Source organism: Adiantum capillus-veneris, chromosome 29, assembly GCF_014529385.1.
Source record: "Adiantum capillus-veneris isolate H3 chromosome 29, ASM1452938v2, whole genome shotgun sequence".
NCBI lineage: Eukaryota > Viridiplantae > Streptophyta > Polypodiopsida > Polypodiales > Pteridaceae > Adiantum > Adiantum capillus-veneris.
This window is the reverse complement of record NC_140959.1, coordinates 5,176,416-5,320,594: the sequence shown is the minus strand read 5'-3', so window position 1 is coordinate 5,320,594 and position 144,179 is coordinate 5,176,416. Positions and strand designations below refer to the sequence as shown.

At 45.3% G+C, this 144,179-nt stretch overlaps 1 protein-coding gene and 1 pseudogene across 2 annotated transcripts; both read left to right on the top strand.

Annotated features, from left to right (window-relative positions):
- Window positions 1-12,107: 12,107 nt before the first annotated feature.
- Window positions 12,108-15,892, top strand: LOC147418677 (uncharacterized; annotated as a pseudogene).
- Window positions 15,893-31,035: 15,143 nt separating this feature from the next.
- LOC147418676 (uncharacterized) lies at window positions 31,036-135,790 on the top strand. 2 transcript variants are annotated; one of them, XR_015187188.1, is made up of 10 exons: window positions 31,036-31,260; window positions 46,610-46,688; window positions 46,755-46,853; window positions 46,956-47,124; window positions 56,139-56,238; window positions 56,331-56,400; window positions 56,506-56,560; window positions 69,703-69,822; window positions 69,898-70,108; window positions 134,491-135,790. XR_015187188.1 is itself a non-coding variant. In XM_086506227.1 (10 exons), the coding sequence occupies exons 1-10, from the start codon at window positions 31,083-31,085 to the stop codon at window positions 134,589-134,591; spliced, it is 1,080 nt and encodes a 359-aa protein (XP_086362353.1). In that variant the 5' UTR covers window positions 31,038-31,082; the 3' UTR covers window positions 134,592-135,785. The 2 variants fall into 2 exon arrangements, 1 of the variants encoding a protein (XP_086362353.1); XM_086506227.1 differs by having other exon boundaries at window positions 31,038-31,260; window positions 69,898-70,006; window positions 134,491-135,785.
- Window positions 135,791-144,179: the final 8,389 nt, after the last annotated feature.

The following is a 144,179-nucleotide window of genomic DNA, read 5'->3' as shown; positions in this document are numbered from 1 at the left end:
CCTCCTTTTCCATGACCTCATTCAACAAATTCCAAAATAGTACTTGAGCCTCTGTGTCCTCACTCTTGAACTCCCCAATGGCTATAGTTTGGAGCTCCTGCATAAAGGGATTATAGACATGACAAGCCATGGAGTGCCAATCCCTTATCCTCTTGACATGATCAAAGCAAACCCAACAATTTCCTAATTCTCCTGATGGCCGCATTTTGTTCACAAGATCTACTCCTGAGCTTGGACCCTTGGTTGTCATCTTAAACACGTGACATCTGGAGTAGTTTGTGGATGATAGGTGACCTGGGAAAATAACTCCATGAATAAATTGCAACCTACTTTTTGATTTTAGGTTCAAGATTCTCTCTAGTCCATCATTGAGATCCTTATCATCCCTCCTCCATCTTGCAATCCTACAAGAAAAGGAAACAAGCAAGTTTAGAATGAATTAGCAGATTATAAAAAGAAGATATTTTCATACACTAATTCAAGTATCTGGATACTCTTCAAGTATGAATTCACCTTTTGGATGATAGCACTGGCAAGAGTTTCTCAAACAAAGCATTAAGCTCAATGTCTGTAAGTTGAAGGTTGTTTTCTCAAGATATAATTGCCTCTAGCACCAAGTCTTCTGCCACTTGCTTTTGCAAACTTTTAGGCCTTGAACTTGTGCCTTGTTCCACTATGTTCTGCACCTTCTGCTTTATATCATCAAGTTCCTTTTTTGATGATCCATCACCAACCCTATGCATATGATATCCTAAATGTATTACACACCGGGTTACTGGCTCCATCTCACTATCATGTGGAAGACATAAGTACATCTTGCAGCCACACAAGGCTATACAAAATGGAGGACAGCTGTAATACAGGCACTTCAAAGATCCATTTGTCGTATTGCCAACATTTGGGACCTTCTGTACACGACCTTTCCAATGGCAATCATTCTTTGTACCCTTCCTTTGAAGATAAGGACATAGGCCATTCTCACACAACAGGTGGCCTGCATATTTTCTTATCCTGACTATCCCTTTGAAGCCTGAAACTCGTGATGTTACATCTTCACTCCACACATGTCATAAAATCTAATATCTAACTAACCCAAATGATTTTCTCATATTAAATTGATCACTTAATGTGGGAGAATAAACGGGAACAAGTGTTAAGATATAGGTATGTGCTTATAGATCTATCTCAACACGGGGCCAATGGTAAAGGGGCCCAAAAGGGAGATGGTCTATCAAAGAGCAAGGCTAACCAATGGAGCATAAGACCTTAGGGTTAGCTTCATTGAAGACCTCCAATAAATGTGTGTAAAAGTCCTTTGACCTTAAGTAAGCTAGGGCTGAGCTTGAGGTGCGAACCCGGCCCAAGCTCGAGGTGCTTGTCATGCTTAAGGTGTTTTTCATGCTTGAGGTGCTTGATTAAGATGCTTGAGGTGCTTGACTGGCTCCATGCTTGAGGTGCTTGACTTGCTGCATGATTAAAGTACTTGAGGTGCCTTGAGAAGCTTGCTTGAGATGCTTGTGGGAACACCCCCTAGTTCAAGTGCTTTGTCATGCTTGGTGAGTAAGGTGCTTGATCACCTAAAAGTCAAAAGCATTCCTACAAGAGGGGGGGCGAGCCCTTTTCCTAGGGGCTAGAGAGAGAACACCCACTCACACACACAAGGGAAGCCCAACTTGAAGAGGCAGCAAGAACACATGTCAGGCCCCTACCCATGTTACCTTCATGTGTTGCTTGAAGCCTATTGGCTAGGCTTCAAAGGGGTCCAATGATAAATTACATGAATTATCTAATTGTTTTAGCATTTATCAAGTCCTCTCTCTCAAAGGGGAAAGGGGGACACTTGTCCCAAGGCTACCCATGTTGCTTGTAATGGCTCTTGCTTGTGATTGGCTAGGCCTGGAGGGGTCCAATGAGCTTCAGGCATGAGCTACAAGGGGGGGTCGACCCAAGCAAGCTAGGGGGGTGCCTAGGGGGTATACTCACCCACACACACTCACAAGCACTCTCATTGTGTGATATGCAAAGTGCAAGAGCTCCCTCTCCAAGCAAGTAGAGGTTGAGAGCCTACACCAACACTCTTGGCTATGGAGTGCAAATCCAACCAAGAGCCATGCTTCAATGCTTAAGCTTGCCATATCCTTCTTCTTCATTACTATGCTATTATGTATGCTAGCAACAAGAGTATGATAACTGAGGAACTAATTCTTTCTCCTACGAAATGTTTCTTCTTCCTCTTCCCTACCCTCATTCCCTGCTAGCTCTCTCCACCTTCGAAGGTGTTTGAGGTCTTGGGACTGAGGCTTGGGATAGTTAAAGCTTTCTTCAAGTTTATGTTATGTTTGTGGTGCATGAAGCCTTCCATCTTCATGGCATCACCTAGGTCACAAGGAACACAAAGATTGTATTGTAACAAGTCTCTCTTTATGGAAGAAATCATAATACAAATGCCTATTGGAGGGGGAACCGGCTCCACATAAATCCGGTCCTCAATTGTTGTCATGTTCTCTAAACTCTCTCTCTTGCAAAAGTATTGTCTATGCCAAGTTAACTAATTGCTATGATTATGTTGCTATCTTCAATTATGTCTACCCGCTATGCTCACAAAATCATTTCTTGAAAGTACTCTCATTAAATTCCGCTATTCTCAAATTGAATAGGCAAATTCCATTACATTGGTATCAGAGCATTTGGTTTCTCTTTTCTTGCTTAAGAAGAGAGGTCCTTAAGTAGCCTATAAATGGTTGATGTTGTTAATTATAATAGAGTAAGTGGAACTGGGATCTAATACCGGTTTTGTTAAGCCCACTATGTGGGGGATGGTGCACACCTCGGGAGCTTTGGACTTAATAATGGAGTCTTTTTAGACTTGCCTACGGCTTTACCATTATTGAGCCATAAGAAGTCCGAACGGAGCTAGCCCTTGGCAACTCTGCTATGTTAGACCTACTCCTCTACTCTCTATAATTAACCACTTTGAGCCGTGGGTGTAGATACTTAAGAGCCGATTTTCAAAGGCTAAGAGGAGTGGCAACTAAGGTTTTGAATTGCCAAAGCATACACTAAGTACATACATAAAATTTTGTTAACATGGCTGACAATAATCAAGAGAGTAGAATGAACATTGATAGCTTTGATTTTGCACATGAAGGTGCTAATGATGATGCTCCCATGTTTGTGAATTATCTTGTGACTAGGTTGCAACAAGCTATGGGCAACCCTACCTTGCAAGCCGAAGTTACTCAACAACTTCGTGCCTATGGAATTTCCCTTCCTCTCCAAGAGGAGAGAGAGCTTAGGAGGCCTCTTGAAGAGACCCCCAAAAGAAGACTCTCTCCCATTCGAGAGGAGGAATCCAAAGAGAAAGAAAGCAATGAAAGTCTAAGTTCTTCTGAAGATGTGGCTCCACGAAGAAGGCGGTCTAGACGATCGCCTACTCCTCCCAAGAGGAAAAGAGCAACCCATAGTCCTTCTCCTCATCACTCTCAAAGGCAAGAGAGGAAACAAAGGAAGAAAAGGGCTAGGAAGAGGTCACCCTCTTCTCCTTCTTCTTCACCTTCCTTCTCTTTCGATGAAAGTTATGGCTATTCTCCTAGAGAATACAAGAGGGGAGGGCATCGCAAATCATTTCCTGCATGGCGAAGGTCACAAAAGCTAAAGAAGTTCAAGGAGGGAGGAAAGAGTATCTCTTTTCTCACCTACGATGGCACCTTTGGTGCTACCGACAAAGTGTTGGCCTTCATCCAGCAATTTGATGCGGCCTTTGGGGACGAGGGCTTCACAGAGTCCTCCAAGCTACGCCATGTAGCTATGCACTTCCAAAAATCAGCTCGTCAATGGTGGGCTAGCCTTCGTGGCAATGGAGAAGCCCCAAAGACATGGAAAACTCTACGAGTTTCCATCATGAAGCAATTTCTTCCAAGCGATACTAAAGATAAAGTTCTTACCAAATGGCACGGCTTGAAGCTCCTCTCTCATGAGTCTATCAACAAGTATGTAGATAAGTTTTGGGATTTACATCTCAAAGCTACTGTCTTTCAAAAGATAGACTTTGCCGAGCAAAGACAGCAATTCTGTGCGGGATTACCTGAAGAGATGGCCGAATATATCAACTCTCAACGGCCCGGTACTATTACCGAAGTAATCCACCACACCATGGTTGCTTCACGCATCAATTTCCATCAAGGGGCTAGACGTAATGTCAAGCCCATGGAAAACAAAGATAAAAATGATGCAAAGGGGAAATCCAATGCTCAAAATAATTCCCAAGGCACTTCCAACAACAACAACAACTATCGGTCCAAGGAGAAGGGAGTTTACAAAGGTAAAAACAAACTCTCTCCTGAAGAGCTTGAAGCTTTTCGCAAGGACCATAAGTGTTTCAAGTGTGGGGAGCAAGGACATGGCTATCGTTCTTGCCCCAAGAAGAATACTCGCAATGAGACTCCTAGGGCTTCCACCATCGAAGCTCCAAAAGAGGATGCTCATTGCAAAGGATCATCACTCTCCTATGCTTGGGGAAAGGTACAAGAGCATGATGCCTTCATCTTGTTTGACCCTGGCTCTACTCTCAACTTCATATCAATAGAGTTGGCCACCAAGTTGGGCATTCAAGCTTTTGAGATGGGAGATATAGTAACAGCTGATGCAGCTTTCAAGGGACAACAAGCCTCCGTTACTCCCTTGATTGGGAAGTTGAGGCTTCATGTCCAAAGCTATGTCGACAAAGAAGACTTCTTCATCTCTCCCCTCCAACATCAGGATGTTATCCTAGGGGCACCATGGTTTGATCGCATGGCTGCCAACATGAAGTTCCCTGAAAGGAGAATTTACTTCACCTACAGGGGAAAGAACATGTATGTAGATGCTAGTGAGCGTGGTCGCACTATTCCACTTGTAAATCCTCTTTCTTTTGATAAATCAATGAAGAGATCAGTTTCTGCGTACATGATTTATGTCAAAGAGTCTCTAAAAGCTAATAATGTTTCATCAAATGAAAATGATAGGAATCAAGAAGAGTTAGACTTGTCTACTTTTCTAAAAGGATTCCAAGATGTGTTCATCGATGATATCCCTATGGACCTACCTCCAAAACGAGGGGATGATGACCATCGTATTGAGCTCCTTCCAGGAAGCTCACCGCCTAACAAACCTCCTTATCGAGTCTCACAAGCTCAACAAGAGGAGATCATGAGGCAAGTACAAGAGCTGGTAGACAAAGGGATGGTGAGGCCTAGTTCCTCTCCCTTTTGTTCTCCAGTCCTTTTAGTGCAAAAGAAAGATGGTACATACCGTATGTGTGTGGACTATCGAGCACTAAACCATATCACTATTAAAAACAGATTTCCCGTACCTCGGGTAGAAGATCTATTTGATAAGCTACAAGGCTCTACCTACTTCAGTAGGATTGACCTTAAGAGTGGCTATCATCAAATAAGGATAGTGGATGAGGATATCTTAAAGACCGCGTTTCGCACAACATTTGGTCTTTATGAATATCTAGTCATGCCTTTTGGCTTGACTAATGCACCAGCTACGTTCAATCGTTTGATGGAGAAAATTTTTAGACCATATCGAAAATTCACTGGAGTGTTCTTCGATGATATCATCATCTACTCCAAGTCTTTGGAGGAACATAAGCAACATCTCCAAGTGATTTTTCAAGCCTTGAGGGAGAACAAACTTTTTCTCAACCAAAAGAAAAGTGAATTCTTCCTTCAAGAGATTCAATATCTAGGCCATATTATCTCTCACGATGGTATTCGTATGGATCCATCAAAGTTAGAGGTAATAAAATCATGGCCTAACCCAAGGAATCTACATGAGCTAAGAAGCTTTATTGGTATGTGTGCATACTATAGACGCTTCATAGCAAAATTCTCTCAAGTGGCAGGACCACTACACGACTTAACCAAGAAGAACGTTAAGTTTGTATGGACTGCTAAGGAGCAAAATGCTTTTGAAAAACTCAAAGAGAAGCTTACTTCCCAACCAGTCCTCGTGCTTCCGGATCTCTCAAAGCCCTTTGAGGTCCAATGTGATGCTTGTGGTGATTGCCTTGGAGCGGTTTTGCTTCAAGAAGGGCATGCCATAGCATATGAGAGCCGAAGGCTCAATGGTGATGAACGAGTCTTGGGCATTTATGAGAAAGAGCTTTTAGCTGTTCTACATGCCCTAGACACATGGAAGCACTACCTATTGGGGACTCCATTTATCCTACGAACCGACCACCAAAGTCTCAAGTATTTCATGACGCAAACCAAGCTTTCTGACAAACAAATGAGGTGGGCAAATTTTCTTTCGCAATTTAATTTTCATATTGCTCACATAGCTGGTAAGCACAATCAAGTTGCCGATGCACTTTCACGACGACCAAAAGTTAATGCGGTGTCTATAGCTACTCACAATGATCTATCCTCTATGATAGATGAGTATGCTACTAACCCTGACTTTAGAGACATAATGTCAGCCCTTGCTTTGGGGAAGAAAGAGGAACCATTCACCTTGCAGGATGGTTATCTTCTTCACGGCAATAGGCTATGTGTTACCCATTCCCTTCGTGAGAAGGTTATGTATGAATCCCATGCTCCTCCATATGCAGGGCATAGAGGTATTCAACCTACTCTCCGAGGAGTAGAGACGTATTTCTATTGGCCTACCATGAAAGTGGACATACAAGAGTATGTTTCAAAATGTGTAGTATGCCAAAAGACCAAGTATGATAGAGGGAAGCAACCTGGATTACTCCAGCCATTGCCTATTCCAAATTCACCATGGGAGAGTATATCCATGGATTTCATCTTTGGATTACCCAAGTCTATCCATGGGAATACAGGAATATGGACAATAGTCGACAGGTTTAGCAAGCAAGCACATTTTATTCCTGTCAAAAAAACTATTAAGGCACATCAAATGGCAATTCTCTTCATATCTCAGATTTTCAAACACCATGGATTACCCACATCCATCGTGTCAGATAGAGATCCTAGAATGACCAGTAATTTCTGGAAAGGTCTCTTTGAAAATCTAGGAACAAGATTGAATTTCTCTTCGGCCTATCACCCACAAACGGATGGCCAAAGTGAGATAGCCAATCTTACGATACTCGATCTACTCAAGACTTATGTTACCGAAGTAGATCAACGCTCACAATGGGAAAAGTATTTACCGCTAGTAGAGTATGCCTACAATAATACTGTACATACTTCTACGGGCAAAGCACCTTTCGAGATCATAGAAGGAAGACCTAAAAGTCCCTTGCTACTGAAAGTACATGGGAAAATCTTCGCCGCCGATGAGTATAGCCGTGACCTACAAGAATCTTTTCAAAAGATTAGGGAGGCTATAACCATCTCTCAACAAAGGCAAAAAGCTGCTGCTGATAAGCACAGAAGAGCCTTAATGTTCAAAGAAAATGATTGGGTCTTACTCAAGTTTCCTAAGGCTCGATTAAGGCAAACGACGGGCAAAAATCCTACGGGCCATCAAAAGTATTATGCTAAACTAGCAAAAAGATACTATGGTCCTTTCCAAATCTTGAAGCCTATCAATGAGATGGCTTATCAACTCAAGTTGCCCAACCATTGGCTTATACACAATGCCTTTCATGTAAGCTTACTTAAGCCCTACAAAGGAGAGCCACCAATTGAACCAATTATTGAAGACCCTCCCGAAGTTGAAGACCAAGAAGAGGTGCTACAACCCGAAGCTATCCTTCGGCATGAAGACAAGGTACTACGACATGGTAAGATTATCCGACGGTATCTTATTAAGTTCAAAAATTATCCTTTTGAAGATGCTAAATGGATGCAAGGAGTACAACTTAAGGATAGTATGAACCTTGTCAATGCTTACAATGCTACATTAGAGTAAGCAAATGTACAAATTTCTTTTAAATAACTCATGTTTTTGTCTTATATGACTAGTCCTCTTTTTAATTGTGCACAAAATTTAACTAGTATGCATGCTTAGAATCATGTTTGTGATGACGACGTCTCTCAAACACCAAGTAGAATTTGTCACTCTACTTTGGGAGAATAAAATGGACTAAAGAGCAGACATGCTTGCGGCAGCTATGTCCCCCAAGCACCAAATGGATTAGTCATCCATCTTGGAAAGATGTCATAGGGTAAAAAGGGATCCTTTACCCGTTAAGTACGATTGACTAATGACTAAGACTTTATCTTTTCTACCTCATAGTCGAGGACGACTATGATTTCAAGAGAGAGGTAATGTCATAAAATCTAATATCTAACTAACCCAAATGATTTTCTCATATTAAATTGATCACTTAATGTGGGAGAATAAACGGGAACAAGTGTTAAGATATAGGTATGTGCTTATAGATCTATCTCAACACGGGGCCAATGGTAAAGGGGCCCAAAAGGGAGATGGTCTATCAAAGAGCAAGGCTAACCAATGGAGCATAAGACCTTAGGGTTAGCTTCATTGAAGACCTCCAATAAATGTGTGTAAAAGTCCTTTGACCTTAAGTAAGCTAGGGCTGAGCTTGAGGTGCGAACCCGGACCAAGCTCGAGGTGCTTGTCATGCTTGAGGTGTTTTTCATGCTTGAGGTGCTTGATTAAGATGCTTGAGGTGCTTGATTGGCTCCATGCTTGAGGTGCTTGACTTGCTGCATGATTAAAGTACTTGAGGTGCCTTGAGAAGCTTGCTTGAGATGCTTGTGGGAACACCCCCTAGTTCAAGTGCTTTGTCATGCTTGGTGAGTAAGGTGCTTGATCACCTAAAAGTCAAAAGCATTCCTACAAGAGGGGGGGCGAGCCCTTTTCCTAAGGGCTAGAGAGAGAACACCCACTCACACACACAAGGGAAGCCCAACTTGAAGAGGTAGCAAGAACACATGTCAGGCCCCTACCCATGTTACCTTCATGTGTTGCTTGAAGCCTATTGGCTAGGCTTCAAAGGGGTCCAATGATAAATTACATGAATTATCTAATTGTTTTAGCATTTATCAAGTCCTCTCTCTCAAAGGGGAAAGGGGGACACTTGTCCCAAGGCTACCCATGTTGCTTGTAATGGCTCTTACTTGTGATTGGCTAGGCCTGGAGGGGTCCAATGAGCTTCAGGCATGAGCTACAAGGGGGGGTCGACCCAAGCAAGCTAGGGGGGTGCCTAGGGGGTATACTCACCCACACACACTCACAAGCACTCTCATTGTGTGATATGCAAAGTGCAAGAGCTCCCTCTCCAAGCAAGTAGAGGTTGAGAGCCTACACCAACACTCTTGGCTATGGAGTGCAAATCCAACCAAGAGCCATGCTTCAATGCTTAAGCTTGCCATATCCTTCTTCTTCATTACTATGCTATTATGTATGCTAGCAACAAGAGTATGATAACTGAGGAACTAATTCTTTCTCCTACGAAATGTTTCTTCTTCCTCTTCCCTACCCTCATTCCCTGCTAGCTCTCTCCACCTTCGAAGGTGTTTGAGGTCTTGGGACTGAGGCTTGGGATAGTTAAAGCTTTCTTCAAGTTTATGTTATGTTTGTGGTGCATGAAGCCTTCCATCTTCATGGCATCACCTAGGTCACAAGGAACACAAAGACTGTATTGTAACAAGTCTCTCTTTATGGGAGAAATCATAATACAAATGCCTATTGGAGGGGGGACCGGCTCCACATAAATCCGGTCCTCAATTGTTGTCATGTTCTCTAAACTCTCTCTCTTGCAAAAGTATTGTCTATGCCAAGTTAACTAATTGCTATGATTATGTTGCTATCTTCAATTATGTCTACCCGCTATGCTCACAAAATCATTTCTTGAAAGTACTCTCATTAAATTCCGCTATTCTCAAATTGAATAGGCAAATTCCATTACAACACATGTCCACTAAACTTTGTTTCCATACCTTTACTTTTTGGTCCATCCACAGAAGGTGGAAACTCAAACTTTTGAGGACATTTTGTGAAGGCAACAACTTAATAAGATCAACAATGCTGTGAGGAGAACCTGTGGATAGTGGTTGAGATCCTGATATAAAAAAACTCTTTCCAAACATAATGTCTAAATGATATTCTCTACCATTAGGACCAGTAGTGCTTTGAACCCCATATTGTAGCTCAGTACCATCACTCTCGTCTGCCTGTTGATGCAGTTCAACTATGTTTTCTAGCAAATTGAAGTATGAAGACAGGTATGAAAGAAAGAGAATAGCAGCACCATTAGTACATTCTATGTTTAGCATTAAACCCTTGGAGTCTTCTATAGTGGCCATAAGACATTCATCCGACATTCTGTAGTTGATAATGCAGCCATTCGAAAACAAGGGTTAAATACAAAGATGAATACAACATGCTTTAAGGTTTAGTGGATTTAAATTTAATAAGTTAATTAATTATTAAAGAAAAATGGTTTTAAATTTATTAAGTTAAAAAGTTAATTATTAACGTTGAGTGGATTTAAAGTTAATAAAATAATTAATTATTAAAGTTCAAAGGCTTTAATGAGTCGGATATGGTTCAACATCCAACACGATTCTTAAAATTATGATATGGAGACACATTTTAAGATATACACTTATCTCCAGATATACACATTTTAAGATATACACTTATGTCCAGTGCATAAGGAACACACGCGTTCCTTGTTCAATCTCTCTCTCTCTCTCTCTCTCTCTCTCTCTCTCTCTCTCTCTCTCTCTCTCTCTCTCTCTCTCTCTCTCTCTCTCCCACCCTCAGCACCACACACACACACACACACAAGTGCCGAGGGAGAGAGATTGAAGAGCCCCTCAGTGAGAGATTGAAGAGGCTGAAGAGGTTAACTCAGAAGACTCCTTGCTATTTCGCCAACGAAATTAATGAGGTATGACAGTCTCCTTCTAGCTTTGCGATTCTTGTTCTCAGGTGCACTAGCCTATTTCGTGAAATTATGGTGGGTTGCCAATCGAACCAGCATTTGACACCGACATTAGCCTGTTGTCGGAATGGTACTTCCGCTTACAACACCATGGACGTGCTCCTCTTCAACTCCTCCCTCCTGTTGCTTTATCATGGATGGTCTTCAAACCGAGAAGAGCTCTGGTCTTCCAATCCCACCTCTTTGAACATGGCTATGATATGCAACATGGAGGGGCACTGCGAGGGGACATCATCCAAGCTATTGTTGCTTGCCCTGGTACCACGCACCATGGGGTCAAGCACCTCCAAGCTATTGTTGCTTGCAACATGAAGCTACACCCATCCTACAAGATTGTTGTCCCCAATCACGTGTGAAAGAGGCTCCAGCGCATAAGGAACACACGCGTTCAATCTCTCTCTTCTCTCTCTCTCTCTCTCTCTCTCTCTCTCTCTCTCTCTCATCCACCTCAACACAACACACACACACACACACACACACACACACAAGTACCGAGGGAGAGAGATTGAAGAGCCTCCTTGCTATTTCGCCAACAAAATTAAGGAACACACGCGTTCAATCTCTCTCTCTCTCTCTCTCTCTCTCTCTCTCTCTCTCTCTCTCTCTCTCTCTCTCTCTCTCTCTCTCTCTCTCTCTCTCATGCATGTCTATTGTGTGATTGTCTTGGGGTGAAAGTGGCCTGATGGAGCCATGGTTGTGCAGGTGCTAAGGTGTCCACACAAACTTATTTCACCAGTGAAATAGGTCTGGTGCCTAGTTACATGCAACACACATAATATTCTAGTGTTGTAAATCCTCTAGCTGCCTATTGCTGTGAATCCGCTAACTGCTTAGTTGGCTTTTGAAATTCTGACCCATTACATTTTCTTAATTTTTCTAGCGAAATTGCATAATCTCAGCATACTAGGGAGCAGCCCCGCCCTGTGTGGTGGTTTGTGGGGCAGTCAGGTGCTAGAACAAGTCAGTGAGATGAGTGCTATCTCCTACCCGCTATCATGGCAGTTGTCAGTTCTAGCAATGTATCTCTAGTAGGTAGCCACCAAGCTGATGCTGGTCTCTCAATTCTATGTGTTGTCTCATGTTGTAATTTATTTAATCATCAAGGTTTCAATCTTGTATTTGTTGCATTTAAATCTAAAGGCAAGTGTTGTGTTCTGAAGCTCGTCATAGATAATACTTCAATTTGATCAAAGTATTTATTTTTGCCTGATTTTGTATTTTGGTCATTAGAATGACCTGTGCAGGTGGCCACAAAAAGGCAAATCTGGTTGGAAGTTCAAGTTCTCAGCCCAAGTCTAAGAAGGCTACAAAATGTGCGACAAGCATAAGTTCAGAGAAAGAGCCTCAACCTCTGGAGGTGGCTCCTAAGGAACTTGAGGGAGAGACACAAATCCCAGAAGATGTGGAGCATGCTGAGAATGAGAACCAGGTTGTGGATGATGACATTGAGCAAGAAATGGATGAGCATGTGCCAGCTATCATTGACAAGCCATTGGGATCCGACATTTTAAAAGCTCTTACAATACATAGGGGTAAGGGAGTTCCTGAAGTACCCTTATGTCGTTGTTTAATAAACACCAGGGTTCGGGAGTTGAGACCAGATCTCTCATATCTAAAAGGAGCTTTCATCCACGAAGGATATGTTCCCATCAAAGGTCTTTTTATTCTATCTCTACATCTTCCTGATGGCACAACTAAACTAGTGGGTGCTGATATCCAATCCACATGGGACAAGCATTGGGTTGCTGTCAATGAGGAGTTTGAGAGAGAGATTGTGGAAGACCCAGTCTGGTCGTGTTTTTCTGGAAAGATGTTTTACGTTTGGGAAGGTAACCATAGAACTGCATCTTGGATGGAAGTTATTAAGGAGGTCTGGTCAAGAGATAAGGAAAGACATGTTAGAATCAGAGCAGAGTTCATTGATCCAGAGCCAAAACATGAAGTCAAACTCTTGGCCGCTCTTCAGAGATTTAATTGTAAGTTCTACTTTGCTTTTATTAAGTAACATATCAAATCTTTTAATCTCTTTTATAGTTGTTAATTCTTGTGACAGAATGAATGATAATTCCATTGTACTCACAAGTTTAAGGGACTATCTACAATACACAAGCACTCTTTGCTCTTGTGATGTGGATGATTTTATGGAGGATTTTACACCCGTTGAGAAAATGGCTATTGAAAAAGCACGTGTGATAGAGGCTTCGGGAGGTCGTAAAGTTTGGTATCTTCTTACACAATCCTTGCTCGCTCGGATGCTTTTCTCGGTGAGTGTATATACCACATCATTTGTTATGCATATAAAGTCAAAACGTTTTATCATGTTCTAATGTATTAGCTTTTTAACTCTTAGGAAAGCTACAAAAGGAACGTGGAGAAGGATGAGAAGAAGATCCCAAGTAATCTACCCAAAGAAAAACGGGAGCACAAGCTCATGGTCATTCATAGAGCGAGTTTTTAAAGCAAGTGCTTTTCAGTGCTTCTGTGTATGACATTTGTAGTACACTTGTATTAATTGAAGTTAATCACTTACTTGCAGATGTTGTGTATCATCAATCCAAGCTTGGGAAAGCCTTGGTTTGATGTGCTTTGGGGATTGCCAATGTTTGATGCCTCTAGGAAGATCACATTGGATAAATTATACCAAGTTTCAATTGCAGCATGCTGTCATGAGAAGAAGATTTCTATGCTTGCTTTGCTTGGTGCTGACGATAATTTGAAAAGCTCTTATGGTATGCTTGGAGGTGACCATGAATTCATTAGATGGTGTGAAAAAGAGGTATGGATGGAGCAACTTTTGACTGAAGCCTCAAGAATGCTTTCACAAGTGGTGGAGAAAAATATTGGAGGGGAGCTCTTGACTTTGCCAGAGCATCCGACATTGAGCGAGTACTTCAATGATATTCTGTTCCGGTATAGAGATACCCTTTTTGAGCCTCTTTCAAAGGAAATGACCGTGGCTAGTCCAACAATAAAGCAAGTTGATCTACCAAAAGCAGCTCGAAGAGTTGTTTACAGGTATCTAAAATTGATCTCTTTTTTAACGTTAGTTGATACTTTGAGAGGCCTTGCCTAATCTCAATTGTTTTAATATATTGTGAAGATTTCTCCTATCACTGATGAGTAGCAAGAAGATATACACTCTCCCTCATATTTGTAAAGCATGGCCAATGCTTTCACCTCCATCGTTTTGCATGTATACTTCTACAATTTTCAGAGAGGATAAGAAGTCGTCGGGTGCATTTCTTCTTAGTGATTGGGAGAGAAAGCATTGTCCATGGTGGGTTGATATGAAGAAAGGATGTTGTATTGAGGAGGAAAATAAAGCATATGTAAGGCATCAAAAAGGAGAGTGCAGATCTGACTCAGGGTCAATTGGAAATATGAATGAAGATACATTGAGACAGGTGCAAGAACAACAAAGAACTATTTTAGAAGCTGAGAAACTTCAACTAGAAAAGCTGCCTGCAAAGACAGGACGACCAAAGGTTACTGTTGCTGACACACAAGGTATAGAGACTCACCTTGCATGCATATTTTGTGTTGTACATTGCATAATAGTTTATAATTTGGTCATGTATTGTTTTGTAAATAAATGTAGGGAAAGAAATTGTTGATGTCGATATTACACATGCTGAGAAGAGAAAGAAGAGCTACACCACTGACATGATATACTTGCCAATTCAATCCTTCTCTCGACTCTCTCATCGTGCATCTAAGGAGAGTGTGGCAGTTCTAGAATCTGACTACATCATCTTGGGTAAGGACATTCTTGCGGGGAAGCTAGGTGGGGATTTTGAAAAGATACGGTCATTTTTTCTAAAGGCTGGTGGTGAGAGAAGGCAACGACACAAGAAGACTTGCGCTTGGAGTGTTGATTTATGTGTTGTTGACTTACCAACTGGATCTATGGTTCCAGGTAATTTTTTTCTTGTTAGGGAGCACTAAATCACGAAGTTGATTGATATTAGTATGCATTCTTGATATGCTTCTTATATAACTGATTGTAGGGTATGAAGCTATGCCTTCTTGGAATGATATCTCTGATGATCATGTACTCTACTCGTTGGGCATTGCGGCAGCTTGTATGGATGATGGTGGATGGACACTTGTTATGTGCTCCACATCCTCTCTCCCCATTGTTGAGCGTATGGTCTCAAAAGTGCGAATGGAGGTTCATCTTCGATGGTTGGCTGAGACTACAGAGCCATATGCTTACACTAGAAAGAGTGATTTTGTGGTGAAGGTGAGTTTCAACAAAAATTGCATAATGTACCTCTTTATACATGTTCCATTGACATTTAATATATTATACATTAAATGATATTTATGTCTTTTTTTAAATTTTTGGCAAGAGAATGCATTTCATGTGCTTCTTTTAACAAGACCTGGTTGCACACCATTGCTTCATTTTGAAGGAGGCAATGCAATTGGAAAAGAGCTCCAACAAAGTTTGGACTCTTATATCCTTAAACATTTTCTTCCATCATCACAACGCTCTAAACAAGCAGGCAATATTGGAAGTTGGCGAGGAGGAATTGAGAAAAGTCTAGTTTTCATGCTCATGTTTGTAGAGTTTCTAACTACCTCAAATAGCACTGTCTTGGAGCTTGGAGCAGGGACGGGACCAGTTTTAAGAGCATGTCTACATACAGGAAGGTGGTGTCTTGGAATGGAGAATGATCATTATTGAGAATCATCTTCGACCATTGATAGCTTCTTACTCATATGTACCAATGGAGGATGATGATATTGAGCTCTTTGACTTTCAAGTGCAAACAGATTGGTAAGTTCTAACTAAAAACATCATTGTAGTCTCCTTAACAATTCTTTACATGGTTGATATATAGCCTTAGAAATAGGTCTTTGCCATGTTATGCTGCAGATATGGCAAGATTCATGTGCCAAAGAGATGACCATTTTGATTGACCATTGGTGGAAAAGCGAAGGACACAATCGATTTTTGTTGATGACCTTGCTTTGCATAGTGATGATACTACAAGTATCGAAGCTTTATAGAGCTCAATTTTTTGTATTGCTAGGATTTTGGTGTTGGAAATTATGGTTTGATTTGACATGATATTTTCTATTTTGGATTATGGTTTGCGACAAATTTGGACATATTGCCTTTTATTGAATCTATGGTTGTGTTTTTGTATTGGACATTGTAGTTGCATTTGAAATTTCTCTTTTTATTTCACATAACAGCAAGCTTCACTTATAATTCTGTATCTTCACTTGCTCATGATAGCTTTGATTGGAATATGGCATAGCTTTGAAAAATTGCATGAATTTCATATTATTGACAAGCATCATTTGGATATATTTTCATCATCGTTTTTATTATAATTAGTGCATTTTGATATGTTAGCATTTTGATCTCTCTCTCTCTCTCCTATTTTCTCCGCATGCAGTTATCTATTTGCATGCTCTCTCTCTCTCTCTCTCTCTCTCTCTCTCTCTCTCTCTCTCTCTCTCTCTCTCTCTCTCTCTCTCTCTCTCTCTCTCTGTGCGTCTCTATTGAGATCGCCCATAGCTGCCAGTCATCACAACAGTGGGTATTGCTAGGGCCAGTTAAGATCGAGGTCCTACAAGTCTTATGCAGGTTATAGGGTGGGTGGGCTATATTAAAAGTGCTTTTGGGTGGTACGTAGGGCACCAGGGTACATGCATGTTACAGGGCAGAAAGACGAAGTATCTAGGTCGCCTCAAAGGCAGTGTTGGGAGGTATGCAAGGCAAGGTCGGCGCACAAAGTCGGCGCACAAATTAGAGGCTGCCTTGACAAAGGGTTTGATGTTTTAGGTCAGTGAGCGGGCGGCAAGCTAGGCCTTGACCAATAGACTCGACAGATGTTGGGAGGTATGCAAGGCAAGGTCGGCGCACAAATTAGAGGCTGCCTTGGCAAAGGGTCTGATGTTTTAGGTCAGTGAGCGGGCGGCAAGCTAGGCCTCGACCAATAGACTCGACAGATGTTAGCATCGTCATAATTATCATAATTAGTGTATTTGGACAAGTTAACTTTGAAAAAATCACATGGAGTTTCATGTTATTGACAAGCATCATTGTAAACGCGATAATGTTCATTGCTAAAGTAATGCTTTTAAGATGATTTCAAAAAACATAAATAATAGAAGTAAAAAAATCACAAATTTATATTATAAAAGTCTTCTTGTGTTATCTTCACATTTTACATAAAATATCCAATAATACAATAACGTATTTACATAATATTGTAACCAATTTTCCTAACATATATATTTCTATTAGAAATATATAACTAGACAATATGATAACTTCGAAGCTCATTATTTCTAGCTCAGATGTTTTAGCTCGTTGAACTAACATACCCCAACCAACCATAAGAGATAACTATCATGTTCTTATCAAAAAACATGTTTTGGCAAAGGTAGAAGGTAAATAAGCTTATAGTTTTTTGGATAGATTATGGAGGTATAACCAATTGGTTATATACCCAAAAGACTAGTACAAAACAAGGTTGGATCAAAACGTACGTATTGATCCGTTCCGTACCGTACGGACGTTATGTACGGATCAGTACCATACGGAACGATCCGTACGCCGTTTTTTTTTTTTTTGGGTGTGGGAAGCCCGTACAGTGCTGATTTAAAATAAAAATCCAAATCTCTTGCAATAGTTACACAGTATATGGTTGTCTTTTAAAACGTGTCTTTGAATGTCTCTATAAGTTGTTGGCTTCTCTCTTGTTTTTTATTGGAAATGTCCTAGAAAATTTAGTACTTTGTAGTTTTTTTACAAGAGTACGTATTTTTACGTACGTAAAATTTTTTCCTGTACGGAACAACGTACAATACGTACATATACGCCACGTACAGTACGTTTGGTACCACCTTGGTACAAAACAACTTTTTCTAGTGAATGGGACATATTTGCATATAGACTCGTGCCATTTGGGTTGACCAAGGCTCTAGCTACTTTTCAAAGACCTATAAGTCATGCACTTAGAGAATATCTAAGCATTTCCTTAAATTTTATATGGATGGCCTCTGTGTTCATTCTTCTTTTCAAAGAGATCATTTTGGCCACTTAGGGAAGGTCTTTAAGAAATGCCGCTTATGTAGGATATGTTTAAATCCTGAAAAAGTGTATTATGGTTAAACAAGGATAAATTTTGGGGCATATCGTGTTAAAAAATGGAATTTCAACAGATCTCAAAAAGATCAAGGCCATCACTAAATTGTCTAGACCAACCACGGTTTGTGAAGTTCAAGCATTCATGGGACATTGTGGATATTATTGCACATTGACCTAGTGAGGGGACTATGGAATTTCCAATTTGTTATGCTAGTAGAATTTTGAGTACCATTGAGAAAATTACAAAACCATTGAGGAAAATGGTTAGGAATGATATATGCCATAAATTTTTTGGCATTATCTATTGGCAACCAAGTTTACATCCTTCATATTTCCAATCAAGGCTATGCATGGGCACAAAGTTTTGCCCTACTAGTGGCTCACTTGTCACCAAAGAAGACTACCATTACCATTAATGAAGCATGAATCAATCCACTTCAAAAAGGGTATCAAAGATCTACCTCAACAAGATCCTTTATGGAGAAAGAGCTGGGTCCCAAAGGACGCAGTGGGAACACTTGGTGAATGCATCTAAGGAGATTAGAGAAGACCACCCACTTTGTCCAATACCTAGAAGAAGATCTTGAGATGATAAGTGATGTAGAGAACTTGGCCTATGACGTTAAATTACCCTTATTTTCCAAGTCTGAAGTGAGATATTGCTATAGAACCATTCATGAAAGAAACATTGAAGAGCATGCATGTTTCATACACTAAAGGGAGTGCCATATGATGTGGAAGATATGCAACATGATACTAACATGCATAACCACCTTTGATAGTGTGGAGCACGCTGATGCACCTTGGATGAACTACGTAGAGTCCTCTGCTATGATCTATTTGGCTAGCCCTTGCTGGATGTTTTGTTTGGCTTTTATGTTAGGATTATCCTTTTGCCCTCGTACTTCATGAAAACCTTCGAGGAGTCATTCTATGCAGGGTCTTTTGAGCTTTGTAGTCATATTTTGGGGGCACAATTACATATATGAGAGCCAAGTTTGCATATATTTGGCCATTGAAGTGAAGAATTCTCTATCACCAATGATCTAGATTGAAAAAGAAAGAAAACGATGTAAAAGCTAGAAGTAGAGACTCAAGCTACCCAACCAGTGACTACAAGTGTGATGACCTCAATTTAGCCACGTTGGGGATGACATGACCTAGGAGAGGGGGAATGCTAACATTTAGGCTAGTAGTAGTAGCCAAATGCAAATTATATGGCACCATTGTGGCAATTTTTCTGTACTATGAGAGATTGTTCCCTTCATTTTATTGTCTTGAATTTTGTAAGTGTTATTTTTACAAATATAAACTGGATCCATCAGTATTAGATTGGGGCTAAGAGCTTCTAGGTTGTAATTAATTTATATATCGGTACTTAAATTACCATTTTTAAAGCCATGTTGACATGGGCCTAGATTGGAGACCTTTGGCAAAGTACGAAGGTCATTTTTTGTAATTTGAACCGCAGATTTCAAGGAGATAAAGTTTTTTGAGCGAATGATTGTGTATTATTGTGTCTGTTGTATTTGATCTACTTGTTTCTTTCGCATGCAGTATTGCATTCCAATTCCAATTTTGGCAATGCATTGCCAGGTCAGATCTCTACATGTTGACGTAAGTCTTTCATTGTATTTCAATGTTTTGTTTGTGGCTCTCTACAAGGTGTTTTGGTTCATACCTAAGCATCAAAATTGAATTTTGTAAGTTGCTATGGATAGAGCTTGACATAACTAAGTTGTAGGATGCTTTAATTGTAAATTTGGGCCTGCTAAAATTAGGGTGACTTTCTAGTATCATTTTGGAGCCTTGACTGGTAGATATGAGACCCTAGGGTTGGTCTAGATAGTCTTGTTTTCCATCTTAGCAAGTTTGCTAGCAATCAGGCATCATATGCTAGGTGAAATGCATGATAAAGTCTAGCGGCGGTAGATTAGTTTTGAATGAGTTGATGATCATTTGGGAATTGGTATTTATTATAGTGCACTTGACATTGTTGTCCAAGATTTGGAGACACTCTTCTTGTCTCCATGCCCTAGTGGGAGTCAACAACATTCCTCATAAATACATTTCTGTTAAAGGTTCTTGTTGTTTCTAGAATAAGATTTTACAAAGTTAGGTAACCCCGTTAATAATTTTGTTGTAGTTTTGCACGCTTGCCATTCTTCTCAGTCCATTTAATCAATATTATCTTGACAATGCACCCCAATAAATTTTCCATAAGAAGACCAATCATTATAGTCCAATAGTTATTTACATTCTTTACATCCCCTCCTTTATGCAAAGGCTTGACCCAATTAGTGCTCCGATCACAAGACATACCATGTTGAAGTGAAGGTTGAACATATCACACATCCAACAATGTGATGTGTAAGGTCCCCACCCCGTCGTATCAAACAACGGATCTGATGGTAAACCTGGTGGCCACTAGATCTGTAGCGGAAGCAAACAAAATGGTTCAGGGTTCAACTAGCGGACGATCTCTCATCACAAAGTGAGTCAAGTTCGAGCTTGCTAGCAACGAGATCTAGCTCCACCTCACAGGGGAAGCGTACTTAACTATCTAGCGATCCTAAGACCCACCTTCCAAGAGGAGAGAAACCACGAGTGCCTTTTTCCCCATGTTTCAGAGGCACGTACTCTCGAGGATTCGCCGCTCTAGGGGCAATGAGTAATACCAATATCGAGTAAGCACTATGGGGACAGAGAGTTCTTGACCAATCGGGACCACCCATCTCGTAGGCATTGGCAACCCGAGCCAAGCCCCCACTTTCCACCCCCACACTCACACTTCCTCATGTGACCTAATTACTACCACAAAGGTTGTTCAACATAGATATTCCTTGTTTAATTTCGAATCACATGGTTCGTTAAAACAGCCCTTCAACCAGTATTGCAAACAACACCAAGACAGAATTCTAGTAAAAATTCTACTCAAATTTATTCATAAAAGTTCCAATGTTCTGGAGGTACAACATCCCTCCTCCAGCGAGAGTTCACTCCTCCCGTTGTCGCCTAGCTGCCCATACAACTAGGTATGTCCACTGCATAGAAAGCACGTCATGGACACTCCCACCGCATAGAAAGCAAGACGTGGGTTCCCACCGCATAGAAAGCAAGTCGTGGGTATCCACCGCATAAAAAGCAAGTCGTGGATTCAAGAGCCCTAACGAGGAACTCTGCCCCCTATGATCAGTAGGGGGGTCAGGACTGATTCAACATTGGAAATAAAATGAACATGTCGAGCTAAATTTTCCCTAGCAAACATTCTTTCCTCTTGCAAACAGCATACCCATCAATCATTTCTTTCCTACTTTATACTTAAATGTACTATGCATTCAATGCCGAGGTTTCTGTCGGATTTCTCCAACATGTTCGGGGATATGTTCATTCCTAACTAATCGTATGCAATGTTAATTAAACAACTTGAATAGAAATTGGGACCTACCTCTTCCATTTCTTCGTCAATAGCCCGTGAGATGGCCGGTATTTGCTCGTCCATGGGAGCCTTTCCTTTTCCGTTGACATTGCTTGTTCCCGCCTCGCGGTCGTGGGCTCCACTGAAGCGAGTTCTCTTAACCGGGGCCATTTTTCTCACTACTTAAATGATAGACGTGATTAGGGGCTGAGAATCCTCTTAAATTTCTGATGCAATGAATCCTCAAGATGGGAATTTCGGCAACACCTCCCTCCTTGCTTCTCCTTCAAAAGCTGTGTGTGTGCCGGCAGCACCTTCCCAGTTTGTAGGTGTGTGAGTATGCAATGTGTGTGTGTGAGCATATATGTGTGTGTGTGTGTGTAGGCCTTTAAATAGGCTCCCACAGGCTGAAAATCGATTTGTGTTGCTAATTGCATCTGGATGAGCACTCGGTCCTTGCATGGCAAGTCCAGTTGCCTACCCACCAAGTGTCTAGTTGGCTCAGTAAACTGACTCTCACACTGAGTTGCAGGCTTGGCAGCTTCCCCAAGACTCCCACAAAGCAAGAGGGCGCCCCCTAGCTGCTAAAGCAGGTATGGAGTGGACTGGGACCTGTTCCCACACAGCCTCGGGCCCCCGGTGCCTCCCGGACAATTTTGTGAAAAATTGGTTTTAGGCTAAAACGGGCCATACGAGTCGGATTTTGATGCCGTAAATTGCTATACTAAGCTCTAACTAAGACGTACGGGTCTGAGTACCTGCCATATTTAGCAGCCCCCCCGGGATCCAAAAATGCATTTTTTTCAAATTCGGGGTACGGGTGCAGATTTTCGAGACGGTCGAGACTGGACGGGTCGGGTGACCAAAAACTTACTATTTTTAGAAATTTTTCACAAAAATTATTTTAATTCACATTTTGAAGCTTTATAACATTCTAAACATCATGGCACTGACATAATCTGGAAAACTGCTAAAAATAGTAACTTATTCCATTGTATTCATTTCGTGGTACAAGGGTGCTCTTGTGATCGGGTCAGAGACCTTACAACCTCCCCAACGTGAAAAATTTGAGATGTCCTCATCTCAAGAATGAGTTTGGGTAATCTTTTAAGAGCGTCGATTCGTCCTCCTAGGTTGCATCTTCTTCAGGGTAATCCTTCCATTTTACTAGATGCTCCGTGATAGTTCTGTTGCGTAACTTTCTTTCCCTTGTTTCAAGTACATAGTCAGGTTGGAGCTTGAGAACTCCTTGTGCTGGCATGACTATCTGATCTGAGTCCAAGAATTGATCAGGATTGGGAATATAGGGTTTGAGTAAGTTGACATGGAATACATCATGAACCTTCAAGTTTGCAGGTAACTTTAGCTTGTAGGCCTGGTCACTTACAACCTTAACAATCTCAAATGGTCCACAATATCTTGGGCTTAGCTTCTTGTATCTGCCTAGCGATAAATTTCTTTTCTTAGGTCGGACTCGGAGAAAAACCTTATCTCCTTCCTTGAAAGTTCTATCTTTGCGGTTCTTATCTGCATAGTGCTTCTGCCTATCTTGAGCTGCCTGAATGTCCTGGCGAATGGCTCTAGTCTGTGCTTCCATATCTTCTAACATCTTTCTAGAGGCTTCTACTCTGATGGTTGGATCTGAAAAGTTTAGTGGTGCTAAACAGTCCTGTCCATAAAGAGCTTTGAAAGGTGACATTCCAATGCTTCTGTGTTCGGAAGAGTTATAAGCATATTCTACCAAAGGTAGATATTGTAACCACTTCTTTGGTTCTTGCGAACAATAGGCTCTGAGAATGTCCTCAATGAATTGATTAACTCTTTCAGTTTGCCCATCTGTTTGTGGATGGTATGCTGTACTGAAAGCTAATTGTGACCCAATAGATTGAAAAAGAGAAGTCCAAAATTTTGATGTAAACTTGGCATCTCTATCACTGACAATACGCTTGGGTAGACCATGTAGCCTGAAAATCTCCTTGATGAATACCCGACTAATATATGAAGCAGTAAAGGTTGTCTTTACGGGTATTAGATGAGCCACTTTTGTGAGCATGTCAACAACCACGAAAACAGAATCATAACCTCCTGTAGAAGGTAACCCTGTAACAAAATCCATACTGATGCATTCCCACTTCATCTGGTGTATGTCAAGAGGTTGAAGTTGCCCTGGTAATTTGATCCTTTCGGCCTTTATCTGTTGACAAGAAAGACATTGCCTCACATAGCGAAGTATGTCTCCTTTCATTCCAGACCAGAAATAACTCCTTCTGACGGCGTGAAGAGTTTTAGCATAGCCTGGGTGTCCGGATGTAGGGCTATCGTGTGCTTTATATAGAATGGCCTTCTTTAAAGCTGGGTCTCTGGGTACACAGAGTCTATGTCTGTAGTAAAGACATCCTCCCATAAGAGAGTAATCTTTAGCTTCAGGCATCTTATTTTGCTGGACTAATGAAGCCATACGTTGGTACTCTGGATCTTCGAGGGATGCTTCTTTGATTCTATCCCAGATAGGGTTATTTGGAATAGAGATAGCTCCGAGAAACGATTTTCGGCTAAGACCATCTGCAACTGCGTTTTCCTTCCCTGGTCTATACTTTATGTCAAGGTCATATTCCTGTAATAGCTCTATCCATCGCCGTTGTTGCATATTGAGAATGGGTTGAGTAAAAATCCACTTTAAACTCTTGTGGTCTGTAACCAACTGAAACTTGCGTCCAAGAAGATAATGTCTCCATAACTTCAGTGCATGTATAACTGCTAAAAGTTCCAGATCATGAGTGGGATAATTCTTCTCATGATCCCTCAGCTTTCGCGAAGTTTACGCCACCGGTCTTCCTTCTTGAGTAAGAACTCCGCCTAGAGCAGACTTACTAGCATCTGTCACTACTTCAAATTCTTTACTAAAGTCTGGAAGCTTCAAAATAGGAGTTGAGACCAAGAATTCTTTTAGCTTAGCAAAACTAGACTCGTGCTCGGTCTTCCAATCGATCCTCATTTCTTTCTTCAGGAGTTCCGTCAAAGGTGCAGCAATACGTGCATAATCCTTGACAAAAATCCTGTACCATCCCGTTATTCCAAGAAATCCCCTAACTTCGCTGACAGTGGATGGTTGAGGCCAGTCAACGATGTCCTTGACTTTGTCTGGGTCCACTGAAATCCCTTCAGCCGAAATGACAAATCCAAGATAGTTGACCTTTGGTGAGCAAAAAGTGCACTTGCTCTCTTTAGCGTAAAGCTGGTGTTCTCGAAGGAGATCAAGTACTTTGCGAACATGTTCCTTGTGATCTGTTTCATTCTTAGAATAGACTAGAATGTCATCAAAGAAAACCAAGACAAAGTCGTCCAGGTAAGGTTTGAAAATATCCTGCATGAGTCGATTGAAGCTTGCAGGAGCATTTGTTAGACCAAAAGGCATTACTGTGAATTCGTAGTGTCCATACCTGGTGTTGAAAGCTGTCTTTGGAATATCTGATTCCTTGATCCTGATTTGGTAATATCCTGACCTTAGATCAATCTTTGTAAATATTTTGGCGCCGTGGAGCCTGTTCAAGAGTTCGTCGATCCTTGGAATTGGATACTTATTCTTGACAGTTACCTAATTTAGCCCACGGTAGTCTATGCATAGCCTTAAGGTCCCATCCTTCTTCTTCTGAAAAAGAACTGGAGCACCCCAAGGAGAAGTACTGGGTCGAATGAATCCTTGCTCAATGAGTTGCCTAAGTTGTTCTTTGAGTTCGATGGCCTCCGGAAGTGACATTTTATAAGGTCTTTTTGAGATAGGTTCACACCCAGGGATAGTCTCGATCTCATGATCTACCTCTCTGTGTGGTGGAAGATTCATAAGGTCTTCGGAGAATACGTCATCATACTCCCTCAGCCAGTCTGGTCGAAGTGAGGTATCTGATTGGTCCACCTTATTGAGTTTAACTGCATATAATTGCTGACCCTTCCTTAGTCCCTTCAAGAGTCTGCTGGCCTTAACTAGAATAGCCCTAGGTCTCCCATTTTCCCCCTGAATTAAGGCTTCATTACCCAAATTATCTGTAAATGTAAAGTTTCCTTGTGCACAATGGATATGGGCCTTATTTTTCTTTAACCAGTCCATCCCTAGTATCCCATCAAAGAATCCTCAGGGTAGGGTTCGAAATTGGGCAGAAGTTGGGTGTCCCCCTAAATCAAAGTCAATTTTGCCTGCAGAGTGTTGAGATACTACCTCCTTGCCATTTGCTAACTCGACAACTAGCTTGCTTGACGGATACTTATCTAGCTTAAGTTTTCTCATGCATCTGGGTGAAAGAAATGAAAGAGTACTGCCACAATCTATAAGGAAGTTAACTTGTTCACCTCTCAGAGATCCTGGCGTATGAATGACTGCGTATTGCTCGCAACCATTGGGATTGTCAATTGCAGCATGTAGGGTTGCTCTCTCCACTGCTTCATCACCCACAGTTGGTTGTACTACTGCGGCATTCACTCTGGCGATAGCTCCACGCCCTCGCCCTCTATTCATTCTTCCGCGTCCTCCTCTTCCATTAGCTTGGCCACGCCCACGGGTATTCAAGGGTATGGCATTGGCGTTGGTTGCATGAATGTTCCTAGGGCATTTGGATCTGTAGTGTCCATGATCGCCGCAACCATAACATCGAACATCAGGGAACTCCATGGTTGTGGTGGTAGCCACAATAGGGTGCTGGTTATAGGTTTGGTTGGCTGGTCTGTTGTCCCAAGCAGTGTTCCTTGCCCTCTTTGCCCAATGATTCCTCCTATTCTGATTAGCCTTTTGTACTTCGAGAGCTAGAGGTTTAGCCCTCAACAAGGCATCCTGTAGTGTTGACGGCCTGAGAGCCTCCAGCCGAGTGTTCAAGGGATCGATTAGTCCTTGACAGAACCTTGCCACCTGTTGTTCCGAGGTCATCTTAGGAGCATATCTCCGAAGAGTGACAAACTTTGCATAGTATTCTTCGACAGTTGAATTCAGCTGCCGAAGTGAAAAGAATTCATTCATTCTCAAGGTCCTATAGGCAGGTGGTAAATAACGCCCCATTATCGCAGCTTTGATGTCTTCCCAAGATTGGGAAGATCCTTTAATGTCCAGGTCTCTGCAATGTTGCTTCCACCATATCTTGGCATCGCCAGTCAAGCGGAACATCGCAAGCATGGTCTGATTTACGGGTTGGGTTCCCGCAGCTTCAAAGTAATCGTCCATGGCTTCCATCCATACTTCCGCATCTCTCTCCACATTTGCCCCCTCGCCCTTAAAGATCGGAGGTTGGGCTTGTTTGAGGAGAAGCTTCTTCTCTTGCGCTGCCGAGTACAGAGCAACATGCGGTACCTACATGGGTTATACGAAATTCTTGATACCATTACTTGAATTTCAAGATAGACACGAGACTTTAATAAAATTCAAAATTCCACTTTATCAAGAGACAGAGATTCAGAGACAAAAAGCACTTTATTGATGGAAATTTATTACAATCGAAACTCCTCAAGGTTTAGGATGACTGATGACCGCTTATTACATGGCTTTATGGATTGCGTATAACATACGCCTAGGAAATGGTATTGACATGATGCACTACTTCATTCGTGTAATAGTTCTTATACACATTCTTGAGGGGATAATAAACTAAGATATCGGGCCGGAGTTCCGCTTTCAGTAATCCAAAGGTTTTGACTCAGTTTGCTGGAATCACATTGGTGACCTTCTCCAAGAGCCAGTCGTTGATGGTTTGGTTGGAGTTGCCCGAAACAGTCTGGTCCAATCGTGTGGGCACCAAGTAGAATATCTCTATCACTCTCAACTCTTCTCCCCAACGTATCTTCTTCAAGTCGGTAGCCAAGCACCCTAGCTTCCGAGCATTGATGTAGTAAACCCCTCCTGGAAATGTCCAATCAAGTTCCCATCCTTTGTCAATGCGAGTGGAGTGTGGCGTATAAGCCTTCAATAGTATCTCCATGACATCTCGCCTGAACTGGTAAACAGGGAATCTTCGAGCTTGCTCATAAATAAGCTCAAACACTTGGAACTTCCGGTATTCTAGCACGGGATCTTCCTGCAACACCAATGCAAGGAATTCGGATCAACTACCTATATACTTTCAGTTCCTTTTAAATGTTCAAACAATACGACTTTATTTTCCCAGTCTAACCTAGGATCTGATACCAGGTGTGAGGTCCCCACCCCGTCATATCAAACAACGGATCTGATGGTAAACCTGGTGGCCACTAGATCTATAGCGGAAGCAAACAAAATGGTTCAGGGTTCAACTAGCGGACGATCTCTCATCACAAAGTGAGTCAAGTTCGAGCCTGCTAGCAACGAGATCTAGCTCCACCTCGCAGGGGAAGCGTACTTAACTATCTAACGATCCTAAGACCCACCTTCCAAGAGGAGAGAAACCCTGAGTGCCTTTTTCCCCATGTTTCAGAGGCACGTACTCTCGAGGATTCGCCGCTCTAGGGGCAATGAGTAATACCAATATCGAGTAAGCACTATGGGGACAGAGAGTTCTCGACCAATCGAGACCACCCATCTCGTAGGCATTGGCAACCCGAGCCAAGCCCCCACTTTCCACCCCAACACTCACACTTCCTCGTGTGACCTAATTACTACCACAAAGGTTGTTCAACATAGATATTCCTTGTTTAATTTCGAATCACATGGTTCGTTAAAACAGCCCTTCAACCAGTATTGCAAACAACACCAAGACAGAATTCTAGTAAAAATTCTACTCAAACTTATTCATAAAAGTTCCAATGTTCTAGAGGTACAACATCCCTCCTCCAGCGAGAGTTTACTCCTTCCATTGTCGCCTAGCTGCCTATACAACTAGGTATGTCCACTGCATAGAAAGCACGTCATGGACACTCCCACCGCATAGAAAGCAAGACGTGGGTTCCCACCGCATAGAAAGCAAGTCGTGGGTATCCACCGCATAAAAAGCAAGTCGTGGATTCAAGAGCCCTAACGAGGAACTCTGCCCCCTATGATCAGTAGGAGGGTCAGGACTGATTCAACATTGGAAATAAAATGAACATGTCGAGCTAAATTTTCCCTAGCAAACATTCTTTCCTCTTGCAAACAGCATACCCATCAATCATTTCTTTCCTACTTTATACTTAAATGTACTATGCATTCAATGCCGAGGTTTCTGTCGGATTTCTCCAACATGTTCGGGGATATGTTCATTCCTAACTAATCGTATGCAATGTTAATTAAACAACTTGAATAGAAATTGGGACCTACCTCTTCCATTTCTTCGTCAATAGCCCGTGAGATGGCCGGTATTTGCTCGTCCATGGGAGCCTTTCCTTTTCCGTTGACATTGCTTGTTCCCGCCTCGCGGTCGTGGGCTCCACTGAAGCGAGTTCTCTTAACCGGGGCCATTTTTCTCACTACTTAAATGATAGACGTGATTAGGGGCTGAGAATCCTCTTAAATTTCTGATGCAATGAATCCTCAAGATGGGAATTTCGGCAACACCTCCCTCCTTGCTTCTCCTTCAAAAGCTGTGTGTGTGCCGGCAGCACCTTCCCAGTTTGTAGGTGTGTGAGTATGCAATGTGTGTGTGTGAGCATATATGTGTGTGTGTGTGTGTGTAGGCCTTTAAATAGGCTCCCACAGGCTGAAAATCGATTTGTGTTGCTAATTGCATCTGGATGAGCACTCGGTCCTTGCATGGCAAGTCCAGTTGCCTACCCACCAAGTGTCTAGTTGGCTCAGTAAACTGACTCTCACACTGAGTTGCAGGCTTGGCAGCTTCCCCAAGACTCCCACAAAGCAAGAGGGCGCCCCCTAGCTGCTAAAGCAGGTATGGAGTGGACTGGGACCTGTTCCCACACAGCCTCGGGACCCCGGTGCCTCCCGGACAATTTTGTGAAAAATTGGTTTTAGGCTAAAACGGGCCATACGAGTCGGATTTTGATGCCGTAAATTGCTATACTAAGCTCTAACTAAGACGTACGGGTCTGAGTACCTGCCATATTTAGCAGCCCCCCCGGGGTCCGAAAATGCATTTTTTTCAAATTCGGGGTACGGGTGCAGATTTTCGAGACGGTCGAGACTGGACGGGTCGGGTGACCAAAAACTTACTATTTTTAGAAATTTTTCACAAAAATTATTTTAATTCACATTTTGAAGCTTTATAACATTCTAAACATCATGGCACTGACATAATCTGGAAAACTGTTAAAAATAGTAACTTATTCCATTGTATTCATTTCGTGGTACAAGGGTGCTCTTGTGATCAGGTCAGAGACCTTACATGATGCCTCTCTCGTCCATTTAATCATTTTCAACCACTAGTAAAGCAGTATATCTTCAAGTTATTCTCAAGCCTTGAATTTTGATGTTACCCATGTGGGATCTAAGAGTGAAGAAGGTGGTAAAATAGAAGTGCATTTCTAATGCTCGGTACAGTGATGACAATAGCTACTCTTGGCCTCCAATCAGCACAAGCTGGTGTATCGGCTTAGGGAAATGTGAAATGCCAACAAAAGGACAAACTGAGAGAGAATAAAGAGTGAGCCATGCACAACTCCCCAATCAGAGTGATACGACGTGACATAGGAGATGAGACATAAGCACTACTGGGTACAATCTCCCCCCATGCATAAGTGAGCTTCTTCCTTCTATTTATATTTAATTTATATAAAAAAAGTCAAGATCAATTAAATAAATACAATCCACTTTGAGTAAAATTGCACACCAGAGATAACAACCTGGAACTAGTAAGCAGATTTTATCTTTAGGGGTTTTGTGTTGGACTTGTGATTACAATCTTCTGGCCCTACTGGTGGCATTATGGGCTTGCTTGATAACGGTTGATTGCAGTATGATATGTGTTGTAGCACACTATTGACCTCTACTGAGAGAGAGAGAGAGAGAGAGAGAGAGAGAGAGAGAGAGAGAGAGAGAGAGAGAGAGAGAGAGAGAGAGAAGGTGCCATCAGACTTAGAGACAACTCATACCCTGACACGGGTTGCTCCGAGAAGAGAAAGAGAAAGGAAATTGAGCTTCAAGAATGGAAAAAAAGAGGGAAAGGCTGTGAGAGAGAGAGAGAGAGAGAGAGAGAGAGAGAGAGAGAGAGAGAGAGAGAGAGAGAGAGAGAGAGAGAGAGAGAGAGAATCTACTCTACTAATGGATAATTTTTAGGTTTTCTTCTAATTGATACCCCCTACTTCAAGGACCCTACTGGCTCGTTTGCTATTATATTCAATAGCACACCAGATTTCCTCGAATCTCAATGTCACACATTCCTCCACTTTTCGCTTGACACTTTAAGGTAAAATGTCTGAAGTTGGATGTTGAACTCAAACCCCGACAGACTTAAGCGATGAGGCATACCTCGTAACCACATAAGCCAACGTCCATTTGCGCAAATCTCCTTGTCAGAAAGCCGAAAAAAAAACTCTTCTCAACACGTAATAGCTCCGACGTAGCACCCCCGCCTGCTGCTTCCTTGAGTCGACCCGAACTGGAGTATTACTGCCTCGTGCGACCCCTGTTGTTCTTCCCTCCCTCCTCGTGCGACATCCAGGTTCTACCGGAATCTTAGTTGATTCGTCTTATTTTTGATTTAACTCCAGCCGGTACCTACTTAGGATTACATAAAGAAAAAACATACGCAAATCTCCCCTCCGGTCCGTCGAATTCAATTTGGGTTCTACGACGCAGCATGGCGATCGTTCGGACTCCCTTGAATCCAACATTACGAAACAACCTCCTCGTCCCTTGTAAATCCGGCGGCAACTCTTCTATCAGATTAGGAGCTCAGAGCCGCCACAAATCGTCGTCCCTAAAGCTTGAAGCTGCTATGCAGGCCCAACAAGTGAGCAGCGACCCTCTTCGAGAAGGTGCGATCTTCGTACCATGCAAACTATTGTGCACGCATGTCGCACGCATATACACCGGCATCCATCTTCATAGTTGGAAGGGGTTGGCAGTAATCTGCACATCGAACAAGCTTAACGGTAGAATGAAGCTACATAGGGAGCTCCAAATGGTTAAAACATAGCTGGGTGGTGCACCTTCACATGCCCTTTTGCCGTTCCGACAATGGCGCCAAATAAACAAGACAATGGCGCCAAATAAACAAGATTGCTGAAATTTGAGCATCCAATGGAAAATCATGGAAAAGGGTGGTTTTATATGGCAGGAATTTTCCTGTCTGTGTTTTCTTCTGCACCTTGTGAGAAAGTTCTACTAAGTGTGTGGATCTCTCTCTCTCTCTCTCTCTCTCACACACACACACACACACACACACACAAAAAGTGATGACGTGGCATGACCTAAAGGATTGACTCTGGATAAAGAGGGGACAGAACCCTACTGAAAGATGCAGAAGAAGTTTTACCAAACTTGTAGAGTAGGCCTATCCAAGAATCCTAAAAATAAAGTTCATCAATTTTACAAGTTGTTGCAACTTATGGGACCTTGTCCGATGGGGCCTAAGGGACACAAGGCTGAAAAAACCTTGCATGGAAGACTGATGACATGGCAGTTGTATGGATGTCCGCGAATCGTGTTGATGATGTGGCAGGCCGTACGGATCTCCGCGATTTCCGCTACCGATGAGACACGTGTATTGATTTCTGCAAATTGCGGTGGCTGCCTCCAACGCTAGCTTTTGGGCCAAGATGTTTTTGGACTTGTAGCTATTCATGTACCCCTTTTAGACCAGGGGCCTTTATAAGAGTTGCCATGGTCTCTCTCCTGCAGATTGGCTTGGGTGCACTGCTGAAAAGAGGACCCTCAAACATTGTACTTTGTAAAGCATTAATAATAAAGAAATACCAAAAAGGGCACCAATCTCTCTGGGGCGCGGAACTACGTCGTGTCGTGTCGTCTCTCTCTTAGTTTTGTCTAGTTCTTTCAGTTTTTTAACATGTATTGTGATAGATCCTCGGCTTGGAGTGTCCAAGTGTGTTACAAGTGGTATTAGAGCTTAGTCGATTCTTCTTCTACGAAGAGAAGAATAGATCCCTTTACTCGCACCACACATGGATTCAGTCGATGAATCCCACAAGAAGGAAACTGTGACACCCAACCACTCAGGTTCGAGAGAGAATAATAAAGATTCCAATGGACATCATCCACCTTCGAAAAGAGTATTGGCCATCTCCATGTATGGAGTACGAAAGGATGGAGATGTAGCGTCAGTAGCAAGTTGATGCTTGTGCCCAACAGATGCTTCAGTACTCCAAAGATCTCCAATATGCGAAATTTTTGGTCAAGCATCCGCTTGACAAGATGCACTCTAGATGGCGCTCCACCATCCATTCACCTTTGAACTTTGAAGTCAGCCTTGAAGAAGACGACTACACCAAGGACTCCTGTTCAGAAGATGTACTCAGAGGATGAATTCGATGAGGGAGTAGAATGGCGAGTCAACAGGCTCATGAAGACCAAGAAGCAGCAAGGGAGATAGAGTTGAGTAGCAGACTATTGAGGCTACTTGGGTTGGAGATCTACTTTTGAGAATGCCAAGAAGGCAAAGAAGCGTAAGGTTCGAGGATGTCTCCAGTTCATTCTCATCCTCTTCTGACAGCTCGGACAATTCTTCTACCTTTGAGTCTAGTGACGAGGAAAGAATGAGTAAGAAGAGGAGAAAGACCCAGAGACATAGCAAAGGCTAGAAGAAGGCGAAGAAGAGCTGATCCCACAGAAGATTTGGAAGTATTTTGATGGTTCAAACGAGGATTCTTCTTCCTTGGATAGTTTGGATTCTAATGAGCCGATGTTCTCATTAAAGAGGAAGTACTTTTACAGAGCCAACCGGTATGATTTTCTCGAGGACAAGGGCAAGAAGCCGAAGGATTTCAAGGAGGGTGGGCAGGCAATAAAGTTCAATACTTTTTCTGGCCTTAAGGATACCCACAAGGCTCTCTCTTTTATCCAACAGCTTGACATAGCTTACTCTAGGGGATGCTATCCATAGCATTACTCTAGGGGATGCTATCCATAGCTTACTCTAGGGGATGCTATCCATAGCATTCCAAAGTCAGGAGGGCGGCATCTTACATCAAGAGGAACACACAAACCTGGTGGTCTACCTTGCTTCTACAGAGGGAGGCACCAACGAAGTGGCTTCAATTTAAGCAAGTTTTTACTTCTTTGTGGCTCACTCAAGAATACGAACGTGACGTGATCACAACTTGGAATCATCTGACGATGACCAAGGTAGACACATTGGATACCTACTGCGAGAGATTTTGAGACACTTTCTTACCGGCCTCTTCTTTCAAGAAAATCATGTTCCAAGCAGTAGATTGAGCGATTTTGCTGTGGTCTACCCAAAGAGATACGGGATTATTGTTTGCTGCAAAGGTATGAGTCTATGCAACGACTGATGGGACATGCAAAGCAAGGGTTTGCGATGCACGGGGGCACTCTTACGTACCCTACCGCAAGTTGGTTATAGTGGACCGGACAAGAAACGAACAACAATAACAAGAGGAAGGGAAAACATAAAAAAAAGAAGCCTTCAAGACCTCGATTGTCAGCGGAGCAACGCGCTAAATACTTTAAAGAGGGTAAATGTTACGGTTCTGGGGAACAAGGGCATGTATTTGCTAGGTGCTCTAACAAATCAAGAACAGTCAGAGGACAAGCCAGAGAGTTCCAAAGCAGCGCAGGAGCGAGCAAAGAAAGGAAAGACAAAAGCAGGATAGGTAGCGGATTTTGTGGGGACCGAGCAAATGGATGAAAGTATGGAGCTCTGTAGAGCGTGGGGCAAAGTATGAGATCAAGAAGCCCTCATCTTCTTTGACGGAGGAGCCAAGGTCAACTTCATTTCGACAGTAATTGGCGGCTCAACTTGGAATTACGCCAAATGAAATGGGACAACCGATTGAGGTAGTTCTAGCGGCACCAAGACGGGATGTTGCCATTATGCCTGTAATAGGCAAACTTAGGTTGCATTGTCTGGGGTATTTAGGGCACGAGGATTTTTACATTATGTCCTTGGAGGGGTGTGACGTCCTATTGGGAATCCCTTGGTTCCATAAGAACAATGTGACTATAGTGCGAGAAAAGAAACTTTGAAGAATGAAAAGGGTAGAGATATAGTTCTTGATGTAAAATTAAAGGGCAAGTCCGTCCCAATTGTATCAGCTTCGGCCATTTCGAGATTAATGAAATCCAATATGATGTTTACTCGATCTTACATGAGATAAACGACAAGAAAATGTCAAATTTGCCCGATCTCGAGAAGAAACAATAAGACTTTTGCAAGCCCAAGGTGATTGTTTCTTTGAAAGCTTATCAGAGGGCTACCTCTTTGGCGTCCTGAAGATTACACCATTGAACCAAGTGAGAGAACTCTTAGAGAAAGTTCTCATTCAACTCAGTACATCACCTTACTGTTCGCCAGTGCTCTTGGTTTCAAAGAAAGATGGATCTTGAAGAATGTGCATTGACTACAAGGCTCTCAACAAAATCACCATCAAGAATAGGTTTCCAATACCCAGGATCGATGATGAACTGGCCAGGCTACTGGGTTCTACACGTTTCATTAGAATCGACCAGAAAAGTGGCTATCATCAGATCAAGATCGCTCTTGAAGATGTATACAGAACCGCGTTCAGGACGTATTTTGGAATGTACGAGTATGTGGTGATGCCTTTTGGTTTCACAAATGCTCCTGCAACGTTCAACAGGATGAAGAACATGATTTTTTCGAGAGTATAGGTCATTTGTGGGCACCTTTTTCGACGACATCATCGTATTCTCCAAGAATGAGGCAGAGCATCGACACCATTGCTCTCAACTATTTAGATTTTCTCGTCTTTGTTCTAGTAAATCTACTTTTGTTGTTCAACCTTGCCATCTTATTTCTTTACTAGTTGAAAAAGGATACTCATTCAAAAGAATCCTGAAAAAAGTTCGTTCATTTTTGCATCGTAGTAAGTTTATTTTTAGTGTTTCTTCCTTTGGAATGTTCAAGATAATCAGTAGTAAATTCAATAGAAGTGTGGAGCTAAAAAGCCGACTTATTGTTTGACTTAATAACACCTTATGTTGTTGTTTTGATCTTTAGCGTTTCTAGTATTTTCACTATAGCTGGACAATTGCTAGCCTTTATCATGGCTGAGTATGCCCATCACCTCCGGAGGGTGATAGAAACTCAGCTCGTTGGTTTTGTAGAGTACGTTCAAAGCATGAATGACCTCTATATAAACCTGCACCTACTCTTGGGCACTGACGACGTGAGTAGGGATGTCATAGCTGTTGTCCAAGCTATGCATGATAAAGGTGATAATCTTATTCTTCCTGTTTGGACAAGGAGTGAAGTTGAGATCACATATTGTCAAGTTTGGTTCTTTGCTCTTCGTAGGTTTGTAGTAGTATTCATTTTTCGATTTCATATTTAGCTTACCTGAGGACTTAAGAACGTGTTCCGTTATAGGTTGTTGTGTGAAGTTTGATTTCTAGGATTAAGTTTTTAAGATGTCTTATCCTTTTTTTTGCTTAAAGTTGAGTACTTGTTTTAAGCCAAGTAAGTTGCGTCAACTTATTTTACACATACCTTTTTTGAAAACATTTTTAAGTTAATAATGTTTTGTTTTATCTAGTTTTGTTTCGAAGCAATCAAAGTGATTTAGTTAGTTAGTTTGTTTGTTTTTGTTTTTCTTTTCTTTTCGTGTGTCCCTTGCTTTTATAGTTTTATGAGTGCTTTATTCCCTCTTATAATTCGTGAGTTCAGACTATTCTGAACTTATGAAGGTATATTTTTCAGTCATCTAGCGGACATGCAAATCTTTTTGATTTTCGTCCGAGTGGTGACCAACTGTTGAGCTTCATGAAGATATATTGGGAGGGTGTGCATACCCCAACAACTACCGATCTTATACTCATGTGTGTGTCGATGTAATTTTATGTGTGTATTACTTTTATTCCTTGGTTTAAATAAACTTTTTTTTAATAATAATAATAATAAGTAATGGGTCTTTTTGTAATTTTGGTTGTATCCTAATTTATTGTGTAGAGCTTCTTTTTGTCTTGATTTTGGTTTGTTTGAGTGTTATGTCTTTTATTTCTTAATTTGTCTTGATTTATCTATTTGTTGTTTTTTGCTTTTGATTGTGTGTGTGTGTTTGGTTGTTATAGTGAGAAAGTTATAAATCTAACTTTGTAGATTGCATGTTTTTAATAAATAATGTTTTTCTCTTAAATCTCTTAAAAAATAAAAATAACTTCTTAATTTGGGTCCTTTGGATCAAGGGTTTCTTGTGCGGTTTCATGAATATCTCTTGTGAGAGGAGAGGTTGAGTAGTGATTCTAGCAATGGATCGTGGGCACTCGATTGCACGCTATTGTCGATGATCTTTTGAGTGTAGCAAGCAGCCTTATTTAAGGACCTCACTGCTTGGCAGCAGCCCTGCTATACAAATGAGGGGTGTGGCTAGCACCAATCTAGCCTTAGGATCTTTAGCCTTGAGGCGGGCGTTGATCTGAAACACTGACCTTACTACAAAAAGGAAAAACACTTTTACTTCTTCTTCAGCTTCAACCAGCAATGTTGATGACTCTCAGGTACATCTTTTCGATCCTTCTTTCTTTTCAGTAGCTAGAAGTAGTCATAGTCTGTATCAAGAAAGATTTAAGTTTTTAGCTAAGTCTAATTTGAAGAATTTGCATGTTTTTAGTGATGGTCCTATTCATTGGGCTTCTTTTAAGAATGTCTTAGTTAGTACTCATTACACAAGTTCTTCCATAAAAGCCCTCAATCGTTTGAGGCGTTTAAGGAAAAAACATCTTGCGGTAGATCGTCCTCTAAGTCCGGTTCATACCTCTCAAGTTATTTATGTTATTTATAATATTCACGATAGTTCTATGATGTATGTTGGCCAAACCTTTCGAACAACTTTTGTTCGTTTTCAGGAACATGTAAGAGAAGCGAGAAAAGTTCAAAGTAAGAGCACCGTACGTGAAAGTGTGAAACCCTTGTATGCGGCAATAGCAAAACATGGGTTTGAGTCTTTCCGTTGTTTTCCCATTGAGCACATAGAAGGTAATTTTAGAAACTCTAAAGAGTCCTATAAATCAGCGTGGCCTCGAGAGTTGTTTTGGATGAGAACTTTGCATACTTTTTTCCCTAAAGGTTTCAACTTGGAAGGAAAGTCTTCTTTACGTAAAAATAAGACAATTTACCATAAGAAACCTATGCTTTGGCGAAGGCATCCCAAACCCGAGTTAGTTCTCCCTTCAAGTCAGTTTAAAAGAATTTGGATTCCTAAAGGTTCTCGTTCAGATCCGCCTTCTATCCCTGAAATCAATCCAGTTGTTTTGCACAACACTATTTCTAGTAGAGTACAAGGTCTCCCTAGGGCTTCAATCTCTAGAATTGAGAGTGATGACCCTTCTAACCATAGAATTTTTGCTTATAGAGATTTTAAACGGAGATTGATTTACTTATCTAGCGCCATGGAATTGGGTTCTTTTTCTTATAAAATATTTGAAAGGTATAATATAAGGATCCTATTTAAGCTCTTGTATACCCTTGAGAACTACTCTTATGAAGATTTGGAGCTAAGAGAGATGCCTTTGTGCGAGCATGCATAGTTTGCCAAAAGGTCAAGTTTGATAGGCAAAAGGCACCAAGGTTGTTACAACTGCTACCGATTCCGGATAAGCCATGGGAAAGCATTGCTATGGACTTTATCTTTGATCTTCCAAGAACGCCAACAAGGAATGATGGTATATGGACCATTATCTACAGGTTCAGCAAGCAGGCCCATTTTATCCCTGTCAGGAAGAAGATAAAATCTGATCAGATGGCACGCTTGTTCATGTACAATGTGTTTAAGTACTTGTCACGTGACACATCCAATCCTGTGTCCGTGGACAAGCTACAACATGATCAGGGTTCAATCAGTCCAGTCAGTCTAGATTTAGAAGTGATATGGCACTTTTGTGAGTCTATTCGTAGACCGTGCATGCCCAGTCACTTAGTGTAGATGCATATGCTCTGGTTGCACATAGCATGATCATAAGCATTCCCATCAGAATCCATCAGAATCCTTCAGGGAATTTTCCAGTGCATTTAGCCTATTTTACCTATTTTTGACATTTTTCACTTATTAATTTAAGTGACTTTCCAACAAAAGTAGGCAGGGCAATTGGGTAAGAAAATATATAAGCAAATCAAAGTTAGCACAAAATGGCAGAAGAGGCAACAGGAGCCAAGCTCAGCAGGCAACTTCTCAACAAGACCTTGGTGGATTCCCTCCAAGCCAAAAGAACCCTTGCCCCTAGCGTTTTTCTCATCAGCAGATCCTCATCAGAAGCAAGATCAGACATAGCGTTTTTGCATCAGCACCATCGCCAGCAAGTCCAACCCTTTGGCGTTTTTGCATCAGATCCTCCCGCAAGATCCTCTCAAGCCTAGCGTTTTTGAAGAGCACATCAGATAGCATTTTTGCAGAGCATAAGCTTGGCGTTTTTGCCTCATAACACCATCACCATAGAACCTTACAGCTACCGTTTTTGGGAACCCATCTGCCTAGCGTTTTTAGCCATTATGACCACAACAATGCAACGATTTTCAGCAATGAAGTAGTTGCAGATTCAGCCCTCGAAGAGTAAGATTCAGCCCGGAAAGACTATCAGTTTTCAGCCTTAAGAACCTCTGTTTTCAACCCTAAACCTGCAGATTTTCAGCATCAAAGACCCACCGAAAACGACCCCCAAATCAGCGTTTTTGGACTAGTTGCAGATTTCAGCCCATAGCGTTTTTGGACAGCAGTAGAAAGATTGCAGATTTCAGCCCTCAGGTCGACTTCGTCATCCCCGTCGTCATCGTCGACATAGCCTAGACTTGCATCAATCACTTGCATTCAGTTGTACCAGATTGTGCAATCATAAGTAGACCACTCTCGCCGATGAGAGTGGGGCCTTCGGAGGAGGGTTTTACAACGTCTCTGGTGTCGTATCTCTCTTCTCTCTCTATCTCTCAGTCTCATACACTTGCACGCACAGTGTCCATTCACTTTGTTTGTGATCATAGCATTCTCTCATTAAGAACGGAAGGCTCTACCTTCCATAAGAACAAAAGGAACCTTGAGCACAATTCGGAGCACTCATCTTGAGCAAAGCGCAAAGATTCATTCCGCTGCACCTTAACATTGGTATCAGAGCTTTGGCAGTGTTCTGTATCACTCAAGGAAAGAACCACCATAATCACAAGAATTTTTGCTTGTTGCGGTCGCACGAACCCAAGTTTTCTTGGGTGTGCCGATTCTTAATCGTGTTTTTGAAGAGTGACAGGAATTCCAAGAAAGAAGGGCTTGTCCAGCCTCCCCTTGTGTCTCTTTTCACTCATTGAGAGCGGACTGTGCACTTAGCGGCCGGCCAATCGACGTGAGGTGGGAAAAAGCAACCTTGGTGTGAGCGCAAGGCCGCCAAGGGGTGCGCCCGCGGAAAGGAGTAGAACTCGGGTGAAGAGAAGATCCTTCTCAAACACAGATTGCAAGCGAAAAAAAACCTCAAGAACCTCAAGAACGCAAGAACCCAAGTTGCTCGTGAACTTAAGAACTCAAGAACCCCAAGAACCCAAGTTGCTCGTGAACTTAAGAACCCAAGACCACAAGAACCCACAAGAACTCACGACTTCAGAATGGTCATCACTCGAAGCGGAATGGATACTTCGCTTGGAGGTGATGAGCATGAGAGAGGCGAAGAAGAATTTCCCCACTAGTAGGTTTTTCCGACCCTTCCCCATCTACATCAAGGATTGCACTAACTCCTATGGAGGCTTTGGACCAGATGTTTATGGAAAGGAAGTTAGAGCGCGAAGCAAGAAGAGCAGAAAGAAAAGTAGAAATGGAGCGCGAACACCAAGAAAGAATAGCAGCCATAGCGCGTGAGGGCGAGCAAGCATGGTTTGAAGCCAAAGAACGACAAGCCAAATTGGATCGTGAGCGCGCAGAAAGACAAGCAGAGAACAAAGCAATACAAGAACAGAGCGACCGACAAAACAAAGAGTTCTGGCGACTCTATTCTCAAGTTCAGACACAGATGCAAGAGATTTTGGGAAAGGAGACTCTCTCAGTCTCTTCTTCTCCCAAGCATGATACACAAGATTTGCATGATTATGAGAAGCATGATGAATTGAATGACAATGAATTGCATGATGATTTGGATGATAACGATGAGCATGATGATTTGCATGATCAAGATGTAATTTCTCCCAAGCATGATGATTTGCATGATCAAGATGTGATTTCTCACAAGCATGATGAGTTGCATGAAGATGATGTGATTGTTCACAGGGATGATGTGTTAGTGGATGCTTTTTCTAGCGAAGCTAATCTCATTGTAGATTCGATCAATCACGAAGAACCGATCTTGGCTTTTGAGTCGAGGTCCAAAGAACCCCCACAGGACGATTCGATCATTCAGGAAGAACCGATCTTGGCTCTCGAACCTAGGTCCAAAGAACCCTCACAGGAAGTATTATGTGTTTGCATGATTGATACGCACGCATTGTTTGAGTGTTTCATTCGTGATCGTTTCGTGTATTTTAGTCAACGTCTTTATGTGATCCCTTTTCCCAGGCATGACATATTGTACGTTGAGCACGTTTCACTCATGAATGAGCACGAATGTATGCGGATTGTTCATGAACAGCTGAACAGTATGCACTCATGGAAGTCACATTACATGTCTCTTCCTTGGTATGACACAGTACCCGAAAGAGCACTTGAAAGTATGAGAACCAAGCATGCACATTTCCGTTTTGAATTGCAACAGTTGATTGCTTTAGATCAAAAGAGAAAGATTCGATCTCATTGTTTGCTATATGTTTGATGAACGGTTTGTCACTCCGTCTCCATGTTCATCTACATTGCATACACAATCTTTAGAGAAGACAAGATTTTTTCCACTCACTTTACATGGAATAGGTATGTTCATGGTTTTGTGTTGGAAATGGTTTCAGGAATTTTCAGCCGTGGAGATTCTTGAAGAAGAAAGAAGCATGACTCTTGACGAAGTTGAAGCATTGAATCATGACTCTTGTCGCTTTCGGCGCGGCCCAAAGAAGCAAGCGTTGCATACCTTTATGAAGTTCAAGTACCGCACGACCCACACAGGAGAGTGGGCCGGCGAAGAGTCCCTTCCAGGATTCCGGATGCTATTGGCGATCTCCCTCGACGCCATACAGTTCGGTACCAGTACCTCACTTTGAAAAGGAGGGGATGTCACATGACACATCCAACCCTATGTGTCCGTGGACAAGCTACACCATGATCAGGGTTCAGTCAGTCCAGTCAGTCTAGATTTAGAAGTGATTTGACACTTTTGTGAGTCTATTCGTAAACCGTGCATGCCCAGTTACTTAGTGTAGATGCATATCCTCTGGTTGCACACAACATGATCATAAGCATTCCCATTAGAATCCATCAGAATCCTTCAAGGGAATTTTCCAGTGCATTTAGCCTATTTTACCTGTTTTTGACATTTTTCACTTATTAATTTAAGTGACTTTCCAACAAAACTAGATAGGGCAATTTGGATAAGAAAATATATAAGCAAACCAAAGTTAACACAAAATGGCAGAAGAGGCAACAGGAGCCAAGCTCAGCACGCAACTTCTCAACAAGACCTTGGTGGATTCCCTTCAAGCCAAAAGAACCCTTGCCCCTAGGGTTTTTCTCATCAGTAGATCCTCGCCAGAAGCAAGATCAGACATAGCGTTTTTGCATCAGCACCATCGCCAGCAAGTCCAGCCCTTTGGTGTTTTTGCATCAGATCCTCCCGCAAGATCCTCTCAAGCCTAGCGTTTTTGAAGAGCACATCAGATAGCGTTTTTGTAGAGCATAAGCCTGGCGTTTTTGCCTCATGACACCATCGCCATAGAACCTTACAGCTAGCGTTTTTGGGAACTCATCTGCCTAGCGTTTTTAGCCATTATGACCACAATGCAGCGATTTTCAGCAATGAAGTAGTTGTAGATTCAGCCCTCGAAGAGTAGAAGATTCAGCCCAGAAAGACCATCAGTTTTCAGCCTTAAGAACCTCAGTTTTCAACCTTAAGAACCTGCAGATTTTCAGCATCAAAACCCACCAAAAACAGCCCCCAAATCAGCGTTTTTGGACTAGTCGCAGATTTCAGCCCATAGCGTTTTTGGATAGCAATAGAAAGATTGCAGATTTCAGCCCTTAGGTCGACTTCATCATCCCCATCGTCATCGTCGACATAGCCTAGACTTGCATCGATCACTTGCATTCAGTTGTACCAGATTGTGCAATCATAAGTAGACCACTCTCGTCAGCGAGAGTGGGGCCTTCGGAGGAGGGTTTTACGACGTCTCTGGTGTCGTATCTCTCTTCTCTCTCTATCTCTCAGTCTCATACACTTGCACGCATAGTGTCCATTCACTTTGTTTGTGATCATAGCATTCTCTCATTAAGAACGGAAGGCTCTACCTTCCATAAGAACAAAAGGAACCTTGAGCACAGTTCGGAGCACTCATCTTGAGCAAAGCGCAAACATTCATTCCGCTGCACCTTACAGTACCATGGTATGCCACAATCGATTATCACTGATCGTGATCCTCGCATGACCAATTTGTTCTGGAGAGGATTGTTTGAGAACATGGGCACTACGCTCAAGTTCTTGTCTTCATTTCATCCACAAACTGATGGACAGTTAGAAGAGGCTAATTCTACTGTCTTAGATCTGCTGAAATGTTATGTGTCAGATAATAAGGGCAAGTGGGAACAATATTTGCCTATGCTTGAGTATGCGTACAACAATACGGTGCATTCGTCCACAGGCAAGGCACCTTTTGAGATTGTTGAAGGCGGCAAAAAGGTTCCTCCCATTTTGCATACAAAGGACAAAATCTTTGAGGCAGATCGATATGTTGAGAACATGGATGAGATATATAAGAAAATTAAAGTTGCCTTGGAGAAGACTCAGGCAAAGCAGAAAAAGGCTGCTGGTCGTCACCGTCGTAAATTGCTACTATCACCTGGTGATTGGGTTCTGTTAAGGTTCGAAAAGGCAAGGTTAAAGAAGATGAAGGGCAAGGAACGGCTATTTCCTAAGCTCAACATGCGTTACTATGGGCCTTTTCAAGTGCTTGACAAGATCAGCGATGTGGCTTATAGTTGAAATTGCCAGATGCGTGGAAGATTCATAATGTGTTTCGCGTGAGTCTTCTAAGACCCTTCGTGGGTGATGTGCCAGAAGATATGCCAGATGAGGATCAGCCAGAAGTTGAGGAACTTGATGAGATCTTGGTACCTGAGCAAGTTTTGGCACGTAAGGACAGAAAAGTTAAAGGACAAGTTGCAAGACGCTATTTGGTGAAGTTCAAGAACTATCCGTCTATGGATGCAAAGTGGATGGAAGAGCATGAACTGTCAGAGTCACCAAATGTATCGCAGCTTTACCTTGAAGCGTTTGGGTTACAGCCTACTTATGCCCCAACCCAATGAAAGAGGTAATGAAAGAGCTAGTACATCAAATGTACATATGAATTCAGTGTAATAGATGGAAATGACAAAAGTATGAAGGTCTCATTAAGTCATTTGTATCTATGTGTTATGACCTTTCTTGCGGATACATGCGATGATAAAAGAGTGTTGATAGCACAAGATCATCAGTGGCGTGTATTTATGGTATGCAATCGAGGACGTTTGCGATTTCAAGAGGGGGGTATGTCACGGGGACGTGGCAGATGTTAACTATGTCACGAGGACGTGGCAACTGCTAACTTTAGTTGTTGGTTTCTTTCCAATGGGTTTTGTTTTATTTTTGAGACCCTCTTCTTGAAGTAGCAAACGGTCGGACATTGTATGGCCAATGTGAATGGTAGTTTCATCCGCAGACGAAAAGTGATCGGCATTGGAATTCGTATAGTAAGAGGATGTCTAGGCTTAGAGCAAGATCATATAGGTCCCCCCGTCGCACTTAGCAAGTTGGTGGATACTAGGGAGTGAACTCAATAAAGGTCTAAAGTCAAGTTGTGAATCCCAACGGAAAGTATCCGACAGTTGGGCCACATTGCACTTTTGGATGCGGTCCCAATGAGGATAGATGGTCAGATGACCAACGGAATCATTTCCTGGAACTGGTATTTTGGGCCGCAAAATGTGTTCGCGTCATTACCTCCGGTATGACTAGGGGAACACTTTACAACTTTGCCGCGAAGTCAATTGGGCGACCAGTCGGGAGATTTTTAGGCGGCAAACCCGAAACGAACAAATGCTTGTAAATGCGCCAAGTGGCAGTTTTTCATGAACTTGCCTCATGCAGAAAAATGGGCGCTGAATTTTATGCTGGGAGAGGCCTCCTTTTGCACTTTGTCACAGGTTAAGAGCTATGGAGTGCTTCCTTTCCCTCTTATGTACAGTGTGATGCCAGGAGTGATGCCCTGCACGCTACACACTGCTCTCTCTCTCTCCTCCACGAGCAATTATGTTATGCCCCTCTAGTGGGCTTCTCATTTGACCAAGGTACAGTTGTGTGGGTTCATGCGCGATTGCCGAGGCAAGAGCCTCTTGCACAGGTGCTGGATTAGCTAGTGGCTAATCCCCGCCAGGTACAAGTGAATTCGGAGAGGTTTCACGTGAGAGATCTCGTCCGATTCAAAGGGCAAGTAGCCCTACAAGTGCGGGAGCTCGAGGTCTTGCTACAGATGCGACGGACACGTGAAACGGAGCCCAAAACAGGGAATTACAGCCTGCTGTGTATTTTTGCAGGTTTAGGGTTTCGGCCCTAAACGGTCCCTAATACCCCAGAAGGTTTGAGGACGCGAGAGGACCGCTGTACAGGTGATCTGGCGCATTTTCGGGGCAGAAAACAAAGAATTCAGCGTGCTGCAGATTCTCACCAGGTTTTGCAAAGTGCCCGTATGCATTGGGAAAGTCATCTATTGCGTGGGGATACTGACTGTGAGGCGTCCTAGTACAATTATGTTGCCAAAATCGGGCCAGAACAGGTGTTTCCTAGCTTGGATTGTGCGGGGCAGCTCGTAGGAGATCACAGGTTTTATTCCCTCTGTTAAAGAATAAAGAAATACCGAAAGGGGCGCCAATTTTGGGGCCTATAGGTTGTCGGCGTCTGCTCGGAGCATTCTAGCCTTCGAGTCTTGTGTGTACTTAGGTGTTAATCCCCGTTACAGGTTCCCTTTGTAAAGTGCTCTGTGTGTGTGTGTCTAAAGTAAAGAATTTCGGGTGAAAGCCAACGCCTACCGCCCCACGGGCCGGTTTCATGCAAAGTCTTGCCGAGTGGCCTATTTTTAAAGAAGAGTTCCCACCAACTTATGGGACCCCGTCCGATGTGGCCTAAGTGACCTAAAGGCATTAAAAATTAAAGCGGGGCCAACAGGTAGTCACACACACAAAGCGTAAAAATTGATGACGTGGCAGCTTGTACGGAATCCCGGATTTCGCATCGACATGCTGACATGGTAGTTGTACGGAGGTGCGCAATTCGCGTTGACATGCTGACGTGGCAGCTAGACAGATTTCCGCAAAATGTGCTGGCAGCTTTTGGCGCTAGTGCTTTTGGGACTAGTTGCTTTTGAGTTTGACTACTTTTCATGTAACTGCTTTTCAAGGCCAAGGGCCTTTAAATATGTGTAGAGGGCTCATTCTCTGGCATGCTTCAACGTGAAGGTGCAGGGATTGGAGTATCGGCATTGTACTTAGTCGAAACAATATAAAGAAATACCCAAAGGGGTGCCAACTTCCAAGGTTTGGGGCCAATACTCTCTGGGGTGGAATTCCGCCACTCCGTGTCGCGTGTGCTCTCTCTCTCTCTCTCTTTCAATTAGTTGTTATTGAAGTGCGCTAAGTCTGTTCAGTTGTTCTGTTTCGTTGGCACGTGGTGCCCGTCTTGTGACACCGATCTTGAAAAAAGAGAGGAATGGTCCACCGCCAAGGAAGGGGGGCAACCCAGCCATTCCCTTCAGCTGTAGATGACTATGTCTCATTCAACAATGATCGGAACGTCCCTCCTGGATCCTCCAGGCACGCCAAACATGAGCTCTAACATTGCACCTTAATAAGTTTGAAGCGTGCTTAGTGAGTTGGCGACACAGTTCTGTAGTCACTATTTTGTCCTTGCTCTGCAGCCTGTCAATGTGGTGGCTGGCAGCATCTAAGGAAAAGTTAATCAGTTGCATATAGATATTTTGTAATAGTAATGGTTTAGTTTCAGGCATGAAGGTGAAAATTGAGTGTTTTGCAGACAGCATTTTAAAGCTGGGCAACTTCCTGAACGCTAATGGAGAAAGTGCTGTTGGATTGATTTCTGGAGAAACAATCTGGTAGACAATTTCATCGTAAAGGTTATGTGTCCTTTTTACTTCATACTCAGGCCCCTTTATGAATAGGCCTCTGCAGGATGCTGTAGATTTACCAGTCGATTTTGACCTAGACAAAATTGCAGACATGCTTGGGGTGATACATCAGTGGGACATGATTAAGTCCAGGTACTTTACTTATTGTAATAGAATTATTTCAGTAAACATCAACATCTAGGCTTTAGAGGGGCCGTAGAACTTTCTTTATTTGTTTTTCTGTTTGAGTGGTAGGATTGTTTTGAGGGGAGATGGCTTGCCTCTTAACTCCATAAAGCTATTGGCCCCATTGCAAAGACCAACTGGAGCCATTATGTGCATTGGAAAGAACTACGCGGACCATGTCAAGGAAGTCGACAGTTGGAAAGTTGCTCCTGGAATAGCTGCTCCTGATATACCAAAGGTCGGTTCAAATTAAACATCATCTCTGTGAATAATGGATTGGGGTTTCTTGCATGCAGCCAACGCACTCGGCAGTAGTTGTTAAAGTCAAAGTCATTCTTGGTAGTTATTGGCTTGATACAAGGTGGTGGTTGTTTCATTACTTGTACTTGTGCTGTTGGCCTAAGATATCATAGAAATTCAGTACAATGTCTGGAGAACATAAAAATAAATGAGAATACCTAGAGTGGGTGTTAGACTTACACCACTCTGCTGCTTCACAGGTCTAGGGCATACTTGTACGGCTAGTACGTCTCCGGGCTGGCCACCCATAGCCTAGGTTTCTCCTGGTCGGACCGCCCGAGTCTGGGGCCAGCCATCCACTTTTGTCCGGGCGCCCACATATATTTCCATATATCATTTTTCTGTTGGGTCGTGGGGATTTTTATCAAGCCTTGCCCTACCTCCCCTTGGGCACCTATTTATGGGGGCAGGGGGGTACCCACTTCCACATCTCATCTCACAGAGATCACACATCTGATTGTATTGGGTCTTCTGCTCTGGTAGTCACTGGGGGGATTGATCGCCCCCTCTTCACCATCTTTGGCGTCTCTCTCTCTCTCTCTCTCTCTCTCTCTTCCGCACACGCGCACTCTCACATGGTATCAACAGCGTCGGGCTCTGCCTATTCTGAGGTGCTACATCGCATCAAGTTTTTCTCCCAAGGGCTGGACCAGCCAATGTTTTTTGCAACTATAGCCAGATCTGCCAGAGTTTTTACATCAGCCAGGCAAGCGTAGAAACGAGAGCCATTTCTGTCGTGAAGGACCTCACCTCAACCTGCGTGTTTTGCAAGAAACATCAATCTGCTGATTTCCCTGCGAGCGCTACCATTTTTGGACATCTTTGTCGCGGAAAACCCCTACAGATCCATTTGCGTTTTTGACCCATTTTCAGCGGTTTTATTGGTCACTTTATGTCGTTTACACCTTCCTCAAGTTGCTGGGCCCCTAGGGTACCCATCAAGCCTTTGTTTTTTCAGCAAACAGAAGGTTTTTGGTACCAGAAAGTGCAGCAAAAGTGGGTTGCAAATTGACCTGCGTTTTTGCAGCAGGAGGGCAGCGCTCAGTTTCGGGACCCCGGATCTCGCCACCACCTACTTGGCTTTGCATCTGGTGCATTGCCGGCGAATATCCTCTCCGTCTTTAGATCTACATGCTTACAACCATCACACCTTGCTGTTTTTTCTCTGTTTTCAGCCCCTTGGGGGTTGACAGTGATTCACCACCCTTCCCTACACCCTCTGCACTGCTCTGGACCATGCCGGGAGCATACGAGCACGCTGAAAATCGCTGGACAGAAGCGTTCTCATCACCTTGTAGTGTGTTTTTGGGTGGACAGCAGACACTTGGCTTGTGTTTTCCATAGAGGATGAAGTTACCTCTTGATAGGACACCCCTTGGAGGTGGTCCACACGGTCTCTCAGTGACTGCTGCAGTACACGGTAGTTTCGACATCGGCTTGATCATACATGTGCGTCAAATCCTTGGGAGATGCATTCATTCCAGCCATCATTCGGCGGTTGCACACTGCAGAGGGGGTGGTGACTTGTGGTTTGCTATGGACACACCTATGCACTCATCAGAGGAGTTCACACGAGATATGGCCATGCTCATGGCATATGGGATTCCGACATTCCCACAGAAGACACCACCGTCTTTGGTGGACATACACTTACCACTCGACCTCGACACGTCAGATCACTTGCTTACACAGGAGCATCTACATGGACTTAGAGAGGAGATCTTGGATCTCTTCTTGATCATGTTCATTGCTTGGATCTACAGGCTGGAGTGGGACTTCAGTGCTTTGGACTCTCTTGGAGAGTTTACCCGCGAGGTGCGGGAGATCAAGCAATACGCAACTAGTTCCGGAGTCACCCGGAGCTTGGCTTGGATGGTAGTGCAGTTGCTCTTCTACACTCCTGATCATTTGGATTGCTACCTTCAGAGTTGCTTACGTTCAACCTCGGTAATCTTATAGTAGACTCATCCCCTGACTTGGGTAGTAGGCCACTCCCAGCTCATTCACATTGAGAGCCACACTGAGATGCGGTTTGGTGGCATTGTTGGCGGGATTATGCTTTGGTCTACACCGGAGGACTGGAGGCAGGAGTTACAGGCAGGTCGGCGCAGACATCTTGGTGTGGCAATTGATTCCCAGATTCTCCTAGATTCGCAGACTTCTCAGCCTGGCTTCCCTACTTCTACAGGATGATTACGGTGCAGACAGCTTCGTCTGACCACACCTCTTCTCAGAGGCCCTTCACAGTGCAGACTGTTGAGTCTGGCTTTCCCCTCATCTTGGATTACCCTACCTACTGACAGGACACCGTCCAGTGGTGGTTCGTGCGGTCTATCGGGGACTGCTGTAGCTTACGGTAGCTTCTACAGTGCAGACTGCTTAGTCTGACTTTCTTTGATTCGAAGGGAGTTTATGGCGCAGATTACTACATTTGGCCTTCCTGGAGTTTTACATAGCTTAGCCACTTGGCCACACTGGGTTGCAGGTTCATGCATTGACAGGCTTCCGTGCATTTTCATGATGGTTCCTGGGCTTCTCCATTTTCTCGAGACGGTTAGACACCACTGATCCTATTGGGTAGGACACTTGCAGGTCTATTGCCACTTCTTTCACGACAAGGAGTTGTTTTCACACTCAGTTCGGGACCTTCCGGCAGTACCTTCATACTGTATCGGTGGAGTACAACAGTTTGCTACGCTGCTTGTGACGGCATAGCCGAGGTGGAACGCATGTAAGCCACCTCGGTTATCTACAAAATCATTGGTACTCGACCAAGTCGAGGCAAGGTTCGGGATTTGCTGCAGGTCCGCCGTCTCCTCTCCGATGTGGGCAAGATCACCGGTGTCCGGATCCTCATAAGAGGGTACTACCAGATAGAGTTCGAGTCTCCAGAGATGAGGCCAAGGTGATATTGATGAGCCTGCTCGGCATCCGAGCAGTTTTGTAAGCATATTTAACCAGTGGTAGATGGTGTTTCCAAGTTGCCTTGTGCTCTGACACAGCATTTGAGCAGATCCAAGACACTATTTGTTTGTGGATGAAACGAATATGAGAACTTTAGCGTTGTGCCCATGTTTCTCAAACAATGCCTTCAGAAAAGACTCGTCATATGTGGATCCTTGTTACTGACAATTGACTGAGCATCCCGTGATACTTAAAAGATATTGCTCATAAATATCTTAACCATTTGTTCAGACTTTATCTTGTTCCTGACAGGAATGAAATGAGTCTGCTTAGTGAACCTGCAAGTGATAGTCCAAATTTCATCATTGCATGTTTGCGTTCTTGGAAGATCAAAGATAAAGTCCATCGCTATGCTTTCCCATGGCCTATCAGGAGTCTGCAACGGTTGCAACAATCATGATCGCTTTCGCCTGTCAAATTTGACTTTCTGGCATACTAGGCATGATCTTACAACTGTCTCAACATCTTGGGGTAAAGTTGGCCAATAAAAGAATGCCTCAACCGCTTCCCTAATGCATCAATTCCTCGATGCCCAGCATATGGTGGAGCATGACTTTCCATCATAAACTTTTGGCCGCAATTGTTTAGTACTACATGATTTTCCATGCATCGTGAGAAAGTCACTCTTAAGTGTATAGTGTTCATTATGTTGCCCATCAACAAGTTGATCATAAATTCTTGCAAAATGTGTATCTTCAGCATATTGTGTCTTCATTCGTCCAGTCCACAATGGTACGGAATTGACACTGCGAAATTTTGGGCTTTCGCGACAATGACCACATTCTATATCCTTCCACATGCACAATTTGAAAATGGAACATCGACAAGAAGTTTGCCCATTGCATGTGTTTCTCTGACAACTTGGTTTGTGTGAGAAAGTATCACAAGGTTTGATGGTCTGTTTGGATAACACAATCAACCCCTAGCAGATAGTGTTTCCAACTAGTGAGAGCGTGAATTACTACCAACAACTCTTTCTCATAAACTTGTAAGTTCTTTTTGGCCTTTAAGAAAATTCTGCTCTCATATGCCACTACTCGACCATTTTGCATTAGAATTGCACCAAGGCTGTTCCCACATGCATCACATTGAACCACAAAAGGTTTGGTAAGGTCTGGCAAAATGATTATCGGATGCGAAGTCAGCTTTTCTTTTAAGTGTTTAAAAGCTAGAATTTCCTTGGCTGTCCACTTGAATGAAAGTAACCCCCTTTCTTTATAGTGCATGGAGCGGTGAAGCAATCTTGACAAAATTTCGAATAAACCTCTTGTAATAGGAACATAAGCCTAGAAAGCTTTGAATGTCATGTATGGACTTCAAATCTGGCCATGACTTGATTGCTTCTATTTTTGCAGGATCCATGCGTACCCCATCCTTTGAAACCATGTGCCCAAGAAAGTGAATGTCTTAAAAAAAAAAAATCATTCTTTGCATTAATGAGTAGCGTGTTCTTGCATAACTCATTGAAAGCAAACTGTGGTTAAATGTGTTAAGTATGGAGCCTGATTTACCCCTTGTAATTTTCTGTGTTAAAAACGCACATTTGTAAAGCCCCCCATTATGAGAAGAAGCCATCGTGCGTGAAGAAAAATAACTCGCTGGAAAATAAAATCACTCGTCGGAAACCAAAATTTTAACGCCCAGTCTCGCCGGAATATTATGGCCGAACGGCGACCGAAAAGTGGTCGGAAAACGATTGGTCGGTTGGCCGGTAGTCAATGGCCGGTGGCCGAATTCAAAAGCGAACTTGTCTTCTCAAGGGTGGCCACACATGGGCGGATTGGAGGGTCCGATTTGGACTTATCTACACAAGGGCGGCTACATATGGCTACCTCTCATGAGAGAGGGCAACCTTTTTGGCCTATAAAAGGAAGCCATTTCTACACACATTTCATAGTGTGAAGTTGATGTAACAAGGTGGGTGTGAGGTGGTGAGAGTGAAGCAAGGCGGGAGCTTCAAAAGGGTATAATCCCTTTGTAACCTACTTCTTGTTTTGAAGTACTAAAGCCATTGAGTGGTTGCTTTCCCGTGGACGTAGCCCACATTGGGTGAACCACGTATATCGTGTGTACTCTCTCTCTCTCTCTACTCTATAATCTCGTGTGTGTAAATTATCTCTCTCCATTAAGTAATCTACTTAGCTATGTCATATTTCCTAACAAAATGATCCCTATGCTCCTCTTCTAACTTTGAAAAGACAATCATGTCATCAAAGAATGTACCCACGAAGTTTCTATGTGGTCTAAATATTCTATCCATCCTTCTATTGAATGTGGCAGGAGCATTTGTAAGACTGAACGGCATGACAAGAAACTCATAGAGACCAAATGTTTCCCTGAAAGCAGTCTTATGGACATCTTTTGGCCTAATGTGTATCTAGGTGGTACCCACTCTTTAAGTCTATCTTGCTAAACAATGACGCTCTCTCAAGCCGATCAAGAATGTCATCTATCCTCAGTATGGGGAACCTGTTCTTGACAGAATTCTTATTCAAAGTGTGGTAGTCAATGCACATGCGCCATGAACCATCCTTCTTCTACACTAGAGGCGAACAAAAAGGGGATGAGCGGGCGGGCTGAATCTGTTAAAGTTTATTGCCTCTCAAGTGAATAGGCCAATGTGATCCCAATATTTATTTTACTTATTTGTCAAATCTTGGGTAGGGCAATTTGCTAAGGTGAGTATAAGCACACCTAGCCCCCATTGTATTATCATCAATTCATTGCCATGGTTTGTTGGTTCAAAATTCTCTCTCTCTCTCTCTCTCTCTCTCTCTCTCTCTCTTTATCGTGTATTCTTTCCATTGCTCTACGCTTCCACATCGTCGACTTTGACATGGTATCAAAGCGAGGGAGGAGAACCACGATGTTGTGAAGAGGAAACGAAGGAAGAGGAGTGGTTCCTGCCTAGCGTTTTTGAAGCCTGAAGGTTGGCATTTGAAGAAGCTACCGTGGCGAAAGAACTACTGGTGCTACCTTTTTGAGCTGCCACTACCCGACCTCTAGTGGCGAGGGCCGATTGGACATAGCGCCTTGACACTAGCGATTGCACTTCCATTTGATCACTGTCTTTTGAAACACTGTAGGTGTAGAAGGTTCTCGCAAGGCGGCATCTTGAAAGGTTGTATTTGGGGACCTCTTCACGGGATAGCGTTTTGAAATGCGCGAGCAAGCTTGGTAGCATTTTGTTATGCTGTGTGTAGAGAGATCTTGATCTAGGCAGCGTTTTGATATGCCAAGAATTTGGTTGCCTTGGGGACAAGTTACAAGAGCCAATATTGTGGCAAAAGGGTGGTTCTCATCGTGTCTACAAAAGGAGGTAGCCTCGAATGACGAACACCAACTCTTGGTTATGGATAACACATTGACGAGTACCCAGTTAGCTTCCTTGGCACAATTCAGGTCCTCAAGAGAGATAAAGGTGTGTTGTTTGACCCGGGAATGCGAAGCCAAAGGCAAATGCAGGAGCTCACAAGAGGACAAAGGCAAAGCCAAGCTTGATAGGGATAGTGGTGATAATGATTTGATAGAGGAGATTGGGATGGCACACGTGGCGGCGGCCAGAGTGACGCCAGATTTTTAGTCAGGTTGCTGTCGCCGCAATTCGAATGCACCGATCCATTGTTGTTGGCCGGATTATGGACAGGATGTATTCAAAGTCCATTGTCTAGGAATGTTTGAACGTAATGTGTTCAGAGTTCACGAATGGGGATTCTTGAACGAAGTGTGGTCTACAGTTCAATTTTTTGTGAGGCAACCGATGCTGAAGATGGCATTCTTCTAAGGTAAAATGTTGGAGGTAGCAAATCCGAGGTGTATTCAGTAGGGGGTACTGCTGGAGTGTCCATGGTAGCTTCTTCATCGACTTGGTCTTCCCACATATGTCCACTGTGAGCTGCAGAGAGGGTGTTAAAGTTTATATCATCTCATCTCTATATCTATTTTGGATTTAGGTATTTATTTTACTTATTTGTCAAATCTTGGGTAGAGCAATTTGCTAAGGTGAGTATATAAACACACCTAGCCCCCATTGTATTATCATCAATTCATTGAGAAGGTTGGTTCTCTCTCTCTCTCTCTCTCTCTCTCTCTCTCTCTCTCTCTCTCTCTCTTCCCATTGCTGTACGCTTCCGCATCGTCTAAATCAGTCCCTACTCTAAAAGCTCATTGATCTGACTTATAATGTCTTTTTGTTGGGCTACATTAATTGTGTAGGATAGACTAGAACGTAGCACAAGATCTATGCTATAATCCTTAGGTCTCCGAGGGGGTTACTCCCCTGGCAAAGAGTCCAAAAAAACATCACCGAAACTACTCAAAAAAGTTCGTCCTATCTATATCTAAAGTTGACAAATTAGATACAACCTTTGTATTTCTTTTGCAAAGATCAAGTAAGCAGATTCGTGATTCTTTATTATAGATGAAATAGCAGAAGCAGAAACAACTAAACTTACTTGCCTTTAAGCTTTACATCAAGAACATGAGTCTTTCCTCTATATACAAGGGTAATCTTTTTGTTGTAAGTATCCAACATAGCATCAACCTGTAATTTGCTTGGGCCAATGTTTTTTTCAAAATCATTTGAGTGCAGTGAAGGTAGTAGGGAGAAATTTTACACATATCATATATTTACAACTGCACATTGTTGTACATTACACCCTCCGAGGGGCGATTGTGGAAACCACCTCCCCAATATGGAAGGAGGATACACCGAAGAGAATGCAACCCGTGAGCCTCGAACCCTCAACCTTGGGGTCACATCACAAAGGTCTGACCAATTACATTGCCATTTAAGCATGGACACTGCCACAACGTTGCAATATTGCCTACACAAACAAATATGTCTATGGGTCCAGGGATCTACCATGGAATAATGTGCAATTAAACTTGGAAGTTGTGCAAGATCTTTTTTTGCGTGAGTTTATCATAGCCAAACATGTTTTTTTTGTGCTAGTCTATCATCTTGAGTTAGTTGTCCCAATGAGTATAAAAGCCATAGTAACAGGGAATGGCTGTTTTCAGGTCTCCGTTCCCTGTTCCCATTCTAAGTTCCCGTTCCAAATCCCCGTTCCGTGTTTCAAACGTGAGTACTTGTAATAGGGAATGGCGTTTTATGGCAGTTGCCGTTCCCCATTCCCCATTCTGGTTTATGCTTACCATAGCGATCTCCAAATGGCAAGCCTCGTGATTTTATCACTTGTTGGTTTATCCAAAAATCAGCCTTCACTCTCCTCTTGGTGAGGTGTCCTGCAGGTTGCTCTCGTACTGCCAAGTGTCCAGTTTGGCCCTCATGTTAACTTCCTAGTTCCCACCAACTTATAAAGTTGTACGTGACTTGCCGAGTGGCCCAAATTCCATTTGGCGCACACAGGCTTCCATACTCATGAGAATTCAATGCTAACTGGCCTGACCAGTCCTAGACTGACCGACGTAGAATCCCGATGTGAGAAACCCATTCGGCCGTAGCCATTTCAAGGGTTTCGGGAAAAACAAGTTAAAAGAAAAAATTTAAAAAAAATGTATTACATATTTAAAGAAGGCAACAGGAAAAATACACCTGGTGATAGAAGGAGAGAGATTGACAGCACGTTGGGGTCCCAATCAACCCTCTCAAGGGCACCCCACCTCCGTACCCGCGTGGTATTTGCTTCTTTATTGCACAAACTGATCACATTAAAGAGTCATACCTGTTGCTTGGGTAATGAATGAACCTTTAGATGAAGATCTAGATCGCTTGGCAATCGGCTCTCTGCCCTCTTGAATGCTGTAGTCTTCTCCTCCAAGTCCCTTGTTTACCCTGGCATTAACTGGTTACAAGTTGATATCAGCTCCTGCCATCATTTAAATTCTGTTCATACATTTGATTGAGGTTGGATTATCCTGCATAATGGAAAGTGACTTTTCATGGTTGTCTCCGTATTTGATTTATGAGGCATTTAATTGTGCTTTCGTGTCTAGAACTCTTAAATGCACTCTTGGTGTTTGTAGCATCCGATAGTTTTTACCAAGGCACCACAATCTGTTATTGGGCATAAAGACGCTATCATCTATCCAAGCGCCATTTCATCACAGCTGGACTATGAAGCAGGTTCAAACCATTTAGATGCCATAAAAGATGTACTTGTGCTGCATGCAATGAGAGCTGCATGACGTTGCCTTGTGAATGCATATGTTTTGCAGAATTGGCTGTCATTATAGGCAAAGAAGGACGAAGCATTAAGAAAGCCTCTGCACTATCCCATATATTTGGGTGAGAGTGTGTTTTTCTCTTTAAAGAGTGGGGAAATATGTCCGTGAAGGGGTCCATCTAAACTTCAGTATGTCAACACTATCTCATTAGACATAATTTTAACAGGTACACTATTCTTAATGATGTCACGGCAAGGGATCTGCAAGCTAAGCACCAGCAGGTCAGTATTCTTATTAATTGTGGGTTAAAAGGTGTTTGATTTATGAAATTCCGAGTGATGGCTTGTCCATGTAAGGGTGTGAATGCTATACCCTCTAAGGATTGGCACAACATAGAGATTTATGTCTTTACTTGCTGAGCTTCTGTGTATCTCCCATAGTGTTCTATAATATTGCATAAAAAGAATCAGAGTACAGGACAAAGTTGAGAGATTGCAGAGGATAGTCTCCAAGCGAACAAAGAATTAGCCGATATAAAAACCATATATAAGAGCGCCGCAGACAAAGAAAATCATTTCAATGAGTGTCCCAGCATTTTGTCAGAGGAGCAAATTTTTGGTCGAAGTTTTACCAATAATTGGAAATTATATTGCAGGATACTTCTTCCATGATGCACTCCAAATAGGTGAATTGAGTGCATATGGAGCTTAGCCTATTGACAAGGCCAGCTATGTCTTCACCTACAACATCAAGCCAAAGAAAGACATTTTCTTCATTTTGGCCTCCAAAAACCTTTCCATCTTTTACTTGCTAATAAGCAGGATCTACAACCATGTTAAGAATACGATAAGGATTTTCTTATGAAGCTCCAAAAGGTAGATCAAACTCTGGATATGCTTTTGTGGAAGCTTAACAAACTGTATTGTAAGGCATTGGGTAATGCTATTCCTACTCTTTTGCTTTAAATGAACATGTTTTTGGGAAGTTTATGGCTGATAATGATTGCAAATGAGAGAGAATGGTTGTTAGAGAGACAAAGGAAGTCTAGATTGCATGAATATGTAAAGCCAAGTTTATCTAATGTTCTCAATGTGGATATGGTTAAGAAATGCTATGGAACTTTCCTCTTTCCCGAAAAAGTTGGGAAAACGAGCTCGCTGCCGCTGCCTCCACCCCCTCCCTTTGTGCTCGCTTCCTGCAGCCCCTCTCCCTCGTCATCGCTCTCTCCTCCCCCCCCCCCCCCCCCCCCCCCCCCCCCCCCCCCCAAAACCCGCTCTCGCGCTGTCCTGCCCTGCACTATGCGCAGCCAGCCAGCGCGCAGCCCGCCCAGCCCGCCTCATCCCTCAGCCCCCGCCTTCAGCCTGCCGCCTACCCCAGCCCGCCTCATCCCTCAGCCCCCGCCTTCAGCCTGCCACCTACCCCAGCCCGCGCCTCAGCCCTCAGCCTGCCCGCCCGCCCCTTGCGTTCCCGCAAACATCCCCCCCCCCCCCCCCCCCCCCCCCCCCCCCCCCCCCCCCCAATCTCTCTGTTTAGCTCGCAGGAGTCTGTCCCTGCAGCCTTTTGGGAGCTTCGCGTCATTTCGCCTTCTTCGACTCAGCAGAAGACACAGAATGGCGGCTTCTGCTCCACCTCAGAGGGACTCCACCGAAGCCCCCTCGTCCGACACCATGGAGCTGACCCTTCCACTTGCTCTTTCGTCAGAAGAGCAAGCGAGCTTGATGGCTGAAGTGGAGCGCTTGCAAGCCACTGTGGTTATTTGTAAGATCATTGGCACTCGGCCGAGTCGGGGCGAGGTTCGGGATTTACTACAGGCCCGCCTTTTCTCCGATGTGGGCAAGATCACCGATGTCCAGATCCTCGGTAGAGGGTACTACCAGGTCGAGTTCGAGTCGCAGATATGACGACCAAGGTGATTTCGATGAGCCCACTCGGCATTAGAGTAGCTCAAGCTTACTTCCGACGTTGGCATCACGGTTTTGACCCTACCACAGAGTGCTCGAGGAGGAGGCAGACTTGCCGATTTTGGTCTGTTTACTAGGCCTGAGGCGAGAGTATCATCCCCTCCTACTCAGGATTGGCTCCATGTTTGGGACAGTTCTGGAGTCTCCACGCGCGGCAGCTTCAGTTGTGGCCAAGGCTGCAGATCTACCTACTGTGCGGGTTCTCGTCCGTGACACGCACTCCCTCCCCAGGGTGGTACTGCTGCCTAGGGTGAGTGGGGGATGGATTCGACAGAATGTGGAGTATTCGGGTCTCCCAAACCAGTGTTTCATTTTGCAGGTAGATGGGACATATGGCAAAGGCCTGTCCTCGCAGGAGACCTCGACCCACAGCGCATGCGCAGCCTCTTAAGGCTGAGCATGCCAAGCAGCCAGATACACAGGATGCACAGGCTGGTACATTGACAGAGACCAGTGACCAACTAGCGATGGTTGGCAGCAGGTGCTTGGCCGCCGCCGTCAGGGGAGAGCTCGCCCCACTGTTCCTCCTGGTGACCAACCTTCTGCAGCTCAGCAGCACTGGGTTCCGACTGGGAACCGTTTTGACCCCCTTCAGTAGGACCTGCTTGAGGAGGCCCCGTCCACTTCTGTTCCTCCACCACCGTCTCCTCCTCCCTCAGCCGTTGCCGCCCCGCCTCCCCCCCCCCCCCGGCCCCCACCCCCACCCCCACCCCCACCACACACCTTCACCTTCGCCTCCCGCCCCTCCTCTCTCCCCGATGGGGCCCATAGCCTCATCTTCTGACTCTTCCGCCACTCCTCCTCAGACGCAGGGTACTGGACACGTTTCTGCCGCGAGGCGTTCTCTTGGTAGTGCTTTCGCTACGAGCCGTGTGGCTCGAGAGGGACAGCCCCACCTGAGGCTGCCTTTTTTGGTGCTCACTTCTCCCTTTGCAGCGGTCCCTAGAGATCTGACCAGCTTTGACATTCCCAGACGTTGGGACTTCTTCGACTACAGCTTCACTCGTTTTTTGGGTGACTCCTCTCCCGACTTGGAGGAGGCCAGCTTTCGAGTCCACATCCTCTTTCTTGCAGCTAGAAGTAGTGAGGCCTTGGACACAGCGATGGGTTTCTCCTTTCCGTTGTGTGGTAGGGATATCACAGAGTGGACCCAGCACATAGTCCTTGACTGGCTCCAGACCCAGGCTACTAAGTTCTCAAACCACACAGGGGACCTAGCAGTGACAGATCTGGTGCAGATACTTTGGCCTCTTGCCAAGTTCAGTGTGACACCTCCAGATGCAGTGGGTTGTAGGCACATTGTGGTGCATTTGTTTATTGACACTCAGTGCCCTCCGTGTTATGTTTTTGTGCATGAGGATTCTTGGACAGAGGATGTAGCCCTTCGGGCTGCACGCTCGGCTTGGGCTTGGGCGAGACAATCACTTCTTGCGCGCTTGTCTAGAGGTCGTTCGGATGGGGATTACCCCATCTAAACCGGCCTCAAAGATAGCGAGGTTGGCTGCTATGGCAACATCTGTTTTCTCTCACTGACTCCATGAGGATCATCTCATGGAATGTGCAAGGATTAGGAGGGCCCCAGTTTCAGCGTCAGAGGGGTCGGCTGTGTCAGGAGCTGCAGAGATGCCTTGTGGGTGGTGAGATTGACATTCTTATGTTGCAGGAGCATCATCTTTGTGAGAGCCGCATTCGGCGATGTGGTCAGATTTGCGTGGTCGCTATGAGACTTTTTGGTCAGCTGCTTTTGAACCTGGAGGCATCCAAGATGGGGTATGTATTATTATTGTGGACTCTTTGCAGTAGGCCATTGTGGGGGCAGGGGGAGTATTGTGCCAGGCAGGGTTTAGTGGATTACTAGGCAGGTTCAGGGTTGCCTGATGGGCTTCTTGAACATCTACGCGCCCAATGTGGCAAGCGCACGTGCAGAGTTTTGGGCTCACATTGCAGAGTCTTTGCCGTAGGCAGAGCAATGGTGCATTGGGGGAGACTTCAACATGTTGGAGGACCTAGCTGACAGGGTTGGAGGTAGCCATACTACTGTGCATGGAGATGAGTTGGCAGCTTGGGAGAGGTTATGTATGACTCTGCGGGTTTCAGATGTGTGGCAGCATTCTAGCTTTGTGAGGCCACCTGACAGCCTGGCCTTCTCTCGTTCGGACCGTCGAGTGGGAGGAGTGAATCTATCTCGGATAGATCGCTTCTACTATAGTGATCACTTCTGTGACTTGGGTGGGACTGTTGGCATTTTGGTTGGGACTTCCTTTTCTGACTATGCACCAATGATCCTCACAGTGACTGATAGGCAGAGGAGGACGAGAGGCGCCATGAGTTTGCTTTCCATAGACAAACATCTCAGTGGACCCAGGTGGGTGACCGAGTGACCGGCGCTTTCTTTGAGGCAGTGGGACCCCGGCATACGCATGCCAAGGTCAGTCAGTTGAGGAGGCCAGACGGGTCAGTTGCTTTAGAGCCAGAGGATATGCGTGCAGTTGCTACTGACTTTTATCGAGATCTACTGTTTGCAGAGCCCTAGCTAGAGCGCCCAGGAGGCATGGAGAGAGCAGGTGTTGTCACAAACGGGTGACGTGGCGTGCCAGTACTCATCCACACACACACCCCGATGGGAACCCTAAATGCTGATGTGGCTGAAATTTCCAAAAACTGCACAAAAATGTTGACGTGGCAGCTTCCGCGATTTGCGGCACATTTCACGCTGCCACGTGGCAGAATTGTACGGACAACAGATTCCTGAGTGGGCTGCTTTTGGGACGCTGGCTGCTTTATTGTACGCTATATAGCAATGTGAGAGAGAGAGGGCTTTTATTTTTAAAAGCTTTGCTTTTATTGCCAAGATGACTCGTGAGAGAAAAAAAACCTCCTCTTCTTTATTTATGAAGAGCTTTTGATTTACAGCTTTTGGGCTCTGCTTTTAGCAACCCATGTAATCTTTAAATAAGTGGGTTGGCCTCTCACAACTCAGAGCATCTGGATGCAGAGTCTGAGTGTGAGCGCCTGCCCGCACTCTTGTACTTTGAACACAGATTAATACAAAAAGAAATATCGAACGGAGCGCCAGTCAATGGGGTCGATATCTCTAGGCATGGAACTCCGCCGGGCCAGTGTCGAATCAATTGTGAACTGTGAACTGTTTGAAGTGATTATTTGTGGTGTCATGGTGGATTCTTGACTTGGAGTGTCCATGTCCGTTACAGTGGTATCAGAGTGTGGCCGATTTCTCTCCTACGGGAAATCCGATCCCTATTTTTTTTTTCCGCGACACCGATGGCTTCAGGCAAAAATCCGGTGATTCCCTTTGCATCCGGAGATGCGGGAAGGGATCACAACGAAGATTCAGGCAAGGAGTATGGCCCGCCTCCGCCTACTCAGGTGGAGCGTCAAGAGATGGAGCGTTGTCAATTGATCGGCGATGCAACAAAGATGATGCTTAATTTTGCCAAGGACCCGAAATTGACAAAATATATGAGCCAGACTTCTTTCGAGGAAGTGCACATGCAGTGGCAGAAGACCACAAAACCACCTCGAAAACCCGGTCTGAAGAAACCTCCTACTCCCAAGAGGTATACAGAGAAAGAATTAGAAGAGGTGGTTGATGCACAAATTGCTCAGCTTTTTGACGCACAGAACAAAGCTAAAAGGCACGACAAAAAGCAGAAGAAAAGCACCTACTTTCTGGGTTATTTGGGTCGTTAGTCTACTTTTGAAAAGGCAAAGAAACAAAAGAAGCGTGTTCGATTTGAAGGAGTACCCAGTTCTTCTTCTTCTTCTTGTTCTTCTTCTGACAGTTCTTCTAGCTTATTTGACTCGAGCGAAGAAGACAAGAAAGGCAAAAAGCGAAGCAAAAAGCAACGCTTTGGAAAGGGCAAGAAAAAGGCAAAGAAGTCTAAATCCTGTCCCGTGGTTAACAGTTCTACAGAGGACTCGTCTACAGATAGTTCGGACTGTAATGAGAGCAGCTTTTATGCAAAGAGAAGAATTTTTATAAAGCCAACCAGTATGACTTTCTAGAAGACAAAATCAAGAAAGTCTGAGAGTTTAAGGAAGGTGGGCAATCAATTAAATTTGACACGTTTTTTGGTTATAGAGATGCTTTGAAGGCTTTGTTTTTTGTACAACAGTTTGACATCGCTTTCGCGGGAGGGCGTTACTCAGAGCACTCTAAGATTCGGAGAGCTGCCTCTTACTTTAAGGGGAATGCTCGAACTTGGTGGTCCACGCTTCTATTAAACAAGACTCCGCCAGTTAAATGGTTGAAATTCAAGAGGCTTTTTATTTTTTCTTGACTGACTCGAGAGTATGAACGCGACATACGAACTGCTTTCAGATGACCAAGAAGAATACAGTGGACGCTTATTGCGAAAGATTCTGGAGCTCTTTTCTACCCGCCTCTTCATTTAAGAAGATCTCGTTCAGGGAACAGATTGAGCGGTTTACCTTGGGTCTTCCTACAAAGATCCGAGACCACTGCTTGGAACAAAAATCAGCTTCCATTCAGGAGCTGATGAGTCATGCGAAACGGGGTTTTTTCATTCACTTTGGTAGTTTGACCTATCCCACCGATGAGATCATGACACAAAGAGCCGAACAGACTTTGACAAATGAAAGTAGAAAGAGGAAGAGCAACCCAGAAAAGAAAGATGCACGACCCAAGCTTACACTTCAGGAGAGAGCTCGCTTCATCAAGGAAGAGAAGTGCTTTGGATGCGGGGAAACTGGACACATCTCCGCGAAGTGCCCTAAAAGTGCACAAAAAGAACAGAACGACAAGGACGACGAAATGCGTGAGAGTTTGAGAGCAGCCGAGGAACGTGGAAGAAAAGACAAGATGAAAACAGGACTGGTTCTAGATTGCGTGGGTACCAATCCCAGCACGTTGGAGGAGAGTGCAGAACTTTGTCGAGCTTGGGGCAAAGTGAAAAACCAAGAAGCCCTGATCTTCTTTGATGGAGGAGCCAAGGCCAACTTCATTTCACCGGAATTGGCGGCGCGGCTCGAGATCACTCTCGATCGAATGGGACCACTTGCGGAGCCAATTCTAGCGGCACCCGGCAAGGACGTAGCCATTACACCTGTCATTGGCAAACTTTGGTTGCATTGTTAGGGGTATTTGGGGCATGAGGACTTTTACATAATTCCTTTGGAAGGTTGTGGTGTTCTCTTGGGAATTCCCTCATACCACAAGAACAACGCCGTGGTTGACTATCGGGCGAGGAAAGCGACATTGACCACAGAGAAGGGCAGAACCATTGTACTTGATATTAAACTGAAGGGCGAGTCTGTCCCTATTGTATCGACTTCGGCCATTTCCAAATTAATGAAATCCAGTCTGTTCGTTTACTCGATCTTTATGAAAGAGTTGAGTGATGAGGATAGGACAAATACGTCTGACCTTGATAAAGAACGCCAAGATTTTCTCCACTCTCATGCCGATTGCTTCTCAGAGGGCCTGCCAGGCGAGTTACCACCCACTCCTCCTAACGATCATACTATTGATCTGATTCTTGGAAGCACGCCACCGAACCGGCCACCTTACCGTGTTAGCCAAGCCCAGAACGAAGAGATTATGAACCAAATGAAAGACCTCTTGGAAAAGGGTCTTGTCTAGCCTAGTACTTCACCTCATTGCTCTCTAGTGTTGTTGGTTTTGAAGAAAGACGGATCTTGGAGAATGTGCATCGATAATAGATTTTTCAACAAAATCACCATCAAGAACAGATTTCCGATTCCTAGAATCGATGATATACTTGACCGACTTTAGGGATCCGCGTGCTTTAGCAGGATCGACTTCAAAAGTGGATATCATCAGATCCGAATCGCGCCGGGAGAAGTCTACAAGATAGCCTTTTGGACGACTTTTGGGTTATTTGAGTTTTTGATGATGCCTTTTGGCTCAATGCTCCTGCGACATTTAACCGGATAATGGACAGGATTTTTCGTGAGTACAGGCTATTTGTTGGCACTTTCTTTGACGATATCATTGTTTTCTCCAAGGATGAGGCAAAACATAGAGATCATCTGCTTCAAGTCTTTCAGGCATTACGAGATCACAAGTTAGTGATTAATGTGAAGAAAAATTCACCTTCAACCAGATGGATTTTCACAGAGATGCGCAAAGTTGGCTTGAGCAGGAGACTGGAGGTTCGCTTCGCTGTGAGTCTGCTCCGCCCCCGGGAGCAGCTACAGAGAGGTCTGGAGCAACGGCAGCCTACTTGCACGGAGGAGCGCCTCAGACAGCCCCTTGTTTGGAACCCCATGGTTAGCACTTAGAGAGGCCAGTTGGTTGGTAGTAGGCCTCATGTTTCCTGGGGTCCCATGACAGAGGGTCCAACACGCACTTTAGGTGATTGGCTTCAATTTTCAGGCTTGTCAGAGGAGCTTCAGGGTATCCAGCTATAGGGCATGAGAGGGGTGCAGAGCATGTGTCAGGACATCTCAGAGGCACTACTTGCCGAGTGGCTCACACCTCTCGAGTCAGCAGCGCCCAGATGGATGGGGGCCTTCACGCGATTGGAGGTTCTCATCTCAGTTTGGGCTTGCTTAGAGACTGTACCCTCCTTGTTCTTCAAGCTACAGGGCGGGGGACGCTTACACCGAGTTGCAGTAGAGGCTCCACAGGTGGTAGAGTGCTGTTTTAAGAGGATCCGAGTGGTGGGCATTTGTGGTAGGACTTGTGTCATTGATCTTGACCCAGCAGCTCTTGCGACTGGACACTGGAGACTGTGGGCTTGGGAGAGCTGTCCACTGGCACGGGTGCAGTGGGAACTTGGAGAGTGGTTTTGGAGGGACTCCTTCTCCTCAGCAGATCATCCAGGTGTCCCATTCTTTCAGTACACTGTTCAGCTAGGACATCACATACTAGCAACACAGAGAGGCTCGTCCTGCTGCAGCACCTCATTGGCAGGAGGAGGGTCTCACAGCTGAGTTCTTAGCAGCTTTTTGGGAGAGGTTGTGGGAGTCCAGACAGCCGAGGCGAGTCACGCTGTTCCAGTGGCTGGTTGCACATCGAGCTACAGCAGTTGGGAGTTGGCTGGTACATAGTGGTCTATTGGCTGCATGTGACCATCTTGTGGAGAGTCAGTGGCATTGTCTTTGGGACTGTCCTCTGGCACAACAGGTTTGGCTTCGTGTTCTTCGGCTGATGCCAGCTCTTTCCACTTCTCGGCTCCACTCTCACGGGCACGGCACTTTAGTTTGAGCTATCCTCCACCAGCAGGATGATAGTGATGCAGGGGGGTCGACCTACACTCCAGCCTGCTACAGAGCTTACGCCATAGGAGTGGTGTAGTGAGAGAGAGGAGTGTTGGGAGCTCATCTATGGCGTGACACTTTGGTTCATCTGGCGGGCCCGCTGCTTCCGCATCTTCGAGGCTCGCCTTGTACCACCAGCAGAGACTGTTCGGGATTTTTGGTTAGAGCTGATCCATACTCTCAGAGGATAGTTCGAGAGACTCCAAGGCAGCTCGGACAGCATGAGGGAGTGCAGAGAGGCTTTTCTTCGACTTTGGTGCCCTGGGCCTTTCTTCACCATGGTCGAGGGTGTACTCACATGGCAATACTGTCCACCTGTGTGGCTTTTCCCTCCTCCCATCTCTTGATTTAGCCTCATTGTACATATGCTGTTTTTTCATTGGGAGAGTCTCCCCGTCATGTTTGTTGTAGCCCTCTCTTGTAGAGGTCGTTGTAGCCCTATGGGCAGCTTTTTTCTGGAAAAAAAAAAGAAATGCTATGTCAGTGATCTGCTTGAACAAATGCAAAAAGCATGTAATAAGGGCAAAGAGGCTAAACAGAGGCGTTACTTCTTGCCATCCTTGTTGTCCAGGCAATCTAATAGTGCTACACAATGTATTATTTTCTTGCCAAATGTAGACGGTTGGCGCTAGCCTACCTGACCCTCTTGCAAATGTGTAACAAACTTGGAGACCCCAAGTCGAGATTCTATCGCGACTCAGCAGAGATTCACTTCAAAATAATTCACAGATCAAAAGAGAGCGACATGGCCCGTTGTATTTCCGTGCCAAGAGATACTGGCCCCAAAGACTGACGCCCCTTTCGGTATTTCTTTTCAAAGTGCAACCGAACCCGCAGGTGCTCGCTCTTAGACTCTGCATCCAGATGCTCTGCAGAGTGAGCCCCTAGGGTCACTTATGAAGATTACAAGGGATGCCAAAAGCAGAGCCCCACAAGTGTTAAACTCAAAAGCAATTTGAGTCCCAGAAGCATTAAACTCAAAATATGCCAGTAAAAAGCAGTAGCGCAGATTGCGGAAATCCGTACAGTGCCATGTCAACGCAAAAGGCAGGCGTCCATACAGTGCCACATCAGCCGTCCGTAGGCGATGCCACGTCAATTGCCCGTACGCGTGTCCATGTCAGCTAGTTAGCGCGAATCACGGGCTTCGTATAACAACCAGCCATCGTGTGTGTGAGTGTCCGAGCACTCCCACGTCATCAATTTGTGACATACCCCCCTCTTGAAAGAATTGTAATTGCCCTCGATTACGCGTGCAAAACAGACAGAGGCCATAAACTGTCTTAGTAGACACTGACTGTTAGTACCGACACGTGTGTGTTTGGGCAGTGCCACGTCATCAGTTTGTGACAAAAGGAGCCTAGACTAAGTGTAGAAGAAGACTTATCTTTCAAACATGGCATGTTGCGTATAAAAAACTTGATGCCATGCTGGAGGAGCTAGCGAAGGATTGTGTGCATGATATACTGATTGATGAATCTCCATGTGTGGTATTTGTGGAGAGTTTCCTATGCTTAACACTAGTTTGGTACCAAAATGGACACTTCAGTGTCCCTTTTTCACGAATTCAAATAAACTGATACATGAAATCTAGAAACATATCAAGAAATGCTTTTGCAAACTTACAAAGTGTTATTCAAAGTATTCATAAAAATTATAATTCTTCACTTTCTATCACAATCTCAATAGTAACTATCCTCATGAAAAGAACCTACACAAAACAACACTCAATGTTTTATTAAAACTCGTACTCTAGTTTAAGAAAAAAATGAACAGGGTGCATTCAATCATCCGTGGTAACTACTTATATGATAATTTTGCAATTGTCATGTGAGAAAAAAATCCTTTGTGACTAGAATTAAATATAGAAAATCGTGTGGGTCAAATATGCAACGTTCACAAATTCAATTAACAATCACACAAAACATTTAGCTCATCTAAATTTACAATGTCTTGTGATGCATATATACTAGATCTATGACTCCATTACATAAGGTGATACTTTTTGATGGTTATGCAAGCCACATTTGGTGATTTATGTCATATCCAAAAAATTGCATATGTTGTAATTATGATTTTTATTTATTAAAGATAAGCCTTAAAATAAAGTCCAGTTTTTGATTTTTCCATTCACCTCACTTATTTGTATTCAAATACCTCATATGGACACTATCGAGGGATTTATATACACACTTTCATTAGTTTTTCATAGCAGTGTTTTTTTTTGCAAGAAATTACGCACTTTAAATGTTTTTAAATGAGCTTAAATTACAAGATGCCTATGAGTTTGAAACTTTGAAAAATGCTTAGTTGATGAGTGTTGACCTATAGATACATTGTAGACCTTAGGTTTTGTCCCATAACCTCATCATGTTAATGAAAGAGGTCTTGAAAGACCAAAATTTTCCTCTTTGTCAGTGTTTTCAAGATTTTGGTTTTTTGATTATAACAAAAATCTAGTTCCATAACTAAGTTATGGAGCTTGATTTCTTGCTATAATAAGTTCTTTCCTATCCATCCACCTTGAAATCTATGCAAAATCTTATTTTGATGAAAAGTTATATTCAATTTATGAAAATTTTGTTAAAATTGCACTTAATTTCTATGATTTGTTCATCTTAAAACTTATCATCATAATCTTAATTTGGTATTAATTTTGGCAAAAGTAAACTTTGGCTATGTTCTTCACCTCATGACTGACCTAAGGTATGAACATGACCTATATTTTTTTTTCTAGATTCACCAAATAATTATGACAAGTTGCTAGAAAAACATGACACTTTAGTGTTTCTGGACCTTTGAGTGTCCGATTCCCGAACTAATTTAAAAGGGGACCAAATGTTGAAAAGTGTGTTTTGATGGTGAGAATGAAGATGGCTCTAAATGCATCAGGATGAATCATTTTTCTTTAGATGGGCGAATCTTATGGTCTACGGCCTATTGATCCAGGTGTGTACGTGTTGTCCTTATTGGCTCTAGTATTGAGCATGAATGCTTTGTTAGACAAGTGGGTTTGGAAAACTATGCTAAGTGCCTTTTGTAAAAAAACCTCTTCTTTGTACATATTGTACATTTGAGCATGACTCGAGGTGACATAAGGGTGTGTGTGTTGGGGATTTTGTAATCATATGTAGATGCAAGGCAAGTCGCCTCTCTAGCCAGCATGCACATTACTTCATGTTGGTCTCACTCTTAGTTTTCTCTCCAGGTTTTCTTTAGCTTTAAAGTGCCTTAATTGGAATAGATACGACTAGTTCTCTGAAGTGTTGTCTCTATGAGAGCTTGGTGATAGAATTGTGTATTGACAGGATTGACTTCAATGTGTCTACAGCTTGATGGAGACATATTCAAATTGTGGCATTCTCTTATGCTGAATAGTAGAAGGGGAAAGGGTAAACCCTTGCTTTAAGATGCATACTTTCGTGTGTGATTTAATGCGTGCCTCAAGAGGATTTTCCCTCTTCTTAGTATGGTCCTTAGGGTGGTCATTGGCTTGTACATTCCTAAGGAAATATATGTGAGTGATGTGGTTTCTTGAGGAGAATTGAGGTGTGTGTTGTGGCATGGAAGTTGAAGGTTTGACGCTCATGGGCGGCATAACTATAGGTGCATTCCATTGGTGAGTTTGCCGAACACTGCTTCTCATTGACCACTCATGGATGATATGTGTTTGTTTTGTTTGCTTGGCTCATTGTGCTTGGGTGCCCACTACAAGATAAGTTCCTTATCAATAGGAAAAGGAAGAAACAAGCAGATGTTATGGCTGTGAAAAGTTCCATCTTGATGACAAGGCACGTTTGTGTCTTGTAATTTATTGGCTCCATGCTGGCATGTTTTCGTGAGATTCCTACTATGTTGCAAGGAAAGTTGCCTCTTCACCTTCTGAAGTTCTCTAGTGCTGGGAAAGTAGGGCATGCTGCTTTCTGTCCTGTTTTTGATTTTATATACTGTGAGCATTTTTTGTCAGATAATGCTGCGAAAATTCCAGTCAGAAAGTGTAGCTGCTTCAGCTTTGGGCTATGTAAATGAGCTGATTTATTCAGAGCCTCCAATGAAGGAAGGGGGCTTTTGCACTGCCTAGTGATTTTCTTTTGCTAGAGCATCATATTGTTTGCTTGAGAATCTTGAACAGCAACTGAAATATTTTTACTGTGCAGAAAATATACACTGACTTATAATTTCTTTCTTGATTGTAGTGGTTCTTAGGGAAAAGTTGTGATACTTTCTGCCCTATGGGTCCTTGTATTGTGCCAGCTTCTTACATTGATGGGCAAGATCTTCAAATTCAATGCTGGGTAAATGGAGAATTAAGACAGGTGAAGTAATAAGCTATCAAAAGAGTGTTCTAAGAAGTTGACAGACTTATGCTGAACCTGTGTTATTATTACCAGAATGGGAGAACCTCCCAAATGATTTTTTCGATCCCAGAGCTGATTGAAGTGATTTCAGCAGGCATAACTCTGCAGGCTGGAGATATAATAGCTACAGGCACACCATCGGGTAAAACTTTCATTTGGAAGCTCTGAATGCGTATTTTGTACTGATGGTTAACCATCTGCTGGGGTCAATGGAATCAAAGAAGCGGGCATGCCGGCTCGAAAGGTAAAAGGGAGACATCTTGATTTATTATTGAATGAGTACAGGGTAGATGATTTGACATTGAGTTGTCCTTGAATTTTCTAGAGAACTTTGCAGTGGTATGTTGCACAAATATCTTCATGTGCCAATGGGAGAGTGTGTGAAGTGTACCGAAATGGCGTTCCAGCCAGCCAAATCTGTTGAAACGGGGACAGGAACGGCCAAACGTTCCGGATGCGGAAAGTGCGGAATGACCGGAACTTCCTGCTAGAACGGGGGGAACGGGCTGGAACGGTGGGGGGAACTGGCGGCCGTTTTAAAATTTGAATTTTGAAAATGGGCGGGCTGTTTGGAGCCGCTTCGCCAGGCCATTTGGGGGGGCGGTTCACATTTGAACTTTGAGTCAACTTGCAAGACTCCCAAGGGGGGGAGGGGGGGGGGGTGCGGGGCGGGGGGTCTTTTTTCTATAAAAGCTCATCCTCACCCTTCACACTTTCATATCCCTCGCTCTCAAGATTGAGCCTTGAAGCCACTCTCGCTTTCGCTAGCTTGAAGCGCCGAGCTGCAAGCCACTCTCACTCTCACCCTCTCTCTCAAGCTTGAAGCTTCAAGCCACTCTCATCCTCTCTCTCAACCTTGAAGCCACAAGCTCTCAAGCTCCATCCCTCTCGCAAGCTCTCAAGCTTCATCCCTCTCACAAGCTCGCAAGCTCCATTCCTCCATCGCATCCCTCTCTCAACTTTCAAGCTCCATCCCTCCATTAGACATCCCTCTCTCTCGAGTTTCAAGTCTCAAGCCTCAAGCCTCAAGCCTCAAGCCTCAAGCGCCATCAATATGGCACAAGCTTCCGCATCACATTAAGGTCCCTCGGTTGTTAAGAGGGGAAAGAAGGATGAGCCTTCATGGTGGGATGAGGTGCAGCCGAAGTCTTGGGCAAAGACGGCGGTGCAAGATCATGGACGTGCAATTGTGTGGCTTCCACCGCAAATCCGGAACAAGCAAGGTTCGAGAACACTTCCTTCACTTAGTGGGGGAGCAAGTGAAGCATTGGAAGAATGCGATGGCCGAGAAGAAGAAGGAGATCAAGGATGTCATTACGAGGGAGCCAAAGCAAATGATCGACCCAAGCGGCAAGCCATTGACCCCAATCACTTGGTTTTTCCTTCTTCTACCACTCATTTGCAAGCTTCCGTTGGAGGTAGTAGTGCGGCGGTTCAAACATCAATTCAAACGATTTCACCCTCTCTTCCAACCCATCGTCAACGAACTCTAGATGCGTCATGGGATCCAAAACAGGAGGATGTGGATGCCTCCGTTGCCCGCTTTTTTTATCACGACCATATCCCTTTTATAAAGGCTTGGTAAGTTCCAAGTTCTCATTGCTCATACATATTATGACCATAACTAGTATGTCCATTGTCCATTCAACATTGTCTCGACTCTTGACCTTTGTGACATGTATAGGTCGGACTACTTCAAGGCCATGTGCACAAGGATTGGGGATTACGGGCCACGCTACATGTCACCCACTTCAGAGGCCCTCTGTACTACTCTTCTTGATAGAGAAGGCCGTTGTGGAAATCACAGCCGTAAGCTTGGAGCGACATTGGCTTGACCAATGCACCAGCCACATTCAACCGCTTGATGGAGAAGCTATTCAGGCCTCACCGAACCTTTATTGGAGTGTTCTTTGATGATATCATCATCTACTCTAATTCATTAGACGAACACAAGCAACACCTCCAGGTAATATTTCAAGTCTTAAGAGAGAATAAACTTTATGTTAATCAAAAGAAAAGTGAATTTTTCTTGCAAGAGATTCAATATTTAGGTCACATTATCTCTCAAGATGGCATCCAAATGGATCCATCAAAGTTAGAGGTAATAAAAGGATGGCCTAAACCAAGGAATCTTCATAAACTAAGAAGCTTTATACACTCATTGCAGATGGATGGATTGACACTAGGAGGAGATCCATTCATGGGCTTGTGGCTTATTGCAAGGAAGAGATGTACTTTTTTCACTCACATGATGCCACAAAAACAGGGACATCCGCCGATGTGCTTGCAGGAGAGTGGACGTCCGCCATAGAGATCATTGGCCTAGAGGTGGTGTTGCAGCTTGTCACGGATGGGGAGACATCAAACAGGGCAGCCGGCGTCATTTTGGAGGGCATGTGGCAGATTGCCTTAACAACCTTTCAAAGGATATAGGGGCTTACCTTGGATTGAGCCACTCATTACAGATGCGTCCGAGCTAGTGTCCTTCATCAACAATCACAATCTCCTTCGTGCTGCACTCTTGAAGCGGTCAAGGAGCAAGGTTCTCTTGAAGTATTGTGAGATTGGTTTTGCCTACAACTACCTAATGGTTCATCCCCTATGCGAATGTCAGAGTGCAGTGCGGTAGACCCTCATCAGTACGGAGTACACTTCCTCATCCTACGCAGGTTCAATTGCAGGGATCTTATGTGCAGGTAATCAGAGGATCCCCAATTTTGGGTGTCATTGAAGACTATAGACAAAATTGTGCAGCCTATCCTCCACTTGCTTCGAGTAGTTGATGGCATAAAACCTTGCATTGGCAAGGTTTATGGGGCCATGGATCGCATGTTGGAGGCCCTCCAAACACTTGAGCCAGATGCAGACAGGTTTGAGGAGATTAGCCAGTTTTGTCAGAGCAAATGGGACTCCTATGCTTCCCCTTTCCATTGTGCAGCTTTTGTGCTGGATCCAGAGTTTCAAGGTGCAGGATAGGAGCATGATGGGGAGATGACCCAGCAATGGAACGAGATCTTGAGCATGTTTCACCCTGATCGAGAAGAACGCCGCAAAATCAAGGATCAACTTGTTATGTACAGGCATATGCGAGGATCATTTGGGCTTGCCAATGCCCAAGTTGATCGCACCAAGATCTCCTTAGTTTTGTGGTGGTAGGACTATGGCTCAGATGGGCCAGAGCGTCAGCGACTTGCTATCCGCATCCTCAGCCAAGCGGTTAGCTCCTCTTGCTTGGAGCAATTGTGGAGTGTTTACAACCACGTTGCATCCAGGAAGAGAAACCGACTTGCCGTGGAGAAAGCAATGGATCTTGTATTTGTGAGTGCAAACTTGCATATGCTTTGCAAGTCGACATCCAAAGTACTGATCCCTTTCTACAGTGGGAGATGGAGGCAGAGGCGGAGGTACTTGGGGAGGCAGGTGGATCTACAGAAGTTTTGCATGAGGTGGATAATGTGTACGAGCCTGTTGGGGATGAGGATTGGGATGACATCCATGATCTCCACGCCACCACTACAAACTGGCAAGCTAGTGGCTCTTTTGGTCCTTGAGCCCTAAGCCTTGGCCCTTGACATGTTTCCATTTTGGCATTTTGGCATCTATGTATTGAGCTCTTGAGTCCCTAGTGGCTAGTCTTGATTCTTGAGCCTCGACTCTTATCTTTTCTTTGAGTTCTCAGTGCTCACCTTTTTGTAGCACCTTGGCTGGCCTTATAAGCCACGCTTGAACGTATAGTCATGGTCTTTTTACTCCATCTTTCTGTCTATTGAGCTCGTCGATCTTTGCACTTCCTAGAGAATGTTATTTGTGATGCGCTTAGTATGTTATGAGGTGTCTCATTACAATTTACATCCGCAACCACTAACGTGCACAAGCGACATGTTGAAACATGCCTGAACATGATTCTAATTGTGCTACTAGATGTTAGAAGCTTGGCTTATAGTTGTTTACTAACTTATAGGCTGTTTGAGCATCCAGCTGCGGGGCATGAGGAGGGTGCAGAGCATGTGTGAGGACATCACAGAGGCAGTACCCGCTAAGTGGATCGCACCTCTAGAGGTAGCAACTCCCAGATGGATGGGGGCCTTCACGCGGCTGGAGGTCTTTATCGTTGTTCGAACTTGTTCAGAGACTGTACTCTCCATGTTCTATGAGATACGGGGCGAGGGTCGACTACACAGAGTCTCAATAGAGGCTCCACAGGTGCAGAGTGTTGTTTTCAGAGGATCCGAGTAGTGGGCATTTGCGGGAGGACTTGTGTCATCGATCTTGACCCAGCTGCTCTTGAGACAGACCATTGGAGGCTGTAACAAACTGCTGACATGGCAAAACCCTAAAGAATGGAGCCAACTTATATATGCCAGCCGAGGGGCCTAAACCCTAAGAAGAACAAGTAGTAGAAGAAGAAGAAGTCCTATTAACTTATGGGGACCCCGTCCGATGGGGCCCCAAGTAACATAAAGGATTAAAATAAAGCAGGATCCGGACACACGCGAAAACTGATGACGTGGCAGATTTCCGAAAATTGCGCTGACATGATGACGTGGCAAGCTGTACGGATTTCTGCGTTTTGCGTTGTTGATGACGTGGCAGGTTGTACGGATTTTCGTAAATTGCGCTGACAGCTTTTGGCATTGCTTTTTGCTTTTTGAACCAGAAGCTTTTGAGTTTTAAAGGCTTTTTACTGTAAGTGCTTTTTAGGCCAAGGGCCTTTAAATATGAGGCTAGGGCTCATTCTCTGGCATGCTTCCCGGAGAAGGTGCAGAGTCTGGAGTACCGGCTTGTACTGTGTTGATGCAATATAAAGAAATACCAAAAGGGGTGCCAAGGTTTGGGGCCAATACTCTTTGGGGTGGAATTCCGCCACTGCGTGTCGCGTGTCATCTGTCTCTCTCTCTCTCTCTCTCTCTCTCTCAGTTCAGTTGTTATTTGAAGTGCTTAAAGTTGTTCAGTTTGTTCTTTTCTGTTGGCACGTAGTGCCCGTCTTGTGACAATGGTATCAGAGCATCAGGCGTGTGCTTTTCTGAAAGCATACCGGTCCTACAAAGGAGTAGACAGAGCTTTTGGAATTTTATTTGAGGTATCTTCGCCCTCCAACCTAGACTTATTAGCCACTCCCACCCTTACTTCATTGCGCATCGGGCATGCTCCCGTCTTCACCGCAGTGTCTTACAGGGCATAAGCCAATTAAGAACCCAATACTTGGAATTCATGGATTCAACAGAATATTTGCAGTTCCTGCTCAACGAACTCCACGAAATTCTGTCGCGGCATCCTCAGCAGAATCTTCCGATGCTGCAAAGTTTTTAACAATTCTTGAACTACATGTTACCCCCTCTGATGCCCCAGGTGGTACCTCCTCCTCCGGCACCAGAAAGTACGAGAGCTTCCAACCGGCAACCTTCTCAGCCGTCTATTCCAATCGGGGGAGTCTTCAGGAATATGGTGCAGCCATTTGACCCTGATCCAGTGCAACCACCTTTGCCACCGCCATTGCCCCCACCTCCACCACCACTGCCACCAGGGTACAATGGTTGAAGCCCATATGGATACCCTTATTCTCCATACCTAGGATATGCGCCTAACCAATCCACAGATTTCAAAGATGGTGGCACGACAGTCAAATTTTTCACTTTTTCCGAGGTGAAAGATCGCAAGAAAGCATTGCAGTTCCTACAGCAATTCGACAACATCTATGCTTTGGGGAATTATACAGAAGAATCCAAGATTTCTCGAGCAGCGGGATTTCTTAAAGATGATGCTATGCAATGGTGGAGTTCAATCGTGACACAACTACATGCTCCAAGGACCTGGCAAGCTTTCAAGACAGTTTTTGCACGTAGTTACATGACTTCGATGTTTGAAGTCCGGATTTTGGCAAAGTGGGGCAACTTGAAAATGCTTGCCACCGAAACCATGGACGAATATAACCAACGGTTTCTCGACGTGTACCTGCCGGTGTCTTTTTTTAGATCTGTTCCCTTGGAGGCCGAGTGCGAGCACCATCACCATTGCAGGAATATTGTCTATCCAAGCAAGTCTCTACCATGCAAGGACTTATGGACCATGCTGCGGTCGTCTACAAACTGATGAAGGGAAAGCTAGAGTTTACCACAGAAGAATCTCCGGCCACCAACCACAACTCTCGGTAACAACGAACAAATTCTCGAGAGTCTCGTGAAAGTCAACCACGAAGGCCTCGTTTGACACCTCAACAATGAGACACCTTACTACAAGAAGGCCGATGTTTTGGATGCTTTCAAACAGGACATAACTATTTTGGTTGTCCCCAACGCAATGACAGACCTGCGGAGCCGACTCCCGCGTGTCGACGATCGAGAGAAACCTAGGACCATCTCCAGCCAAACGAGCTAAACCGGCCATTGGATTACTACTTGACATCGATGGCATACACCTTGAAAGTACAAATGAATTGTGTCGAGCATATGGCAAAGTCAAAGCTGCAGAGAACTTCATCTATCCACAATTCTTGAAGCAGATGGTGTCACCAGCGTGTGACTACTATCTATCCTTTTTGTTGATTTCTTTCTTATTATCTATTTACTTTCACTTTTTGGAAACACCCCTCGGGAAATCTAACTGCCCTGCATTGCATAGCTAGTGTGGAACTGTCCAGAGGGAGTCCAGGCCTGAGGGCAAGAGAGCACTAAGGTTGGACAAGGACGATGGTTAGCCAAGTGGGGTCATTAACTAGCCAAAGTGGAATCCTTTGCTACAGAGGCTAGATTTCATTTCTGGATGTGGCCGCAGTGTACAAAGAGGGTCGGATGACCTAGACAGATACAATGGCAGCATCTCCTAAAATTTAGGGAACTGCTATTTTGGGACCTGAAAATGTGTTGACGTCATTACCTCCGGAATGACAAAGGGAACATTTTCTTGGTCTGCCGTGAAGTCAACTGGGCAACCGGTTGGGAGATTTTTAGGCGGCAACCCCGAAACGGGAAAATGCTTGTAAATGTGCCAAGTGGCACATTCTGGTGCACTTGCCTCATGCAACAAGAAGTGGCGCTGAATTTAGGAGTGGGAGAGCCTCATTTTCAGTTTTGTCACAGGTTAAGAGCTATGGAGTGCTTGCTTTCCCTCTTATGCACAGTGCGGTGCCAGGAGTGATGCCCTGCACGCTACGCACTGCCCTCTCTCTCCCCTTTGGCAGTATGTTATGCCCCTCTAGTGGGCTCTTCATTTGACCAATGTACAGTTGTGTGGGTTCATGCGCGATTGCCGAGGCAAGAGCCTCTTGCACAGGTACTGGATTAGCTAGCGGCTAATCCCCCCGCAGGTACAGGTGAATTCGGAGAGGTTTCACGCCAGAAATCTCGTCCGATTCAAAGGGCAAGTAGCCCTACAGGTGCGGGAGCTCGAGGACTTGCTAAGGATGCGACCGGCACGCGAAACGGAGCCCGAGACAGTAAATAACAGCCTGCTGTGTATTTTTGCAGGTTTAGGGTTTTGGCCCTAAACGGACCCTAATACCCCCAGGAGGTTCGGGGACGCAAGGGGACCGCTGTACAGGTGATCTGGCGCATTTTCAGGGCTGAAAACAGAGAATTCAGCGTGCTGCAGATTCTCGCCAGGTTTTGCAAAGTGCTCGTATGCGTCAGGAAGGTCGGCCAATGCGTGGGAATACTGACTGTGAAGGGTTCTAGTACAGTTATGCTGCCGAAATCGGGCTGGAACAGTGGAAATTCAGCCGAGTTTGTGCGGGGCAGCTTGTAGGGATCCACAACGTTTATTCCCTCTTTTGAACAATAAAGAAATACCGAAAGGGGCGCCTAAGTTAGGGGCCAATCTGGTGTCGGTCGTCTCATACAGGTGCATTCTAGCATCTGTATCCCATTCCCCTCTCTTGTGTCACTATAGCGCAGGTATAATAGACGACTAATAATGGGTGAAAGCTAAATCAAGGTTTGAAGTAAAGTCTACCGCCCTTTTTGGATTGAACAGGCCGGTTTCATGGTTCCATCGACGGGATTAAATCACTTTTTCCCATAGAAGTGAGCCTTGGTCAGTTTTGGGCTTGAAGACACAGGGGATCATAGACCAGACACAGGGAATTGCAATTATGGCTGACAGACCAGATGATGTGACTGAAGAGGTTTCCTCTTCACAGGGTCAACTGACACATGAAGTGGGTGAGTCGTCAAGACCACCACAGACAGATGACGATATATTCAGGACCCAGTTGGCTACTGCTGTGGCTATGTTCACACAAGTAATGCAAAATCCGAGGTTTTTAGCCTTTCAGCAACCTCCTGTTCCGTCTCAGCAAGTTGGGTCACTGGATCATATTCAAAAGCCTGTTAAGGCTCGAGCACAGGTGATTCATACTGCACAGTCAATGGAAACACCTGTATACTTGACGGAGAACATGCAGTCTCCACAACCTATGCCTAAGGTGCAAGAACAGGTGGCTGAGATGCCAGTCTTTCAAGCTGCACCAGTTCAGCCCGCCACCTTTCAGCAGCCTATAGCTGGTTCTAATGGGCAGGGAAGCAACCTACAGGCTATGCAACAGGTCTTCCCACCACCTTCAGTACACCCTGGCTATTTTGGAGGTGGATCGGTATTCCAGAGCATGGCTGGTCATGCACCTGGAAATTAGTTTTACACGCCAGGAACAGTGTTTGGGGGTGCTCAAACGATGATGCCTAACCCCATGTACAGTGTCATGGGTATGCAACCAGGGTTTCAGAGCACTCAGGGCCAATTTGGGATGCCACAGGCAAATTTTGGTATGGCTGGAATTACAAATCAGCAGCCAAATATGGCATTTCCAGGTCAAGTTAATAGCGGCCAAGGAACACAGATGAACCCTAATAGTGTTCCCATGTTTCAGTCACTTCCATATGACAATTTAACGCCGCTGGAGAGGCCAACTCCGTACAAAGAAGGTGGCAAAGGTGTGTCATTCACGACCTTTACAGGGTTTGATGATAGGAAGAAGGCTCTCTCATTCCTCCAATAGTTTGACAAGGCCTATGCAGGGGGAAACTTTACAGAGGCTTCAAAGGTCCGCAAGGCAGCCACTTTCTTGACAGGGAATGCGGGACAATGGTGGACAACTTTATTGCTTCAAGGGCAAGCTCCGTCCACATGGATTTACTTCAAGCAGATTTTTGCAGCAGCATGGTTATCTGATGACTTTGAAGCAGATGTCATGACAGAATGGCACCAGCTAAATGCTGCCACTTGCAGAAATCTGGATGATTACAATCGGAAGTTTTGGAAAGCTCTACTTCTAGTAACTTCCTATAGGTTTGTGCCATTGACAGAACATATTGAAAAATACTGTTGTGGCCTACCTAAAGGATTGAGAAAATACTGCACAAAGACAAAAGTCACTACTTTGACGCAGCTCATCGAGGTAGCAAACACTGGCAATGGTTTGCTCAAGGGAGAAGATTGTGAATTTAACACTGGCGTCAAGGCAGGATCAGGCAAGAAAAATTCAGCCAAGAAGCACGTTCCCAATGAGGCTCCTAAAGGGACTCAGGAGTCAGCCAACGCAGGGAAAGATAAAGCTACGGCTGGATCAAAAAAAGGACCAGCAACGAAATGGAAAAGACGTTTTCCTCGCAAGTCAGAAGAGCAAAAGAAGGTCCTGAGGATAGAGAACAAATGCTTTATTTGTGAGCAGCCTGGCCACATTGCTTACAATTGTCCTACAAAGAAAAGGCCAGCTGATTCTGATGACAAGGAAGACAAGAAAGGAAAGAAGCCCATGGCTGGTCTAGTGCCAGATATGGTGGGTGACAAGCCAAATTCAGATGCAAGTGAGCTTTGCAGAGCATGGGGAAAGGTCAGGGATCAAACAGTGCTTATCTTCTTTGATCCAGGTGCCAAAGCCAACTTTATTTCCCCAGAATTGGCTTCAAAGTTGGGAATCAGACCTGAAGAGATGGGGTATATAGCAGAGGCAGGTTTGGCATGTCCTGGCCATACAGATGCTGTGACGCCCATCATTGGAAAGTTGCGTCTACATATCTAGTCCTATGTAGATGCTGAAGAATTTTACATCATGCCACTGGACGGATGTGATGTGTTGTTAGGTATTCCTTGGTTGTTTCGTGTACAGGGAATCATGGATGCCTACAACAAAAAGATCACTGTACAGAGCAGGGGAAAGACTCACATTCTGGATGTAAAGCTTAAAGGGGAGTCTATTCCTACTGTATCAGCTTCTGCTATTACTTCTGTAATGAAAAAGCATCTTTCTGCGTACTTGGTTTTTGCACGTGAAGTGTCAGATTGTGATGAATCAAATTTATCTGTGCTAGATAAAGAAAGGTCAATGTTTTTACAACAGTATAGTGACTGCTTTTCCGATTCATTACCGTCTCAATTACCGCCAGAGAGACCCGAGGACCATGCGATAGATTTGGTGCTAGGCAGTAGCCCACCAAATAAGCCTCCGTACAGGGTTAGTGCGGCTCAGCAGAAAGAGATAATGGGCCAAGTACAGGAGTTGTTAGAAAAGGGGCTGATTCAGCCCAGTTCATCTCCATTCTGTTCTCCAGTGTTGTTGGTGCAGAAAAAGGATGGCTCATGGCGTATGTGCATCGACTACCGTGCACTGAACAAGAATACCATCAAGAATAGGTTCCCTATACCTAGAATTGATGATATTATGGAAAAATTAGAAGGAGCAGCTATGTTTAGCAAGATAGATCTAAAGAGTGGGTACCATCAGATCCGCATTAGATCAGAGGATGTGCACAAGACTGCTTTTAGAACGACGTTTGGCCTTTACGAATTTTTAGTGATGCCCTTTGGTCTCACAAATGCTCCTGCTACGTTCAATAGGATGATGGACAGAATTTTCCGTCCACACCAGCAGTTTGTTGGTACATTCTTTGATGACATGATAGTCTACTCAAAGAATGAAGAGGAGCAAAGGCATCACTTGGCCATTGTGTTCAAAGAGCTACGCAGTCATAGGTTCCTCATCAATGCAAAGAAAAGTGAGTTTTTTCTGGAAGAGATTCACTTTCTGGGACACATTGTCTCAAAGGATGGTGTCAGAATGGATCCTGCAAAAGTTGAAGCGATCAAGTCATGGCCAAATTTGAAGACGGTGCATGATGTCCGAAGCTTTTTGGGACTATGCTCCTATTACAGAAGGTTTATCCGAAATTTCGCTGAGATTGCTTCACCTTTACATGCTCTTCAAAAGAAGGCAGTCACCTTTAGATGGACACAAAAAGAGATTTCAGCTTTTAATCTCTTCAAAGAAAAGATGACTTCAGATCCAGGCATTGTGTTGCCAGATCTTAGGAAGTCATTTGTGGTCCAGTGTGATGCTTGCGGTAGTAGCATTGGTGCAGTGCTAATGCCAGATGGCAGAGTAGTAGCCTATGAGAGCAGAATTTTGCAAGGGCCAGAGATGACCATGCAGGTCTATGAGAAAGAGTTACTGGCTGTGATTCATGCGCTCTTAAGTTGGAAACCCTACCTGCTAGGTGCAGATTTCGTTGTCCAAACGGATCATTAGACCTTGCGATACTTCTTGACACAAACAAAGTTATCTGAGAAGCATATGCGATGGGCAAATATCTTGTCCATGTTCCATTTTCAGATTGTGCATGTGGAAGGCAAGAAGAACGTTGTGGCTGATGCCTTGTCAAGGAAGCCACAAATTTCAGCTGTGTCGATTCCTTATCATCATGAACTTGATGATATGAGAGAACAGTATGCAAATGATGAAGATTTTGCAAGGGTCTTCGAGCAACTAATGGATGGACAACGTCATGAACACTATCTTCTTAAAGACGGGTTCATGATGATGCATGGCAGATTGTGTGTCACAAAGCCATTGCGACGCAAAGTTATGGAAGAGAGTCATGTCCCACCGTATGCAGGGCATCGTGGTATCGATGCTACAGTTAAAGCGGTTGAGACATTCTTCTATTGGCCTACATTGAGAAGGGATGTGGATGCCTTTGTGCGAGAATGCCTAATATGCCAAAACGTCAAGTTTGACAGGCAAAAGGCACCAGGGTTATTGCAACCACTACCTATTCCAGATAAACCATGGGAAAGTATTGCTATGGATTTTATCTTTGATCTTCCGAGAACGCAGACAGGAAACGATGGTATTTGGACCATTATTTGCAGATTCAGCAAACAGGCTCATTTTATTCCTGTTAGGAAGAAGATAAAGCCAGATCAGATGGCACGCTTGTTTATGAGCAATATTTTCAAGTATCATGGCATGCCACAGTCGATTGTTAGCGACCGTGATCCACGCATGACAAGTTTGTTCTGGAGAGGTTTGTTTGAGAATATGGGCACCACGCTCAAATTCTCTTCGTCATTTCATCCTCAAACAGATGGGCAGTCAGAAGAGGCAAATTCTACTGTCCTAGATCTGCTGAAGTGCTATGTGTCAGAGCATAAAGGAAAGTGGGAGCAGTATTTGCCATTGGTGGAGTATGCATACAATAATACAGTGCATTCATCAACTGGCAAGGCACCCTTTGAGATAGTTGAAGGTGGCAAGAAAGTTCCTCCCATACTGCATACAAAGGACAAGATATTTGAAGCAGATAAGTATGTTCAGGACATGGATGAAATGTACAAGAAGGTCAAAGTGGCCTTAGAAAGGACTCAAGCAAAGCAAAAGAAAGCAGCTGATCGTCACCGTCGTGAAGTGGTATATTCACTTGGTGATTGGGTGCTTTTACGCTTTGAAAAGGCAAGGTTAAAGAAGATGAAGGGCAAGGAAAGACTGTTTCCAAAGCTCAGCATGCATTACTATGGGCCTTATCAAGTATGCGACATAATCAGTGATGTTGCATATAGGCTGAAATTGCCTGACAGTTGGAAGATTCACAATGCGTTTCATGTGAGTCTTCTCAGACCCTATGTGGGTGATGTGCCAGAAGATATGCCAGCTGAAGATCAGCCGGAAGTCGAGGAACTTGACGAGATCTTGGTCCCTGAACAGATTTTGGCACACAAAGAAAGGAAAGTGAAAGGCAAGGTTGCTAGGCATTACTTGGTAAAGTTCAGAAACTATCCACTAATGGATGCTAAGTGGATGGAAGAAGGTGAACTTGCAGAGTCACCAACTGTGTTATTACTTTACCTTGAAGCCTTCGATTTGCAACCTACCTTGACCCCATGAGTTTCAAAGCTAAATGGATTGTCAGTGTGACAATGGCTTCTGAAACAAATGATGTACATGGTATTTAAAGTGAGCTCAAATCAAATACCTGTTACATGAATGTTAGAGCTGTACAGATTGTCAGTTTGGCAATCGCTCTTATGGAATGTCCAAAAGTTTGGTTAGTGCTATAGAAGTGAGTATTTCTTGTCAGTTTGTCAAGGATACAGTGATTGCTTCTATTAAAGAGTACATGTGTAACTGCATTCTTAAACTGTCGGTTTGGGTATGCTCGAAAGTGTTACGGGCCAATGTGTACTATAAGATAGTGGCAAAATGTGCAGCTACCATTTTGTCATTGGAAAGTTAGTGACTCAAAGCAATGGCACAGTGCGCAGCTACCACTATGTCATTGGGACAGAGTTCACACGTAGGCAATACATGAGTCGACAAGGTGTTGAATACACCAGGGTTGACAATGAGCATGTATGTGTCGTACATGTGTCGACAGGTGTTGAATACATCAGTGTTGACAGTGAGCATGTACGACATAGATGCAAACGAGGACGTTTGAGATTTCAAGAGGGGGGTATGTCACCAGCGTGTGACTACTATCTATCCTTTTTGTTGATTTCTTTCTTATTATCTATTTACTTTCACTTTTTGGAAACACCCCTCGGGAAATCTAACTGCCCTGCATTGCATAGCTAGTGTGGAACTGTCCAGAGGGAGTCCAGGCCTGAGGGCAAGAGAGCACTAAGGTTGGACAAGGACGATGGTTAGCCAAGTGGGGTCATTAACTAGCCAAAGTGGAATCCTTTGCTACAGAGGCTAGATTTCATTTCTGGATGTGGCCGCAGTGTACAAAGAGGGTCGGATGACCTAGACAGATACAATGGCAGCATCTCCTAAAATTTAGGGAACTGCTATTTTGGGACCTGAAAATGTGTTGACGTCATTACCTCCGGAATGACAAAGGGAACATTTTCTTGGTCTGCCGTGAAGTCAACTGGGCAACCGGTTGGGAGATTTTTAGGCGGCAACCCCGAAACGGGAAAATGCTTGTAAATGTGCCAAGTGGCACATTCTGGTGCACTTGCCTCATGCAACAAGAAGTGGCGCTGAATTTAGGAGTGGGAGAGCCTCATTTTCAGTTTTGTCACAGGTTAAGAGCTATGGAGTGCTTGCTTTCCCTCTTATGCACAGTGCGGTGCCAGGAGTGATGCCCTGCACGCTACGCACTGCCCTCTCTCTCCCCTTTGGCAGTATGTTATGCCCCTCTAGTGGGCTCTTCATTTGACCAATGTACAGTTGTGTGGGTTCATGCGCGATTGCCGAGGCAAGAGCCTCTTGCACAGGTACTGGATTAGCTAGCGGCTAATCCCCCCGCAGGTACAGGTGAATTCGGAGAGGTTTCACGCCAGAAATCTCGTCCGATTCAAAGGGCAAGTAGCCCTACAGGTGCGGGAGCTCGAGGACTTGCTAAGGATGCGACCGGCACGCGAAACGGAGCCCGAGACAGTAAATAACAGCCTGCTGTGTATTTTTGCAGGTTTAGGGTTTTGGCCCTAAACGGACCCTAATACCCCCAGGAGGTTCGGGGACGCAAGGGGACCGCTGTACAGGTGATCTGGCGCATTTTCAGGGCTGAAAACAGAGAATTCAGCGTGCTGCAGATTCTCGCCAGGTTTTGCAAAGTGCTCGTATGCGTCAGGAAGGTCGGCCAATGCGTGGGAATACTGAATGTGAAGGGTTCTAGTACAGTTATGCTGCCGAAATCGGGCTGGAACAGTGGAAATTCAGCCGAGTTTGTGCGGGGCAGCTTGTAGGGATCCACAACGTTTATTCCCTCTTTTGAACAATAAAGAAATACCGAAAGGGGCGCCTAAGTTAGGGGCCAATCTGGTGTCGGTCTTCTCATACAGGTGCATTCTAGCATCTGTATCCCATTCCCCTCTCTTGTGTCACTATAGCGCAGGTATAATAGACGACTAATAATGGGTGAAAGCTAAATCAAGGTTTGAAGTAAAGTCTACCGCCCTTTTTTGGATTGAAGAGGCCGGTTTCAGATGGACTTTGATTATGATGCAGAGGGTGGAGAAATTGAAGCTGAGCTAGCCACAGGGCAAACTCAAAAAGTGGTACCACCTCATTGGTGCTCATCCAGTGACTATCCATGATTATCATGGAAAAGCCGATTTCCACATTATGAAGTTGGGCAATTGTGATGTTCTATTAGGCATGCCTTGGCATGACAAGAACGATGCGACTCTCCAAGTTTGGAACTGAACCATCACCCTGATGCAGAAGGGCAAGCCAGGCGTCCTCAAAGTTCGGTTGTCCGAACAAAACCCTGAAGGAGCTCTCTTGTTGTTCTATAGTTAGATGCTTTTGAACTTTGTTTGAGAAAGTATTGTTTGAAGCTTTGTTTGAAATGGATGGTATATGTTTTGAACCTGTCTTCGTACCGATTTGAATTGTTTGAATGTGGTTTCAATACTAGTTTCAATGATTGGTGATTTTACTCCCGGGTGGAGTAGTGAGAAAAGATGTTTGAGAATGCTTGTTCATACTCATGGCCCGGACCCTTGTGGTTATTTGCGGGGGGAGTATTGAATGATTGGAAAGTGTTGTTTTTACTCATGGCCCAGACCCTTGTGGTTATTTACGGGGGGAGTATTGTTGTTGTTACTCATGGCCCGGACCTGCATGGTTATTTACGGGGGAAGTATTAAGAAGTCTGAGCAATGGTTACTCTCAGCACCTCCAAACGATGCAGGCTGTGGTCTGGGGGGCGTTTGGTTGTAAAAGGCCTCTATATCTCAGGGCCCGGACCTTTTTAGGTTATTTGCGGGAGGAGTGATAAGGGAGTCGTTGAACAGCTCATGGCCCGGACCTAGATGGTTATTTGCGAGGGGAGTGTTCATCAGCGGCTTTATGTTTCTCTGTCTTGTAACATGTATATGTGAGCATTTGTGCTGCATTGTGATGTGCCAATTACTGAATATTCCTAATTGGATGAGATTGCCTGGGTTTGTAATTTTTTAGTGCATCAAGACACTCGTGGAAGATCAATACGGTCTGGGTGTGATGGCTAATTTTACTACGCCAGAATATCAAGAGTTTCGATTTGGACGAAAGGAGAAGCTAACTCCTTGACAAAAGAGCAGAAAGGAGAAGTTAACTCCTTGATCAAAACAGCCGAAAGGAGAAGCTAACTCCTTGATCAAAAGAGCAAAAAGGAGAAGCTAACTCCTTAATTAAAAGAGCAAACTGATTGTCCCTCGGAATGACCCTCTGATTTTTTTTTTTGGAGCTAAACTTGAGTTGTTTTGCAGATATGCTGTAATCGCGGACGATTACTCTCTTTCAAGAAGGGGAGATGTAACAAATTGTTGACGTGGCAAAACCCTAAAGAATGGAGCCAACTTACATATGCCGGCCGAGGGGCCTAAATCCTAAGAAGAACAAGTAGCAAAAGAAGAAGAAGTCCTATTAACTTATGGGGACCCCGTCCGATGGGGCCCCAAGTGACATAAAGGATTAAAATAAAGCAGGATCTGGACACACGCCAAAACTGATGACGTGGCAGATTTCCGAAAATTGCGCTGATATGATGACGTGGTAGGTTGTACGAAATTCCGCGTTTTGTGTTGGCTGATGACGTGGCAGGTTGTACGGATTTCCGTAAATTGCGTTGGCAGCTTTTGGCATTGCTTTTTGGACCAAAAGCTTTTGAGTTCTAAAGGCTTTTTACTGTAACTGCTTTTCAGGCCAAGGGCCTTTAAATATGAGGCTAGGGCTCATTCTCTGGCATGCTTCCTGGAGAAGGTGCAGAGTCTGGAGTACCGGCTTGTACTGTGTTGGTGCAATATAAAGAAATACCGAAAGGGGAGCCAAGATTTGGGGCCAATACTCTCTGGGGTGGAATTCCGCCACTTCGTGTCGCGTGTCGTCTCTCTCTCTCTCTCTCTCTCTCTCTCTCCGAGTTCAGTTGTTATTTGAAGTGCTTAAAGTTGTTCAGTCTGTTCTTTTCTGTTGGCATGTAGTGCCCGTCTTGTGATAGAGGCTTTGGGCTTGGGAGAGCTGTCCACTGCACTCGTGCATTGGGATCCTGGAGAGTGGTTTTGGAGGGACCCTTTCTCCTCAGCCGACCATCGAGGGGTCCCTTTCTTTTAGTACATTGTTCGACTGGGACGTCTGCATTGAGTGAGGCTCGACCTGCTGCAACACCTCATTGGCAGGAGGAGGGTCTCATAGCTGAGTTCTTGTCAGCCTTTTCGGCGGGGGTCTGAGACGCCAGACAGTCGTGGCGAGTCATGTTGTTTGAGTGGCTAGTTGCACTTAGAGCTACAACAGTGGGGAGTTGGCTAGTTCGTAGTGGCCTTTCGGCAGCATGCGTAGCTTGTGAACATCCTTTGGAGAGTCAGCGTCACTGTCTGTGGGACTGCCCTATGGCACAACAGGCCTTCGGGTCCTTCGGCTGATGCTAGCTCTTTCCATAGCATGACAATACACTTGGGGGGCAGCTGCTTGGTCCACTCTCACGAGCCCTGCACTACAGTTTGAGTTATCCTCCACCAACAGGTGATACTGATTAAGGGGGGTCGACCTACACTCCAGCCTGCTACGGAGCTTACCCCACAAGTTTGGTGCAGTGAGAGAAAGGTGTGTTGGGAGCTCGTTTGTGACCTGAAACTTTGGTTAATTTGGCGGGCCCGTTGCTTCCGCATCTTCGAGGCTCGCCTTGTGCCACCAACGGAGACTGTTTGAGATTTTTGGTTGGAGTTGATCCATACTCTCAGGGGACAGTTCGAGAGACTTCAGGGCAGCTCCGACCGCATGCGGGAGCGCAGAGAGGAGTTCGTTCGACTCTGGCGCCCTGGGCCTTTCTTCACCATGGTCCGGGGTGAGCTCAGATGGCACTACCGTTCACCTGTGTGGATTTTCCCTCCTCCCATCTCTTGATTTAGCCCTCATTGTACATATGCTATTTTTTCGTTGGGAGAGCCTCCCCTTATGGTTGATGTAGCCCTCTCTAGTAGAGGTGGTTGTAGCCCTATGGGCAGTTTTATTAACTAATAGAAGGATCTTTTCTCGGAAAAAAAAAAAAACTTGTAGGGTGTTTTGAGGCTAATTTCAGCGTTTTTTTGTGGACGGTTGCGGCATTCCCGTACCGGTCCCCCCTTGCCCGTTCCAGTACCATTCCGGAGCCCCCCATTCCCGTTCCAAGTAACTTTGGTACATGCTGCCTCGGCAGCAGTCCGAGGAGACTTCAAGGCTTGCTTAAATGGATCACTGATTCTCTGAAACAAGGGGAGTTACCCCCTCTGTAGACCAGGAAAACGGACCAAAATGGGGATACTTGTCCCGACAATGATTCCACCTTATGCTGCGGGCCTACGTAGGGTAATGAGCAACCGGACTCATCTGAGGCACTCTTGTAACACGGTGGGAGACTTGAACTCATCTCAATAGAAGCCTCATCAAGGATCTGACTAACCTTCATGAAAAGGTGGGCTTGCAGAATGTTGCAAACCTCCTCTTGCCTGTGGTTGGAGCCAAAGATCTTGTAGAGAGAGAGGTCTTAGGGTTTTCTCCCCTCAACATAGTCATGTCTATCTGGCATCTGACGTGATGGATCATGGTGGCTCTGCTGGCAGGGTCGGATTTTCTACTGATCCCGATGGAGGTAGGATCCTTACTATCAGAGTTATCCTTCACTCCTCTCTCATGAAGATCTGCTGCAGTTCATCTCTCTTCCCATTATTCATGGGAGAGACATATGGCAGAGAGTCTTCTTCATTGGGCTTCCTTGACATTGTTTTTCATGTGAGAGACTGGGCCATATGGCCGTTGCATGCACTCGCAGGATAGTGCATGAGCATGGAGAGCACTCAGCAAACAGAGGTGTAGAATAGGCAGGAGGCCTCAGGGGAGTCTTCTAGTGTAGGTACTTCTAGCAGAGTCAAAGGGGTGTAAAAAACAGAAGCAAAGAAAAGGAGGTGCAGGAGACATGTGAGATAAACCCATCATCTGTCGTGTGGAGAAGACAGTCTCGATAAAAAGCCATCTGCTTCCCCAACTCATGTGATGGAGACAGCCAAGCCCTCCTAGTATCTAGCTAAATGAGATCATGCTGGATAATCGTGCTAATCTCTGAATGTGTGTGTGTGAGGAATGGTGCATCCGGGGAATACTGAAAAGGGGGCAGCCTCTCCATACTAAATCCATGTAGCTCAAACCAAGATGATATCTGTGCAAACCAACATGAAGTATCACCTTCATTGGCCAACTGTTGTGATGACTCAAACGCTAGTCATGCATATCTATCGCATGGTAGCTCCCATGTGCTATGAATGAAAGACATTGATCTAGCAAGAGCCTCCACTACAATCGGTGGTGCACTCATCTCAGCTCTGATAACCATTGAGGCATTCACCCGGATCAGTGTGGAGATCATGGATACAAGTGGTCTCTCCATCGATCTCCATCCATCGCCGTGATGATCCCCCATATCTACACTCCATAAAGCATGGTAGAAGTGACCAAAGTGTCAAATAGCCACAGCTTAGTGTGTGGCTCCTGAGATTTGTGAACATATCCTCTCTAGTCCTCCTAATGCTGCATATCCCCTCGTCAATCTCGCCTCTACAACACCTCTCATAGAGAGTAGGCCCATTGAATACAACACCAAGGTATGTATAAGAGTTTACATAAAAATAGGTGTTGATCTCTGGACCCATTGCGTTGTAGTATTGAATACCATCACCTTGGTTTTGCCAAGGTTGATGGAGAGCCCACTATCATGTGCATAAGCATTTAACGCATCTAGATGTCTCTACATACCCTCTAGAGAGTTTGAAATAAGCACAATATCATCGGCATAAGGCAACAGAGGTATCCATGTACGTGACAATTGTGCCCCTCTATCCTTGCAGTCTCATTATAGTCAGAAATCTCATCAATATACAAGCCAAACAAACTCGGAGAAATGGGCATCTGTGCTTCACCCCAATAGTAGAGTGAATAGGCTGTGAACAAACTTGGAGAATTGGGCATCCGTGCTTCACCCCAATAGTAGAGTGAATAGGCTGTCAAAGATCCTCTGCTGTCCGTACTCTCCCTATAATTGTCTCGTATAGTGCCATGATACCCCATACAAGCTCCTTTGGGACTCCCAAGTCATGTAGTCTTTGTATCAATCGGGCTCTCGGGACTGTGTCAAAGGCTTTGCGAAAATCCACAAAATGCAATAAATCCTCCTTCCCATGTGCTCTGCCCTCCTCAATGATCATTTCAAGCGTAAAGATATGATCAAGTGTAGAGAATCCCTTCTGGAATCCAGCCTGCCCTGAAGCTCGTACACCCTCTCTCTCTACCCATCTACTCAACCCATGCTCAAGTATAGATGCATATAGCTTAGCCAATGAGTGGCCAATCATGATAGTGCATAGTTGGCAAGGTCAGATCTCCAAACTTGAGTGGTGGCACAATTGTAGAGATACTCCCGAGTCTCTGGAAACCCCTCACACATGGCCCTGTCGAACATGAAGGCCAATAAACCATCAATGTGATCTCTTGCATGTATGAAATGCTTTGGCACTATACAATTATGATCCTGTGCCCTCCCCTCCCTATGTGCAATTTTTCAATGGCTCGCTGCACCATCTCTGCTGTGAAGAAAGTAGAAGTGGGAGGACAGGGCTCCGGCGGGTCTGGCAATGGTAACTGCCGTGCTATTGCGTATAGAGAGGATGCATATTGTGTCCATGTCTTTGTAGAAGTAATAACTGGAGAGGCAAGTGCTCTCTAAAGAGTCTCCAAGCCTCCCTAGAGTCCTAACTCAAGAGCAGTTGATAAATATCTTTCTCAAGCTGAGCTAAGAAAGCCCTCTTCTTTTGCCGTATAAGGCGTTGGAAGAGTATACGCAACTGCTCATGTGTGATGTCTCTCCCAAAACCACCTCTCTCTATAGCGGGCTCTTGTCTCTCGACACACATCTCATACTAGAACTTGGTCTCCCATTAAGCCGAGAGAGAGTGGGGAAAAGTTGTGGCTGTTGCTGCTGTGTATCATCTCTGTCAATATCTGGGTGAGATCTCACAAGGGTCTATGGGCTAGAAGACTATATAGCTCTGCTATATACACTCCATATGTCTCTCTACAAAAGTGGTATTTTGGATGGCGATGTGCTGCATGATGAAAGCCACCAATAGTGTCAGTAAAATTTTCTGCAAAAGATATTTGAGCATGATCTACAACCACTTCAATAGGTCTGTGCGAGATTGATAAGTCCTGAATGTGTGGTATAAGTGGTGGGAGCCAAAACATAATCCACAGTGCTAGCACCTTCCTATGAGGGAGGCAAGCGAAGCTGCTTGAATAGGAGTATCTATCAAGGCTATTCAAAATGGACAATCCATGTGCTGTGCTGATCTCAATCAATTATCTCCCGTACTTTGTAAACTCCTCAGCATCCTCTGAGGTCTTGGAGAGCCCCATCTCTTTGGAGTCTAGCTCTCTCAACATCTGAGAGAGAGAGAGAGAGAGAGAGAGAGAGAGAGAGAGAGAGAGAGAGAGAGAGAGAGAGAGAGGCTGCGCAAGGTATGCAAAAGCTCAGACCAAACTGTAGCCAAAGTAGTGATCACATGGGAAGGATGACCACCCTGAACCTGAGCACAACGAGACTTCCATATAATCCACAATACTATGCTGCATATCGTAGCGAATAGAATATCACGAGGTTGTATGTCAAACTTATGTACTAAAGCAAGCACCATGTCCAACGTGCCCCATCTGTATCCCAAGGCTGTCAGCAAAAATACCGAATTTGTGGAAGATTCCTCATACATGGTATGTGAGCCCGAATGTCGCAAAAGCCAGGCGACGGCCGCCCACGTCACAAAACCCTCCTGAATCCCAAGTCTACAAAAAAGGCAGCAAACAGCATGCCATACATATAGCACGCCATACATAATGCGCATGTGGGCATGAAACAATGGTGGAGCGTCTCCTCCACCTGTGTCGAACAACACTGACAAGTAGGATCATGTCTTGCCCGAGCAGCCCACGGCCGGGAGACCTGCATGCGCTAGCATCCAGTGGAAATACGAAATCGGACGGCTAACATGAAGGCTCCAAATGCATGACCAATACTGATACATGAATGCATAAGAGAGCTTCTGTTCCAATCAATGTTGTAGCTGGCGTGGCTGATGATGGACAGTCTGGTGGCGAAAAATGATATCTCTGCCAATACGCGCGCTATACTCAAAAAATGACACCGTCTCCTCTGCAATATGTCCCGGCCACATCCACTCTCCCGGATCCCAGACAAGCTGTGCCAGTGGTAAACCTTTCCAAACCCATAACCTCCCTCCATAAGGCTGCTTCCTCAGAAGAAAACATAGGGTCCACACATAAGCACTTGCCAAAAATGCACCTACCACTCGAACTGGCTCGTAATGCAAATCAGGCCTCTCCAGGGCAGCAAAGAAGAGACGACATTAGTTTCTTCGACTATGGGCGCATACTATCAGTATGGATAGAGGTGCGATCACGTGGCATTATGCCCCTCCACTGTGGTTTATTCATCATTCTTTTCAGTTTCCACCTTTATGTACATATAGTCCTGCCACTGATCATCCACAATTTGTACTTCTTCTAGAAGACAAGCTCTCTTGAGCATCTCTAGAAGTCTCTCTGTACTCAATATATAGCAACATTTCTTTGAGAGAGAGAGAGAGAGAGAGAGAGAGAGAGAGAGAGAGAGAGAGTGATGAAAAGTTATATTAACATCTTTAAAAGGCCAAGATGACCTATGAGACCAAAAGGTTACATCCATGTGTGACTCTAGTACAGTGTTAGGGGAACATAAAGAAAAATATAAATGAGGGTACCTAGAGTGGGTAGGTATGTAAGCCTAACCTAAATCCTCATCCTCATCACATAATACATCAGCTCAAAACATATCGGGAGGGGTACAATCACATAAGGGCTAATGAGGTGCACATTGGGGAAAATGGGCAATGGTGATCGTCCCATGAGCTCTCATGGGTCTCTGCAGTATGGCCTCAATGTCCTCCATGGTCAGCTCTCGGGTGGGGGGGGGCTGATGCTCCGTAGCCTCCGATGCAGACCTTGTCTACGGTGTGGAGACCCTTGCATCGTCGGGCCTCGTGAACGGCAGCACGTCCAAGTTGGATGGCTCGATCAAGAAGAATGCCCCAATGAGGGTGTGACTAGGTAACGTGTGGCGGGCCATCTCGAGTAGTCCCTCTGTAAAAAGTAGTGATTTGGCTCTGTATGGATCCTCTATGTATAGGTCCTTTGCTCCTAAGGGTAGTCCCTCTGAGTCTACGGATCTCAAGCAAGAAGAGACATAGGCACCTGTGATCATACTAATCCATGATGTGGGATAAGGGGCCAAATCCCTGTTTGAATAAGCAATGAAAACGCCGATGGATCTCATAGTAGGTTGTGCATTGGTAGATATAGTGCTCCTCTGTCTGTGGCTCTCTCTAGAAAACTTGGCATTATCTCTCCTGTGGGGGTTTACCTCTGTATTGGCCAGTCTCTATCTCCAACGGGTGAGATGAGGTGCATAGCTGACCAATAACACATCTAATGCCATGAAATAGGTGGGTGTCGATATACTTGAGGCGTGAGATAAACCCATCATTTGTCATCCGGAGAAGATGGTCTTGATAAAAAGCCATCTTCGTCCCCAACTCATGTGACGGAGACAGCCAAGTCCTCCTAGTATCCAGCTGAATGAGATCATATTTGATAATCGTGCTAATTCCTGAATGTGTGAGGGTGAGGAATGGTGCATCCAGGGAATACTTAAAAGGGGCAGCCTGTCCATACTAAATCCATGAGCTCAAACCAAGATGATATCTGTGCAAACCAACATGAAGTATCACCCTCACTGGCCAATTTTCGCATCGATTCAAGTGCTAATCCTGCATATCTATTGCGTGGTAGCTCCATTGTGCTATGAATGAAGGACGATGATCTAGCAAGAGCCCCCACTACAATTGGTGGTGCGCTCATCTTAGCTCTGGTAATCTCATGTAGCACTGGGATCAGCTCGGAGACCATGGATACAAGTGGTCTCTCCATGGATCTCCATCCATCATATGTGCGCCCTGATCTACTCTGATGATCCAGGCTAGGCCCCCATTTCTACACTCCATAAAGCATGGCAGAATTGACTAATGTATCAAATAGCCATAGCTTAAAAGAAGACAACAATAGCGAGCTCGTTATTGCTTCCGCCCGCCACCCCCCCCCCCCCGCCCCCCCTCCTCTTTCCCTTGATTTGTTGAGCGCTACCTGTGGGCTGCCCTCAGCAGGCCGGTGGCCTTTGTCGATGTCTTCGCCCTCCTCTTAAAACAACAGACACAGAATGGCGGCCCCTGCTCCATCCTAGAGAGACTCTACTGAAGCCCCCTCGTCCAACACCGCGGAGCTGACCCTTTGACTTGCTCTTGTGCCAGAAGAGCAAGCGAGCTTGATGGCGAGATGGAACGACTTCAAGCCACCTTAGTCATTTGCAAGATTGTTGGTACATGGCCTAGCAAGGGCGAGGCTCGGGTCTTGCTCCAGGCTCGACTCATCACCGAAGTGGGCAAGATCATTGATGTGCAGATTCTCGGGAAAGGCTACTACCAGATAGAGTTTGAGTCTCCAGCGATGGCAGCCAAAGTGATAGCGATGAGCCCGCTAGGCATTCGATCTGCGGGAGCTTACTTTAGATAGTGGCACCACGGTTTCGACCCGACTACAGATGTGCTTGAGGAGGGTGATCTGCCTGTCTCAGTTTTCTTTCCAGGCCTGAGGCGGGAGTATCTTCCCTTCCTATCTTGGATTGGCTCCATGATTGGGACGGTGTTGGAGACCTCGCACACTTCAACATCAGTTGTGGCCAATGCTATAGGATTACCCACTATGTGGGTTCTCGTTCGAGAGACACATACACTCCCGAAGGTGGTTTTGCTGCCTCAAGTGGATGATGGTTGGATCAGATAGAGTGTGGAATATTTGGGCCTCCCGAACCAGCTTTTCATTTGCAGCTAGATGGGCCATCTTGCAAGGGCGTGTCCACGCAAGAGAGCTCGGCCAGTTCCATAGCCACAAGCCCCTAGGGCTGACCCTTTATCGAGTTCCGAGGTCCTCCCAATGGGGGCTTCGGAGACCCCTTGAGATCTAGTTTCAACAACGGCAGATGGCCAGACAGAGGAGGAATGGCACTAGGTCCGGGGTGTCACAAAGTGATGACGTGGCATGACCACCCGGGCGGGACAAATGATGCGGTAGAACTGTACGGACGAGATGATGTGGCAACAATACGGATTTTTAGGATTTTGCGCTAAAATGCTGACGTGGCAGATTGTACGGACAATCTCGGATTTTGCGCTGACAGATTGTACGGAATTTCCGTAATTTGCGCTGATTGCTTTTGGCAGTTTTTGGGACCAGTTGCTTTTTGGATAATTTGCTTTTGAGTTTAACTGCTTTTGGTTTTGGGCATCCCTCGTAAGAATAAAAAGGACCCAAGGGTCTCACTCTTTAGGGGCAACTGGACGCAGAATCTGAGAGCCGAGGACCCAGGGTAGTTGTACTTTGCAATGATTAATGAAAAAGAAATACTGAAAGGGGCGCCGGTCTTTGGGGCCAATCTCTTTGGGCACGGAACTACGCCGGGCCATGTCGATTCTCTCTCTATTAAAGTTCAATGATTATGAAGTTTCCGTTCGTGTGTTGGTATTGATTTCTCACTTGGAGTGTCCAAGCCTGTTACAGTGGTATCAGATCACAGAAATATTCTTCTTCTACGGAGGATCCGATCCTTTTTTTTGCACCACACGCAGTTTTTTTCTGAAAGAATCTTCATGTCCGAGCCTGGACTTATTAGCCACTCCCACCCTTCGTACATCACACATTGGGTGCGCTCTCGTCTTCATCGCTCTGTCTTACATGGCATAAGCCATAAAGAATTCCAGATTATTTATGGGTTCTCTTGGAGAATCTGACAGAGATAATGCCTTTAGGTGGGCAAACAAAAGAAAAGTTGAAATCCGGCGCGGGACCTGAAGAAAAGAATGAAGATTTGGACATATTCTTGGTGGAAAATTTTGCCAGAGCGGAGTACAAACGTCAAGTGCAGGTTGATACATGTGTGAGAAGATTGATCAAGTACTCCAGAGACCCGAGACTTTTTTTCCTTTCGAGAAAAAGATCTTTTTATTAGTTAATGAAACTGCCCATAGGGTTACAACCTCCTCTACAAGAGAGGGCTACAACAATTATGAAGGGGAGACTCTCCCAATGAAAAAACAGCATATGTACGATGAGGCTAAATCAAGAGATGGGAGGAGGGAAAAGCCACACAGGTGGACGGTAGTGCCATCTAAGCACACCCTGGACCATGGTGAAAAAAGGCCCAGGACGCCAGAGTCGAAGGAAGGCCTCTCTACGCTCCCGCATGCGGTCGGAGCTGCCCTGGAGACTCGAGCTGTCCTCTGAGAGTGTGGATCAGCTCTAGCCAAAGATCGCAAACAGTCTCTGCTGGTGGTATAGGGCGAAGCCTCAAAGATGCGGAAACAGCGGGCCCGCCAGATGAACCAGAGTGTCAGGCCATTGATGAGCTCCCAACACTCCTCTCTCTCACTGCACCACTCCTGTGGAGTAAACTCTGTGGCAGGCTGGAGTGCAAGTCGCCCCCCCTGCATCACTATCATCCTGCTGGTGGAAGATAGCTCAAACTGAAGTGCTGGGCCCGTGAGAGTGGACCAAGCCGCTGCCCCCCAAGTGTACTGCCGAGCTGTGGAAAGAGCAGGTATCAGCCGAAGAACACGAAGCCACACCTGCTGTGCCAAAGGACAGTCCCAAAGACAATGACGCTGACTCTCCACAAGGTGGCCACAAGCTGCACATGCGGCCGGGAGACCACTATGCACCAACCAACTCCCAACTGCTGTAGCTCTGTGTGCGACCAGCCACTGAAACAAAGTGGCTTGCCTCGGCTGTCTGGAGTCCCACAACCTCTCCTAAAAAGCTGCCAAGAACTCATCTGTGAGACCCTCCTCCTGCCAATGAGGTGCTGCTGCAGCAAGGCGAGCCTCTCTCTGTGCTGCCAGTATGTGACGTCCCAATTGAACTGTGTACTGAAAGAAGGGGACACCTGGGTGGTCTGCAAAAGAGAAAGGGTCCCTCCAGAGCCACTCTCCAGGGTCCCACTGTACTCGTGCCAGTGGGAAACACTCCCAAGCCCATAGCCTCCAATGTCTAGTCTGAAGAGTTACTGGGTCAGGATCGATCACACAAGTCCTCCCACAGATGCCCACCACTCGGATCCTCTGAAAAAAACTCTCTGCCACCTGCGGGGCCTCTACTGCAACTCGCTGTAAGTGTCCCTCACCTTGTAGCTCGAAAAACAGGGAGGGAACAGTCTCTGAGCAAGCCCGGACAGAGATGAGAACCTCCAATCGCGTGAAGGCTCCTATCCATCTGGGCGCTGCTGACTCGAGAGGTGTGAGCCACTCAGCTGGTACTGCCTCTGAGATATCCTGACACATGCTCTGCACCCCTCTCATGCTCTGTAGAGCTGAAAGCCCTGAAGCTCCTTTGACAAGCCTGAAAACTATAACCAGTTACCTAAAGAGCGTGCTGGACCCGCTGCCATGGAACCCCAAGAAACATGAGGCCGACTACCAACCAAGTGCCTTCGTGCAAGTAGGCTGGCGCTGCTCCAGGCCTCGCCGCAAGTGCTCCCAAGATCGAAGCAGCCCCACAGGCGAACCGATCCTCCAGTCTCTTGCTCAAACCAACTCTATACATCTCTGTGATACATCTGGTCGAAGGTTGCCAGGGGCTTCCTGCTCGAGGCACCCTAGCACGAAGTTGCTGTAACAAGAACTCCTTCCAGGGATCCTCACCTGGAAGAAGACCTCGGACGATGAACTTCCCAAGAAGGGCTCTACTCTTCTGTGCTGGGTCAATGATCCCAAGCCCTCCCTGTGAACAAGGAAGAATGATGACCTGCCAAGCCACTTTGGCTCGGGCAATCAGAGTGTCTTGCCCTGACCAAAGGAAATTCCTGATCAGCCGCTCTACCTGGCTGATACAAGAACTCGAGAAGATCCAGCAAGAAGTGATGTACCACATAGTAGCCAACAGCACTTGGTTGGCCACTACAACTCTGCCAGCCAAAGAAAGTCGTGCGGAGCTCCAATGTAACAGCTTCCTCCTGATGGACAGGAGGAGGGGAGCAATCTGCTGCTTAGGAGACAAGTCCAAACCAACCTGACAGCCCAAGTACCGAGCTGCAGTCCCTGGGGGATTCCACCTGAAACCCTCACCTGGCGTCCAGTCGGGCATAGGAGCATTACCAACCGAGAAAGCCACTTTCTTTCTCCAGTTGATCAGTGCGCCAGATGCACAACAGAAGGTCTCAAGAGCATGCTCATACCTGTGAAGGTTGGCCTCCTGGCCATCCAAGTACAAGGCTGAGTCGTCAGCAAACTCAACGTCCAATAGCTCATCTCCCCGAATAGGGAGTGCTAAGCCCCGTAGACCTGTTGAGCGAGCGGCATTGTGTGCAAGTGATAGAGCACGCGAAGAAGTGCAGGGCTTGTGCTTTGGAGAGGGTCGAAGGCCTGCAGAAGGGGAAGCGCTAGAGAACGAAAGGAGAGAGAGAGGGAGCGCACGATTTTGCAAGGGGAAGGTTTTGAGTGAGTTATTTTTCTTATCTCTTCCCTTTATTATAAAGTATAGGACCAATATAAAGTTAGTGGCCAAGTTCAATGTGAACTTGGCCAAAGGTTAATAACCTTTAAAACTATACACAAAAGGGGGCCATTTGGGCCTTTAACCCAACAATCTCCCACTTAAAGGCATAAATGGTGCCTTTAAGCTACGTGACTCCCACCATCTGTATGCATAGATGATGTTGTGCTTTGGATAAACACTTAGTGAGAGCATCTGTTGGATTTTGTGATGTATGGACCTTAACCAATGTAATAAGGCCATCCTCAAGCACTTCTCGAATGAAGTGATACCGCACATCAATATGCTTTGTGCGTGCATGAAACATGGCATTCTTTGCTAGGCATACGGCACTCTAGCTATCACAACCAAGCATAGGTGCCTTGTTAGGCAAACCAAACTCACTGCATAGACGTGACAACCAAATGGCTTCTTTAGAAGCCTCAGTGGCTGAAATATATTCAGCCTCTGTCGTAGACAATGCAACGATCTTTTTGCGACAAATACAATATGCTCTGGTCCCTTTGCCTTCTAATACGCACTCCAAGTATATGTTCAGCTGCCCCAAGGTCTTTCATTGAAAATGCAGATTTCATCTGCCCTTTAAGGGCATCAACAGTGCTTCTTTTCTTTGCAGCTATCAACATATCATCCACATAGAGCACAAGAATGATAGGGCTGCCATCCTCATCACGTTTGGTATACAAACAATGGTCTGTATGGCTTCTTTTGTAACCATGTTTGAGCATGAAGCGGTCAAACTTCTTGTACCATTGTCTACATGATTGTTTTATCCCATACAAGCTTCGATTGAGCATACATACCAAATGTTCCTTGCCAGGAATAACAAAACCCTCAGGTTGCTTTATGTAAAGCTCTTCCTCCACATCATCATGCAAGAAAGCGGTATGTACATCCATTTGGTCCATTTCCAAATCAAGAGCAACCACTATGGCAAACAATACACGCAAAGTGGTCATCTTTACAACAGGAGAGAACACTTCCTGAAAGTCTATGCCCTTGGTTTGAACATATCCTTTTGCCATTCTTTTTCCGTTCTAACTCGGCTTTGTAGTACCCGCAATCCGGTTTCTTGAGGCCTTTCCTGCCACACTGATAGCAAGTCACATCACCCTTGCCTTTGCTGGCATTTCCTCTTTCCTTACTCTTACTCTTACTGCCACACTGATAGCAAGTCACATCACCCTTGCCTTTGCTGGCATTTCCCCTTTCCTTACTCTTACTCTTACTCCTTTGTGCATAGACATTCTTCTTCTTTGTCCTGTCTCTAACCATGTTGGCAGAGTTGCCTCCCTCTCCACTTGCTTTCCTCCTGATTTCCTAATTCAAGATAGAACCCCTAACACCATCAAAGGTCAAATTGGGGTTATTGGACAATGAAACCACCAATGTTTCCCATGACTCAGGTAAGGTCATAAGCAAGAAGATAGCTTTCAGCTTATCATCAAAAGGAGGCAAGCCTGAATCCTATAACTGCGACAAAGTACCTGCGAACAACGACAAGTGCTCTGCAGCGCTCTTGGACTCATCTAGTTGCATGCCAACAAGTTTTCGCATCAAATGCACTTGGTTGACATGCGTTGTATTCTCAAAACATTCCCTTATAACAAAAGCACTTGTGAGACCTTTCACATCAATGACTGTCTCATCGGTCATGGCCATTTTAATGTATGTAACAGCTTTCCTGTTCAGGCTAACCCATGCTTCATCTGTCATATTCTGTGGCTTTACTTGTTCAAGTGTCCCTTCGCAATCCTTAAGAAATAGGATTCCCTGGATCCTGTCTTTCCAAAGGTCGAAACCGGTTCCATCGAACCTCCTAATCTCGAAGAGATTCTTCACATCCGAAGAAGATGAGGCCATAGTTGCACGAATAGGGTGGCTAATACGCTGAATTTTTGGGCAAAATGCACAAAAACCGGAGTATAACCTCACAAAAGTGTGCACTACAGCTCCAAATGGTCACAAGAGCAATTTGGGACAAAATGAGTCGATTTAGGCACAAAAAACAATTTCTGAAATTTATGCGCAGGAAATTTCAGCGAGTGAATTTGTGCTCAAAAACAACAATTTTAGTTGTTTTTAGCCTCACAGAACATGCATAAAGTTAATGCACAGCCTTTAGAAGTATGTATGAGCAAAAGCCCCAATTTTTAGTATCAAATTGCACAAAATTGAGCCACAAATGGTCATACATAGCCAAAACTTGTCAAATATGCGTAGATTGTATCAATTTGCACTTTCCCCAATGTAGATGCATCAGAAAAACACTTGCAAAAACACTTGCAAAAACACTGCGTAAATCTGAAATTTGTTGAAAACACATGTTTTGGGACCTGTTTTTCTGCAATTTCTTTGTTTTCGGGTAGCGGGGACCTATCAAAGATGTTTCCACACCTTAATACATGATTTGCAAAATTTGCAAAACGTGTATTTTGCTGTCATAACCTGTAATTTGCCGATTTTGACCTAATTTCAGCATGTTTTAGGTCAATTTGACTTGCCGGGAGCCCTCTAGTGTCTGGGGACAGGTTCTTTGGCGATGAAATTGGAAAATCTCGCGTGAAAGTTGCCCTCCTTGGCTGAAAATCAGCGTTTGCAGGTTTGGGATCAAACCCTAATTTGGCTCTGATACTAGTTGATGAGCGAGCGGCGGTGTGTGCAAGTGATAGAGCACGCGAAGAAGTGCAGGGCTTGTGCTTTGGAGAGGGTCGAAGGCCTGCAGAAGGGGAAGCGCTAGAGAACGAAAGGAGAGAGAGAGAGGGAGCGCACGATTTTTCAAGGGGAAGGTTTTGAGTGAGTTATTTTTCTCATCTCTTCCCTTTATTATAAAGTATAGGACCAATTTAAAGTTAGTGGCCAAGTTCAATGTAAACTTGGCCAAAGGTTAATAACCTTTAAAACTATACACAAAAGGGGGCCATTTGGGCGTTTAACCCAATAAGACCAACCTGCTGTGACACCAAAAACCTGCTCATCGTCTCAGCATAGAATAGAAAGAGGAAGGGAGCAAGAGGACAGCCCTGTCTGACCGAACGTGTGAGTATGAAATGATCACCTCTACCTCCTGCCAAAAGTACTTGATTGTGTGCCTGTTTGTACAAAGCTGACACCCCTCTGATCCAAGCATCTGAGAATCCCATCCTGCATAGAGTGCCCTCTAGAAAGTCAGAGTCAACTCTGTCGTATGCCTTCTCAAAATCGAGAAGAAGAATCACCAGATCCTCACCACGGAGCCGTGCTAGGGCAGAAGCCTCCCAAAAAGTAAAGATGTTGTCAAGGATACTGCGCTCCTTGACAAACTTGTCTGAGCCCCATGTATAAGGCTCTCTAGAAGTGGCTGGATCCTCAAACTCAGAGCCTTGGCAAGAATTTTGTAGGCTGAGTTGATTATGGTGATGGGGCATCACTGTCGAATCTCATCCAAGGAGCCACCCTCCTTGGGAATGAGGTAGATGAGACCCTCACTCATGCTGTCAGGCATCACTCTTGTGTGCAAGATGTATTGAAAAGCACTACAGAGATCTGGGCCAAGCAAGTTCCAGTACTCCAAGAAAAAACCGGGAGTCGATCCATCCTCATCTGGGCAGCTACCACGGGAGAGTGCACTAAGAGCCGTGTGCAGCTCCTCAAGGTGAAGTAGCAGCTCAAGCCTCTGGCGCGTCTCCTCAGTCACAAGGCAAGGCATCTGTGTCCACACCTGCTCCCTGCATGCATCCTGATGCTGTGACTGAGGCTCTGCAGACAGTAACTTATGGTAAAAGTCAGTAGCAATTGCACGCATGTCCTCTCACTCAGAAGCAACTGACCTGTCGGGCCTCCTCAACTGAGTGACCTCGGCATGCGTATGCCGAGGTCCCACTGCCTCGAAGAAAGCACCAGTCACTCTGTCACCCACCTGTGTCCACTCAGATGCCTATCGATGGAAAGCAAACTCATGTCGCCGCTCCTCTGTGCTTAACAAGCTCCTGGCGAGCCTGCTGTAGCTGCTTCTCCAACCAAGGACTGTCTGGATGCTGCTCCTGCATCCTTTGCAACGAGGCAACGCCCCGTCTGAGACGCTACTCCTCTCTCGCTGCAGCCAGGCGAGCCAAAGACTCCTAGAGAAAGAAACTACTAATCTGAGCTAGTCCTGAGGTCACACTGTCAGTAGGAGAATCCTGCATGTCCAAGCTCTCTGTCCAGAGAGCCTCTACTCGCTCTCTGAGTGCACAGTTCAGCAAGACCCTCTCTGGGATGCAAAGCATCGTGCTCCCTGTCCTCTGTCTGTGTGCCACTGTGAGGATGACTGGTGCATGGTCCGAGAAGGAGGTCCGTGCCAGGATGCCAACTGTCCCACCCAAGTCACTGAAATGGTCACTAGTGTAGAAGCAATCTATCTTCGATAGATTCACTCCTCCCACTCTGCGGTCCGAACGAGAGAAGGCCAGGCTGTCTGGGGGCCTCACAAAACTAGAGTGCTGCCACACATCCGAGACCCTCAGAGTCATACAAAACCTCTCCCAAGCTGCCAGATCAACTATATGCACAATAGCATGGCCACCACCAATCCTGTCAGAAGGGTCCTCCAACATGTTGAAGTTCCTCCCTATGCACCAGTGTTCTGCTTGTGGCAGAGACTCAACTATCTGTGACCAAAACTCTGCTCGTGCACTCGCCACATTGGGCGCATAGATGTTGAGGAAGCCCACAAGGCAACCCTGAACCTGCATAGTGATCCACTGAGCCCTGCCTAGCACAATAACCCCTCTGCCCACAATGGCCAGCTGCAAAGAATCCGCAGTAGTCATACATACCCCACCCTGGATGCCTCCAGGTCCAAAAGCGGCTGACCAAAAAGTGTCGTATCGTCAACGCAAGAGCTGACCACAACGTCTAATGCGGCTCTCACACAGATGGTGCTCCTGTAGCATAAGGAGATCAATCTCTCCTCCCACAAGGCAGCGCTGAAGCTCCTGACATAGTCGGCCCCGCTGACGCTAAAACTGGGGCCCATCAAGTCCCTGCACGTTCCATGAGACGATCCTCATGGGGAGCGAGAGAACAGATGCTGCCGCAGTAGCTAAACGTGCTATCTTCGAGGCTGGCTTGGATGTGGAGTAATCTGATCCGAGCGTCCTCTAGATAGGCATGACTGCAACGAGTGCCTCGCCCAAGCCCAAGTAGAGCGAGCCGTACGTAAAGTAACCTCTTCTGTCTAGGAGTCCTCATGAATGTGTACATAGCATGGCAAGCACTGCGTATCGGCAAAGAAATAAACCACAATGTGTCTACATCCTGCTATATCTAGAGGGGTCACCTCAAACTTGGCCAATGGCCACAAAGTCTGAAGCATGTCTGTAACTCCTAGTTCTCCCATGTGGTGAGAGAACTCTAGGACCTGTGTATGCAACCATTTTAACACTGAGTCGAGAGTCCACTCAGTCTGGTCCCTGCCGCAAAGGGGAAAAGAGAAGCCAACCGCTGAGTCCAAGGCCTCTATCCCCCTAGCTGCAAGGAACAGAACATGGACCCTGAAGCAGGCTGCCTCATGGTCTGCTGAGGGGTCGTCGAGAAAACAAGTAAAGTCGTAGTCGAAGAAGTCCTATCGGCGCCGAATGTTGAAGCTCGTCAGACCACAAGGGACTGTTGTAAAGGGAGACGTCTGTACCTGTAGAGGGGGTCGCAAGAAAGGCTGTCCCTTTCTCACCAAGCGACTCGTGGCAAAGGCGCTGCCAAGAGATCTCCTAGTAGCCGGAGATGACCTTGCCCCCTGGGTCGATTGTGGAACTAGAGCGGGAGGGGGGGTGTAGGAGCAGGGGGAAGAGGTGGAGAAGAGGGGCGGGGGGGAGCGGCAGAGGTAGAGGGGCGGGGGTGTGTGTGGGGGGGGGGGGGGGGGGGGGGGGGGGGGGGGGGGGGGGGAGGCGGCGGGAGTAGGAGGCGGGGGGAGGATGATGAGGAGGTGAGAACTCTGGGGGGGGGGGGGGGGGGGGAGGGCTGTCGAGGATGAAGCTGAGGTGGGGGCTGGAGCAGGGACCTCATCCTGCTCAAGAGGACCGAAACGGTTCCTCGTGGGAACCCACTGCTGCTGGGCAGGTACTTGAGGACACTCTGAGTGCCAGGCTGTCGCTGTGGCCCCTGTCGTCGTCGACCACGGACCTGCTGCCATCCCTCTTCTGCTGGAGCCCCAGGCTCGGAGGGTGGCTCTGCATGTCGACCACGGACCTGCTGCCATCCCTCTTCTGCTGGAGCCCCAGGCTCGGAGGGTGGCTCTGCATGTGTTCGCTGTGTCTCTGTCTGTGGGTGCTAGTTAGCCCTTGCAGGCTGGGGCTTAGTCTGTGGTGTTGGTCAAGGCCTCCTCCGTGGACAGGCCTTCACAAGATGGCCCATCTGTCGACAAATGAAGCATTGGTTTGGGAGGCCCGAATACTCCACGCTGTGTCTAAACCAACCCCCACTCACCCGAGGCAGAAGAATGACCTTCGGGAGAGTGTGAGTGTCTCTAACCAGAATGCGAACTGAGGGAATGCCGGCCGCCTTGGCAGCTACTGAGGCTACCGTGCGAGGTGTCTCCAGGACAGTCCCAATCGCTGAGCCTATCGTGGACAAAAGTGGTAAGTACTCCCTCCGCAAACCAGGAAAGCAGACGGAGATGGGGATGTCTACCTCCTCTACCAGAACATCTGAAGCAGGGTCAAAACCATGTCTCCATTGTCGAAAGGGGCTCGAGCTGCTCGGATGGTCAATGGACTCATGGCGATGACCTTGGACGCCATCTCGGAGGTCTCAAACTCGATCTGATAGTAGCCTCGTCCGAGGATCTGTATGTCCAAGATCTTGCCCACCTCTGCGAGAAGGCGGGCCTGGAGAAGGTGACGCAGCTCTCCTCTGTTGGGTCGGGTGCCGAGAATCTTGTAGATGACAGAAGTCGCCTGCAAGCGCTCTACCTCTGTGGCTAAGCTCGCTTGCTCTATCGGTGAAAGAGCAAGTCGAATGGTGGGCTCAGCGGGGTCGGGCGAGGGGGCTTCGGAAGAGTCCCTCTGTGGCGGAGTTGGAGCCTCCATCTGTGTCTGCTGCTGTGAAGAAAAAACGACGAGTCGATGACGAAAGGAGGCCGGGAATGCAAGGATGCGAGGCGTGGCTAGCGGGCTGAGGCAAAAGGCGGGGCGGCAGGCGGGTAAGGCAGCGGCGGAGGCGGGCAGGGTGACAGGCGGCAGGCTAAGGGCAGGGGGTAGGGTGCTAGGCGGGTAGAGGGTAGCGGGCGGGCTGGGCAGTGCACCGGGGGCGGCGCTCAGGGCAGCGGGCGGGGTGGTTAGCGAGCGGGCTGGGCAGCACACCGGGGTGGCGCTTAGCAAGGCAGGCGGCAAGGGCAGGGGGCAACGGCGGCGCACGAAGGCAAGGGGGGGGGGGGGGGGGGGGAGCAATGGCACGCGAGGGCAGAGGGGGGGGCAGCGATGGCGAGGGGAGGGCGTGGCAGTAGCAGCGAGCAGTTCTATTATTTTGTTATAATCGAGACCCGAGACTTGCAAAACACTAGAAGAATTACCCCATTGATGAGATTTACTCGAGATGGTGTGAGGCCATTGCTTCTCCTCTCAGGTCGAGAGGAAAGTTGAAAGGACAATAGGAATGCAGAAAAGCAGAACTTGTGCTCGATGGAAAGAACTCTTGAACAGAAGACGAACCAAAGGACCACTAGAAGATAAGCCAGAAAGTTACAGAGCAGTAGCCGAGCGCATAAAAGGAAAGATGAAAGCAGGACTGGTACTGTAATAGACTTGGAGACTCCAAGTCGAGAATCTACTGCGACAGCACAAATAGACACTTCAAAATAGTTCACAGTTCACAATTGATTCGACACTGGCCCGGCAGAGGTCCGTGCCCAGAGATATTGGCCCCAAAGACTGGCGCCCCTTTCGGTATTTTTTTTTGTATTAATCTGTGTTCAAAGTACAAGAGTGCAGGTAGGCGCTCACACTCAGACTCTGCGTCCAGATGCTCTGAGTTGTGAGAGGCCAGCCTGATTATTCAAAAGTACAAGGGATGCCAAAAGCAGAGCCCCAAAAGCTTCTTTTTAAAAGCTACCCATAAAAACTGCCTCTAAAGGCTTTCAAAATAAAGCACCTTAATAATTAAGGCTCTTTCTCTTTCTCCAGCTTACGTAGAATAAAGCAGGTCTCCAAAAGTTTTACTGTAGCCTTTGCGTCGCCTAAAGCAGGCCTTTAACTTTGCGTAACCAAAACCTGGCCGTACGGCCCTGCCACGTGGCTGCCTATTCCGCACGCTGCTGCCCCTTTCTGCCGTACGCTGCCTCAGTCCATACGATTGTCCGTACGCCGCAGCAGCCATGTCAGCAGCAGCCACGTTAGTAGTTGGCCAGGCCAACAGTTGGCACTCCGGGGGTCCCACTGTCACGTGACACAACGCTGCCTCAGTCCAGACGAGTGTCCGTACGCCGCAGCAGCCATGTCAGCAGCAGCCACGTTAGCAGTTGGCCAGGCCAACAGTTGGCACTCCGGAGGTCCCACTGTCACGTGACACATCCAACCCTATGTGTCCGCAAACAAGCTACTTCATGATAAGGGTTCCGTCAGTCCAGTTAGTCTAGATTAGCAAGTTTTCTGGCACTTTTGTGAGTCTGTTTGCAGACTGTGCATGGCCAAGCACTTAGAGTAGATGCATATCCTCTGGTTGCACACAACATGATCATCAGCATTACCATCAGAATTCATCGGGGCATTTTCCAGTGAGCAGAAGCTATTTTCCCTGTTTTTGACATTTTTCACTTATTCTTTTACTTTTGTTGGAAACCAAGTAGGGCAAACTTACCAAGTAAATATATAAGGAAAACCTAGCGCTAGCTTTTCTGGTAGAGCAGGAAGAAGTGCAACAGGCAAAGCATTGCAGCAGGCGTCTCTTCCCCCCTCTCGAGCAAGAACCACCATCACTTCAGCGTTTTACTTCAGCCTGGCGTTTTCCCCAAGGAGACTCCAGCGTTTTCAGCATTTAAAGCCAGCGTTTTTCAGCCCTACAGTCAGCAATAAAGGAGCAGCAGAGCAGCGCTTTAAGGACCAGAAGCATCAGTGTTTTTGGAGTTCAAGAGGGCCAGCATCTTCAGCGTTTTTCAAGGCATCAAAGGGCGATAATTTACAGTAGTAAGGCAGCGTTTTCCTGCAGCATACAGCAGCGTTTTCCTACAGCATACAGCAGCGTTTTTATTCAGTCATAAAACAGCGGCAAGGCCAGCATTCAGCAGTCACAGTTTTCAGCCATCGACTCGGTCCCGTCATCACCACCGTCGACATCGATACAGCCCATTAGACTTGCATCAGTTAAGCATTCACCTACACTTGTACCAGATTGTGCAATCAATAGTAGACCACCCTCGCCATTCAGAGTGGGGCCTTCGGAGGAGGGTTTTACAACGTCTCTGGTGTCGTATTCTCCTCTCTCTCCATCTCTCAGTCTCATACACCTTCACGCACAATGTCCATTCACTTTGTTCGTGTCCATTGCACTCTCTCATTAAAGAACGGAAGGCTCTCCCTTCCCTAAGTAAAAGGAACCTTGAGCACAATTCGGAGCACTCATCTTGAGCAAAGTTCATCATTCATTCTACTGTACCTTACACCCACAGGGCAGCCACGTTGCCAGTTTGTGACAGGTACCACAGTGCGTGGGGACCAATCCGAATTAGATGAACAAAAGCACAAAACTTTCCCGCGCATGGGACAAAGTGAAAGATCAAGAAGCCCTCATTTTCTTTGATAGAGGAGCCAAGGCCAACTTCATTGGCGGCTCGACTTTGAATTACGCTCGATAGGCTAAGACCACATACGGAGGCAGTTCTAGCAGCACCCGGACGGGATGTTGCCAATATACACCTGTCATTGGCAAACTTCTCTTGCATTGTCAGGGGTATTTAGGACACCAGGACTTTTATATCATGCCTTAGGAAGGGTATGATGTCCTCCTAGAAATTCCTTGGTGCCACAAGAACAAGGCCGTTTGGTTGACTATTGAGTTAAGAAAGCGACTTTGACGAATGAGAAGGGCAAAGAGATTGTACTTGATGGAAAAAAACTGAAAGGTTGAATATGTTTGACCTCGAAAAGGAACGACAAGATTTTCTGCAAGCTGAGACTGACTGTTTCATGGTAGTACACCACCAAACTGGCCACCTTATGGAGTTAGCCGAGGCCAAAATAAAGAAACAATGAACCAGAACAGATTTCCACATTACGAGGATCGATGATATACTCGACAGACTGCCAAATTGATATGAAGAGTGGTTATCACGAGATCTAAATTGCTCCTGGAGATGGCACTGTGGAAGCATAAATTGGTTATAAATGCGGAAAAGAGCGAATTTTTCTTCCTTGAGATACACTCCCTTGGACATATCGTCTAAACAGTAAGGGTAAAGATGTACCCGGCCATAATTGAGACTATTCGTTATTGGCCTGGTTTGAAGAACATTAATGAGGTTCAAAGCTTATCTGGGCTTGTGCTCATATTATCGGTGGTTCATTCGGAAATTTGCAGAGATAGTTTCTCCTTTGCATATGCTGACTCAAAAAGGAGTTCCTTTTATTTGGGACAGACAAAGATTGTAGCTTTTTAGATTCTCAAAGAAAAGTTGACTATTGGACTCGTGTTGGCCTCACCAGACTTGCAAACGCCATTTGAAATTTACTGTGATGCTTATGGTCGTAGCTTGGGAGCAATCTTGATGCAAGAAGGCCATGTAATTGCTTATGAGAGCAGGATGTTTTTATGTCCTGAAATGGTTGCACAGATTTATGAAAAAGAGCTATTGGTAGTGATCCATACTCTTACTTAGTGGCGACACTATTTACTCGGAGCTGATTATACAGTCTTTACGGATCATCAGAGTTTACGCTACTTCTTGTCACAGAAGCAGCTTTCGGAAAAGCAGATGCGATGGGCTACCCTACTGTCACAGTTTCACTTCCAAATTGTCTATGTTCAAGGACAGAAGAATTTACTGGCAGATGCATTGTCTTGGAAGCCCTTGGTTCTGGCTATTTCCGCGATTCATCACATAAGCTTCGAGGATATGACTGATCAATACGCCACGGATCCTGACTTTGTTGATATTTTTACTAGGGTACAGGATGGGGAGACAATTTCAGGCTATTCCATACGGGATGGATATTTGATGCGGAAATTTGAAAACGATGCTATGTGTGACATAGCCCTTGAGGGAAAGGGTTGACAGAGTGCCATTGTCCACCTTTTACAGGCCACCGCATCATACCTTGAAGGGTGTGGAGCGTTACTTCTATTGGCCGAGGATTAAAAAGGATGTGGATGACTTTTGTCCGCAGTTGTTTAGTATGCTAAAAGGATAAGTTTTGATAGGCATAAGGCACACAGACTCTTACAGCCTTTACCCATTCCCACCCGCCACTGGGAAAGCATTGGCGATGGATTTCATCTTTGATCTCCCCAAGGCTCAAATTGGGCATGATGGCATTTGGACAGTCATCGAGAGATTCGGTAAACAGGCCCACTTCATTCCGGTAAAGAAGATAGTTAAGCCCGATGATTTGGTAAAATTGTTTCTCACAGATTTTCCGAATATATGGCATGCCTGAGTCCATTGCTTTGCACAGAGATCCCTGGTTTACTAGGTTGTGTTGGAGCGCAATGTGGGAGAAAATTGCACGCAGTTGCAGTTCTCGTACTCGTTTCACCCGCAGAGAGATGGGCAATTTGAGATAGCCAATTCGATGGAATTGGATTTGTTGAAGTCTTATATTTAGAATCAGAAGACTTAATGGGAAAAGTATTTGGAGTTTGCCTACAACAACACACGGGGAAGGCGCCATTTGAAGTATTCGAGGGTGCTAAGAAGGTTCCTCAATTTCTAGACAAGATTCTTTTGAAGTAAATTTTTTGAAAAACCAAAAGTTTAGAAGGCATGGAAGGCCATCTAGCCGTTTAGAGGAGCAGAGTTCGTCCTCTTTTGACAGTGACCAGATCAACAAGAAAACCAAAGAGTTCAAGGGTCCCTAGGGAGTCAGGCCGTTAGATTTGAGACGTTTTTAGACTACTAGGACACCCATCGTGCCCTTGAGTTTGTATAACAATTTGACATTGTTACGCAGAGTAGCACCTGCAACGTGATTAAAATTCAAGACAATTTTCACGTCAATTTGGATATCAGATCAATATGCGACAGATGTCATCACGGCTTGGTATCACTTGAAAATGATTGAGAACAATACATTGGATGACTACTGCCATAGGTTTTGGGATACTTATTTGCCAGTGTCTTCGTTTTGGAAGATTACTTTGAAGACCAGATTGAGCGGTTTTGTGGTGGTTTGCCAAAAGAGATTCGAGACTATTGTCTGAACCAAAAGTCTGCCTCTATTCAAAGACTTATACAACATTGCTAAGGAATGATTTGGAACTATTGTGGATTCGCCACACGAATTGTTGTCCCGTGTTTGTGTGTGTGTTTGCAAGTGAACTTTCTCTTTACGAGGGCGTGCTCCTAGGAGCAGAGGAAGGCATGAGCCTCTGCAAGAGAAAAGCGCCCTGAGGAATTAGAGCCAGATCAGCCCAAGGGTTTCGTACCCGAGTTTGGGAAGTAGATCCAAGGATTTGAGAGTGGTAGTCTCTCGAGTTGTGATCCGGAAGCAGGGATTCCCAAGTAAGGACTCCGTGTCCGGGAAAGCAGAGTTGTTCTGCAAGAAGAGGACTCTGGAAACAGAGTCGGAAAAGAGTTGCAGGGATACATGCCCTGAGTCTCGAAGGTGAAATCCAGAGGAGAGAACCTTGATTCTCGAGGATTCGGAATAAGGAACGAAAGTTCCTTGGAATAGGGTTCTGCCCTAGGAATAGAAAGCCGAGGCTTCGAGGAGCCATCAAGTCTTATTCTAGAATGAACGTGGTAAGACGTTTGGTTCAAGTGCTAGTATAGACTTCTCCTCAGTAATAAAGATACTATTACAGGGGGGGGACCAGCCCATCTTCTGGTCTCCAGTATTGTGTCGATCTTCTCACTCTCTCTCTCTCTCTCTATCTATTTCTCTCTATATACTCTGGCTTCAGTATTAAGTGATAATTCTATTTATCCGAGTATATTCTATATTGCTATGCGCTCCTGTTTGTGACAGTATCCCTTGTAAGAATAAAAAGGACCCAAGGGCCTCACTCTTCATGGGCATCTGGACGTAGAGTCTGAGAGTCGAGGACCCGCGGGAGTTGTACTTTGCAATGATTAATGAAAAAGAAATACCGAAAGGGGCACCAGTCTATGTGGCCAATCTCTCTGGGCACGGAACTACTCCGGGCCGTGTCGACTCTCTCTCTATTAAAGTTCAATGGTCTTTTTCACTTTGTGGTTGGGACCAGCAAGATTGGACCTTGGATTCGTTAGAAGGGACGTATGGCGTCTACAGCCAAGCTAGGGCCACATGAGTTTTGTTGGACAACACAAAACACTTGGTTGGCTTCGGACTCAGGCCCTTGAGTTCTCTCATCACACGGGGGACCTAGGGATCACAGATTTGGTGCAGACTTTGTGGCCAATTGCCAAGCTCATAGTGACATTTCCCGATGGCATAGGTTGCTTCACATTATTATTCACTTTTTTGCAAATGCGCGGCTCCCTCCCTCCTTGCTATGTATATACTCATGAGGACTCTTGGATAGAGAATGTGGCTTAGAGGATTGCACAGGCCTCTTGGGCATGGGTGTGACATGTGATACAAACTCACTTATCTTGAGGTCGATCGGATGCGGATTACTCCTCATCCAAACTGGCCTCGAACATTGCTTGCCTGGCTGCTACAGCAACCTCAGTTTTCTTTCTCACTCACTCCATGAGGATTGTCTCATGGAATATCTAGGGCATTGGAGGACCACAATTTGTGTGCCATTGTGGTCGTTTGAAATAGGAGCTCCAGAGATGCCTTGTGGGTGGACCTTTTGATATTGTTATGCTATAGGAGGATCATTTGTGTGAGCCGCATTTGGTGATGTGGGCATGTTTTGCGAGGTAGGTATGAGACATTTTGGTCAGTTGCTTTTGGGCCTGGCGGCATCCAAGGAGGTGTATGTATGACTATTGCGGACTCATGGCAGCAGGCCATCGTGGGCAAAGGTATTATTGTGCCAGGCAGGGCCGAATAGGTCACCATGCAGGTTCAAGGTAGCCTTGTAGGCTTCTTGAACATTTATGTGCCCAACCATGCTAGTGCACGTGTTGGATTTGGTCACATATTGTGGAGTCCTTGGCTCACGCAAAGCACTGGTGCAGTGCGGGGGACTTCAACATGCTAGAGGACCCCTCCAATAGGATTGGAGGCAGCCATGCTTCTGTTCATGGTGCTGAGTTAGCTGCTTGCAAGCGCCTATGTATGACTATGAGGATTTCGGATGTATGGAAACATATAGGCTTTGTACAGTCCTCAGATAGCCTCTCTTTTTGACGCTTTGTGACTGCAGAGTAGGTGGCATGGATCTATCAAGGATAGATCGTTTCTATGCTAGTGACCACATTTGTGACATGGACGGTTCAATAAGCATTTTGGAAGGGACTATTTTTTTCGATCATGCGCCAATGATTCTTACTGTGTCATACAGAAAGAGGAGTGGCAGTGTCATGCTACGCATCCCAGAGAGGATTTTGCTGGATACAGAGCTGAGAGAGCAGGTTGTGGCACTGTGGAGAGAGAGTTTGGCTGCGAAGGGGGACCCTGTTGCATGAGCGGCCAATGGCCTTGTGGAGCTTAGTCGTTTCTTCCTCAAGGAGTCTGCAGCTCGCTTTGCTGTGACCAGGGAGAAGGAGAAGCGACTTCAATGGGGCATTGCCTCCTTACAACAGATGTAGGAACGCCACGCAGGTAGCCCTTGGATGGAGGAGCACATGCCGCAGGCTCGGTAGGAGCTAATCACCATCGAGGAGCGAGGAAACGAGTTTGCCTTTCATCGTTGGGCATCTCAATGGACTCAGATGGGCGATAAGAGTTATTGGTGAGTTTCCCCCCCCCCCCCCCCCCCCCCCCCCCCCCCCCCCCCCCCCCCCCAAGAAAAAGATTCTTCTATTGGTTAATGAAAGTGCCCATAGGGCTACAACCACCTCTACTAGAGAGGTCTACAACAATCATAAGGGGAGACTCTCCCAATGAAAAAACAGCATATGTACAATGAGGCTAAATCAGGAGATGGGAGGAGGGAAAAGCCACATAGGTGGACATCTAAGCCCACCCTGGACCATGGTGAAAAAAGGCTCAGGGCGCCAGAGTCAAAGGAAAGCCTCTCTAGGTTCCCGCATGCGGTCGGAGCTGCCATGGAGTCTCTCGAGCTGTCCCTTGAGAGTATGGATCAGCTCTAGCCAAAGATCTCGAACTGTCTCTGCTGGTGGTACAAGGCGAGTCTCGAAGATGCAGAAGCAGCGGGCCCGCCAGATGAACCAGAGTGTCAGGCCGCAAACTAGCTCCCAACACTCCTCTCTCTTACTGCACCACTCCTGTGGCGTAAGCTTTGTAGCAGGCTTGAGTGTAGGTCGACACCCCTGGATCACTATCACCTTGCTGGTGGAGAATAGCTCAAACTGTAGTGCCGGGCCCGTGAGGGTGGACCAAGCAGCTGCCCCCCAAGTGTATTGTCGTGCTGTGGAAAAAGCTGGCAATCAGTCGAAGGACACGAAGCCAAACCTGCTGTGCCATTGGACAGTCCCAAAGACAATGACACTGACCCTCCACATGATGGCCACAAGCTTGTATGTTGCCGAGAGACCACTATGTACAAGCCAGCTCCCCACTGCTGAAGCTCTATGTGCAACCAGCCACTGGATCAAAGTGACTCGGCGCAGTTGTCTGGCGTCCCACAACCTCGCCCAAAAAGCTGACAAGAACTCAGTTGTGAGACCCTCCTCCTGCCAATGAGGTGCTGCAGCAAGACGAGTCTCTCTTTGTGCTGCCAGTATGTGACGTTCGAGTCGAACAATGTACTGAAAGAAAGGGACACCTAGATGGTTGGCTGAGGCAAAAAGGTCCCCGCCAAAACCACTCTCTAGGATCCCACTGCACTCGTGCCAGTGGGCAGCTCTCCCAAGCCCACAGCCTCCAATGGCCAGTCTCAAGAGTTGTTGGGTCAGGATCTATGACACAAGTCCTCCCATAGATGCCCACAGCTCGGATCCTCTGAAAGTAGCACTCTGCAACCTGTGGGGCCTCAACAAGAACTCGGTGTAAATGACCCTCACCCTGTAGCTCGAAAAACAGGGAAGGTACAGTCTCTGAACAAGCCCGAACTACGATGAGGACTCCAGTCGCGTGAAGGTCCCCATAGATCTAGGCGCTGCTGACTCGAGAGGTGTGAGCCACTCAGTTGGTACTGCCTTTGTGATGTCCCGACACATGCTCTGTACCCCTCTCACGCCCTGTAGCTGGACGCTGAAGCTCCTCTGACAAGCCTGAGAACTGTAACCAGTCACCTAAGGTGCATGCTGGACCCTTTGCCATGGGACCCCAAGAAACATGAGGCCTACTACCAACCAAGTGGCCTCTCTGAGTGCTAACCATGGGATTCCAAACAAGGGGATGTCGCAGACGCTCCTCCGTGCAAGTAGGCTAGTGTTGCTCCAGACCTCTCCTCAAATGCTCCTAGGAGCGGAGCAGACTCACAGCAAAACGGTCCTCCAGTCTCCTGCTCAGGCCAACTCTGCACATCTTTGTGAAAATCCATCTGGTCAAAGGTCTCCAAGGGCCTCCAGCCTGAGGCACTCTAGCACTAAGCCGCTGAAGCAAAAACTCCTGCTAGGGCTCCTCCCCTGGAAGCAATCCTCTGACAACAAACTTCCCAAGAAGGGCTCTGCTCTGTTGTGTGGGGTCTATGATCCCCAACTCCCCCTGAGAACAAGAAAGAGTGATGACCTGCCAGGCCACTTTGGCCCGGGCTATCTGAGTGTCGCGCCCTGACCAAAGGAAGTTCCTGATTAGCCTCTCTACTTGGCTGATGCAGGAACTCGAAAAGATCCAACAAGATGTGATGTACCACATAGTAGCCAATAACACCTGGTTGGCCACTACAACTCTGCTTGCCAGAGAAAGTCGTGTGGAGCTCCGATGTAGCAGCTTCCTCCTGATGGACAGGAGGAGGGGAGCAATGTGCTGCTCAGGAGACAAATCCAAACCAACCTGATAGCCCAAGTATCGAACTGTAGTCCTTGGGGGAATCCATCTGAAACCCTCACTTGGCAGCCAATCAGGCGAAGGAGCACTAACAACCGAGAAAGCCACTGTCTTTCTCCAGTTGATCTGTGCGCCTGATGCACAACAAAAGGTCTCAAGAGCCTGCTCACACCTGTGAAGGTTGGCTTCTTGGCCCTCCAAGTACCAAGCTGAGTCGTCTGCAAACTCAGCAGCTAGTAGCTCGTCGCCCCGAATAGGGAGCGCTAAGCCACGTAGACCAACCTGCTGTGAAGCCAAAAATCTGTTCATCACCTCAGCATAGAACAAAAAGAGGAAGGGGGCAAGAAGGCAACCCTGTCTGACCGAACGTGTGAGCATGAAGCGATCTCCTCGACCTCCTGCCAAAAGTACCTGTCTGTGTGCCCCTCTGTAAAGAGCTGACACACCTCTGATCCAGGCATCTGAGAAGCCCATCCTGCGAAGAGTGCCCTCCAAAAAGTCCTAGTCGACTCTATCGTAGGCTTTCTCAAAATTGAGAAGGAGTATCACAGATCCTCACCACGGAGGCGAGCGAGGGTAGAAGCCTCACAAAAAATAAAGATGTTGTCAAGGATACTACGGTCCTTGACAAAACCTGTGTGTGTCCCATGTATAATACTCTCTAGAAGTGGCTGAACCCTCAAACTCAGAGCCTTGGCAAGAATTTTGTAGGCTGAGTTGAGGATGGTGATGGGCTGCCACTGTCGAATCTCATCCAAGGAGCCACCCTCCTTGGGAATAAGGTAAATCAGGCCCTCACTCATGCTGTCAGGCATCTCTCTTGTGTGCAGGATGTACTGAAAAGTGCTGCACAGATTTAAGCCAAGCAAGTCCCAACTGGGAGTCAAACGGTAAACCATCCTCACTTGGACAGCTGCCACGGGGAAGTGCTCTGAGGGCCACGTGGAGCTCCTCTAGCTGAAGAGGCAACTCAAGCCTCTGGCACATCTCCTCAGTCACAAGACAAGGCATCTGTGCCCAAACTTGCTCTCTGCATGCATCCTGACGCTCTGAGTGAGGCTCTGCTGATAGCAGGCCACGGTAAAAGTCAGTAGCAACTGCTCACATGTCCTCTGGCTCTGTAGCAACTGACCTGTTGTTAGGAGTTTTTTGGAAGAAGTGATTGCGCATATGTACATACACATGCATGGTGCATCAAATAAAGGATTGCCTATTTTCCAGAGCCAGGTGGTTACGTGGGGCCCACATGTGTACAGGTAGGAGAGCATGTACATAGTGCATCCATTTTCATCGTCACCAGTACCAGTGTGTTTTTTCTATAATAACGAGGAGTTGGTAGCGCATAAAACTTCTCGAGGAAGCTATCCACGGGCCGACGACATGAGGTAAGCAGGTGCGTTTGATGGCATCCAGTGGCGTCAGGAGGTCGAAAGGGGTCAATACTTGCACGTGGATAAGTACGGACACAACGTGGGTGTTTTCTTGTGATAATTATGCAAAAGGTCATCATGAGGACCATATTTTGGGGCCACTTCACGTGGTGGCGGGATGCATTATTGGAAAAAGTTGAGTGCCAGGTGTGTGGATGGATGCAGCAGAGTGACAACTATGCACTGCGAGGCCACTTTTTGGCCTGTTCGGGGTCCGTTTGAGGTCAACTAAAAGGCCAAAGGTGCCCAAGTAATAAAGCTAAGTGTGGGAACTAAAGAACTTGAGAGAAGACCAAAAAAAACGTGGAGAGAAGAGAAGGAACAGCCGCAATTGAGTTTTTGCTGTTTTTGGAGCCTGTTTAGGCCATAAACTGCTCATCCGAGGTCAAATTTGAGCACTTTGACATTGTAGACTGAGGTTTTGGGCCGTTCCGGACGCGATGGCGCTGTCCATTTTGCCAAATTCCTCACTGTTTTTCTGTTGTTTTGACTGTGTAAGTTTCTCCTATGAGCGAAGCTTCTGCTCCAATTTGTGATTGTATCTGGCATATTTTACCCATATTGTGTGAGCTATTTGCCCCATTAGTGTTGGCCTAAGCTCAATTGTACCTAAACATCATAAATTCTCCTCTTTTGAGCTGAGTTTTTTGGGTGCGTGTGTGTGTGTCTCTGTGTGGAGTGGGCAAATGGATAGTCTCTCTCCTGTCACTCCATTGGTGTGTTCCTTGTCTCGGCCAGGTGGGTTGTGTAAACCGAGTGGTGTCCCATAGTTTGTGTGTGTATTATCCCAAGAGTGTGTGCCGGGTCATTATAGAGGCGTGTGTGTTTCCATCCCGCTCACATTCTTTTGGCACCCCACGGAGGATCTTCTTTGAGTACCTTCAGCTTCGGGATTACAAGTTGCAGATTACAAGTTACAGGGACAGGTACAGGTGCAGGTACATGTACAAGTGATTCACACAGGTATAGGTAGCTGGAGCAGAGTGATACACTGGCAAGTGGGAGTCAGTTGCAGTTGCCGTAGGTATGCATCATTTGGCGCTTGTTTGAGCGCATTGTCTGCTGGCATTGTACGTTACTTGTGGAAACTGCCATTGTACGTCTTTGTGGAGCCATTCTTGGTTTTATTTGGCAGTCCCAGCCATTTCTTAGCTTGGTCTGGAAGATAGTCGTTTCTGAGACTTGACTATACGAGATTTGCATAAGCTTTCGTGAGAGGGTCGATAGCGTGAGGTTTTATTGAGCTGGGGGATTCTCAAATGTGAGATCCTTTCGGTGATACAGGTGGCTGGAGCACCCTTTTCATGACCTCGCCATAGGCTATGTACTAGTGATTCCTACTTGATGCTCGAGTTCTATTGTTGGCAGGTTATGCATACATATAGAGTCTATATTTTGGGTTCTTACTGCTCTACTTCTAGGAAAACTGTGCCAAAATTTTTCCAAGTTGTGATGGCTAGTTCTTTGGTCTTTTGAGCCATTTATGCTGTTATGTTGCTGAAATTCTGGCAAAATCAGAGAATAAATCAAGTGTGCCTTCTTGGGAGCTTCATGGTTGGCTTTAATGGATGATCAAAACGGACTTCAATTCACTCCTTTTCATTTAACACAAAGAATCCAAATAAATGTTCATGTGTCCAGGAAGATTTTTTTCCAGCAGCGCATAGTCTTTATGCTCGGGCCAAGAAGATTAAGAGAGATACTGGAAGATCCTTTGCCTGTTGTAATTCCAATGATTAACTATGAAAACTCATTTGATGTGCATGTGTTTGTCCTTATCGAAAGTTGAGCTCCATTGAAGTTTTTGGGGATTGAGTCAATAAAAAGTTTGGGTTCTTGCACGTGTGTTCGAAGGGGTTCTCAAAGCATCGTAACTTGGGTAGCCATGGCTTTCTCTTATTTAGAACTTCATGGAAGAAGTGATAAAGATGTGGAAGATTTTTTGGAAAAGATGGAGGTTGCCTGCATTAGCAACCAGATTCATGACCCGACGCAGATGTTACGTCTTCTCCAAATCTGTTTGAAGAGTGATGCACGAGTTTGGTCCAAAGCATTTGAAGAGGAGTTGCGTGCAGCGGATCCACCTGTAAGATTGAGTTGGGATAATCTAAGGCATGGATTGGAAGTGGAGCTTGTGAAGAAAGAAGATCCTGACAAAGTGTGGCGAGAAGTACAAGGGTTGGTGCACAAGGAAGGTGAGCCAGTAGATGCGTACTTACGTAAGTTTTCATTGGCATGGGAGCGGATGTGCAAGGCCTTAGCACCAGAAGTACCCCCACCTGACATGATGAAGAAGGACAGGGTCTTTGGGAGAATATACGTTGGAGAGTGGAGCTAAAGAAGCGTAGGACATATGAAGATGCATTGGAGGTGGCAAGGAACAAAGAGTGGAAGCTGAGGAAAATGAGCCAGCTAGGAGTAGAGTATTTGCCCATGAGATCTGAATTTCAGCCTATGGATTCTTTGCAAGGTCGCATGCCAGGGGTTCATCATGAACCAGTGGTTTCTGTTACTCCTCAGGTTATGCCAGCAGTGATCACTACAGCAGTGCAAGATGATGGGCTAAGGCAAAGACATGAGGCAAGTGGTAGATTTAATGAAGAATCTCAGCCTAAACATGCTAGGTATGTGGGAAATAATCGAGGTCGGGGGAGGTTTGCAAATCAGCCAGGAGGTGAAGAAAGACCCAGGAATGGTGTTGGACAAAGCAATGGTAGAGTCTGGAAGCAGACGCCTACATGTTATAATTGTGGAGAGTTGGGACACATCAGCCCGCAATGTGATAAGCCACCAAGGATGGGGGGAGACATATATCCATTGCCAAGACAGGTGCTAACTTGGTCAAATGATTATGGCATTGAAATTAAGGGGAAGAAGGAACCAATGGATTAACCCAAGAGGAAAAGGGAAAGACAAAAGTGATAAGTGTAGTCACATTGGAGAAGGCATCAAAGCTAGAGGATACATTAGTGATGCCTATTGGGAAGAGGACCACAGAGGACAAGGAAGGAAGAAGTGCCCCAGGTCCTAGTAAGAAGAAGGGAAAGAGCCATGAAGGCAAGGATGTCAAGGCCAAGAGGAAAAGAAGGGCTTGTCGCAAGTTTCATGTTTCAGATTTTCCACTAGGGGATGGGCAATTAAGCTATGACTTAAAGGAGGATCTGACAAGTAGGAAGGCAGATGTTACTTTTGGGCAGCTTATAGAGATGGTGCCTAAGCTAAAGCGACAGTGGAAGAGGATGGTTAACCAAATGGAGAAAGAGCCAGAGAGAGGTTCAGTAAAGGTGTTGGCAATGGACGAGTTACCAGACATTTGCCCAATAGTAGATGTGTGGCACAAAAGAAGAAAAGCTAGGACAAGGTTATGTGGATGGTGGAGCCCAAATATGTGTCATAACACACTCATGCGTTGAGAAGATGGGTATTACAGTGACTGGGGTGTCAGGCTTTCGGATTAGATTGGCAAACCATCAAAAAGTAAAATGTTTGGGTGTTGTAAAGAGCTTAGAAGTGGAGGCATATGATGCAAAGGCAGTGGTTGATTTTCATGTGATGCCAGCGGGGTTGGGAGCATATCCTATTATACTGGGCAGACCATGGTTACGTGTAGTTGGAGGTATTCAAGATTGGAGACTTGGTACGATTAGCTTCTATGGAAAGACAGGTGTCAAGAAGCTATATAATATGGACACAAGGAAAGTATTGGAAGAGCTTTATGAAGATGAAGATGATTCTAGTGATAAAGACTATTCCACAGTGACTGATGAAGACAGTGATAGTACTACCAGCAGTGATGAGGATGTTGATGTTGCATTTCTTTTGATGGACAAAGAAATCCAGGAGTTTAGTTTAGTTGCATTTGCAAATGAGATTGAAGATGAAAGTGAAGGGCCTTATGAAGTGATTGAAGGGCTGATGCAAACCAAGGTTGAATTGTCAAAGAAGCAGGAATTGATGACACAAATGATTAGTGGAGACCTCTCAGCTATGGAGAAGGAGACATATTTGCACATGCTGGCTAGTTTTTCCGATTTGTTCATTACTTTATATGAAGAGATCAAAGGGTTCAAAGGCGAAGAGATGTATATAGAGCTGAAAGAAGGTGCTAAGCCAGTGCGGCAAAGGCTAAGAAGGATGGGTCAAGAGCAAATGGAAGCCTTGCTGGAAGAGGTGGACAAGTTATTGAAGGCAGGGTTCATAGTCCCAGTGGAAACCACAGAATGGGTGAGTCCAGTAGTAGTTAGTCCAAAGAAGGATGGAAAGTGGAGCATTTATGTAGATTTTAAACCCTTAATTGCAGCCACTAAGAAGAATCCGTATCCTCTTCCATTCATCGATCAGATCTGTATTCAGTGGCAGGTTATGAGAGGTACAATGTGTGATGGTTTTTCAGGCTATTTTCAATTGAAGATCGCTCTTAAAGACCGAACAAAGACAACTTTCATTACGCCATGGGGCTGTTATTGTTACACGGTATTGCCATTTGGGTTGTCAAATGGACCATCTTTCTATCAAGAGAGAGCAAATTGGGTATTGGCACCATTCATTGGTAGTTGTGTTAAAGCTTTTATGGACGACTTCTGTGTCTACAGTAGTAGGGCTGAATACCATGAGAAGCTGCAGATGGTATTGGCTCGATATGATGAATGTAGAGGACAACTAAATCCAAAGAAATGTCATTTAGCACAACCAAGGGTGAAGTTATTGGACCATATGGTGTCAGAAAATGGCATTGAGGCTGCTCCAGACAAGGTTAAGTCTATTATTCTTCTTCCATCACCTACGAGTACAAAGCAATTGGCAACTTTTATACACAAAGTGAAGTACATGGCGCAGTTTATTCCACTGTCTTCTCAGCTTCTTTATCCATTACAACAAGTGGCAAAGCATGATCCATTGCAATGGGATGACAAGTGTGAAGAAGTGTTTCAAAAGGTGAAAGAGGTGTTAGGGGGGTTGTCAGCCATGCAGGCTCCTGATTGGGAGTAAGCCTTTTATGTAAATCCATCAGTAGGGGATGATGCCATTGGAGCCATGCTATTGCAAAAGGGGAAGGGCAGCCATTATATGAGGCCAGTGTATTGTGAAAGCCGAGTGAAGCTGGTAGCAGAGAGAAAATTCTCGGAAGTAGAGCTAGTGATGGCCAGTGTAATATTTGCTTGTCGATGATTTCGTCATTACTTGCTACCACGACCTTTTGTTTTCTTAGCGAGTTATGCCTTTTTGCCACAATTAATTAATGTCACTAACATTTCAAATGTTGTGAAGAAATGGGTAATTGAGTTGCAAGAGTTTGAGTTCTCTTTTCTAGTGGAAGACAGTACAAGGGCTACCCTAGCTGATTTGTTGACATACAAGGAGAATCCCCTTATTGTTAAGGAAGAGGCGGTGAAAAAGGTAGTCGAAGAAGTGCCACAGATTAGCAATGCGCATGTGTTGTTCTTTGATGGCTCGTACAGAAATAGCCATGATGCGGCTTCAGGGGGTATAGCACTTTACGATCCAGAGGGGAAGCTAGTATGTAAGAGAGGGTAGTATGTAAGAGAGGGTTCAAATTGGATGCGCATAGTAACAATGAGGCTGAATATGCTACTTTGGAAGCTGGATTACATATTTGTTTGAAGCATGGAATTAGAAGGTTGAGCATAAAAGGTGATGCCTTGTTAGTTGTGAAGTAAGTGCTGGGTGTATGGAAGAGCAAGAACACCTCATTGAAGGAAATGTGTTTCAGAATTAAAGGCCTTTTAAAAAAGTTTGAAGCATGGAGCATCAAACACATAGAACGTGCTCTAAATGGAGAGGCACATGAAGCAGCTCAAAGCATGATTGGGGAGCTATTTGTGTTGAGGACCAATTTACCTCTTTATCATGGCCAGGAAAGTTTGGCTCAAGAAGAGGAGTTTTTGCTAACAGGAATCATCCCAAAGGACATTCAGAAGTCTAAGAAGTATGGTTTTGTGCAGCATACAGGTACAAATTAATTGGTGATGTCTTGTACATGAAAGGGGCTGATCTCGTGTTGAGACGTGTACCTTGGCAGGAGGAGCTTTATAGAGTGTTGGAAGAGAATCATGAAGGTGCATGTGGCGGCTATTTTGCTCTAAAGATCACCTTGCATAAGATCTTGCAAGAGAGGTATGTATGGCCTAGTTTGCACAAGGATGTTCACCATTGGTGTAGGTCTTGCAATAGGTGTCAAGCATTTGGGAAGAGAGTGTTGAAGCGAGAGCTACGAAAAACCATTATGGCGTTTGATGTGTTTGAAAAGTGGGGGATTGATGTAATAGGCCCGTTACCTATCACAAGCAGGGGCAAAGCTATATTTTGACTGCAGTGGACTATCTCTCTAGATGGGCAGAGGCTATAGCAGTAAAACAAATCACTGCAAAGAATGTGGCAAAATTTGTGTATGATGAAATATGTTGCAAGTTTGGGGTGCCACTAGAGCTACTTTCAGATAAGGGGCCAGGATTTAGAGCTAAACTACTAGACTTCTTATGCGCGAAGATGAAGATTAGGCACCAATATACCACTCCTTATTACCCGCAGTGTAATGGCTTAAATGAAAGATTCAATGGAGAGTTGGTACAAATTCCTTCGAAAGTGATAGAGCACCAAGGAAAGAATTGGTATTTGGAATTGCGTAGTGCATTATGGGCTTACCGTACTTCGGTGAAGACAGGTATAGGGTTTACTCCATTTCATTTGGTATATGGAAAGGAAGCACTATTGCCTATGGAAGTAGAGTTGCCTGCGGTCAAGATGTTAGAGAAGTTGCTTGGGCATTTTGATGATGCGTTCAAAGAGAGGCTCTTACAGTTACAAGAGGTTCAGGTGGATAGGATGAGTGCATTGGAACATTATGGGCAGATGCAGGATAAAGCTTTGGCAAAGATAAATGAATTTCTTTTATGTTTTTTTTTGGGCAATTTGTTGTATTTTCGGGCCCTCGAATTAGATAACGCTCGCTGCTGCTGCACGCTCCCCCCCCCCCCCCCCCCCCCCCCCCCCTGTTGCGCCATCGTTGCCCCTCACCCCCCCCCCCCTCTCTCTCGCCCTCGCGCTGCCTCCAGTCCTCCAACGCTGCCTCCGTCGCCCTCGCGCTGCCTCCTTCGCCCAGCCCTGCCTGCCACCCTCGCCCTCTGCTGCCCGCCGCCCGCGCCCCTAGCTGCCCCCCATTCCCTGGCCGCTTCTCCTCCCCCCCCCTCCCCCTCTCCCCCGCCCCCCCCGCAGCCTTTTGAACTCTCGCTTGCCGCTTTATCCCCCCCCCCCCTTGTCCTCATCGTTCCCGAAGGTCTTCTGCACCTGGCTCTGCAACACTTCTTCTTCGGACAAGTGCTTGGCGTGCTCGGTTGTAGATTTTCTTCACCGTGCGCTTCTTCGACTCAGCAATAGACACAGATGGAGGCTCCAGCTCCGCCACAGAGGGACTCACCTGAAGCCCCCTCGCCCGACCCCGCTGAGCCTACCATTCGACTTGCTCTTTCGCCGACAGAGCAAGCGAGCCTTGCCGCAGAGGTAGAGCGCTTGCAGGCAACTTCTGTCATCTGCAAGGTTCTCGGCACCCGTCCTAGCAGAGGAGAGCTGCGAGACCTTCTCCAGGCCCGCCTTCTCGCAGAGGTGGACAAGATCTTGGATGTCCAGATTCTAGGACGGGGGTACTACCAGATTGAGTTCGAGACTTCCGAGATGGCCTCCAAGGTCATAGCTATGAGTCCACTGGCCATTCGAGCATCACGCGCCCACTTTCGACAGTGGCGACATGGTTTTGACCCGACCTCGGATGTGCTAGTAGAGGAGGCAAACATCCCCATCTCAGTCTGCTTTCTGGGTTTACGGAGGGAGTACCTTCCACTTCTCTCCAGGATTGGCTCCGCCATCGGGACTGTCCTGGAGACACCTCGTACGGCAGCGTCAGTAGCTGCCAAGGCGGTTGGCATCCCTTCAGTTCGAGTTTTGGTCAGAGATACCCACACGCTCCCGAAGGTCATCCTTCTGCCTCGGGTGAGTGGGGGTTGGTTTAGACAGAGTGTGGAGTACTTGGGTCTCCCGAACCAGTGCTTCATTTGCAGACAGATGGGCCACCTAGCGAAGGCCTGTCCACGGAGGAGGCCACGACCTGCACCTCAGCCTCAGCCTCAGCCCCAGCCTGCCAAGGCTGGGCCGCAGCCACAGCCACAGCCAGCGGCACAACGCACAGATTCAGAGCCACCCTCCGAGCCTAGGGCTCCAGCGGAGGAGGGGTGGCAGCAGGTCCGTGGCCGTCGACGCCAAGGGCCACAGCGACAGCCTGGCACTCAGAGTGGCCCCCAGGTGCCTACTCAGCAGCAGTGGGTTCCCACGGGGAACCGCTTTGGTCCTCTTGAGCAGGAGGAGCCCCCTACGCCAGCCTCCACCTCAGCTTAACCCTCGCCAGCCGCCCCTCCTTCAGATTTCCCCTCCTCCTCCTCATCCCCTCCCCCGCCCTCAACTCCCGCTTACTCCTCTCCTCGCCCCCCTGTCTCTGTCGCCCCACCTCGCTTCTCTTCTCCTCCGCCCCCCCCCCCCCAAGCTCCTTCTCCCCCTCCTCCTGCTCCAGTACCACAGTCGATTCAAGAGATTGGTCCCTCGTCGGCAGCTAGGAGATCTCTTGGCAGCGCCTTTGCGACAAGTCGCCTAGCGAGAGAGGGTCAGCCCTTCTTGCGGCCCCCTCTACAGATTCAGACATCTTCCCTTGCAGCTATCCCTCGTGGTCTGACGAGCATTGACCTCCGACGCCGCTGGGATTTCTTCGACTACGGGTTCACTCGCTTCCTCGGCGATTCCGCAGCAGACCACGAGGCAACCTGCTTCAGGGTCCGCGCTTTGTTCCTCGCCGCTAGGGGAACAGAGACCTTGGACTCAGCAGTTGGTTTCTCCTTTCCCCTCTGTGGTAGGACCGAGACAGAGTGGTCCCTTGACTCAGTGGTGGGATGGTTGCATACACAGGTTCTCGAGTTCTCTCACCACATGGGAGAACTTGGAGTTACAGATTTGCTGTAGACTTTGTGGCCACTGGCCAAGTTTGCGGTGACACCCCCAGACTCAGCAGGATGTAGGCACATTGTGGTGTACTTTTTTGCTGATACGCTGTGTTTGCCTTGCTATGTATACATTCATGAGGACTCCTGGACTGAGGAGGTTGCTTTACGCACGGCTCACTCTGCTTGGGCTTCGGCCAGGTACTCACTGCAGTCTCGCCTATCTAGAGGACGTCGGATGCGGATTACTCCCATCCAAGCCAGCCTCGAAGATAGCCCGTCTTGCTGCTGTGGCGGCAGCATCTATTCTCTCTCGCTCCCCATGAGGATCGTCTCGTGGAACGTGCAAGGACTAGGTGGGCCCCAGTTTCAGCGACAGCGGGGCCGATTGCGTCAGGAGCTTCAGCGTTGCCTTGTGGGAGGAGAGATTGATCTCCTTATGCTTTAGGAGCACCATTTGTCTGAGAGCCGCATTCGGCGATGTGGTCAGATTTTGCGTGGACGTTATGATACCTTTTGGTCAGCTGCTTTTGGACCTGGAGGCATCCAGGGTGGGGTATGTATGACTATTGCGGACTCATTGCAGCAGGCCATTGTGGGCAGAGGGATTATTGTGCCAGGCAGGGCTCAGTGGATTACTATGCAGCTTCAGGGTGGCCTTGTGGGCTTCCTGAACATCTATTCGCCCAATGTGGCGAGTGCTCGTGCAGAGTTTTGGTCACAGATTGTTGAGTCTTTGCCACAGGTTGACCATCGGTGTGTAGGAGGGGACTTCAACATGTTGGAGGACCCTTCTGACAGGATCGGAGGCAACCATGCTACTATGCATGGAGTCGAGTTAGTAGCTCGGGAGAGGTTGTGTATGACTTTGAGGGTCTCGGATACATGGAAGCATTCTGGCTTTGTGAGGCCTCCAGAGAGTCTTGCCTTCTCTAGATCGGACCGCAGAGTGGGAGGAGTTAATCTATCGCGGATAGATCGCTTCTACACTAGTGACCACTTCAGTGACTTGGGGGGCTCAATGGGCATCCTGGCAGGGACATCCTTCTCGGACCATGCACCAGTGATTCTCACAGTGGCAGACAGGCAGAGGAGTGGGAGCACGATGCTTCGCATCCCAGAGCGGGTCTTGTTGGACTCAGCACTCAGAGAGAGGGTAGAGGCTCTCTGGACAGAGGGCATGGATAGCCAGGCTCTACCTGCAGACAGAGTGGCCTTAGGCGTAGCTCAGCTTAGCCACTTTTTTCTCCAGGAGTCTCTGGCTCGACGGGCTGCAACGAGAGAGGAGGAGCAGCGTCTCAGACGAGGCATTGCTTCACTACAGAGGATGCAGGAGCAGCATCCAGACAGTCCATGGTTGGAGGAGCAGTTACAGCAGGCTCGACAGGAGCTTGCTTGCACAGAGGAGAGGCGCCATGAGTTTGCCTTTCACCGACAGGCATCTCAATGGACTCAGGTGGGTGACAGAGTGACAGGTGCTTTTTTGAGACAGTGGGACCTCGGCACTCGCATGCCAAGGTCAATCAGTTGAGGAGACCCGATGGGTCAGTTGTTTGTGAGCCCGATCGGGGATATGCGTGTAGTTGCTACTGACTTTTACCGTGAGTTAGTGCTGGCTGAGCCCCAGTCAGAGAGACAGGATGCATGCAGGGAGCAGGTTTGGGCACAGATGCCTTGTCTTGTGACTGAGGAGATGCGCCAGAGGCTAGAGATACCTCTTCAGCTTGAGGAGCTGCACACGGCTTCTAGGGCCCTCCCTCGTGGTAGCTGTCCAGTGAGGATGGGCTGACTCCCAGCTTCTTCTTGGAGTACTGGGACCTGCTTGGCCCAGATCTTTGTAGTGCCTTTCAGTACATTCTGCGCACATGAGTGATGTCGGATAGCATGAGTGAGGGCATGATTTACCTCATTCCAAAGGAGGGTGGCTCCTTGGATGAGATTCGACAGTGGCGCCCCATCACCATCCTAAACTCAGCCTACAAAATTCTTGCCAAGGCTCTGAGTTTGAGGATTCAGCCACTTTTGGAGAGCCTTATACATGGGACTCAGACAGGTTTTGTCAAGGAACGCAGTATCCTTGACAACATCTTCACCTTCTGGGAGGCTTCTGCCCTGGCACGACTCCGTGGGGAGGACCTTGTGATTCTTCTTCTCGATTTTGAGAAGGCATACGACAGAGTTGACTGGGACTTTCTAGAGGGCACGCTACACAGGATAGGCTTCTCAGATGCTTGGATCAGAGGGGTGTCAGCTTTGTACAGACAGGCTCACAGTCAGGTGCTTTTGGCAGGAGGTAGAGGTGAGCGCTTCATGCTCACACGATCGGTCAGACAGGGTTGTCCTCTTGCCCCCTTTCTCTTTCTGTTCTATGCGGAGGCGATGAGCAGATTTTTGGTGTCAGAGCAGGTTGGTCTGAGGGGCTTAGCACTCCCTATACGGGGAGATGAGCTTCTGGACGCTGAGTTTGCCGACGACTCGGCCTTGTACTTAGAGGGCCAGGAGGCCAATTTACACAGATGTGAGCAGGCTTTGGAGACCTGCTGTGCATCGGGCGCACTGATCAACTGGAGAAACACAGTGGCTTTCTCGGTTGGCAGTGCTCTTGTGCCAGATTGGATGCCAAGAGAGGGTTTCAGGTGGATTCCTCCAGGGACTGCAGTTCGGTACTTGGGTTGTCAGGTTGGTTTGGACTTGTCCCCCGAGCAGCAGATTGCTCCTCTTCTCCTGTCCATTAGGAGAAAGCTGTTACATTGGAGCTCAGCACGACTTTCGCTGGCTGGTAGAGTAGTAGTTGCCAACCAGGTGTTGTTGGCGACTATGTGGTACATCACTTCTTGCTGGATCTTTTCGAGTTCTTGTATCAGCCAGGTAGAGAGGTTGATCAGGAACTTCCTTTGGTCAGGTCGCGACACTCAGATTGCCCGAGCCAAGGTGGCTTGGTCGGTCATCACACTTCCTTGTTCTCAAGGAGGGCTTGGGATCATTGATCCAGCACAGCAGAGCAGAGCCCTTCTTGGGAAGTTCGTCGTCAGAGGACTTCTTCCAGGCGAGGAGCCCTAGAAGGAGTTCTTGCTGCAGAGGCTTCGTGCCAGGGTGCCTCAGTCAAGAGGCCCTTGGCAACCTTTGACCAGATGGATCTTTACAGAGCTACGCCGAGTTGGTTTGAGCAGGAGACTGGAGGACCGATTTGCTGTGAGTTTGCTTCGATCTTGGGAGCTCTTACGGCGTGGCCTAGAGCAGAGACAGCCGACGTGCACGGAGGAGCGCCTACGGCAGCTCCTCGTCTGGAACCCCATGGTTAGCACTCAGAGAGGCCACTTGGTTGGGAGTCGGCGTCATGTTTCTTGGGGTCCCATGGCAGCTGGTCCAGCGCGCTCTCTAGGTGACTGGCTAGAGTTCACAGGTTTGTCAGAGGAGGTGCAGGCTATCCAGCTACAGGGCATGAGAGGGGTGCAAAGCATGTGTCAGGACATCTCAGAGTCAGTTCCAGCTGAGTGGCTCACGCCTCTCGAGCCAGCAGCACCCTGGTGGATGGGAGCCTTCACACGACTGGAGGTTCTCATTTCAGTCAGGGCTTGCTCAGAGACTGTCCTAGCCCTGTTCTTCGAGCTTCAGGGTGGGGGACGATTACAGCGAGTTGCAGTAGAGGCCCCGCATGTAGCAAAGTGCTGTTTCTAGAGGATCCGAGTTGTGGGCATCTGTGGGAGGACTTGCGTCATAGACCCTGACCCAGCAGCTCTTGAGACATGACACTGGAGGCTATGGGCTTGGGATTGCTGTCCACTGGCACGAGTACAGTGGGATCCTGGTGAGTGGCTATGGAGGGACCCCTTCTCTTCTGCAGACCGCCCAGGAGTCCCCTTCTTTCAGTACACTTTTCGGCTTGGACGTCATATACTTGCAGCACAGAGAGAGGCCCGCCCCGCTGCAGCATGTCATTGGCAGGAGGAGGGCCTCACAGTCGAGTTCTTGGCAGCTTTTTGGCAGAGGCTGTGGGACTCCAGACAGCCGAGGCGAGTCACCTTGTTTCAGTGGCTGGTCGCACATAGAGCCACAGCAGTAGGGAGCTGGCTTGTGCATAGTGGTCTCTCGGCCACATGTGTAGCTTGTGACCATTTGGTGGAGAGTTAGCGTCACTGTCTTTGGGACTGTCCCTCGGCCTAGCAGGTGTGGCTACGAGTTCTTCGGCTGATGCCTGCCCTCTCCACGGCTCGCCAGTACACTTGGGGGGCAGCGGCTTGGTCCACCCTCACGGGCCCGGCACTTCAGTTTGAGCTATCTTCCACCAGCAGGATGATAGTGATATAGGGGGGGCGACCTACACTCCAGCCTGCTACAGAGCTTACTCCACTGGAGTGGTGCAGTGAGAGAGAGGAGTGTTGGGAGCTCATCAGTGGCCTGACACTTTGGTTCATCTGGCGGGCCCGCTGTTTCCGCATCTTTGAGGCTCACCCTGTGCCACCAGCAGAGACTGTTCGTGACTTTTGGCTAGAGCTGATCCATACTCTCAGAGGACAGCTTGAGGGACTACAGGGCAGCTCCGACAGCATGCAGGAGCGCCGCGAGGCTTTCCTTCGACTCTGGCGCCCTGGGCCTTTCTACACCATAGTCCAGGGGGTGCTCAGATGGCACTACTGTCCACCTGTGTGGCTTTTCCCTCCTCCCATCTCTTGATTTAGCCCCATTGTATATATGCTGTTTTTTCATTGGGAGAGTCTCCCCATCATGCTTGTTGTAGCCCTCTCTTGCAGAGGTGGTTGTAGCCCTATGGGCAGTTTTCATTAACTAATAGAAGGATCTTTTTCTCGGGAAAAAAAAAAAAAGATAAATGAAAAGGTCAAAAGTAAGGGTATCAAGAAGAATGACTTGGTTTTGCGGTACAACAGTAAGCTGGACAACACCTTTTAAAAGAAGTTTCAAATTAAGTGTGAAGGCCCTTTCAAGGTAGTGGAGTGTTTTCCGAATGGTACTTATCAGTTGGTTAATCTGGATGGGATTCTACATAAGTCAAGGGTAAATAGATTGCGTCTGAAATTGTATCATGCTAGATTGATGATGGTGGAGCAAGATGAGTTGTCTGCAGAACAAGTAATGTATGTGAAGGATGAGGAGACCTGTGACGTGGCGAGTCTCATATCTCTTTTTGCTGCTGTTGATCATGAATGATCTAGCAGGCTAGGGGATGGGTAAACTATGTTAGGAGTTTTTTGGAAGAAGTGATTGCGCATATGTACATACACATGCATGGTGCATCAAATAAAGGATTGCCCATTTTCCAGAGTCAAGTGGTTACGTGGGGCCCACATGTGTACAGGTAGGACAACATGTACGTAGTGCATCCATTTTCATCGTCACTAGTACCAGTGTGTTTTTTCTATAATAACGAGGAGTCGGTAGTGCGTAAAACTTCTCTAGGAAGCTATCCACGGGCCGACGACATGAGGTAAGCAGATGCGTCTGATGGCATCCAGTGGCGTCAGGAGGTCGAATGGGGTCAATACTTGCACGTGGATAAGTACGAACACAACGTGGGTGTTTTCTTGTGATAATTATGCAAAAGGTCATCATAAGGACCATATTTTGGGGCCACTTCACGTGGTGGCGGGATGCATTATTGGAAAAAGTTGAGTGCTAGGTGTGCGGATGGATGCAACAGGGTGACAACTATGCACTGCGAGGCCACTTTTTGGCCTGTTCGGGGTCCGTTTGAGGTCAACTAAAAGGCCAAAGGTGCCCAAGTAATAAAGCTAAGTGTGGGAATTAAAAAACCTGAGAGAAGATTAGGAAAAATGTGTAGAGAAGAGGAGGAACAGCCGCAACTGAGTTTTTGCTGTTTTTGGAGTCTGTTTTGGCCTCATCCGAGGTCGGATTTGAGCACTTTGACATTGTAGACTGGGGTTTTGGGCCGTTCTGGACGCGATGGCGCTGTCTATTTTGCCAAATTCCTCACTGTTTTTCTGCTGTTTTAAGTGTGTAAGTTTCTCCTATGAGCGAAGCTTCTGCTCCAATTTGTGATTGTATCTGGCATATTTTACCCATATTGTATGAGCTATTTGCTCCATTAGTGTTGGCCTAAGCTCAATTGTATCTAAACATCAGAAATCCTCCTCTTTTGAGCTGAGTTTTTTGGGTGTGTGTGTGTGTCTCTCTGTGTGGAGTGGACAAATGGATAGTCTCTCTCCAGTCACTCCATGGGTGTGTTCCCTGTCTCGACCAGGTGGGTTGTGTAAGCCGAGTGGTGCCCCATAGTGTGTGTGTGTATCATCCCAAGAGTGTGTCGGGTCATTATAGAGGCGTGTTGTGTTTTTCCATCCCGCTCACACCGTCAAGCCTCCTCAACTAGTTGACCCTGGCATGCATATGTCGGGGTCCCATTGTCTCAAAGAAAGCCCCTGTCACTCTGTCACCCACTTGGGTCCACTGAGATGCCTGTCGATGGAAAGCAAACTCATGGCGCCTCTCCTCTGTGCTGGCAAGCTCCTGGCGAACCTGCTGTAACTGCTCCTCCAGCCAAGGAATGTCTGGATGCTGCTCCTGCATCCTCTGTAAGAAAGTGCCCAGGGCCCTTCTTCACCATGGTCCATGGTGCGCCTAGATGGCAGTATCGTCGTCCACCAGCGTGGTGGTTTCCTCCTCCCATCTCTTGATTTAGCCATCATTGTATATATCTTGTTTTTCATTGGGAGATTCTCCCCACGTATTGCCTTCTCTAGCAGGGGAATTTTGTAGCCCATTGGGCAGTTTTCTTAACTATTGAAAGGATCTTTTTCTTGGGACATATCGTCTCTAGTCCTCCTAATGCTCACCTCGTCAATCTTGCCTCTGCTGCACCTCGAATAGAGAAAGTAGGTCCACTAAATACAACACCAAGATATGTATAAGAGTTTACATACTCCACTATCTCCTGTCCATATGTAAAAAATAGATGCTGATCTCCCCTGACCCACTACGTTGTAGTATCGAATACCATCACCTTGGTTTTGCCAAGGTTGATGAAGAGCCCACTATCATGTGCATAAGAATTTAACGCATCTAGATGTCTATGCATACCCTCTAAAGAGTTTGAAATAAGCATAATATCATCGGCATAAAGCAATAGAGGTATCCATGTACGTGACAGTTGTGCTCCCCTATCCCCTGCAGTCTCAATATAGTCAGCAATCTCATCAATATACAATCCGGAGAAAGTGGGCATCTCTGCTTCACCCCAATAGTACAGTGAACAGGGTCTGAAAGATCCTTTGCTGTCCACTCTCTCCCTATAGCTGGATGACATGCAAGCACAATATGAGGATGAAGATTTTGCATGAAAATATGATTAGCTGACTAGTGGACAAAGACATGAGCATTTTTTTCTCAGGAAGGTTTTTCTTACGATGCATGATAAATGATCGGTCGCACAGGTCATATGGTGGCTGATGATGTGGCAGGTGTACAGACGCTTGTGACTTGGCAGTCTTTATGCAGGGAGCTTTTGGGGATGCTAGTTTTGAAAGCAATGACATTTTGAAGTTTTTTGGGTGCAAGGCCTTAAAAGCAGAGCGTTCTTGGGGCACCTTATAAAGCAGGGTAAAGTGCCTTTAAATTTGTGGCCTAGTGTAAGCCTTAGCACTTAGCAAATATGTGGTCTAGTGTGAACCCTTAGCACTCAGCAAATATGCGGTCAAATCTGGCCTCATAGGCCTTGACCAACTCCCGAATCTTGAAAAGAGCTGAAGAGGCATGAGCTCGTGTGCCATCCAAATCTTAGCAAGCAGGCTCGCTTCATGACTTTGATTTTGTCTTTTAAATCTGAATATCTGTCATTTGAGCACTATATACTTTCCTTTGATTTGAATCCTGGACATGCTGATGTCCATGGACAGTATAGCTTGCTTCAGCCTCCTCTCTAGGATATCATGCTCCTAAACATAGGTGTGGCTGTCAATTTCTTTCTCCTCCTATACTTCCACCTCTTGTTAGCCCCAATCTGATCTCTTTCTTAACCCAGGTTTGGTCACTCTTTTCATTGATTTCTGAGATGACTGCTTTGTCAGTGTGTTTTGGTGTGGTGTGAGATGGTACCTATATGAATGGTGTGTCGAGTTGTGCTATTAGTGGTAGATGTCGTTTCACTGCAGGTGTGGGATCTGGGTTCAATCCGCCCAAGCATCTTCTCCCCGGAGACACTATTCAGATATCAATACAAGGCATTGGAGTACTTGAAAACTTTGTGAAGTAGAGGCATCAAACAATATTTTATTAGGATGCAGATGGTGGTGAAAAGAAGCACACAAAAGGCTGTAGCGGATCACATTCAGCACAAGGTCAACTGATTTAAGAAGTGTTCTGGCTCTCTCGTGCTAACAGGTTCCTCCACTCAATTTGATTTTCTCCTTGGCATTTTCCCAATATGTCACTGTTTTCTAGTAGAGCATGTGTACTGGATTGATGTTAAGGTTTATCGCATCCAACATGGAAGACATGTTTTCATGAGCAAATTGTGTAGCAGCTTCCTGTTGTACACATGCTCTCCTCTCCGTCTGCATTTTTGTCCAAGGAGTGTACTGGATGTGTGTGAGTGCACGCAGACATATGTAGCACTAATTGAACACCCTCACTTGTCAGCCTTAGTAAAGAACTTGGGAACAAGTCATATAGGGCATGAAATGTTGCTAGCTTGTCTTCCAAATGCCCTAGGGTAAAGTCTCTGCAATAAAAGGACATTTAGGTAGCTTATTTTTATCTCTTGGACCTATATTGCATGGTGCATGCAGGGCATGGTGAGGTTCATTTTGAGCAATAATTAAATTTACGAAAAGCCTTGAATCAATAGAAGCATTTTGAGACATTCTTATGGCCAAAATTTGAAAACAACTGAATGAAGGCGAATTTCTTCTAAATCAGGAAAATGCCATTTGCTGCAAGACTGTTCTATAGAACAAGTTGTGTGTGCAATTCTAGTGTTCATCTATAAACATGTGGATATGCATGCATGTAGGCTCATGATGTGCATGGGTGCACACACATGTAAATATGTATGAATGATGCATTTGCTACATGGCTAGCTGAAATGGGTATTTACTAGTAATCATGGACATAGTTTGTGCTTGTTCAACATGTGTAGTTTTCTCATGGAGTTGGTTTCTCAATGTTTTTGTGGAGTTGTTTGCATTTTGACAAAGTGCAGGTGGCATCCATGGTTACCTCAAAAAGTCGATAAAGTCTTCAATTGTGTCAGACCTTGAATCATTCAACTAGTTTCTTTAAATCAATTTTATTGAAGGTATTGATATTGCTCGGTTTTCTGTTTGCTTCTGATGATGAACTTACCTATCCAATGTATTGTTGTCCTTAACGTTGTCAGAGTTGAAGTCAATACTCTTGAATTGAGGTTGCACACCTTGATTTTTGATGAGGCTCTTGTACAAATCCCCCAACATATTTTGATCTCTTACTCTTGGGAGCTATATCCCCTAACCGTGAAGATATGGTCACACACGCGCGCGCACACACACACACACACACACACACACACACACACACACACACACACACACACACACATTTTTTTAGTAATATCATTTGATTTAATAAAGGGAAACCTCAAAACGAGGAAAACCATGGAAAACATTACATGCGGTAAATAAAAAACAATCAAAGTAGAGCTCATAGTGAAGAGGGGAGAGCTCATCCAATTCCGAGCAAATTTAAGAGATTGACAAAGGAAAGTTTTGAAGAGGAAAACATGTTGGAACATGAGATAACTACGTGCTTTCCAACTGTTCAAAGCACCCAAAATCTAACCCAATCGAAAAAGTATGCATACGACCGAAGTAGTGGCGGATTCACTCTGAAAATCTAGAAATATCGGCCAAATTGTACTCGAGGAAATCGATTGCGAAGACATGTAAAGATGTAATCCACAAACCGCTTTGTGTGAGAACAAAACCATAGTAAATGTGGAATATTCTCATTATCAGCACCACAAGGAACACATCTTGAGGAGGCCATTTCCTTTGAGTGAAGAAATTTACAAGTTGGGAGAACCCCAATAATACTTCTCCACATGAATAATCGCTCTTTCAATGGAAGTTTAGCATGCCACACCCCCATACCTTTGTTGCACCACCATGTAGTACCTTTATCCATATGCTAGACCTTATTGCTGTGTTCCCCTAGCCAAAGAGATGATTACAAATGACTATATCTTTTTTGCAATTAAAGAGGATCGAGGATCTTGCATGATGCCAATCACAAAGTCAATCCTCCACGACGATCATCGGAATGGGAGATCTACAATCAAAAATCTCCTTGATGATCTGCCATGTGTTTCTGTAATGCATGCAAGACCAAAAGTAAGAGTAGCTTGTCAAATTAAAACTACATACCCATCGCCATCGATAACATCTGATATTGCATCAATGTCTTTCTGGGAGAGAAAGTAAACCGGTCTTGAAGTTCGTAAAACAAGGTTTTGATTGAAAGCCAAAATTCAATTCAAACTCTCGAGTCTTAGTGAATTGTCACTCGCAACATCCCTTCCATGCTATGACAATTGCTTCGTGACTTGTTTCCTATCCGCTATGAGATTGGAAGCAAGGGGGTAGCTTGGAATCATAGCTTTAAATTATCTAAGAACAACATCCTAGTAGAAAGATTGCCAATGACCAAAGGCATGTGAAGAAATTGCATGACAACACAAAAATGCAAACATCAATGTCCAATGCTGTTTTTGTTCCATCAGTACCAATAACAACATGGCCTTCTTGCAATAACATGAGAACACAAATGTAAGATATTCAGGTCACCACACTTCTTTGGAATACATAGCTTATCCATGGCAAGCAATTGTAGCCCTTTTTATGAGAGGAAGTAGACAAAGAATGATCCAAAATCCGAGACATAAAAGCACGAAGTCATCGAGTTGGCCAATGCAACAATGGTAAGAAAAATTCCTTTGATTGATTATGCAAGATTAAATGATGGCGTAAGCAAGAGTAGAATCCTTCGATGAGTGATAGTCTAAGCGTAATTTGTGAAATTCCTAAGAATGGACATACTAGTGTTGTCCAAAATGCTCATACGATGGAGTACGAATGATCAATAAATTCTTCTCAAGATAGGGTTTAAGCTTACCTCTTGTTTTCGTGGAGAGGGTTAATCACATAGCTAGGAGAGGCTTAAAGATTTTGGGATTTTTCAATTGGTAAGAGGGAAGAGAGGGAATGACCTTATTTGGAATGGGAATCTTCTTTCTAAAAGAAAACTCCTTTGGTTATGATAAACTTATCATTTCCAAAACTCAACTCCCTCTTGAGAGAATTAGATAATCACTTAAGTAGGTCACTAAAACTTTCACACACATAATTCATGCAAAATCAAGGAAAAATTGTGAGCCTTTCATAAGAGCATTTCTTTTGGAGAAATTATAATTCCTCTTTTGGAAAAAAAGGTTAGTTCCAAAAACAATTCCATTACTTAGTTGCCTTTGATTTATGACATTTACCTTTATAATAGTAATTTAGGTAAGAGAATAAAAGTAAGTTAAAAAATCAGTCAAAATATTTTTTAACGAGAGATTAAGGAATAATTAAAGATATTAGTCACCATTCATCATGCATACTATTTAGGTAAATATGATCTCCAGTTACATATGATTAAAGAGAGTGCTTTCTATACTCTCTATGCCATATTAGTCTGGTAATCTAAAGAACTTGAAATGACATTGTGGTTAGTTGTTAGCAACGTGGTTAATTATGATTAGAAATAAACCATAGTTAGAAAAAAAACAAAATTAAGAAGTTGTTTTTCTTCCAAAGCAAACAAGAAAAAGGCTTGCTTGTAAGAGCTTAAGCATGAATTTAAGTAAGCATGAAAGGTAATTCACTTTCAAGCAAATGCAATAGCATAAAGAGAACAAGAAAACTTTACCTTGGTGTGTGTATGGTATAGTTCTCCTTGATTTGGATGTAGTCGGCTCTCTTTCTCTTCAGCTTCATTTGAAGACCACCAATTTTGCTACTTAGAATGAGAGAAATGGATGAGATAAACGAGATTCAAGCTAGGGAAAGCTTGAGGGCTAGGAGAGAGGATAGGGAGAGTGTAATGTGAAGAAGAAGATCAATTTTTGACAAACACGATTAGGGTTTTGGCTATGATTTCTCTTGGAGAGGTGTGTGTGTGAAAGAGGCTTGTTTGGCTATGGCTTTTTCATATTTACTCTTAAGTTTGCACCTTGAGAAAATGAAGGAGAGAAGTGTTAAATTAGAAAAGAAAGCCTTCTTTTTATGCACATTTAGATAAGGTGCTTTCATTTATCTTGATAGCTTATTTTCTTTATTGATAAGTTCTTTCTACTTATCTTGCTTTTCAAAACTTCTTCAACAAGTTACTTACTCACTTTATCCTTATCTTCTCTTTTCCTTTATCCTTACCTTTTATTTGAATATTTTTTAATTATTATTATCTTTTTCTTTTTCTTCTTTTGTATCGGTGTCTCAGATGCGTTAGCCATGCATAACGGCTTGGAGAAGGCCCTTACAAACTCCCTAACAAAAAGAAAGAGCTGTCTTCAGATCGAAACAATAAAGGAAGGTGGTAAATCTTCAACCGCAAGTTTCAACTTTCATGTTACGCTAATTTATTCCTCGCTAGCTGGGTCATCTGTATAAGATGCGATCTCTCCTTCTTTCTTACATTATTCTTATCTCCATCTTTATCTCTTTTTTCTATCTTCTTGTTAAGAGCTTAGTAGGATTATCTCTTTTAACTCTTTTCAATATCTCTTTGCTTATTACCTTACTTTATGGATTGACGAAAAGAGCTGGTTTTATCTGATGGGTTTGGGTCCTTGATAGTACTACGTGATGAGTTTAATGCATCGGGTGTTTCTGAACGAGTTTTTTTGCTTGCACAATTTATTCCTCATCAAAAGATATATCTCTACCCTCACTTTAGTTTACCTCTTGAGGGGCCCTTTAACTTCTCACCTCATACTAGATTGATCAGAGCAATAATTTCACAACAAATTCTTTCTATGGATGAAAGGTCTAATATGTGCCTTGCTTGTGATAGTTTCTTTTGTGATCATGTGATGGATGGGCTTATTGACTTGTAAACAATCTATTTTTATTGTCTTTCAACAAGTTCATCGTATATTAAGATCTTGGTTCTTGTATTGAATCCTTCCCGCTCTGATTTCTCTTGACATATAAAATTAAATTCGTTCTTAGCTTCCCATCTCTGGTATTTTGTAGAAGTACTTGAGAGAAATACAAATGTAGCTAAATTTATTGATATATTTATTGTTTAATTTCATACATTGATCTGAATTACAAAGGATAACACTAATCTTGCTATTATGTAGTAAAAAAAGTCATGTTATATTGCTTGGGTGACACAAAAAGGTAAGAGGACGAAGCTTGTATTCATCGATTACATCAGCTAGGAAAGATTAATATGATCACAAAAGGAGAAATCACATTATAATAGGTGAGGAAACTCTGAAATAAGATGTTCCTAGTCCTCCTAGAAAGCATCTCTAGTGGGATAGCTCTTTTACTGGACCAAAATCTCCTAAACCATTTTGTGTAGCAGCTTCAACTCCTTCATGTGTAAAATTTTCTCTACATCCATTCTCATACTTTTTTTTAGTCTCGAGAATGGGGAATTGTTGATTTCAGTCATTAGCATCCAAGAAAGCATAAACATTGGCTTATTCATCTATCTCATCCTTTACTGAAACAAACTTTACTGTTGCTGATCTAGGTGGGTTGACGATTGACCCATGAAAATGAGTTGTAGGGGGGGTTCTTACTTGGGTTGGGTTTCTTCCTTTGGATCTAAGTTTATTGAGTTGTTCCCTTTGATTGGGGCGATTCTGAAAGTTAACATGGAGGGCCGAATTACTAAGGTCGTTTCCTTGAGGGCATTCGGCCTTCTTATGAACAAATTTCAGGCACTTGTAGCATTGTATTTTCCTCACTTTGAGTGACTGGAAGAGCATTCACATGAACAAAATGCCAGTGGAGACTGGGGTTGGATAGTTGGATTCGATATAAATGGCACTTTGGGTGCTCGAGAGGGCTGATTGGGGTAGGAAGGGAGATCATGCTTCCAACTTGTTGTAGTACCTCCCTTAACAATACTCTTGTGTTTTGACTTGGCCTGGATTAGAGCACTCATCAGTGAGGCAAGTCAAAGGGATTCTACTTCATGAGTCAAATCGTCTCCAAGCCCAAGGATGAAGCGTCTTAGCTTTTGTTCCTCTCTCATGAGAAGAGCATATTGTGAAAGTCAAACAAAATCCTCATAGGAAGCTTCGATAGACCTATTCCCTAGCTTGCAAAGAAACTTATTCATCTTAGTGGTGTAATAGTCTAGGGGAATTTATCTCTCATTGAGATGATGCTTTAACTCATCCCAGCTTTGGGTCACCTTAGCTACTTGGCGAGATTGACAGTTGAGCTTCCACCATGTTTTTGCTGGTCCTTCTAGCTTAGCTCTCCCCATTATCCCATGACTGCATTGTAGCTGGCAGGAGAAAAGTAGTCATCCAATTGAATTATCCATTCTTCTAGTTGAGTAGGCACATCATCACTCGTGCCTAAACATGAACGTGCCTACATAGATTTGAGCAAGGCCTTCACATCCTTGTCACGTCCAAAATCTACTACGAGTGTTGTAGCAAGCGACATTTGATTTGATACAGGGACAACTTGAGGTGCTGGTGGCGCTCGTGTATGAGGAATCACTGAATCTGAAGTGTTAGCTATAGGCGAGTCGTGAGCAGCTCTATCTCTTGGGAGTTTACGTGGAATATTTTATGGTTGTGGCAAAAAAAACCACTTCTTTTCAGCGATAGGTTCATAAATATCACAAATACACAAGGGTATCTTAAACACTTCAAAAGATGGATTCTCTTTATCACGCCCAAAACTACATTTGGGGGAATAATTAATGATCAAGAATAACACTTGTTTAGCATTTTGTAAATGCTAAGTTCTTCAATTTCACGAGTTTTTTTTTTATTTCTTTTTTTTGAAAATATATTTTGCCATCTTTTATTTATTTATTCTAAGCTTGGTAAGTCTTTCTTAGGTTTATTTAAGTTGATAAAACACTTGAATACACATTTCTTAAGTCTCTTGATCAATTGATTAACCTTAACTATTCTTAGAGGAGCTTTGTCCATTTTGCCTTGTACTTGTATCTTGTTTCCTTTGATTGTATGCAAATGTTACATTCCCTTGATTGCAATAACTTGATCTTTGCTCAACCACTCCATCCCTAAAATTCCTTATGTATATTTTTTCATCTTGCATACACAATTGAATGTGAACTAAAATGATATTTTAAGATGAAAGGAAGGTCTATGTACTCATTGTTTGTTAAAATAGCGGGCCTACTAGCCCAATGATGTTCTCAACTCCTTACCCATGGACCCAGCCTCGAGTTGCAGCCTCTTAATGAGAAAATTAGGTTTGAACTTATCTTGAACAATCTTCTTTTCTTTTGTGTTTCTTTGTTCCTTAAAAATATTAATTCCCAAAGGAGTCTTATTAACATTTGATTTTGTCACGAAAACTTGTTACGAAAGCTCAGTGGTCTGTGTTACCATATATACATGTGGTAGTGATGTGTGTGAACACATTAGGACCGCCGTGGCATTTTTTCCCTCTTTAGGAGGTTTTTCCCCCCAAGCATTGTATATACGCCCATCATTTTAGGGCTATCTATCTTTCCATTGCACACTAAGTAACACACTCTCTATTATGTGCCTTGAGCTTCCTTTGTATTCTCCAAGCTGTGTGTGTTTCTCTGCAACCCTAATTCCAACAATTGGTATCAGAGCACATCACGTCCTCCCGGGCTTAGTCGCCAGCTTCTCCAACACACGCTTGCTCACTTTCTCCGATAACAGTGAGGTTTGGCGAGCGTTCACAAGTCGACAAATATTTTGGGTCAGCTCGTAGAGCTTAGTCTGCTCACATTCTTGATTCGGCTCATTTCGGCCTCCGTTTCCACTACAGGCAGTACTGCACAGGCTATTTCGTCATTTTGTGCAGAATTTCTGTCAGTGCCGTTTTCTGTATAACAGCTGCCTCATAGTCTTCTATGGTTTGTGCTATATAGTACGTGTTGTTCCCGCTCCATTTCTCTTATTTTCAGGCAGTTTTCACATCAGGTGCAACATTTACCATGGTTGACAACAACAACACAGATGTGTTCAAGATGTTTGTTGCTGAGAATAGGTTGGATGGGGACAATTACCCTATGTGGGCTTATATGATGCAACATGTTCTTGTGTCAAAGGGCGTCTGAAATATTGTGCAAGGCATTGATGTACGTCCTCGTTCTGAGGATGTAGGCGATGTTGAGGATGTTGCAGGTCTTGCTGCAAGGATTGCTTCTATTAAAGTTGTTTTGCCTACGGTAGAACAAGCTCATTGGGATGTAAAGGATGCGTAGGCTCATGCATTGATTGCGTTGTCTGTGAAGCGCACCATTGTTCCTCACATCCGTTCAACAAAATCCACAAAACAGGCTTGGGATATTTTAGCAGGTCTTTATGCAAGCCGCAATGAGGCTAAAATTGCTTTGCTGCATGAAGAGTTGGACTCGAAGATTATGCATGAAGAAGATGATATGGACACTTTCCTTGCTAGTGTCAAGGATATCAATGAGCAACTTATTTCTGCAGGTGAAGTCATTTCAGACAGTTCCCTTGTGTTGACTGTTCTTGATGCGTTACCAGATTCTTACCAGACTTTTGCTAGTACTTGGAGACTTATGACCCAAGGAAATATAGAAGTTGTCAAGTTTGGCATTATGCACATTGTTGTTGCAAGAGTCACTTTCCAGAAAAAACAGGACTAGGCAACGTGCAATTGAACAGGCTTTTATTGCTTCTCAAAGAAAGGGTGGTAACATCAATGCAGCCACTTCTTATGGTTCTGCTGCAAGTGGCAAAAATACTATTCCTAATGCTTCTACTGGCAGCAATTCGTCTGGAAACTCTGGAGATAAGGGCAAAAAGAAGATGTGTTGCCATTATTGTAAAGCAAATGATCACTTGATTAAGCAGTGTCCTAAGTTGAAGGCCAAAGAGGCTAAGAAGAATGAGGGTGGTTCCACTGTAAATGATGGTTCCACTACAAATGCAGCCATTGTTGAGTCTTCTGTGAAAGGAGACTGTGTTGCTGATGTTGATGCATAATGTGCTTTTAGTGTAGAGTGCACTTACAATCCTACAATCCTGCTGTCCATGATGCATGCTTGTCAGTTGCTACAGATTCACATGTGTGGTATTTCGACAGTGGTGCTACAAAGCATATTACCTCACATCGTGAATTGTTTACCTCTCTCGAGTCTGTCCCTCATGGCAATTCAGTCACTTGTGCCAACAATGCCTCTTATCCGGTTCAAGGAGTTGAAAAGATTGTGCTTAATGTTACAAATGTCAGTTCCTTCACACTTGTTGATGCACTTTATGTACTTGTGATCAAGAAGAATCTCTTGTCTATATCCGCACTTGCTAGACTTGGACTTGTAGTCAAATTTGTGGATGAGAGATGTACAGTTCATGATCTCAATTTTGGTGATGGCATCTGGCCTTTTGTGCCGTGGGATGTATAAGCTCACTTTGTATGACAAGCGTGGACAAAATTTTGCAAATGTTGTTGCAGGTTCAAGGGCTATTTCAGATGCAAAACTTTGGCATGCACGTTTTGGTCATCTGAATTTTTCCAGTTTGTTGCGTTTGCAGAAATCTAATATGGTTGCTTCTTTGCCGCCTCTTGAAGCACCTGTCAAACATGTTTATGAA

Coding starts and splice junctions, on each gene's coding strand:
- LOC147418676 (XM_086506227.1), top strand. CDS start 31,083: ATGGCGATCGTTCGGACTCCCTTGAATCCAACATTACGAAACAACCTC. Junction 31,261..46,609: donor CAGCGACCCTCTTCGAGAAG/GTGCGATCTTCG, acceptor AGTGTTTTGCAG/ACAGCATTTTAAAGCTGGGC. Junction 56,561..69,702: donor TGCAAGCTAAGCACCAGCAG/GTCAGTATTCTT, acceptor TCTTGATTGTAG/TGGTTCTTAGGGAAAAGTTG.